General features: G+C 34.4%; 3 protein-coding genes and 3 pseudogenes across 3 annotated transcripts in view; 1 reads left to right on the top strand and 5 right to left on the bottom strand.

Moving 5' to 3' along the window:
- Positions 1 to 15,829: 15,829 nt before the first annotated feature.
- LOC120602115 (tubulin alpha chain-like 3) lies at positions 15,830 to 20,680 on the bottom strand (annotated as a pseudogene).
- Positions 20,681 to 21,133: 453 nt separating this feature from the next.
- Positions 21,134 to 87,718, bottom strand: STK31 (serine/threonine kinase 31). The gene is made up of 24 exons (XM_039862554.1): positions 87,524 to 87,718; positions 85,991 to 86,037; positions 85,853 to 85,905; positions 79,513 to 79,611; positions 71,134 to 71,208; positions 69,611 to 69,769; positions 66,064 to 66,422; positions 64,766 to 64,940; positions 60,677 to 60,792; positions 59,113 to 59,272; positions 56,700 to 56,822; positions 52,258 to 52,437; positions 50,500 to 50,616; positions 49,377 to 49,496; positions 47,417 to 47,548; positions 45,824 to 45,925; positions 44,147 to 44,227; positions 42,431 to 42,556; positions 41,691 to 41,816; positions 41,424 to 41,510; positions 40,589 to 40,738; positions 37,923 to 38,045; positions 32,708 to 32,776; positions 21,134 to 21,506 (listed from the first exon to the last, which is right to left on the bottom strand). Exons 1-24 carry the CDS (start codon positions 87,571 to 87,573, stop codon positions 21,279 to 21,281), a joined length of 3,057 nt encoding a protein of 1,018 aa, XP_039718488.1. The 5' UTR covers positions 87,574 to 87,718; the 3' UTR covers positions 21,134 to 21,278.
- LOC120602637 (uncharacterized) lies at positions 44,557 to 44,675 on the top strand (annotated as a pseudogene).
- Positions 48,240 to 48,358, bottom strand: LOC120602628 (uncharacterized; annotated as a pseudogene).
- A 2,709-nt stretch (positions 87,719 to 90,427) lies between the features above and the next one.
- Positions 90,428 to 109,291, bottom strand: FAM221A (family with sequence similarity 221 member A). Its single transcript, XM_039862552.1, has 7 exons — positions 109,160 to 109,291; positions 106,791 to 106,964; positions 103,500 to 103,690; positions 101,656 to 101,862; positions 97,509 to 97,610; positions 95,171 to 95,253; positions 90,428 to 91,836 (listed from the first exon to the last, which is right to left on the bottom strand). Exons 1-7 carry the CDS (start codon positions 109,222 to 109,224, stop codon positions 91,768 to 91,770), a joined length of 891 nt encoding a protein of 296 aa, XP_039718486.1. The 5' UTR covers positions 109,225 to 109,291; the 3' UTR covers positions 90,428 to 91,767.
- Positions 109,292 to 125,754: 16,463 nt separating this feature from the next.
- Positions 125,755 to 126,787, bottom strand: part of CCDC126 (coiled-coil domain containing 126) — a 26,540-nt gene continuing 25,507 nt past the window's right edge. The window contains exon 3 of the mRNA XM_039862553.1: positions 125,755 to 126,057. Coding sequence (XP_039718487.1) covers positions 125,873 to 126,057 — 185 coding nt within the window. The 3' untranslated portion in view covers positions 125,755 to 125,872. The remainder of the gene's footprint in view (positions 126,058 to 126,787) is intronic.

Genomic DNA, 126,787 nt, shown 5'->3' with positions numbered 1-126,787 from the left:
AAGGATTGTTAGTATATAAAACGGCAACAACTTGAAAAGGATTTTCATATGACATTATCTCATTTAATCACCAGTCACTCTGGGGTAAACATTATCATTATCATGTTACTGAAGAGATTCAGAGAACTTAAACAATACCCAGGGTTACCCAACTACTCAAATTTGGGTCTGATTCCAAAGTCCTTTTTTATATTATATCATACACTTGCTCTTGCCAGGCTCACTGCTACATACATTAAAAATTAAAGTGCTATGAGTCAGTCCAGGACCCTAGTCCCTGTTCATAACATCATTTTTGTGGAAAGAACAGGTGATCTGTGTCAAGCAACCTATTCACACCTTGGGTTCTTCCTATGGTATATTTATTACCCCTTTGAGTCCTACCTAGCACAAATGCAGGTAACAGAAAAAACTCCATAAATATTTGTTGGGTTTTTAGCCAATTTCCCATATGACTGTTCCAATAATCAATTAATTAACTAGTTAGCTAAGTAATCATTAACCGCTAGAAAAATGGAAGAATTTGAGTTGTGGCCAGAGGCCAATATTCATATTGGATGCATATTAGCTTATTAAACCAAGAGAAGGCTGAGGTTTTTTTTTTTGTTTTTTTTTTTGAGGAATTTGAAAGTTAAATATCTCTTTTGAGAGATTTTTTCCACAAATCATGGATAGTTCCATAGAGTTGAAGCCTGTTTGGATATACTCTTTATCAGAGTAGTGAAACAAAAAATTTAGATTCTGTAGGTGCTAAGGCATCACACACTACATTTGCAGAGATCATTAGAGAGAGAAGAAATTAGTCTTAGCAAATTTTCAAATTTTTGATAAAGCACATATCAGTAATAGAGAGAAGTACATTCTCTTACATACTTATTCTTTTACTCATTAATTCATTCAAAGAATATTTATTAAGCACCTACCATGTTTTGAGCACTTTTTAAAGCATTAGGATTTTAAGAGTGAACAAGATAAATCTCTATTCATATGTAGCTTACATTTTAGGTTAATGCTTATAATTTTCTTTTTTATAGAAATAAGATATCTTTGTCAATTATGTATTCTATACAGTGGATGAAAGCATTACTAAGTTCTCTTCTAGAACAGAACAGTAGATGCTTAAAAAACTGCCAGTAAATGAACGTATAAGTTAATGAATGCAGAGTGTAGCTTACAAAAGGCAACTCAACTTTGGCAAACTGGTTTGATTGGAGGAAGTACACCGATTCACTGGAAATCAATTCATTAAATGAGCAATTTTCCAATGTTATAACAAAACAAATAAATTAATAAATTGATTAACTGATGAAGCAACCATTTGGTAAACTGATGCTGGCAAACTAGTTAATAGTAATTTGGTCACTTGAAAAATCAGTCATTTCTAAACTTCTTGAGCAATAACTGAGTCTTGGATTTTAAAAGCAGAGATCTAGCTCAGACTATCTCTGTGGCAATGTCCATCTGATCAAGTATATGCCACAATTCATCTATTTAAGTTCTCTCTCTCACCTAGGGGACCCTTCCCTTCCCTTTTTTGTGTCCTTCTACTCTTCTAGCTATTGCCTCCTGTCACAATAACTTTTTCCTTTCTCTTACCTCTAGTATATGTCGCCATCGTTTCTGTCTGGTCTACAGCTCTGGGCACAAACTGTTGAATGTTTTTGTCCTTTTCGCTCTCACTCCTTCTTGCTGTAATTCCACTCTAACTCTCCAGCCACATTGTAGTCTCTTTGAGGCAAACATTTGGTGAGGAAAGAAAATGTGTGTATCAGTAGAAACCTATGCTTTGCCTAGAGGATACTACTCCAGGTCATATGATTCTAGCCTTTCATTGTTGAGCACTTTCTATATACAACACACTCTGCCAGTTTATCTGATTCTAGCCCTGATCATTGTCTTTATTTTACAGCTCTGTATAAATACATCTCTTCCTTAAATATTCTTTTGAACCAGTTACATCTGCTTAGTTCCTTTATTGAACGAATTAAATAAAATTGTTAACGTATGTTCATTTTTACATCTGTATGAGAACCACGATCTAACCTTTTTTTTTTGAAAATTATCTTTTAACAGATTCTTTTTCCTCAAGCTTACTTGTATTTGCACAGTATTAAGAGTTATCATCACTGAAGTGGGAATAGCGGGTATAACCTGTGTGCTGCTGTCTATGGTCCTGCGTAGCCATTATAAGCCAAAGTAACTCGATTCACTGCTGACCTTTGATTGATGACTCCTAATGTTCATGGTGTTTTCTTTGCCTTTACTTTTTATCATAATGAAAATGTTTGCAAATATTTGAAGCGGAACCATGAGTGACTTTTAATAGTTTTATTGCTATGTTATTTAAATATCATAAAGTTCACCCATTTTAAAGTATATAATTCGATAGTTTTAGCATATTCATAAAGTTGTGCACTCATCACCACAATCAATTTTAGAATATTCTCATCACTCCAAAAAGAAACTCCACATGGATTACCAGTCACTCCCCATTTACCCACAACTCCCCAAGCCCCTGGCAACCTCTAATCTACTTTCTGTCTCTGTGGATTGGTCTATTCCAGATATTTCATAGAAATGGAGTCATACAATATGTGGCCTACTGTTACCAGCTTCTTTCACTTAGCATAAATTTTCAAGGTTAGTCTATATTGCAGCATGTATCGGTACTTCATTTTTTTAATAAATTACTGAATTATATTCCATTATAGAGATATACCACATTTTACTTATCCATTCATCAGTTGAAGAACATTTGTGTTCAACTTTTAGCTATTATTAATAATGCTGATATAAACTTTCTGCACAAGTTTTTATGTAGATGTGCATTTTTATTTCTCTTGGGTATACATCTAGATTGGTTCACATGGTAGCTCTATGTTGAACCTTTTTGAAAACTGCCAGACAGTTTTCCAAGGCGGTTGCACCATTTTACATTCTTATCAATAACGTACAAGGGTTTCAATTTCTCCACATCTCTGTCAACACTTGTTATTGTCTGGATTTTTTTTGTAATCATTCTGGGCAAATTTACTTAACCACTCTGAGCCCTAGTTTCCTTATCTATAAAATAGGCCAATAAAATCTACTGTTAGTAAGTCAAAAGATTTAAGTGAGTCTAGAACATGGTAAGCATGTAACAAATAATGGTTTTCTTTCCACCTCTTCTAAGCTGATGACTCCCAGGACCAGCCCTTCAGCTCTCATTTTCCTATCCACACTCAAGTTCAGCCTTTCTCTCTGCCTGCCTGCCAATAATTCCCATTCAGATATTATGCAATTATAACAATTTAACCTGCCTAAAGGTGATACTATGTCCCCATCGAAATCACTTCCACCTCCTGATTGTTTCTCGCTTTGGTATCACTGCTCTTTAAAGTGAAATTCATTGATTCCTCTCTCTACCTCAACTTCCTAATCAACCAGGCACTATGATCTCTCATTCTGTCTTTTGGAATGTGTCCCTCCCCTTTCATTTCCATGGCATTGACATAGTTTACATCCTAATCACCTCAAGCCTGAACTGTTGTTTCTTCAGTCTTTTCCCTAACTAGAATGCCTCCACTCCAGTTAAGGCCAGGTTAAGGATCAGAAAATACCTTTTTTGACCATTTTGCTGCTCATTTAAAATGGGACGTCAAAGACTGCAGGATAAAGAACAGACGTCTAGCCCGGTATTCAAAGTTATGTATAGTCTGATTCCAACTTACAGTCTTCTTTCACAAATCTTCTACTTTAATCAAATTGATTTTAACCTATCCCCAAACACATCTAGTGCTCTACACCCCTCCATATTGCAATATTGTTCCTGTCATTCCATCGTCATGAACACTTCTCACTCCTATCTATATACCTCATTCCTATCCTTTGAGACCCAGCTAAAATACAACCTTCTCTGTAGAGCCATCCTGAATGACCTGTGCAACCAAACCATTAACCCATGGAATATGATACTATCTCCAGGTGGATAGTGTCAGAATTTAGTTGAATTGCAGGATATCTAGATACTGTCAGTGAATTGCTTAGTGGTATGGGAAAAAGCACACACAGGAATTAGAACCACAATCATACATAGTAATACAGTAGTTTCACCTAAAACCCACCTCCTGTGACCCTAAGATACATGTATTTGAAACACTTATTATCTACCATGAAATTTTTGGTTTAGAATTCACTATAATTGATATTCTTTAAATTACTTGAATATTTTTTAAATATTTGAACTATAACAGTAAAAAAATACTATTGAAATCATTATCTTATCATTTTCCCTTTAACGCTGTATTACAATGCAGAGACTTCTTAAATACACTTAGAGAAAATATGTTTAGCAAATAAGTACAAGAGTCATTAGGAAAATCATCTTTACCCCCCAGTTCAAACTCCTATGTTCTTATCATTAATGCTACCTGGCTCTCTCTGCTCCTGAGTGCTAGATATTTACATCTTCTCTTTGAAAATTAGATCTGGTTGCTGCAATCTCTAATTTCAAATCCTTGGGTTTTCACCTAGAAACTGAATATCTTAAATACCTAGCCTATGATGGTAAAAGCACCTGGCCTCATGGGAAAAGATCTGCAGTGGAGTGGGAGAGTAGCATTATAGTTTTTGTTAATCTTGTCCTGGACCTTGATCTTTAAGTTGCTTCTAATTTGGGTAACTTCGATCATTAACTTAACAGTTCAGAATCCAGACTCCTGTTTCATTTTCTAAGTACAATCTACTTACCTAACTTAATCCTGTTATCCCCTCCTACCTTCCAGAGTGAACTAAACAAACAACATTTAGTTAAGTGGCCTATGGTATATTTACTTAAAAGAATACTTTAAAGCTATTTTCAAAAAGATTTGTGTAAATTTTACAATAATATTTTTTAAAGTTATGATATAATTTTAAGCAAAAAATAATGATATATTAAATATTTTAATAATAGATTTTTTAAAGGCTATGTACAGAGAAAAATGGAATGGAAAACACTAAAATGTAAAAAAGTATTTCTAAGTAGTTGAAATGTGGTATTTCATTTTCTCTTATTTCTACTTTTCTGGGTTTTTCAATGTGTGTATATATATTTAGTAATAAAAAATAAGTGTCATGAAAAAATATAACTTTAAGAAGCAATAAAAAAGCCTATTGTATAATTTAACAACTCTCATTTATTAATTTTTAAAAAGCAATACATAAATAATCAAATTTTCCCTTGTCAATTCAGTCAGAATCCTAACATTGTCAAAAGTTCTGTCCAGAAGTTGAATCTCAACTTCCAGGAAGCAATGGTCTTCAAAGCTCCCAGCTTTAATTCCTAGAAGCCAGTTGTCTTTTTGTCTCAGCACTCCTCGATATGTAGGTTTATCTTATTATAGGTCACAACTCATTAGTGTACCACAAATCCTTCACAGGTGAGCCACCATACATATAAAATTTAATATTTCTACAAGAATATAAGGACATATACTGTTACAATAATGTGTAGTAGCCTTCTAAGTTATGTGAGAGATTAGTACAGAAAAGATATAACTTGCTGTAAATTAGTTGTAAGAGACATGATGTAACATCTGGCCTGTGCCCCTCAAAAAACTTTATGATTTGCTAAAACATGTAAGAACTGAATGCCTCTGCATATTCAGGAGAACATAAACAAAAAAGGCAACAGTCTCAAACGGTAACAGTAAAGACACACAATAACTGAGAAATGCATTTTCTGTTTCCCAAAAGTTAAAAAAAAAAAAGACATCTATCGTCTAAACCCCTCAAATGACCTGTCAAAAGTATATAACAAACAAAAAGTTTGGGAACACTGAAATGGGTAACACTTCTTTCTAATACCTCTACATGTAACGTGTTTGTTTCCTTTCTCTCCAGTTCTGATAATAAAAAAATGAAAGCAAAAACTATTTAGCATATCTACTGGTTTTTTTTCCCCTCAAGTTGACAGAGATTTCCCTCAAACTGGTGTGAAATTAATAAATTTACTTTAATCTTTTACTCATATCAAAACTGGCAATTTTGTATTCCATATCACAGTTACTTATTTGTTCTACATAGATAGTCCCTGGCAATGGCTTTGGCCTGAAAAATGAGCTTCAACTACAAACTGTTTCTATTAAAGGGATTATCTCCTATAATATTTTGATAAAAAAATTAAACATGCATAGAAATTAAAATTTATGTCTTTATATGCAGTAATGAATCTTTCTGCCAGCCATTCAAGAAAATGATCTTCAGTGAAGGGATTAAGAAGTCCAGATTGGTTGGATGAAGAAGATGTGGTTCATATATACAATGGAATATTACTCAGCCATAAAAAAGAATGAAATCTTACCATTCGTGACAACACGGATGGATCCAGAAAGTATTATGCTAAGTGAAATAAGTAGAGAAAAATACCATATGATCCCACTTATATGTGGAATCTAAAAAAACAAAAAACAAAAAACAAGAAGTTCAAATTGGTAGTTACAAAATAGTCACAGGTATATAAAGTACAGCCCAGAGAATACAGTCAATAATATTGTAATAACTGTATGGTGCCAGGTTGGTACTAGACTAACCAAGGGGATCATTTAGTAAATTACATAAATGTCTAACTATGAAGCTGTACACCTGAAACTAAATAATATTAAATGTCAACTGTAACTGAAAAACAAACAAACAAATAAAATTATCTTCACACTTGAAAATAACAAAGCTTCTCTTTTACCAAAGTAGTCAAATAATGTATGGCTCGATATCTAGATAAGAACATTTTATTTTTTGTACAGAAGCTATCCTTCCATGTCATTGCAAGAAAATAATCAAAGAAAATACATTTTAACTCTATCAAGAATGTAAAGGTAGTAAACAAACTTATGCAAAAGTGGTGGAGTTGCACTCCATTTTGGACTCTACTAAGATAGAGTCTTAGGTAGGTTTACCCACCCCAAGATCAATTCACTTTTGCTGGGAGACATATTTTAGGATTAATGGCATTGAGCAAGCCATTAATCCTTGTCTCATTTTTTCCACAGATATGCCTTGTCTCAGCAGCCATACTGAAGACTTTCTAGAACAAAGACTCATACCTCTTAGTGTCTTCAGTATCTATCCTGATGCCCCACACTTAATTTCAATGATGATAAATGTGATCCTTGCCAAGAACCTCATTTTTCATGCCTCACTTCCTTTTTCTTTCCTCCTCTACAAAAGAGAAATAATACTTACGCTTTATAGGGTTGTTGTGAAGATTAAATGAGACAACATAGACAAAATGCCTGGTACCCACCCTACCCCATGCACTGTGATAACTGAATCTACCATAGCCTTTAATTATGAAACAAATAACATTTCCAGAAATCAGAAATTTTTAACAAAAATGAGGTGAGATTTGAAAGCAGTAGATTAAACTAATGAACAAAGTACATTTTAAAATCAACTCTTGTATTAGGGTCTAAGGATCTACTTAATTAAAGTCATCTATGGCTACCTTGGCTCAGATTTTTACTCTGAATGTTCTACTATCATGTCAGAACAAACCACTCTCTTCCCAACTTGCTAAACTACAATAAAATAATTTTGTCAATCTCATTAATTAATAAAGAATCAAATTGCAAGTAACCTCTAGGATGACTTTAAACACTATGAAACAGATAATAAAAATCATTTAGTGGGGCATAAAGTTTATTATTTACATTAAAGAAAAAGCTAAAAATTCTTATGACAGCCCAAAAGAAATTATCTAGGTTTCCTACTAAAGCAAATTGTCAGCTGCTAGGGTTGATGATTATGTGGGATTGAAAAGTATACAGTGGAAATAAAATTTTGTGAATCATAAATCAGACTGAAGTAGATGATGAAAGCCATGACTCAGGCAAGTACAATAATCATCATCAAAATTTGCGTTCACCAATTGATGGTCATAAATGGAGCTGATATCAGATAAAAATGAATCATGATGTTCAAGGAAAAGCAAATAACTGTTAAAATATCAATAGTGTTTGGGCAGTTATAAAAAATATAATGTTAAATAACCTAAGTCCATACTTTAGTATGAAGTTGTTCAAGAAATATTTTATGTTTCCAGAATATCTAATGTAAACATCAATTTAATACTTTCAGCAGTAACTAATCCTTCTCTAAATGAACTTGTAAAAAAATAAATGAATGAATGAATGAATGAATGAATGAATGGATGGAGTAGTGCAGGGAGAAAAAAATGAAGAAAGAAGAGAGAAGAGAAAAAAGAGAAAGAAGAAAGTATACAGGACAGATATACAATTTAAACATTATTACCTTTCAAGGAAATAAAGGATGGGTAAGACCTTCAAAGTTCCAGCCCTTCAGATAATATATATAATGGCTCCTCCTTGTCAAGTACAATTGAAAGAATACATTAAGAGCAGAATACAGTGATAAAACAACTGTTTATCAGTAATTTAATTCTTGAGCTAAGCAATTTTGCGTGGTTTTAATTTCCCCTTTCTGTAAAATGAGTCCTAAAAACAACTCTAAAGTTTGTTCTTGTCGTCTCCCTTGATAAATCCACCACACTATCAGAAATTCAAAAGCATGACACTAAATTCTTTGAAAAAGATATCGCTTCTACTTACCTTAAAATTCTCCTAAGACCTTTTATTCCCAATACCGTCATTTTACCAAAAAAAAAAAACCAAAAACCTGTTTCATAAACAACTTATCAAATATTTTCTCCTCTAAAAAAAAAAGACTTTGAATTGGAAAATCCTTCCCTCCAGTTATTCTAGTAGACAGTTTAATTTATTTGACCACACTATTAGATTTTTGTCTCCATGATTTTATTCTCTGGAATGTAGAAACGAATTGAGGATTGATGACATCTAATATAGAAATGAGGATTCCTTTAAGGGGAAGAAGAAGAGAAAGTATTTGGGGTTAAAATTAATTTCAACATAGGTAGGCTCTACTTTCCTTTAAAAATAACTATATTCTTTTTTACAACTAAAAACAGAAAAAAAAATCCATCTAAGCTAATTTATTACTATGAAGGATATTTAAAGTTGATCCTTTATCATCAAAAAAAATTAAAATGGATTAGCACACTTCTTATGGATTAGATTTACCAATTCCTACAAAATAGCCTACAGTAAAAGCTTTAAATCATTCTTTACCTTTTTTTCATTCAGCAAATTTTTATTGAATGTCTGTCATTGTGCTAGGTACAGTCCCAAACTTTATGGGGTTTAAGTTTAAAGAGATACAAACTAATTAAATAATTGCACTAAAGAAAAATTATAGTTGTGATGAGCTTTCATTATACAAAAAAAGTAGAACATTTCTCTGTCTATGACTAATTTGAAACTTCTTAAAATTCATTTCAAACAACTGGTAACATAAACATGTTTGCTCTATAACTCAAAACTTTTGACAGGGGGCCTGTGGAGTAAGAAAATCAAGTTCTAGGAAAGAGAAACTGTGGCAAAGACTTTTTGAACAATAAACTAACTAAATATATAACCTAAATTACTTTAGATCTTAATGAAGGAAAGATTTGCTGCATCCTCATCCAAATAAACAAAAATGTTTGATTGCATTTAAAACTTACCTTTACTAAAACGGACCTTGCAGATGTTTATCCCAGGATGCTATGGGTCCAGAGCTACACCTGGTGGCCATACAAAAACTTACAAGAAACTATTCTAAACCTTTTAAAGGAAATTTAAAAGTTATACCTCTGTTCATCAAAAATAAGCATCTCTCAAGAAATAGCACACTGTTACTTGATAGCAGGGGGAAATTGTAAACCTTTAATTAAAAACTAATATAAAAGATTAAGGTATATAATTATATGATTAAAGTATAACATGTTAACTGTAGAACTTGTGATAATATATAGATATTCACTATAAAATTCTTTTAACTTTGTTGTATGTTGGGAAACATGCTTAATAAAATGTTGAAAAATTAAGAATTTAGAAAAAAATGTTCCATCGCCCATATTTTTTACCACAAACAACTTTTTAGGTATTTCTTTCCCTCATGTACAAGCATAATGTGTATCTTCATAATTCATGCTATGTAACAGTCTATTATATTGATGTACCATGAATTATAAAACAATTCATTTGTTCTGAATTTATTCAGTTTCCAGTTGAACATTTACATATGTGTATTTTTGTTTCTGTTAAGTCATGTTCCTAAGACAAATTAACTTTCAATCAAATTCATACTGCTTTTGTAATTTAAAACCTGCACCAATTTAACCAATATCATAGGACCTAGCCGTTTTAATATTTTGCTGCTTTATTAAGCATAAAAATATTGTTCAGAGATTTTTACTTCTTTGATTTTTTAACAAAATTTTACACATTCATTTCTGTATTTATCTACTGAAGTCAATAATTTTTCTTATAAATTTGAAAACTCACTTATGTTATAATTATTAACCCCGTTGTCTCCTAAACTCATGAAAATTCTTCTGGTCAGCTGTCATCCTTTAGTTATTTTCATTGTGTCGATTTTTGCATATTCTAATCTGTCAGTCTCACTTTTTATGATTTCGACCCATTCAGAGCTAAAAAATATTCTATTTCTCCACATATATGACAAATATTCTAATTTTTTTTAATTTATATACATTAAATTCATAAAGTAAAGTTCCCTTTAAGAAGGTAAGAGGAAAATAAACAAAAAAAGATGTGGCTGGTAAAATTGAGACTTCATTCTCTCAAACCACTGTTTCTAGATATGGTCCTCCCAGAGTAGCTGCATCAAAAATACTTAAGGGCACTAGTTATTAAATATAGATTCCCAAGTCCCATCTCTTACGTACTGAGGCAAAACCTCTGGGTATAAACACTGGGAAACTTGAATTAAAAACAAAAACAAAAACAAAAACAAAAACAAAACCCCAGGTGACTCTTATATACAGATTTAGTCTTGAAAATCACAGGGGGATTTTCACAGGCGAAAGGTTCTAGGTGAGTTATACACAATAGGAATAATAGAAGAAAACTTCATAACACCGTCAGTGGGATTGCAAATTGGTATACTATGGAAAACAGTCTGGAAGTTTCTCAAAAAATTTAAAATAGATATACCTTTTGACCCAGCAATTGCACTTTTTGATGTTTAAACAAAGAAAGCCAAAATGAAAATTCGAAAAGATCTATGCACCCCTATATTCGTGACAGCACAATTTACAATAGCCAAGATGGAAGCAACCTAAATGTCCACTGACAGAAGATTAAAGAAGTTATGATTCATATATACAATGGAATATTACTGAGCCATTAAAAAAATGAACTCCTACCATTTGCAACAACATGGATAGGCCTAGAGGTTATTATGCTGAGTGAAATAAGTTTATTATGCTGAGTGAAATAAGTCAAACAGAGAAAGATAAATACCATATGATTTCACTTATATGCAGAATCTAAGGAATAAAAAGAACAAACTAATCAAAAACAGACTCACAAATATAGTGGACAATCTGGTGACGGCCAGAGGGGAGGAGGCTTGGGTGTCTGGGAGAATAGGGTGAAGGGTTAAAGAAGTACAAATTAGTAGTTGATATATGGTCATGGAGATGCAGTTAGCATTAATATAATGGCTAAGTGGAGAGCCAGAGGAGAGAAAAAGCAATTAGGGGGATTGTTTTATAAACTATATAATTATCCAATTAAATATACTTAAAACTAATAAAATTTTTAAAAAATACATTGAATAAAAAAAATAAACATAAGATGCCTGACAATTAAGAGTCACTCAAATATTTACTGAATAAACACATACATGTATTTTTTTCTTATATAATGGCTTTTTGAGGTATAATTCACATGCCATAAAAGAAATCCCACACATCCCCATCCCCATGCAATCACTAATCTACTTTGTCTCTATAGATTTACCTATTCTAGACATTTCATAATACTAAAATATGAAATATATAAATGAAACCATACAGTATGCAGTCTTTTGTGATTTTCTTTCTTAGCTTAATGCTTCCAAGATTCATTTATACTGTAGTATGGCTTAGTACTTCATTTTTTTATTGTCAAATAATATTCCATTGCACAGATATACCACATTATGTTTATCTATTCATCAGTAGATGGATATCTGGATTGTTTCCACTTTTTGACTATTATGAATATGCTGGTATGAATGTTCATGTACAGGGCTTTTGTGTGAACTTACGTGTTAATGACTTGGATAATTAGCTAGGAATTAAACTGCCAGGTTATGTGGTAACTCCAGTTAACATTTTGAGGAATTGCCAAACTTTTTCGAAGCAACTGCTTCTTTACACATTTCCATCAGCAGTTCCAGTTTCTCCAAATCCCCCCCAACATTTGTCATTATCTGATTTTTTGATTCTAGCTAACCTAGTGTGAACATGGTATCTCATCGTAGTTTGATGTGCATTTCCATAATGACTAATGATGTTGAGAATTTTTTCATGTGTTTATTGGCCATTTGTATATCTTATTTGGAAAAATGTTCAAACCTTTGCCCATTTTTGAATGTTTACTTTTTCATTACTGAGTTGTAAAAGTTCTTTACACCAAATACAAGTCCCTTAACAGATAGATGATTTGAAAATATTTCTCCCATTCTGTGGGTTGTCTTTTCACTTTCTTGATATTGTTCTTTGAAGCTCAAAAATTCGTAATTTAATAAATTCCTATATATCTAATTTTTCTCTTGCTTCTGTTTTTGGCATCACATCTTTAAAACTTTGCCTAACTCAAGGTCATTTATGCCTTAACATTTATGCTTGTTTTCTTCTAAGAGTTTTCTATATTAGCTTTACATTTAAGTCTATAATCCATTTTGAGTTAATTTTTGCATATGGTATGAGAAAGGGGTCCAACTTCATTCGCTACATGTGAAAATAGTTGTCCAAGCATCATTTATTGAAAAGACTACTTCTCTTATTGAATTGTCCTGGTATCCTTGTTGAAAATCAAGTGATCATATATGTAAGGGTCCATTTACATGTGTAAATAAAAATAAAATAGAAACTCTCAATCCTATTTCATGGACCTATGTCTATACACTATGCCAGCACTCACACTGTCTTATCGCTGCTTTATGGTAAATTTTGAAATTAGGAGTGTGAGTCCTCTTACTTTGTTCCCTTTCTTCAATGTTGTTTTGGTTATTCTGCATCCATTCCATTTCCACATGAATTTTAGGATCGGCTTGTCAATTTCTATAAAAACAGAAGCATAGATTTTGATAGAGATTTTGTTGACTCTCTAGATGATTGGGGAGTATTACCATCTTAAGAATATTAAGTTTTCTGATCCATTAACATTTCTTTGAATTTATTTAGGTCTTTTTTACTTTCATTCAACAATGTTTTGTAATTTTAGCATACAAGTCTTACAGTTATGTTAAATTTATTCCTAATTATTTTATTCTTGATGCTATTATAAATGGAATTTTCTTAATTTTTCAATTATAGAAAATTCTAGGGAATAGAAATGAAACATTTTTGTGTAACAATCCTGTATCTGTAACCACACTGAACTTATCAGTTGTAAAAGTTTCTTAATTTCTTAAGACTTTCTATGTACAAGATCATGTCATCTGCAAATAGAAAGTTTTATATCTTCCTTCCCAATAGGGAAGCTTTTTACATCTTCTTCCTATCTAATTGCCCTGGCCAGAACCAACTGTACAATGCTGAAGTGGAAAGAGTGGATAACCTTTCTTGTTGCCTATCTTAGGGGAAAGCATCCAGTCTTTCACTACAAAGTATGATACTAGCTGTGGGTTATTTACAGATACTATTTATCAGGTTGAGAATGTTCCTTGCTATTCTTAGTTTGCTGAATTTTTTTTATCACAAAAGTGTTTTGAATTTTGTCAAATATTTTGTCTGCATCTATTAAGATGATCATGGAGTTTTGTCTTTATTCTACTAAGATGGTATATTAACTGATTCTTAGTATTTTAATAAATATTAAGTAATATTTTTAATATTAAATCAGCCTTGCCTTCTTGAGATAAATCCCATTTGTTCAGGGCATATTACTAGATAAATCCCATTTGTTCAGGGTATATTACTTTCTTATTACTAGATTTGATTTGCTAGTATTTTCTTGAGGAATTTTGCATCTATTTTCATAAGAGTTCTTCTTGTGGTATCTTTGTCTAGCTTTAATATTAGGGTAACACTGGCCTCATAGAATTAGTTGGGAAATTTTACTTTCTTTTTTTTGGAAGAATTTGTGAAGGAATGGTATTTATCTTTTCTTTAAATGTTGGTAGATTTCACCATGAAGTCATCTTAGCCTGAGCTTTTCTTTGTAAGAATTTTCTAATAACTAATTCTTCATTTCAAATATATTTGGATTTTCTACTTTTTCTTGTCAGTTTAATAGGTTTGTGTCTTTCTAGAAATTTCTTCAGTTCATCTAGATTGTCTAATTTGTTGGCAGTTAGTTGTTCATAGTATTCTCTAAGAATCCTTTTTTAATTTTGTAAGGTAATTTTGTGAAGTCCTCCTTAATAATTGTTCATTTTTTTTGTCAGTCTAGCTGAAACTTTCTCAATTGATGTTTTTTTATTTTCTCTATTGTTTTTCTATTCTGTATTTAACTTATTTCTGTTCTCATCTTCATTATTTCCTTCCTTATGCATGCTTTGGGTTTAGTTTGCTCATCTTTTTTTGGTTTCTTAACTAGACAAAAACCAAAGTTAGATTAGGGTAAGCTATTGACATTTTACTTTTTTTTAATATAAGCATTTACAGCTATAAATTTTCCTCTAGGCACTGCTTTAGCTGTGACCCATACATTTTGGTATGCTGTTTTAATTTTCATTTACCTCAGATTATTTTCTAACTTATGCTATTTAACCTATTGGTTATTTAGGAGTACATTTAATTTCTATGTTTGTGAATTTTCCGAATTTCCTTGTTATTGATTTCTAATTTCATTCCACTGTGGTTGGAAAACATATTTATGATTTAAATCATTTTAAATTTTTTGAGGCTCGTGTTATGACTTTACATATGGTCTACCCCGGAGAATGGCCTATATACACTTGAGGAGAATGTGTATTATTTTCTAAAAATAACTCTTGGTTTATTGTTGTTCATGTCTTCTACTCACTTGATCTTCTGCCTAGTTGTTCTGTCCGTTATTAAACATGAGGTAATAAAATCTGCAATTGTTATTGTTGAATTGTCTATTTCTCCCTTAAATTGTCAGTTTTTACTTTGACTGTTAGGTGCATGTGTGCACACACGTTCCTAATGGACCCTTTTGTCATTATAAAATGTTCTTTATCTCTAGTAATAATTTTTATCTTACAGTCTATTTTGTCTGAGTATAGCCACTACAGTTCTTTTGGATACTGTTTGCATAGTACACCTTTTCACATTTCTCTACTTTCAATCTATTTGTATCTTTGAACCTAAATTGGGTCTTTTTAAAAATTCTCATCATTTAATCAATGTACAAAAAATATATATGGGAGAAATAATGTTTATAATCTATTATCTGCAGTTTTCCACCTCAAGTATGGGAAAGGAAAAGCAAAAACTTTTCACAGAATTTCATAGTCTCTTGATTAAAAAAGCAAACAAAGCCAGGTTTCCATTCTGACCAAAAAAGGCGGGGCCAGGGAGAATCACATACACAAAAGTGATCCAGTAGTGCAAAGGACTCCAAACCTCAGGTTCACAGGTAGTAGTGCTAAATTACATTGATAGACAAAGAAATACATGCTCCTTATTAATACTGATAAATTTGATTTAGTATGGAATTTAGGGTCTTGTGTGATTTAATATTTTTTCTTCTAATCAAGGGAACTCTACCTATTAAGTGTATAACATCTCAAAAAGAAAGCATGACATTTTGACTTACTCATTTTTGTTACATTTGCATGAGAAACTTTGCCCTGCTTCCTTATAATCCTTCTCTAGGGCTGCCAAATCTCCCCTAGTCTCTAAGAACTACCATGCCTTCTTTGACATACAAATGTAGAAATATCCTCTTGGCAAACACGAGGTCAAACCTGTGGTCTACAAGGGCTCAGTCCTCTTCCACTGCCATAGTGTTGTTCAGCATGCAGACAGCACACTGGACTTTGTCCAGGTCACTTCCAGGAATCATTGTGGGTAGCTAATTATTGATACCCACCTGGAAACCAGCTGGAAACCATTCTTCAAACTGAACAGAGTTCCTTGACTTTATGGCTGCAATTGCTGCATTCCCATCCTGAGGGATCACAGGCCATGTGCTTAAGTCAAGGATCACACTTTACCAACTGGATAGGTATCTCAAAGAAAGCAGTGGTGATGTGTGACACAGAAAGCTGCTTGTGGTAGCTTTTGCCAGCAAAGATGATGAAGGTAAAGGCTGACATAGGGAAAAGTATTTCCAGATAAGATACAGTTGATCTGGAATTCAATTAGGTCCATTTCAAGGGCCCTTCAAACCAGAGGAAAACAGTCATGGAAGACCTATCAGCATAAGAAGGTCACTCTACACCAATTATATATGTCATAGATGGCTTCATTGTCCACTATGTACAGTCTGAGTGCTCTATGATGGAATAAATCAGGTGAGGATAAAGTTGTACAACTCTATTCCAGCAGTGGAGATCCTGGAGGCTGGATATACAGAGAACTACAATTTAGTCTTCCTGCTATGTTCAATCAAGAGTCACCTGATTAAGACAGATGTAAATCCTGATTCGATGCCTCCTCCAAAGTTTCGAAAATCAAAAATCAAGAGCCTTAAGACTACTGCACTGATCTGCCAATTTTTGGATCCTCTGTAGTTCACAGTAGATAATCTATGACCCCACAGGGTAGTAACTTTGGGCAGAGTTGTTTACAGCATCCTCCTTTTGGCCAAAAGCTACTCTGGGTAAACGAGTGAGTGGCCCTTCCCTGTGTGAATCTCATTTATAACAGTTGGTTCCAAATCTGAAAAGAGTGCTCTGGACACGCACTTCCCAGCTCTTATCTCACAAAAGGTATAAAAAGATGTATTCGTGTGCTACGTATTAGCATTTTCCAACTGGTCCTTTTTACTGTCAAGAATGATGCCATCTGGCTGAATCCATGTTCCAAGCAGTAGAGTTTCCAGCAAGCATCCCCAATCTCAATGCCAACCTGGCCAACGTGAATGGAAAAGGCACTTCCTCATGCTGATCTGAAGATGCTGACAGTACCTTGTGGTAATAATTCTAAATTGTGTTTCTTATAGACAACACATCATTTCATCATATTTTTGTCTCTTTGCATCTTTTTCTTTTTGCTCAAAACTGGACATTTTAAACATAATTTCCAACTCGAAATCAGATTTACTCCCTCAACCCAGAGTCTGTTGTCACTGCTAGCTGTTAATAATGATGACATGATGTTTGCTTAGTAACTTTGACTAATACTGTGAAGTCTGTGTTCTTTCTATGTGCAGCTTATTTAAGTGGTCAGCTAACTGAACAGATATTTCCTTAAATTCCTGGAACCAATAAATCTCCCAACCTTTGCTGAGAGGCCGTGTATATTTTGGGGCACACCTTCAACACTCTGCAGTTTACAGCTCTGCCTTAGCCTTCACATCCTGTCTTCTAGAACCTCAAGGTTAGCCAGAGATGAAAGATTAGAGTCTTTGCCGATCTTTTCTGGGCATGCACACAACCCTGAACAAGTGCACAGCCTTTTAGAATCCCAGGAATTTGTTGGAGCTTTTCAATGCACACCATGAATACCAATTTCAGAGTTTCCCATTAAATAGTTACCCCAACAGATATCAGCACCTCAGGAAGTTGTAATGTTAAACAACTGCCACGGTTTTTCAACAAGTACCCTGGAAAGGTGGTTTTGCCACTGAATAAGCTCTGAATCAGGTCAAATAGAGATAAGTCTTGTAAATGGGGCTTATCCAGGAAGCTGCCAGACAGGTCAAATAGTGACAATTCTCTGGCAATGGGGCTTTTTGAGGGGTCTTAAACCTTCTGCCACTTCCACTAACTGTTAAGCCATTGGTCTTCACAGGTAACATCACTGTAATCTGATGATTTATAAGGCTACAGCATAACTGAAGACAGGGGATGGGAATAGGGCAAGTTAAACACTACCAAGCTTGCAATTCTTACCAAGATTTAGCTGCTTTTCTTGAATAAATGCTCTTCAAATTGTTGCAAGTCCTTGGTTAATTCCCAGAGTTCTGAAGAAGTTGAAGAAATTTGACAATTTCTGCCAGTGTTATTGTTGCTTTTTGAAGTAGATTTTCAGAGGTCATTACTCCACCATTCCATAACTGCCTGTGCATGTAGTTTTAATGGCAGAAGATATAGTTATACCAACAACTAAAAACAATAAAGTATGTTAAGAAATAATATAGCATGTTGATTAGTTAAAAGAGATGTTAAAGATCCTAAGAAGAAATTTGACAAATGGTAACATTTAAATACACACTGAAATCACTTAGCACTGGTACTATGAAATGGACCAAAATCTTCCCATAAATTTTTGATAAAGTTTGCAGTCTTCTCTCCTTTTCAAAATCTTTATCTGAAACAGGGTCATTTTGTGTCAATTACTTCAGTGAAATGTGCCATCTCCTTGACTGTTTCCCTACTTCCATTATTTTCCTGACCAAATCATCCTCTAGTTAGCTTTTACAGGACTATGCGATTCCACTGCTCCTAAGTTTTTCATAGAGTCCAATCTCTTATACAGCAAATCACAACCCTCTATGATATATCCCCAAAATACTTTTCCAAGTTTCTCAGTTCCCCCATGAATGATCTGATCTATACTCCGGCCAAATTCTTGCCCTTTCCCAAATCTACCCTTTGAGTTCTCTTAATTTCCTTGGCCTGGAATACTTTCTTCCAGTTCCAAACAAGTGAAATCCTACTGCTCCTCTAAAATAAGTCAAATGTCTATTCCTCAATCTATTTCCTTCCTCTTCTTTGTAGTGACACACATTGTAACTTTTTATAGTTTATTACACATTGCAGCATTCCCAAACTGCCCACAGGGCAGTAAACACACACACACACACACACACACACACAATGCACTACACACGAAGAAATATTTGTGGCACTAAAGAGATACTTAGAAATCTGTTTCTTTTTACTACATATTATTTGCCATTTAAAACATTTTAAAACAAAAAGTAAAGTACTTAGTATCTGATTCTCTCCCTAATCTCACAAAACAGAAGTTGCTATTATGTGAAAAAAAAGGGGGTCTCATTGTCAGTTTTGGCAAATGCTGAGACAAAAGCTAAACAAGTTTCTCTTCTAGAGAATATTTTTATAACATTTACCATCTAATATGCATGATCAGTCTCCAGTTTAACATTCATTACTTTCCAAACAACTCAGAATCACAGAATTCTTTTTGTGTTGAACATCCCAAGAGACTAGTGTTCAGCAGATCGCATTTGGAAAATGCTAGCCTAATTATTTAAAATAGTGAGTATAAATAATATACTCTTTGTTCTCTTTAATTATCCAAGTTTGCTTTGAACCTAATTGCTGTGTCTTTGTTACTGAATCAGCTAAAATTAAGTTTTACTATAAAACAGGAAACACAAAAAGTAGCAATGGCATGAATGTGTGGCAATGGTTCTCTTTAGTATGCATTAGAATAACTTAAAGAAATTGTTAAAACACAGATTGCCTGACTTCATCCCCAGAGATTCTCATTTATCAAGTGTGCGGTGGAGCCAAGAATTTGCATTTCTATTAAGTTTCCAGGTGATGCTGAGACAGCTGGTACAGGGACCACACTTTGATGTTAGGGTTTATTCTCTGAAATAGTATGAAATCTCAAGGCCAGTACAGAGGCTCCAGAATGATTAGCAACACCAGCTCCTTCTAACTTGCTGCTCCATCATCCTAGTTCATGAGTTTCATCCTCAGGGTCACTTCATTATGCAACAAGGCCACTCAAATTCTAACCATTATATTAGTTCCTAGGCAATCAGAAAGGGGTAAAGGCAAAAAGGGCACATCTTCCAGCTAAGTCACCTCCTTTTAAGCAGCCTTATTTGCATGAATCTAGCCAAAAGGCCTTAACTAATTTTTAGTTTCAGGTAGGTACTAATCAGTGAGATCACTTTGTGCCGCACAATCATTATGCTATACATCTAAAACTAATATAAAATGGTGAATGTTAGCTGTAATTAAAAAAATAAAAATAAAAAAAGACCTCAGCTAACAGAAAATGGTAAATGTAGTATTTCAGCCAAGTATACTGCCACCTCAAACAAAACTGGAATCTGTTACTAAGAATAGAGGAAGATAATATTTTGAATAGAGAACTAGAAACTCTTCCATACTTTAGTCTACATACACTTCAATCCCAAGTCCAACTGATTTGTCTATTTCATAAATCTGTCCCATGTTTCATCACTATTTCTACTTCCCTAGATCTCCACCTTCATCATTTCTCATCTATTATAATGACCTTCTAACCCTAACATGGTGGTAGGAAAAAGATGGATTCTGAGAAAGCTAAAGCTGTTTAAAATTCAATGACTCCACACTTCCTATAAAATGATTAGGCATAAGCCTTTTATTATTCCATACAAAGCCCTCATCTACCTATATGACTTTTCCCTCTCTGATTTTATACTATTAAACACAAGCTGTTTCTCCCTTCAGTACTTTCATTGTGTTCATGCTCTCTCTGATAATTAATATAATCTTGCTCCTCCCTCCTTGACCTTTACTACTTACTCATCCTTTAAGATTTAACTAAGGTACTACCCTCCTCCTGAAAGCTTTTCCTGATATCCCTCCTCCATAGGATACGTACCTCTCCTCTTTAATCTCATAAAGCTCTGTCTAGAGCTATCACCGGATGTTCCACATTATATTATGAAGATCTGTTTATATCTATGACTTTCTCAATAGGTTGTGGGCCTTTTAAGTATAAGGGCCATATTTCATTTATCTTTATATCCTCTGAACTGGGTATAGGCAAGTAGAAGCAAACTATCATTTATTGAAAAAAAGTATCACCTTTCATCATCAGCTGGCCAACATACTGAAAATCTGTATAAGATCTGTCCAACAATCTAATAACCTTTTCTATTACAAGTATAATAGTTTAATTATGAAATTTCTAAAAGTAACTACAGAAAATCCTTCCTTAACACCTCCAGTTAAATGAAATTTCAAGTATACGATTTTTTGCATAGCCAAACATCTTTTATTTTTCAAAATTGGAATACCAAAGACACAACCTGACTAGCTCCAGACACTTCCAGATTTTATTTAACCAAACTAAACAAAGTTTTTAAAAGGAACATGTGCAACAACAAAAGAACCCTAATCTATCAATCAAAGTTGGCTTCACCGCTTCTTGTGTTTTCCTTATATTTATCCAAGTTCTCCATCTTTAATTCTTCTTCCTCTTTACATTGGGTATACTCAGTATCTTTTTCTGAGGTTGGAGGTGATTTCCCCTTTGGAAGCAAGAAACATTCAGCATTCAGAACTTGCTCAGCAGTCATTGAACTTCTACAATAGATCAAGCTATAGAGGAGGGATTTGACATTATCATCCTGCAAGAAAAAATAGATGTTACAAAACAAAAATAAAATCAAAACAAATGAGAAAAGGAACAATTTGTAATAAGGAGAATCCAATTCAAAAACACTTTTTAAGACCAGGTGCTGTAGACGTAAAGAATAAAAAAAAATAAGAGACTGTAAGCTGACAAGGTCCTTGCAATCTGTGAGGTCAATCAAAGGTTGCCTCGCCTAAAAAAAAAAAAAAAATAAGTTTTTGATAGAGAGCTAAAATAAATTTTCCTACTTAATTTTTAAGATTTCAAAATTCAACTAGTGTTTGTTTTTTTTTTTTTTTGAAAGAGATTATCTGTAATAAAAACAATAGAATTGAATTACAGAGGAAAAACATTAAGAAGGAAAAAAAAGAATCACTTCTGAAATATCTCGAAAACAAGTGAAATTCCTCCCCAAAAAAGGACATTTTATGACTTTCCCACTTCCCTCTTTTTTAGGGCACTGGTCAAGTTTGACACAAAAATTTTACACTAAAGCTACTCTGGACGGGTACAATCCTCTCCCTAGTCAACTGCTTCTGTTTCGGTTTTGAAGGGATCTCTGGGAACTCTTCTACCACCACTAACATTATCATCATCATTATGGTAGTCGGAATTTACTATGTGCCACTATTTCCAAGACCATTTTTTGTGTTATCGCATGTAAAGAACACTATAATGTTGCTCCTCCATCATTTCTACTTTCAAAGCACCTGGGTGTGCCTTTTTTTGCCTCTATATGACTCCAATCACAGCATGTTTCACACTGAATGAAAATCACCTGTTTATTGCTGATGGCCTCATTAAACTCCAAGATTCTTAGTATCAGAAATTTTCGCTTATCAGTTCAACCCCAACAACTAATACAGTGGCAGGAACATAGTAGACATGCATTTGCTAAACGAATGAATGCCAATGCCCACATTGCACTCTATAGGATGTTTTTAAACATATTTATTTAAAGATAGTACCTTTAGTAGGTATAAACTTAACTAAAAACTACAAAGTCTAAATAAGAAAAAATAGAACATGCTCTTGAAAACCACAAACGGATTCAGAACAAGTAGAAAATCATGTTTCTGGACAAAAGGACTCTCATCACAAATGTGTCAATTTTCCCTAACTTATAAACTTTACATAATTACAATAAAATACAATAATTTCCCCTGTCTTTAAAACTAGATCAGTTAACTATAAAGATCTTTTAGAAGAATAATTAAGCAAAGAGAGACATGAAAGCTCTGATAAAAATAGCAATGAGGAAAGAACTAGCCCTTCCACATAGTAAAAGATATTATAAAGTCTGTTAATTGAAAGAATATTGCACTGTAATACGAATAAACCAATAGAACAAATCAGGAAAACTAAAAATATACTCCTGCACAAATAAAATTTCAGTATTTGAAATGACAGCATTTCCAATGGAGGGAGGAAATAACTTTTTAATAAAAGGTATTAGGGCAAATAGATATCCAATGGAAAAAGGTAAAGTCATCTATATTCCTTATACCAAAAACAGGATAATTCCAAATATATCAAAAACCTAACTGTGCAAAATAAAATTAAATAAGTATTTGAAAAAAAAAAATAGTTTAATTTCTCAATTCTCAAAAGCAACTAAAGACAAAAAATTCCTCCTTAAGCTTCTCAGTCTCATAGGTTATAAAATTTTACAAAATCATGAAACACCATTACAGAATAGAAATCTCTAAAAGTCAAAATCAAAGGAAACAAGTTAATTATGTATATCAGGTGACATAATTACACAGAAAATAATTCTTTCAAGTGACTTTAAAACAAGTATTTTGACCATACAATCTTAGTCTGATAAAGATCTACTGAGATATATCCTAAAGTAAGAAAGACCGTCAAAGAAATGTTAAACTGTATTCAATAACCTTACTGCTTCGATATCATTGTTATTTTCAAACTATTATATTTATTGTAGGATAAAGCAATTATGTAACTGTTGCTATCATAAGAATTAAAATTATTAGTGTAAAAAGAAATTTGAATTAAAAATTAAGTAAAACCTCTATAATCTGGAATTTGATTTGGAAATACCCTTTAAATTTGATTTGGAAATACCCTTTAAATATACCCTTTAAATAGATTAGACAACCACCCCCTATAAAAAGAAAGAGTGGCTAACAGGATTAAAAAAAAAATGTATGCTACCTACAAGAGACTCACTTTACATTTAAAGACATGCCACAGGCTAAAAAGGGACAGAAAATAATAATCCATGCAAATAGTGACCAAAGGAGAGCAGGGGCAACCATACTTATATCAGACAAAATAGACTTAAATCAAAAACACCAGCAACAGAGAAAGTCATTACACAATAATGAAAGGGTAAATTAAACAGTAAGATATACCAATAATAAATACACACATACACAATCAGATTACCTAAATATACAAAGCAAACAATGACAGATCTGAAGGGAGATACAGCAATACAATAAACTTCATTTCCTGACTTGCCATAATAGAACATGCATACAGAAAATCAATAAGGAAAGATCAGACTTAAACAACATTATACCAAAAGAATCTAACAGACTTAGAACATTATCCAAGACAGACCACATACTAGGTCAAAAAACAAGTCTTAACAAATTTAAGAAGACTAATATCATTCAAGTATCTCTTCTGACCAGAATGAAATGAAACTAGAAATCAGTAACAAAGAAAATGGAGAGTGAGCGACACCAGAAACATGGCAGAGTAAGAGATGTCCCCAGACCTCTCCCCTTGAAACAACAAGCTGAACATCTAAAACTCAACAAAAAACACCCAACCTGCATACCAGCATGTCTAAGCATGGGATCTGCACATAAGAGATACCACAGGTCAGAATCCCGGGCAGTAGACTGAGAGAAACAAAGAAGCTGCCTCTTGCAGCCAGAGCACCCTGCAGAAGGAAAGGGAAAGGGAAAGGTGCTGTGAGTTCCCTGAACAGCCCTGCCTGAGAGAGCTGTGAGCTCTATGCAGTGGCAGTGCTCAGGGATCAGGGCAGAAAGCAGAGAACTGGGGATGGCAGAGAAACAACAGTTGATTATGAGAAGCCATGGTTGCAAAAAGTGAGGCGGAACCTCATCCCACATCCCCCAAACCAGACAGCACATCCCAAGACCAAACTCCTAGGACCCCCAGGGGAATCTGAGCAAAGACTACCGAAACTGTCGCTAACACTGACAGGAACCAAGACTGATGGTAGTGAGCATGACTGAATATTTATTAGGGAAAAAAGGCATTATATGTAGTGACAGAAAGAAATCTAACTATGGTAGGTGAACACGTAGTGTAAATATTTATATACATACATACATACATACATACATATATATATATATATATATATATATATATGCCTTACTGTTAAAGTGTACAGCTGAAATATCGGATTTTGTTAACCAATGTCACCATAAAAAAAATCAAAAAAATAAAAGGCATTATTAAGACTTTCTATAAAGCAGGGATCCAAGAGGCTTAGACATCACCTACTGGAAACAAAAGAAAAACACCTTCTTAGCAACAGAGTAAAGAGAGACTTTTATATAATAAATCTTCTTTCTGGAAAAAAGCAGAATACACCTCCCTCCATTAATGCCCAGGTGGAGAAATAGTCCATTAAACACCATGAACAACCAAAGTGACAAGGCAGCTCAGAATGAAAGAGAAAAATCTCCAGAAAATAAGCTTAAAGACATAGAAATATACGACTTAAATGACAGAAAATTCAGGACAGTACTTCTGAAAAAATTCAGTGAGATCCAAAATAATTCATATCAACAATTCTAGGAACTGAAAACCAACTAGATAAGCAGAATGAGATTTTTTAGCAAGAAGATTGAAACCTTTAAAAAGAACCAACAGAGCTTCTGGAGATGAAGAATGCACCAAAAGAGATGAAGAATGAAATAGCAAGTTTGGGAAATAGAGTCGACCAAATGGAGGAAAGGATCAGTGATATCAAGGACAGAAATCTAGAAATAAATCATAAGGAAGAAGAGAGAAACTGAAGAATGAAAAATAATGAAAGAGAAATACAAGAACTAGCTGATACCATCAGGAGAGGAAACATAAGAATGGACATTACCAAAGGGGAAGAAAAGGAATAGGGATTAGAAAGCATTTTCAGACAAATAGTTGACGAGAATTTCCTAAATCTAAGGAATGAATTGGAGCTTGGAATTCAAGAAGTCAACAGAACATCCAATTATCTCAACCCAAAAAGGCCTTCTCCAAGACATATTGTATTAAAATTATCAAAAGTCAATAACAAGGAAAGAATTCTCAAGGCAGCTAGGGGAAAGAAGATGGTAACCTAAAAAGCAAATTCTCAGCACAAACATTACAAGCCAGAAAGGAGCGGAATCAAATATTCAAACTATTAAAATGAAAGTAACTAGCAGTCAAGAATAATGCAAAGCTCTCCTTTAGATATGAAGGAATAAAGACCTTTCAGGACATACAAAAATTGAAAGAATTCTCCACTACAAGGCCTGCATTACAGGAAATACTGAAAGGGGTAAGATTACCTAAAACAAAATGACAAAAAATACATAACTATAAGTAAGGCAACAAGCAGGCAGACAGAAGCAGAGAAGTGCAACCCTTATTAAGAATAGGGCATTATAAGCTTAAACAGTAAGAAGAGATTTGCTATAGTAAGATAGTGATGAACGTTCAGCATACATAGGGACAAATTGAGACAACAGTAACAGAAAAAAGGAGATTTCAAAGATCCAAATTCGTAAAAGTGGAATGGAAATAAGGCACGCACAGAAGAAAATGAACTTGTTCATGTATATATGTATTATACGTATACAAATTATCCTATACATATTCATAATGGTAACTATACACCAAAGATTCAGAACTGAAGTGTATGACATAAAACAAAAAGGACCAGAGGGAAAACCCACAAAATCTAACCAAAATAAAAACAATGGAAACACAAGGACAAGGAAGCAATAGAAACACCGAGCTACCAGAAAGCAAAAGATAAAATGGCTATAAGAAAACCTCGTATTTCAATAATCACCCTAAATGTAAATGGACTGAATTCACCAATAAAAAGGCGGAGTTGCAGATTGGATCAAAAAACAAAACCCAACCACATGCTGCCTCCAGGAGACACATCTCTGGTCCAAAGACAAATATAGACTCAAAGTGAAAGGGTGGAAAATGATATTTCGAGTAAATGGCATTCAGAGAAAAGTGGTAGTAGCAGTACTAATATCGGACAAAATTGACTTCAAAATAAAAAAGGTAAAGAAAAGACACTGAAGGACATTTCATAATGATAAAGGGAATCATACATCGACAAAACATAAAACACATTAATATCTATGCTCCCAATCAGCGAGCCCCGAAATATGTAAAGCAATTACTAACAGAACTAAAGAGACAAACAGACTAAAACACTATTGTAGTAGGGGACCTAAATACCCCACTGTCAGATATGGACAGATCATCCAAACAAAAAATCAATAACGAAATAACATCCTTAGATGACACAGTAGACCAACTGGACATTATTGACATTTATAGAACCTTTCATCCCGAAACAGCTGCTTATACATTCTTCTCTAGTGCACAGGAAACATTCTCAAGGATTGACTACATATTGGGACACAGAGATAGCCTCAACAAATGTAAGAGGGTTGAAATCATACCAACCATATTCCCTGATCATAATGCTTTGAAACTGGAGATCAACTGTAAAAAGAAAGCCAGAAGAACCACAAATACATGGAGATTAAACAACATGAAAAATAACTGGGTCAGGGAAGAAATAAAAAGAGAGATCAAGAGATACATAAAAATGAATGATAATGATAGTACAACATATCAAAACTTTTAGGACATGGCAAAAGTGGTCATAAGAGGAAAGTTCATATCATTACAGGCCTAACTCCAAAAACAAGAACAAGCCCAAATAAACAACCTAACGCTTCATCTTAAAAAACTAGAAAAGAACAAATGAAGCCTGAAGTCAGCAGAAGGAAAGAAATGATCAAAATTAGAGCAGAAATAAATGAAATTGAAAGCAAGAAAAACAATAGAAAAAAAATAAATACAACAAAGAGCTGGTTCTTTGAGAAGGTTAAAAAAATTGACAGCCCCCTGGCTAGACTCACTAAAGAAAAAAGAAAAAGGACACAAATAAACAAAATCAAGGATGAAAGAGGAGAAGCTAATGACTGACATCGCAGAAATATAAAGGATCATACAAGAATACTATGAAAAAGTATATAACACCAAATTTAATAACCTAGAAGAAATGGACCAGTACTTAGAAAAACACGACCTTCCAAGACTGAATCAAGAAATGAAAAATCTAACTAGACTAATCAGCAGTATGGAAATTGAAACAATTATCAAAAACCTACCAAAAAGGAAAAGTCCAGGACCAGATGGTTTCACCAGTGAATTTTACCAAACATTCAAAGATTTAATACCTATTCTCCTCAAACTCTTCCAAAAAATCGAAGAGGAGGCAATACTTCCCAACTCATTCTATGAGGCCAATATTACCCTGATGCCAAAACCTGGTAAAGATAATGCAAAAAAAGAAAACTACAGACCAATCTCTCTCATGAACACACATGCAAAAATCCTAAATAAGATACTAGTGAACCGAATACAGCAACATATTACGATCAAGTGGACTTCATCCCTGAGAGTCACAAGGATGGTTCGACATACGCAAATTGATTAATATGATACACCACATAAACAAATTAAAAAATAAGAATCATGTGATCAAATCAATAGATGCAGAAAAAGGCTTCAACAAGATACAGCATCCATTTATGATCAAAACACTTAACAAAAAATCGGTATAGAAAGAAAGTACCTTAACATAATAAAGGCCATATATGGTGAACATTCAGCCAACATTATTATACTTAATGGTGAAAAACTAAAGTCCTTCCCTCTAAGATCAGGAACAAGGCAAGGCTGTCCACTATCACCACTGTTATTCAATACAACATTGGAGGTCCTATGAGGGCAATCAAACAAGAGAAAAATATAAAAGGCATCCAAATAGGAAATGAAGAAGTCAAACTGTCACTATTTGCAGATGATACAGAAAATCCTAAAGACTCCACAAGAACACTACTAGAAACAATAAGCAAATACAGTAAAGTTTCTGGATGCAAAAATCAATGTTCAAAAATTCATAGCATTCCTATACTCTAATAATGAATTGTCAGGAAAAAAGTGGAAAAAATAATGTCTTTTGCAATTACAACAAAAATAAAATATTTAGGAAAAAAAGGAATAAAATACCTAGGAATAAATTTAACAGAACATGTGAAGGACCTTTATAAAATAATGAATACTATAAGACCCTATTAAAAGAAACTGAAGATGATAAAAGAAATGGAAAGATATTCTGTGTTCTTGAACTGGAAGAATCAACATTGTTAAAATACCTTATAAAGCATTATACAGATTTAATGTAATCCCCATCAAAATCCTATCAGTATTTTTTAAATAGAACAAAAAATCATCAGATTTGTATGGAAGAACAAAAGACCCCAAATCGCTAAAGCGATCCTGAGGAAAAAGAACAAGTCTGGAGGCATCGCTCTGCCTGACTTCAAATTATACTACGAAGTGACGATAATCAAAACGGCATGATATTGTCAGAAAAACAGACACAAAGACCAGTGGAACAGAATCGAGAGTCCAGAAGTAAACTCACATTTACATGGGCAATTAATTTTCAACAAAAGAGCCAAAAACATACAGTGGAGAAAGGAAAGCCTCTTCAATAAATGGTACTGGGAAATCTGCAAAGCCACCTGCAAAAGAATGAAACTAGACTGTTGTCTATCACCACACTCCCAAATTAATTCAACATTGATTAAAGACCTGAATATAAGACCTGAAACAATAAATTGCATAGGAGAAAACATAGGAACTAAACTCATGGCCCTTGGACTTAAAGAGGATTTTATGAATTTGACCTCAAAGGCAAGGGAAGAAAAGGCAAAAATAAATGAATGGGACTTCATCAAACTAAAAAGCTTCTGCACAACAAAAGAAACCGTCAGCAAGGTAAAGAAACAACCATCTGAATGGGAAAGTATATTTGCAAGCAACACCTCCGATAAGGGCCTAATATTAAAAAATATACAAAGAACTCATACAACTCAATAACAATAAAAAAAAATCCAATTAAAAACTGAGCAGAGGACTTGAACAGACATTTCTCCCAAGAAGACATACGAATGGCCAAAAAATATATGAAAAGATGCTCAACTTCGCTATTAGGGAAATGCAAATCAAAACCACAATAAGATACCATCTCACACTGGTTAGAATAGCTGTTATCAAGAGGACAAGTAATAATAAGTGTTAAAGAGAATGTGGAGAAAAAGGACCCCTCATACACTGCTGGTGGGACTGCAAATTGGTACAGCCACTATGGAAAACAATATGGAGGTTCCTCAAAAAACTAAGAATTGACCTACCATATGATCCCACAATCCTTCTACTGGGTATTTACCCCAAAGTCTTGAAAACCCATATCCAAAAATATATTTGCACACTGATGTTCATATTAGCATTATTCACAGTGGCCAGGACATGGAAGCAACCAAAGTGTCCTACAACAGATGACTGGATAAAGAAGCTGTGGTACATATATACAATGGAATATTACTCAGCCATAAAGAAAGATGAAATACTGCCATTTGTGATGACATCTGGCTTATTTCACTTAGCATGATTACCTCAAGGTGGGGGGATGAAGGGGAAGGAGGGAGGTAAAAATAGGGTAAAAAGGGTCAAATATGTGGTGACAGAAAGAAATCTAACTATGGGCAGTAAACACATAATGCAATATATATATGCCTTAATGTTGAATTGTACACCTGAAACTTACTGGATTTCATTAACCAATGTCACCATAATAAAGATAAATTTAAAATAATAATAATAAACATTATATGAAGAAGAAAAGACCCATAATAGCCAACACAATATTGAAGAAAAAATTTGGAGGATTGACACTACCCAACTTCAAGAATTACTAAAAAGGTACAGTAATCAACATTGTGGTTTTGGTAAAAGAACAGATCAATGGAAGAAAATATACCCATAAAGTCAGTCAACTGATCTCTGCAAAGGGGAAAAGGCAATACGATGGCAAGATAGTGTTTTCAACAAATGGTCCTGGAACATACTGAACATTTACTTGCAAAAAAAAAAAAAAAATCTAGATACAGACCTTATACCCATCACAAAACCTAACTCAAAATAGATCACAGATCTAAAATGTTAAAAAAAAATAAAAAACTGAGAAAATATTTACAAAGATATATCTGATAACAACAAAAAAAAAACATGATTTAAAAATGAGCCAAAGCCCTTGCCAGACACCTCGCCAAAGAAGATACATAGATGGCAAATAAGCATATGAAAAGATGTTCCACATCACATGTCATCAGAGAAATGTAAATTGAAACAACAAAGATACCACTACACATTTTTTAGAATTGCCAAAATCCAAAACACTGACACCACTAAATGCTGACAAGGATGTGGAGCAAGAGGAGCTCTCATTCATCACTGGTGGCAGTGCAAAATGGTACAGCCACTTACAAGACTAAACATACTCTTACCATACAATACAGCAACTGCACTCCTTGGTATCGACCTAAGGAAAGGAAAATTTATATTCTCACAAAAACCTGCACATAAATGTTTACTGCAGCTTTATTCATAAATGCCAAAACCTGGAAGCAACCAAGATATCCTTTAGTAGGTGAATGGACAAACTGTGATACATTCAGACAGTGGAATTCTATTCAGTGACAAAAAATAAATGAGCTAGCAAGCCATGAAAAGACCTAAAGGAACCTTAAATGCATATTACTAAATGGAAAAAAACCCATCTGAAAAGGCTATATACTACTGTATGATTCCAACTGTATGACATTGTAAAAAAGGCAAAACCATGGAGACAGTAAAAACATCAGTGGTGAACAGGGGTCTGAAGAAGGCAGAGATGAATAGGCAGAGCACAGATTTTTAGGGCAGTGAATATACTCTGTATAATAATACTATAATGGTGGAGACATTTGTCCAAATCCCTAAGAAAGAACAACACTAAGAGTGAATCCTAATGCAAACCATGGACTTTAGGTGATAATGATGTGTCAATGCAGGTTCATCAATTGTAACAAATGTACCACTCTGGTAGAGGATTTTGATAATAGATAGATTATGCATATTTAGGGGAAAGAGGTATATGGGAAATCTCTGTACCTCCCTCTCAATTTTGCTGTGAACTCAAAAACTGCTCTTAAAAAATAGTCATTAAAATAAACCTAAAATACTACAAAATATATCGTTTTAAATGGCATGAGAACTTTTAGAGCCTGATCATTATACTTTCACAGACTCGTTTACTGTCATTTTTAACCTCTAGTCATACTGGACTATTCCATTTCAAAAGAATTTAGTATTTTCATTCTTAGTGCAGGCTACTGTCTTTACAGATATGCCCATCACTTACTCTACCTCATGTAAACCCTAATTCAGTCTTGAAGATTCACCGCAAATAACTACTTGGTGGCATTTGAGACCTACTTCTTCCCTCTTTCTCTGCAGAATTAAGAACTGGCTTCCCCCAAAGTACTTTTTCTTAATACTCTAATTATAGATCTTGTTGTTTACTCATTCACTTTTCTAAATTATTTTCTTCAATACTACAATCCTAGTAACCCAGTCCCTAGTTTCAATTCCTTATATAGAACAGGTACTCAAAATATGTTGACTGAATACATATATGAAGGGCAAAGCGATATGAATGACACAGATGTATTACTAAGGAAAGATACAACTAGGTACTTATAAAAAATAAAACATTAAGTTTGATATAATATGATCTTGAAAGATATAGCAGAGACTAATTTTTCCCTACTTATTACTTAGATTATTTATATAATATGTTTGACAAATATACATTCCAGTAGTATTCTCTAGCAGTAATTCTTTGGCAGTCATGTAAGTAGGGCACTTAAATTTTTTCCATAGTTCTCTATTGTGAATGCTATTTTGCATTTTTATAAAACTTAGAGGACGTTTTCAGTCAAATATTTACAATTACATTACTGCTACTTATCTATATCACATTTCCAACTAGTAAATGACAAAAAGGTCACATACCAAACGAAACTGATCCACTTTTGGTATTCCATCTTCATTTGTCTCAAATTCCTGATTTTGAACAGAAAGCTGTTAAAAGGGAATAAGAAGGAATGAATTCCAAATATACCAAAACTTTGACCCTACAGCAGTGTCAAATCTGGAAATATTCAGATTTTGGTGAGAAGAGAACAGGTAACCTAAAGAAAGCATATTATCCCCTGCAGGATAAAAACACTTTCAATGTAACAGCTACTTGTTCACAAACAACCGCATGATTCCTGGGTTCCTAAAGTATCAATAAGAGTTGATACACAAAGCACTTTTAATATTTCCTCACCTGACAAGCAAATATATTAAAATGTAGTAGCTTACGTTATGTTGGTTTCACCAATACTCATACATTAAGTACAAAGAAAATAAGTCAGGCAAATTTCCTTCCTAATTATCTAACCTGTCTGTGGTCAAGAAATACATATTAAACTTTTTCAAACTATTAAATATGGATAATTTATTATATACACAAAGATATTCCAAATCCTATGTATTCATCATCACCCACCCCCAACAACCATCAACCAATGACCACTTCTGCCCTATGCACAAACCTATATATGTTATTTTTGAGGCAAATCCTATATGTCTCATAATTTTATCAGTAAATCTTTTAGTAGATTTCTAAAAGACAGTCTATTTTTACATAATCACAATGTCACCTAAAAATTAATTCTTAAAATATCGTTAAATTTTTAATCTCACAAATATCATAAATTATTTTACTTTTATACAGTTTATTTAAATCCAGATCCAAGTAAGTTCTCCACAATAAGATTTAAAAATGAGCAGAAGGACCTCTCGTCTCGTCCTGCTCCTCACCAGTAAATACAACTATAAAGTTTGGATAACATAAAAGACAAAGACTTCTACAAGGTCAAAAGAGAAAGGCAAAACTAATTAGAGACCTCAGGACTGGAGGAACAACATAGTGACATACCTTATGACTCCTACAAGTCCAAAAAAAAATAAATGACACCGATAAGATAAACTCAAAGAAATTAAACTTCTGAAAACTAAAAACAAAGGAAAAAAATCATGAAAGCAATGAAAGATAATCCAAATATTACCTACAGAAGAATACCAATTTGAGTAACAGAGGACCTCTCATGTGAAACTATGGAGAACAGACAAAGTAAAACATTTTCAACTGATGAAAGGAAAGAACTTTCAACTATAAATTCTATATCCAGAAAAATATCAATCAGGAATGAAAGTAAAATCAAGATGTTCTTAGATGAAAGAAATCTAAAAGAATTTGACACCAGAAAACATATTCTTAAAGAATGGCAAGAAAATACTTCAAACAAAAATTTTTTGCTTGAAAAGCATTTATTTTTTAATTAAAATTATTGGGGCAACATTAATAAAATCAAATGTTTCAAGCATGTAGTTCAACAATAGGTCATATATATATATATATATGCATTGTGTGTTCACCACCCAAAGTTAAATTTCCTTCTATCACCAAATATTTGACACCTTTTATCTCTATCTACCTCTCCCTTCTTCTCCTCTCCTCTGGTAACCACTACACCTTTTATCTCTATCTACCTCTCCCTTCTTCTCCTCTCCTCTGGTAACCACTAATCTTCTGTCCGTGTCCATGAGTCTCTCTGTAATGTTGTCTGTCGCTTTCAGTTTTATATCTCGCATATGAGTGAAACTACATAGTTTTCAACTTTGACTTAAGCTTAGCATTATTATCTCAAGATCTATCCATGTTGATGCAAATGGCAGTATTTTACTTTTCTTTATGGCTGAATAATATTGCATCATATATATGTACCATAATATCTTCTTTATCCAATCATCTATTGTAGGACACTTTGGTTGCTTCCATGTCCTGGCTACCGTGAATAATGCTGCTATGAACAATGGGGTGCATATATCTTTGTGAATAAATGTTTTCAAGTTTTTTAGGTAAATACCCTGAGGAGAGATTGCTGGGTCATATGATAATTCCATTCTTAGTTTTCTGAGGAACCTCCATACTGCTTACCATAGTGGTTGTACCAATTTACATTCCCACCAGCAGGGTATGACGGTTCCTATTTCTCCACATCCTCTCCAGCATTTGTTATTACTTGTCCTGTTGATTATAGCCATTCTAACAGGTGGAAGATGGTATCTCATTGTGGTTCTGATGTGCATTTCCCTAAGAGATAGTAAAGTTGAGCATCTATTGATATGTCTGTTGGCCATTTGTATGTCTTCTTGGGAGAAGTGTCTGTTTAGGTTCTCTGCTTACTTTTTAATTTTTTTATTGTTGAGTTGTATGACTTTTTTATGTTTTGGATATTAGGCCCTTATCAGAGGCATTGTTTGCAAACATATTCTCTCATTCGGATGGATGCCTCTTTGCCTTGTTGATAGTTTCTTTTGCTGTACAGAAACTTTTTAATTTGATATGGTCCCATTCATTTATTTTTGCTTTTACTTCCCTTGTCTTTGAGGTCAAATTTATAAAATCCTCTCTAAATCCAAGGTCCATGAATTTAAACTCATAGGTACTATAGTACTAAAAAGGAAAATTTTTAAAGGGAATGTTGGAGCATCAGAAGCAATAAGTAACAATGGACAGAACAGAACTATGGGTAAGTACCAATGACTATCCTTCTCATCCTGAGTTTCCTAAATCAAATACCATGATTGAAACAAAAGTTATATCACTATATGATGCTCAGGACAATGATATTTACAAGTGGGGAGGGTAAAGAAACCTAAATGGAAGGCTTCTACACTTCTAAGTGTTAAAACAGTGACACTAGTAAAATGTGAGAAGACACATATTGTGTACTGTCATACCCAGGCCAACCACTAAAAAAACTACAGAAGGCAATACACTGAGAAGCACCATAATAAATCAAGGTAGACTTTTAAAAATATTCATATAACCCAAAGGAAAGCAAGAAAAGTAAATCAACAAGAAACAGAACAAGCAAAACGAATAATAAAACAGTAAACTTACCCTAACATATCAAAAATCACCTTAAGTGTAAATGATTTAAATACCCTAATTAAAAAATAAAGATTACTAAGACAAATAAAAAACACAAACATAAATATAACCATTTTTACAAGAAACTAACTTCGATTTCAACAACATAGTTTTAAAGTAAATGGAGGGTAAAAAACATACCATGTAAACATTAATTTTTAAAAACATAGGAATGGCTGCCTCTATATCAGATGTCAGAGCAAAGAAAATTAGTAGAGAAGGATGTTACATAATAATAAACGGATCAATACACTACGAAGATATAACAATCCTAACATATACGCATCAAACAATAAGGCCTTAAGATATAAGAAGCAAAAAATGATAGAGCTCAAAGAAGAAAGAGACAAATTCACAATTTTAGTGGGGGACTTCAACAGCCCTCTCTCTCAGCAACTAAAAATACTACTAGACATAACAAGTGGGTGGTGGGGGAGGTAGATGAGGTAAAAGAGATCAAATATGTGGTGACAGAAAGAAATCTAACTATGGGCAGTGAACATACAATGCAATCTATATATATAACTTACTGTTGAATTGTACACTTGAAACTTACTGGATTTTGTTAACCAATGTCACCTTAATAAATAAATAATTATTAAGAGAAAAAAACTACTAGATATAAAATCAGTAAGGATAAAGAGAATATGAAGAACACATTTAAACAACAAGATCTAATTTACATATATAGAAAACTTCACCCAACAATGGCAGAAAACATTTTTTTCAGGATTCCATGGAACATTCACCAACACAGACCATATGCTAGCAACGAGACAAACCTCAATAAATGTCAAGAATGACATAATACAGAATATGCTCTCTGGTCATAATTAAAGTAGAAATCAATGCAGAAATATGACAAAAAAATTTTAAACATATGAAAATTAAACATTAAAGTTCTAAATAATTCATGAGTCAAGGAGAAAGTCACAAAGGAAATACATACATAGAATAGAATGAAGTGGTATGTAAGTTTCTTACAGGCTTTGGAGATTCCCAGCAGCTTCCCAACAAATTCTTAAGAATCATCTGCTTCATTAAGGGGATCATTTTATAAAGTATATAAATGTATAACCAATGTACTATATACTTGAAACTAATAAAATTTTTTTAAAAAGAACCATCTGTTTCACGTTACAGGCTGAAATAGATGACCGTTTCTCTAATCTTTGGTCCTACTGTTATTTGCTAATTTATGAAACACAATTAATTACTATGCTGACTTTGCATACTGCAACCTTGGTAAACTTAGTTGTTAGTTCTACAGTTCTTATGTACATTCCTAAAGATTTTCTACATAATAAAAGACAGCTTTACTTCTTCATTTTCCAACTCTGTTTTTTATTTCTTTTTGTTGTCGTATTACACTGGTTAGAATCAGGATGGGTAAACTATGACCTGCACACCAAATACACTCTACTGCTCATTTTTGTACAGCCTGAAAGCAGAGAATGGTTTTCACATTTTTAAATGTTTAAAAGAAAACCAAATACTACTTCTTGATATATGAAACTTATGTGATATTCCAATTTCAATGTTCATAACTAAAGTTATATTGGAAAAAGAGTCATTTATCCATTTACATACTGTCTATGGTTGCTTTCATGCTACAGAAACCATATGGCCTAAAGAACCTAAAATATTTACCATCTGGTCCTCTATAGAAAGTTTTGCTGACCCATGGGCTAAAACCAAAGTACAATGGTAAACAGAAGAAATGAGAACAGACATCCTTCCCTCATTGATACTTAATCCCTCACAATTCACAGGAAAAATGTGTGTAAACTACAGATAAGAAATAGCTATTCGGTTTACACTGAAATCAGGAACATTAACTCAAGGCTTAACATTTATTTTCCACATACGTATGAACTGCTTCCAAATTAATATAGGACAAAATCATCTTTACTGTTAATCTTGACTTTTTAATAAAACTAAGACAATAACATGGTATGTAAATATCAAGTCAATTTGGAGAAAGTATGCAAGAGGTAATAGGAAGTATACCAACAGTTTATTATAAAACTTTTTTAAGAGAAAGAAAACTGTGCTCCACTAAAAATCTGGCACCACTTTTTATTGAGGAAAACCCCTATAAAATCATCACTTTGTATACTGAAATATAAATATAAATACATACAAATGACTGATCTAGTTCAATTTAAAAAAATAACATACCCACAATAAAAGGCAGCCATAAGCATATAAGTCAGAACTTGGAGAAGCAGGTTTTCCCATTTTCAGTTCAGGTGATAACAAATTCAAGTCACCAACCATCATGTTCACTGAAGTTCGCTGACTCTACAAAAACAACAGATTAAGTATCTTAGAGGCAACCACATGGTTGACATGGCTTTCTGTTAAAGACTGCATTTAATCAACACCAAAAAAAAAAACAAATTCATTTGAAATATTTCATTCTCTTTTGCTGAGTATTTTTACCTAATTTCTGCTATTATAAACTGCTCCTGAAATCAGTCTCATAAATTTAACAGTGAGACTTTGGTTATACTTTACATTGAAGACTCAAGCAGATTCAAAACTATAAGAACCACTGATTCTTTAATATTTGGTACTTCTTTAAAAATAAATTTCATAAGGGTAAGAGACAGTGCTATTTCTAATTCTGAAAACTCTAAGTACCTTGTTAAAAAACTGGAAATCTACACGGTACATTCTTTCCTCACTGACCATTTCCTAAGTATACCATTTCTAACATGTCAAAGGATGATCAGTTACATGAACATGAAGCCTGGATTCAGACAGACCTTTAGCTGCAATTTCCCCTCTCCCGCTTATTTGCTATGAGCCTAAATTAACTTCTTTGAACCTAAATTAATTTGTAAAATGGAAATAATATCTACTTTGCAGAGTTATTGTAAGGTAATTAGCACAATAATTACCTCACATATATCACTGTTAATTATCTCTTCTCTTCCTATCTTGTTACCTGCTTCTCAGAGGGCGGTCCAAAGACCAGTAGCAGCATCACCAGGGGGCTTGTCAGAAAGGCTGAATATAAATTTGCATTTTAACAAGAACCCCAGGTGATTCATATGCACTGAATGAAGTCTGAAAAGCAATTATCTTGACCACAGACTACTTTTCAAATTTCTCTTCCTGTTTAATACTTCAGTCTAAAAGTGGTGTGAAAAATGAAGCAAAAGGTGAGTTTAATCAATATTTCAGAGTAAATAACTTTAAATGAAGATTAAAACAATATTTTGGGAAATGATATAGCTGACAAATCAGTATAAAAGAGGAAAAATAATTCTTGGAGTAGTCATGATGTCTACAGTTGTGCAAACAGTATGCTCAAAAGGTAAACTAACCAGGATCCCTAAGAGTCTAGAACTTTTTAAAACTTATCATTTTAAATTATTTTTCTTAGGATGTTATCTTAATTTTCAGATAAATCGATATATTTCAGCAAATCTGCTTTGTCTAAATCCTTCATAATCCAGCATTTTATTATAGTTTTACATTTTCATTTTATAATCTTTGTGAGCTACCATATGAAAATCATTGAGACTACATATACACAGGTGGCATTACCCTGTGACTTGGAGATGCACTGACTTATACTATCAAAAGGAAACAGCTCAGACAATAAAATGTCGGCAGGAATGTACAGAGACTGAAATCCTCATATGTTGCCAATGAGAATGTAGAATAGTGTAGCCATGTTGTGGTTAACTCTGTGTGAACCACTCCCAAGAGAAATGAAAACATATGTCCACACAAAAATACCTGTATACTAATGTTCACGGCAGCATTATTCATAATAATCAAAAAGTGGAAGCCACCCAAATGTCCGTCAACTGATGAATATAAAAACAAAATATGGTATATCCTTACAATGAAATATTATTTGGGCCTTTTAAAAAAGAAATGATGCTCAGATGAACGCCACAACATAAATGAACCTTGAAAACATGCTCTAAGTGAAATAAACCAATCACAAAAGGCCACATATTATATAATTCCACTTACAGAAAACGTCCAGAGTGGGCAAATTCGTAGAGAAAGTGGTTTCCAAGGGACTGAGGAGAGGGGAAATAGGGAGTGACTGCAAATCAGTATGGGGTTTCTTTGGGGAGTGATAAAAATGATCTGGAATTAGATAGTGATGATCAATGCACAACTTTGTGATATATTAGAAACTACCACTAAATTATACACATTACATGAATTATAATACAATAAAGCTGTTATCTTAAAAAAGAAAACTGCTCCCTCATGATTGTGTATATTTTGAGACTGCCCATTCTATCAAAGAGAAATAAAAAGATCAAAATATGCTCTTTAATTGTCTGATGTTTGCTGTCTCTATTAACTGCCTGTTCTGAGATAAAATGTCACCAAATTAACAGCCAATGTAACTGAACCGGCACTTAAGCTAAATGGCAAAGTCCAAGGTTACCAAGTTTCTAAAAATGCCCATTAATGAAAAAATAGCAAAGTATGTATACCTAAATTTAATCTATTGAGGGGAGGGCACCAGCAGAGGAGAAGGTAAGAAATGGCCACCTAGTTTTCCCTGTGTATTTCCTAGCAATTTAATGTTTCTTGATTATGATAAAATAATTAATGATTAGTGTTGTCAATGCCATTGACTATAATGTCAGCCTGCCCTTAAGACTATGGTTAAAAATTATAATGCACAAATTGAGGAATTATTGTTCCAGCACCTAGCTGGTAACAAATTGCTTATGCTACATGACGCGCCTTAACTGAAGGCAAAGATCTTATAATAAATTACCAGATTATGTAAAAGTGCTGAACTACTGCCTAATAATATTAAATGAAGTCTAGAACCCATTTGTAAAATCACGATATTTTACCACAGATTTGGTGAAGTCAAAATCTCCAATAATTCCTTGTTCACGGTTTAAGGCAAATACATTGTTCTGATGAAGTGATCCATGAATTATGTCAGCTTTGTGCAACGTATGCAGGCCCTGGGCAACACCTTTCATGACCTTTAAGGCTTCCTACAGACAAGTACACACAAAAGAAGTCAGAAAGCAGGCAAATCACTTTAATACATGAACTTTTTTCATTAATAGACTTTTCCAGAAGTGAGTACTTTCCTCCAAATGAACCTTTAATAAGAATAGAGCACAGAGAAAGAATTAAAGGCCAGAAGTCCTAATTATGTAACTGGTGATATCATATACATATGACTTAAGAGACTGTAGTCTCTAAGAAGTCTCAGATTACAAACAATGACTACATAAAGCATCTAGGAATAAGAGACTGAAATCATGTTACAGAGTAGAAAGAACCAGGGCACCCTTTACTGTTATTACTAATTCAAATTTATGAAAAGAAATTAAAGCTGTCACTTAAGTATTTATAATGCTAAGTGCTATACTATGCAACATACATACAGCACAGATTAATAGTTTTAAGCATGAGCTTTGGTACCAAAAAGATCTAATTTCAAATTCCAGCTTTGCCTCTACCTGAGGGACTCTGTGCAACTCATTTATTCTGTAAGCTTAATTTTTCTTATCTCTATATAACAAGATAACATATATCACCAGGTTGATGTGACAAGCAAATAGAATACTAGTCAAAATTTTATGTAGTACAAGGCATGTAGTATCCCCTCAATAAATGTTAGGTGTTATCTTCTCATTCAATATATCCATTGAAATAGAGTGTTTTACTTACTTCTGAAGTCAGAGGCATACTGGCTTGAACTGCACTCAGGTTTGCCCTAGGATAGTATGGGACCATCAGATAAGCCATAGGATCAGACTAAGAAGCAAAACAGAAAATGAGACCGAAAGTAAAAAATTCCTTTATGTATTTTTAGTGTACACTGATTTTAAGAGATAACTTTTTCTTTATGTTAAAAAGAATGAATTCCCTCTCTAAAACCTGGAGCTGAGACTTATGTTAAATGTTTTCTACAAAAGATTAGTATAAGAATTTTACCTTACACAAAAATAGGAATATCAATGGCAGTAATCCAGACTCTTCTTTAGCTTCTCTCCAAGCTCTGTGATAGGTGGCTGCTCTCTGAATCACCCTGGCTTCTGTGTCAACATCCACAGAATAGCCCTTGTACCAAAAAAAGAGGCACTGATAATTCTAAGATTAAAAATCCCACTCTAATAATACATAATTCCAACTTGAACATAATAATTTTTATATAAGTTAAATTACATCTAATTTTATTTTTAAATTGTTATAAGTACCTTTTCTATCTGTTTTGAATGGTATAATTTAGAAAGAATCATTCTACCTATAGCTTAACATACATTCTGCAATTTGTAGCCACTAACGCCAAATTAATTAACCTATTACCATCATTAATAGTTTCCCAGAGCAATGAAGAGAAGAAATCAAACAGAAGACTGTGTTGGCAAAACAAAATTTCAAAGAGAAATTTAAGAAAAACAAGAATTTTAAAAGGCTATTGGATAAATATAATAAGACAGTTCACTTGAAAATGGAAAACAAGTATATCTTATTAAAGACATATTATTTAGAGAAATGAAGGAAGCTTTATATTCAAAATTAATTCTGATAATCAAACTGTCAGCATAATCACTATGCCAGTCACCTCATATAATTTAGAAAACAAACAGTGGGTTTTTACTTTCCTAAAATGTAACACCACCATTCCCTTTTACATTTCTGAATTTCCCACAAATCAGAGAACTTAAACTTACCTTTAAAAGAATTATCTGCCCATTAATCTCAGAACATACCAAAGGACGCTTGCTGCTAAGTTCCTTCATGGGCTCGGCATCAAGAAGATCCCGTTCCAAGCTCATTGTAAGAAGACCACCAGAGTTCTAGGCACAAGTTTTTGTTAACAGCTGAAGAGTCCAAACAATCTTAGTACTTTTAAATCTTAAACGTTATTAGTTACATGCTATTAGATGGATTGGACACCATCAATCCTACTGGAGAAACCAGTAAAATAAAAATATTTAATATTTCCTATGTTTTCTAGCTCCTGGCTCTTGAACTCCTCCCACCCAAAGTGTTATCACTATACATTTAATCATTGCTACAGTTCTAGAACAAATTTTGAAGATGACTGGGATTAACTAAATATGCTTCCAATGATCCCTGATGTTTACTTGGAAAACTTCATGTGTTTCCTAAAAATATTACAATGAAAATAAAAAGTAAGTTGTAGAATAGGAACAAGACTAAAAATTATGACTACTCTGAAGTAATTCTAACACCTCTGCATCTCTTTAAAGTGGAATCTTCAAAAGTGAAAACGGCTTTCAAATATTTTAATTCTACCAATTTCTGCTATTTTTAAAAGGATTAATTTTTTGCACTAAAGCCTATCAACATTTTAGACCAAGCTAAGTTTTTCTGTGGGATAGTTTTAGTAAGAGGGGTTATAAAATTGTTCTTCGGTTCTTTTTCTTTAAGTGTGGTCAGTATATTTAAGTAATCCACAATATATAGTCAACCTGCAGGGGTTTCCTAAGTATATATCACAGTTAAACATCTTAAAATAATTAAAGACATCCATAAACCATGATTCAAACTTTTTATAACCTTCCACAATAATATATATTTGCATGTTTTTAAACTAATTTTCAAGTCCCACACAGCACCACATATTCACTCATCCATCCTGCATGAGACACTCTCTAAGCTAGAGTTAAATAACTGCAAGGAAAATCCCACATTATTTTAAAGTCTAGTCTGGAAAGATTTTATAATAATTGCTTTAACAATTTAAGGGACTTTAATCTTACATATTTATGAGTTCACAAGTCTATGTAAATACCCTTTCTATATCATTTTTAAGCTATTATCATGGACATAATAACAATTTGAATAAATATCATATCTAGTCCCTCATCCCTAGCATGGAATTAAAAACACAGAACTCTCAGAATCTGTCTTGAGAGTCAGTTTACCAATCCTGCTCCTTACTGCCCTCTAATACAATGATCTCCAAGGCTTTGAATACTGCTTGCCTAGAAACCTATACACATGTCAACATCTCCACCTTAACTAATTTCTCTAGAATTTTTTCCAGTCTGCTTTAACTTAACATACATTCTGCTTAAATTCCTCATGACTAGCAGTGTCCTGCTTTTATTCTAACTCTTGTAATAGCAACTAAAACTACTTATCATTTCAAAAAACAAACACCTGTAATTCAAGTAAGTGCCAAACAATGCATTGAATGAGTGTGAGGAAAAGAGAAAAAGAGAAAAACATGCAAATTAACATAAAAATTAATACACTATGCCATATCAAAGACTGTCTTGAGAAAAAGTTCTAATAGTACCTAGAACCTATTCATCAGAAATATTTTTATAGTAAGGATACTATAAATTTAATACTGACACAATTTTAACATCATCAGTTTTCTCTACATAGTAATTCTCAGGAGAAACAAAGCTTACCATGTACTTAAGTAATCCTATTTCAGGATGAAGCAGAGGCAGCTCAGGGAACCATTTCTGTACCAAGCTATTCAGCTTCTCCTAAATTTAAAAAATATAAATCAACATATATTCAATTGTGACATGTTGGTCTTCAGGAAAAAAAATATATCAGTATGTCCCTTATTATATATCTAACAAGATGTATAATTTAGTAAAATTTAACCTAATAAGATACATAATCACTGATTTTGCCTTCTAATACAGGATATATCAAATGAAAACCAAGAGTTACCTTCAATCTAAATTTCCATCTTACTAATATAACAAAAACTTAATTTTCAATTTTAAGCTTGGTATACATATACAGGCACAAAATCTTGCTTAAGGTCAAAGTCTGCACTCACTTCCAAGCTAAAATGAAAAAGTGTGTTTACGGCCTTGCTACTCTGAACAAGCCCGATCCCGTCTGATTTTGGAAGCTAAGCAGGGTTGCGCCTGGTTAGTACTTGGATGTGAGACCACCTAGGAAGACCAGGTGCTATAGGCATAAAAAAATAAAATAAAAAATAAGAGATTTAAGCTGACAAGGTCCTTGCAATCTGTGAGGTCAACCAAAGGTTGCCTCGGCTAAAAAAAGAAAAAGTGTGTCTCACCAGAATGAATCATAAAATTGTCATTATTGCTTAAAAAATTAAGAGCACAGTGACATTTGAAAAATAATGGCTATTTCATTTAGGAGGGAAAAAATAATAAAAGTCTTGATTAGTTCTACAAAAGCCACTATGAAGCAATCGCGAAAAATGAAGATCCTTAGAAAAGTCATCTATCACAAGTAAAATTTCTAGACACTTGTCATGTCACTGGGAGATAGCTATTTATCCAAAGTGGAAAATAAAGTACACAGTCTTATGAGTTTGCTAAATGAAGCATAACACTTAAAGTATCTATTATTTTCATAGCATTTTTAGTTATCAAAGTAGTGTTTAACTTACTTCTTCCCTCGATACCCCTGAAACATAAAATACAATATTCTTTCCATTTCAAAGAGAAAATATGCTGAATGACTCTCCCAAGGTCACAAAAATATGTGGTAGATTAGAGACTTAAAGATGTAACTTCTCCCCAAAACCAGGTAGTTTTATTTTGTTATATTCTTCAACTAAATTACACTACCCCTTAAATGTTGTCATTGTAGCATTATGCTAAAATAATGTTCATGTAGATTTTAATAAAGGAAAAAAATTTTTAGGCTTTAACAGGATATAAGCAATATGCAAACTATTTAATGCTATAATCTCAATTCTTGTTAAAAAAAAGCAGAAAAAAGACTAAAAGTCAAAAATTAACAGTGATTCTGTTGTACGCCTGACACAAATATAATATTGTCAACTATACTTTAATAAAAAACAAATTTTAAAAGAAGAAAAAAAAATTAACAGTGATTACTACTGTTACCACTGAGTGGGAAAGTTAGAGGTGATGTTTTTTCTTCATAATTTTTGATAATTTCCACAGTGGATACAATGGTTTTGAATTATTTTGGCATCAGAAATTAATTTCTAAATTCATATATTACTATACCGACATAATTATGCCAATCACTATCCTTGTGATTAGAGCCACTTCATAAAATAATTATACTAATTCGATTTCTAGTAAAAACTAATTCCAAACTCCAAAGAATCAAATACTTACATATTCCTCCCGTTCACGATAAATTTCCTGAAAGACACTATTGCGCAATTGAGTTATTTCTTGTTTTATTTTCTCAATTTCAGATCCATCATGGTCATCAGACTTTAATCAGAAAGAAAAAAAAATGACCTTACAGGCTTGTTAAAGTAGACTGAAATCTTGAAGTCTAGTACAGCAGTCCCCAAATTTTTTGGCACCAGAGACCACAGTTCCTATGAGAATATAATCCCTAATGATCTGATATGGAGCTGAGGCGCTGGGCAGCGGCTGCAAATACAGATGAAGATTCATTCACTCGCTGGCCCACCACTCACCTCCTGCTGTGCAGCCCAGTTCCTAACAGGCCACAAACTGGTACTGGTCTGCAGCCCACAAAGTAAATGTCAAGAATAGGAACCACAATACAACTAAATTCCCTGGAACAGTTTTGAAAGTGAGATTTGGTTTTAAAAAAAAAAAATGAATAAATGTGTGGCACGTCTACTAGAGGAAAGACAGTGTGAGCCTCATAAAGACTCCATAAAATTCCAATGATAATAAGCCATCTTAAAAGATACATGTTTTCAAAGTTAAATATATTTCTCCAAAAGTTAAAAAATCAAGTTAAAAAATATACCATTCCCCACATCCCAGAATACAATAAAACTGGAAAAATCTTAAACCATTTTAATAGTTTTACTCCGTGTCCAATTAAGTGCTCTAAAGAGAAACTTAAATTAGTTTTACCTAAAAAAATCGAATTTACCTAAAAAAATCGAATTCTCAAGGGAACACAAAGAATTATCAAAGTTTCATAAAGTTTAACTTAAGGAAGGCAGTTAGAATGTCCTAATTTTTCTAGTTCTATTATCACATGAAAGCAACTTAAATATTTACAAGAAACAGTATGTCCAGCATTAAAGAGAGTGTAAACTGGACATCATAATCTTAAAAATACTTTAGGACAATATTCTACACTTGAGAAAGCACCCTATCACCTTGCATGTAGTAGACTTGTATTATAATAAACATTGTAACAGTAAAAAAAAACCTTTAAATTGTTGAAAAATATTTGTTACTGAAAACCAAGGCAGCAATGTAAACTGTTTTTAAAGAACATTTAGAGGTAGAGAGGATAGGGGAGGTAGATGGGGTAAAGAGGGTCAAATATGTAGTAACAGAAAGAAATCTAACTATGGGAGATGAACACATAGTGTAAACATATATATGCCTTACTGTTAAAGTGAATAGCTGAAACTTATTGGATTTTGTTAACCAATGTCACCATAAAAAAGGAAGGAAGGAAGGAAGGAAGGAAGGAGGGAGGGAGGAGACGGGAAGGAGGGAAAGGAAGGAGAAGGAAAGGAAGGAAGGAAGGAAGGAAGGAAGGAAAGACAGACACAGAAAAATGTTTATTAATGTAAAATTTTATTCACATACAAAGGAAAAAAGATAAAATATGTAAAATAAAATGTGAATAATGGATCTATTTTAAAGAGTGTATCTATCAGCATTACTTTTATAAAGTTTATTTATTAGCATTACTTTTACAAAGCAGAGCGCAAGTAAAATGAGGTACACATAGAGTTCAGTAAGAACCAACTCTTTTCTTACTTCTTCCAAATTATTCTTTTCAACCAATTTCCATCTCAGTCGAGCTTTTAAGCTTTTCAGTGTCTTTTTAATGGAGAGCAAGTGATCCAGATTGGGGCTCTTATTTAAACATTCCATAATCTGCTTCTTAAACTAAGAGAAAGAGATATTTTCAAAACAGACAACATAATCACTTACTGAGCATTTATTATATCTCTATTAAGATTCGCCTAGTATTTACTGAGTTTGGACTGAAATAAGAAAGCCTACAGTTTTCAACAAGACAGTTCTACCAACTGATTTTTCAGTATTCATATTTCTATTTAGAAGAACATCAGTTCCAGCAATCAAAGTAGCAAAGGTAAAAGAACTACTTCAGGCTAATACAGTAAGGCACACTTTGCTAGAAAGGATGCAAATTAGAATTTCTAGTGAGGATGCACACTGAAATTACCTTTCCCAAAAGTAGTTTGATAATATGTATCAAGTTTTAAGAATGTTCATTCCTTTTGACTTAGTAATTAATAATTTTTAGGAATCTAGCTGAGGAAACACACAAAATTACGTACAAAAATTATGTACAATGTTACTGATGATAAAAAAAAAGTGGAAGTAATCTTAATGTCTAGCAGAGGAAAAGTTAAATAATGTTGCACATCTATACAAGAAATGATTTTTTAGTTGCTCAAAATGACTAATCATATGGGAAAATGAAACATACCATTAAATGTAGAAAATATTTTCTTTTTTCCTTTTTTTTTTTAGGCAAGGCAACCCTTGGTTGACCTCACAGATTGCAAAGACCTTGTCAGCTTAAATTCCTTATTTTTTATTTTATTTTTTACACCTACAGCATCTGGTCTTCCTAGGAGGTCTCCCATTCAAGTACTAACCAGGCCCAACCCTACTTAGCTTCCAAAATCAGACAAGATCGGGCTTGCTCAGGGTGGCATGGCCGTAAAGAAAATATTTTCGAAATAGCTTACAAAACAATGTAATGCACATAATATATATACATACATATATGCAAGTCGCCATCCAAAAAAGAAATACAGGCATACCTCATTTTATTGTTTCACTTTATTGCTCTTCACAAATATTGCACATTCTTTTTTAACTGGTTTGTGGCAACCCTGGGGTCGAGCAAGTCTATAGGTACCATTTTTCCACAGCATTTGCTCACTCCATGTCTGTGTCACAGTTTGGTAATTCTCACAATATTTTAAACTTTTATCATTATTATATCTGTGACAGTAATCTGTGATGAGTGATCTTTGATATTATCATTGTACTTGTTTTGGGTGAGCCGCAAACCACAACCATATAAGACAGTAAACTTAACCAATAAATGTGCATTCTGACTGCTCCACCCATGAATCATTCCCCCCATCCCTCCCCTTCTCCTTAGGCCTCCCTATTCCTGAGACACAAAAATATTGAAATTAGACCAATTAGTAACCCTACAATAGACTCTAAGTGTTCAAGTGAAAAGAAGTCACACATCTGTTACTTAAAAGCTAGAAATGATTAAGCTTAGTGAAGAAGGCATAACAAAAGTCAAGATAGGCCGGAAGCTAGGACTCTTGCGCCAGTTAGCCAAGTTAGCAAAAGAATAAAGGAAATTAACAGTGCTACTCCACTGAATACAGGAATGATGACAAATCAAAACAACCTTATTGCTAATATGGAGAAAGTTTTAGTGGTTTGAATAGAAGATCAAATCAGCCATGACATGCCCTTAAGCCAAAATCTAATCCAAAGCAAGGCCCTAACTCTCTCCAATTCTATGAAGGCTGAGAGAAGTGAGGCAGCAGCAGAATAAATTTAATTATATACCAACTAAAAATGGCCACAGTGTTTTGCTGGCAATAACAAATAATTTACCTACACAATGGGTATTAAATTACTTGAGAAAATTTTAAGTATTAAAAAAATACAAAACATCAATATATAAGACAAATAAAATAAAGCATAATCCAACCTCAATACTGTTCTTGTACTTAGATTGTACTGTGGCAATAAGCCTTTCCTCTGAATGGATCTTTTGTAGTACTTGACTATATGTATTTAAAATGATCTCCTTGTCTGCATCACCTTGCTCCTAAATGAAACCAAACACATAGAATTATACACAAAGGAGTATCCAAAATAGTTAAAACCTTCAATAACAATGGATAAACTTCAAAATAATGCCTTTAACAAATTTCTATGTCCATTTCAAAATATTTCTTGAACACAAATACTTTTCTAGACAGAAAAAAGATAGATGGATGTCAAAGATGTTCATATGGGAAATTTTACTCCCATTATACTATTGTTCCTAGAGCTGTCTAGAGTAGAGAAATATCAAAAGAAATCATGGATACTATATGCTAAATGTAAGAACTAAACAATATATAGAACTTCAACACTTAAATTACTTTTGGAAATCATCTATTAATCACCACTTCTAAAATAAAGTCTGACAAAACCATCTAAATAAGAACTATGTGACAATAGGGAAATACAATAATGCATATATATTTTTAATGCCAATCTGAATAAAAATAAAAACAAAAGGCAAAAGAAACAAGTAAAATGAAGAATATTACCACTGAGACTTTGGTAAGCAGCCTGAAAAACAGAGAGTGTCCCAGTGAGCAATATTAACATTACAAAATACTCCTTTAAGGAGCCACACTAATTTTTTAACTCGACATAGCAATAGAGAATATACATAATAGAGAAAGGGAGCTACTAATCAACCTTGTGTATCTACTTCCAAAGCTCTCCTAGATTTTATTCCAAGTTTTCAAACTCTAAAGAGTCTTTTCTTACAGTCACTGGGTATGATAGACTCAAGAATCGAATGATGAAGAAAACTGATACACTCAGATTGAGTTTTCCTAAAATTAAAATTATTTTTAATGTAAAATATCCCAATAAAATGAAAATACCACCCTGTGGAAGTCTGAGATTTGTTTTGTTGGATTAGAACTTGACAGTGTTACTATTTCAAATAGGCCTATGAGACAAAAGCTAAAACCAGTCTTTGATACTTTCTAACTAGCAACAGAAACCATACTGCTTCAAAGGAAGCAATAATAAAGTATATCAATACTCACAACCAGAGATATCTCCAGCTCTTTGCAGACACTTGACTCAGACTTCTCTAGGATTTCATCAATATTACCAATTGTATCTTCAAAAGTCAGTGATTCTTCCACAGATAAGTCAAAAGCCTCATTTGCAAAAATAAAAGCATGAAGTATCTCATTTAATTGTTTCAATTAGTATTGTGTCCTTATACCTGGAGCAGAGCATTAGCCTAAGTATTGGACAATGTAAGGGAAATAAGAATACACAAGAAAGATAAAGTACTACCCTCATAAAACTATGTACCAGGAAAAAAAAAAGGTATACACACATCACGCACACCTAAAAAAAAACACGGATTTTTTTAATGTAGTTAGCGGTTAACAGAGGTGAGAGGACAATACAGAAGTACCGGGGGAGGTGGCGGGGCGGGGAACAGAATCAAGACTAAGACATTTTTGGGGCATAGTGAAAGAGGCAGTCTGACTAAAAATTAGTAAAGAACCTTGAATGCTCAGGTGGCATGTTTAAATCTGAAAGGTAGTAGGCAGGCAATGTAAGCTCTCAAACAAGGAAGGAATATGATTATACCTGGTATTTGCTAATGACCTAGTATTTAAGAATAGAGATTAAAAGTTAAAGAGTACTTTTTAAAGAGTACTTCAGATTAAAGACTAAACTCAGATGGATTCGTTTCATTAGGAAAACGAAGGTATTTTCTATCTGGAAATATACTTTATAATAAGGTGTTAAACAGAACAAAACAGGGCTCAAATTATAATATAGAATATTAAGGTTACAAGCAGTCTCTTTGATTTCAGGTATTCGGATTTGTGATTATGGAGAACTGGATTTGGGAAACAGCTGTGGAAATGAAAAAAAAAATTAACCTAAACAGCAAGACAACGATGATCAATAACAAAAGAAGATAAAGCAGTAACTTAGTTATGTTAATGTATCTATAAGAAAGTAACAAAAATGAAGAGTCCCAGAAGTAGCTAGACATTATAAAGTTTTTTTCCAAAACTAAGCTAGAAATGCATATTTGGAAATCAATCACGCAGATAAGATAAAGGACACCACGGGTGTCCTTGCCCTTGCTAAGGAAGTTGTTAAAGCAGACATAACAGAATTAGGCTAAAATTTAATTAGAGTTCTGAGCACTTTATACAAAATGACATACCCCCAAGCCTTTCGGAAAATTTCATGCTGTTTTTATAATAATGAAAATGAACCAAAAGGAATGATATGCAAAACATCTTTTCTCATACCTAATATCAATAGACGAATATTCTCCATCTATTTTAGGTATTTTTAAGATATTTAAGGTATCTAAAACTTAAAAAGATTTATTAAATACTACCAATTATTTTAAGCATGACTAGTTAGCCAACTATTGTTAAAACACATCTTGCTTAAAAAAGAAACCAAAAAAAGAGGAATGCTCTCTATCCTCTAAAGCACATGTATATATACATGTCCTTATTCCCTACACTATAGCTGTAAAATACACAATACTTGAAATAAACTCCAGTAATATTATCTTACATCTAAAGATTAAAGTTGTTTTCATATGTCCTAAACAGAGACTATAAATATCTAAATTCCTCACTTTTCCATCCCAGCACACACATTCTCATTCATATTCATTCTCATTCTCTCTCTCTCTCCCCCTTTTTCTCCCCTCCCTCATGCCCACCTTCAAAAAAAAGGAAATTATATCTAGAAAAAAAATTTTTAATTCCCTGGTTTATGCTAGGACACCACCAGCCAAGAGCTCTTATTACCTTTAAGGTGCTCTGGAACCATGCCACGAGACGCTGTAGAGAAACCTCTGTTTCACTTCTAACATTGGTGAACTCCTCCCTTTTATCGCACTTCCAGTCATAAAACTTCTTAAGTATTTCTTCAGAGTTTGTCCCTTCATTGGCCTGTCCATATACTGCTTCTAAAGAGGCTGACAAATCCTGCAAGGTATATTTGTTTATTGAAGTTTATTAATTTCACATTAGGATTCAAGCATATTAGAATCTGAGACAGAAAAGTAGTATGCTGAATCCCTATCCTTGAGAATTTTATAAATAACACTTAGAATAATTAGACAGACATGAAAGCATAAAACCACCTAGAGGCTGATTTATTTGGACTCTAATAGTAAAAGTTTATTATGTGATTAGGTTACAAAAAGAAAGCTTTATGTTCTTAGGTTTTTAGTTAAGTAGAAATTACCCTCTTTTCTCTGACTTTAAATCAGAATCACTGTTTTATCATGACATGGAAATTTCTAAGACCTAACGCTAAATAAAATTAACTACATACTAAATATACAAATAATCCCAATTAAGTAAAGACATTAAACATATATGTGTACTTAAAAGCATTTTTTAAAAGACTGAAAGAAACAAGACAGCCTACTGTCTCACTCCGGGAATCAAACTCTAGAAAGGTCACAGAGACAAGAAGAAAACTTAAGAGATCCCAGAAATTTTTATCACAAAACTCTGAGATATCCTTGTGAAGACAAAGCACTAAATGAACAGTCACTAAAAGTGGGAGAAGGCCTGTACCACTTGTGGGAAAAGAGAACTTTTTCTTCATATGCCCTTCTCTCCCCTTACATTGGACAGGAAAGCAGTAGCACAAGCAAGATGCAATGAATTTACACAAGCACAGTATAGGAATCTAATGATGCAAAAATTGATAACAAGTACCCTTAAGCATCCTTTTTTTTTCTTTTTCCCTGAACACCTGGTAGCATTTATACCCAAGGGTGGCAGCCCATAGAAAAGAGCAGTGGATGAGGCATAGTAACTGGGAGAACCACTGAGAAGTAACATCATCTAGAAGAGAGGCCAACAGGAAGAAGAGCCAGACTGCAACCCTAGAAGTTCTGAGAAATAACCCCATCCTATTCCCTAAATCTACGTGAAGTCCCTGGGTTATTATCCAAGCTTTCATCCTTCCCTCGGCCCCTCTACCACACTACCCCATACCTACACGATAGCACAGAACTAAGAGAGCTTATAGTTCCCCAAGGGAATGTGAAATCTTGAGGGGAGGTACAAGGAAGGATGCAAGGTGTAACAAGTATAAACATTCTGAAAAAAATATAACAAAATAAGGCACCATACAAAAAGGAAGCAAAATCAGTGACCCAGATAACAGTAATAACTCAAAATAAGTATAATAAATATTCTCAACGAAATGAAAGAATATTGGAAACAAAGAAAAACCAAATAGTTATAAATAATAAACAACTGAAATTATATGGTATGAAAGAAATACTCTTTAAAAATAAAGAACACAGTGGATTGGCCTAAATGGCAGAAGAGATCAGCTACAGAAGCAATTAGCAAGCAAGCTAGATAGTTAAGTCAAGGATCCCCTGAAAAAGACAAAAAAAGGGATCAAAAATAGAAAAAAAAAATGGATGGACAATTAAAATATGTAGAAGAGAGTTTAAATATCCATCTAAAGAAGTCACAGAATAAGAGGAAAAGTAAATGGGGTGAGTGGGGGTTAAGAGGGACAGTATCTTAAAAAATAATTATCAAATATTGCCTAGAGTTAAAGATATAAAACCTCAGACTAATTAACTCAGATTAAAATAAACATATTTTAGTGCAATTAAGAAGGAAAGTCAAGAGAAAATGTTAAACTTCCAGAGTGGAAAAGAAGATCACAGAAGAACAAAAATGAGACTGATATTAACGACTATGGAACCAAGAAGACAATGGATTATTGTCAAAGGTCTAGAGGAAAAACGGCCCTTGGACCTAATATTTTATGGCCAACTAAACAACTGTTTGAAGTGCTTAAATGTACATAGTTGTTTAAATTGTTTAAATAAGATATCCTGAGACTTTTAATACCTCACAAAGTAAACTACATGAAAAGCTCTTTGAAAACACTCTTAGACAAAATACTCTAAAGCACAGAGAAAACCACAAGACATCCAACAACTTATGAAATAGAATGAGAAAACTCTAAACCTTGTTATCTGAGTTACTGTATACAATATCCATAACAATCTATGACTAAGATCCTAGACAACAATTGTGCTTGGTTGGTTGGTTTGTGGGAAGGAGATACAGAAGACACACAAAAGACAAGTAAAAATGTTCTAAGAAACAAAGAGTTGAATGGTAGAAAAAGAATAAAAGAAACCATGATAAACAGAAACACAATATAATCATAGAAAATAAGTTCTAATAAAACAGTAACTATAAATATATGAATCAATTAAGTTAAGTGACTTCTTTAGACAGATTTATAGGTTGGATTCTTTTTAAAATGTCCCATTAGTGTGTTGTCTAAGAGAGACATTTAAAATAAAGAGGTGGGGAGGAAATATACAAAGCAAATATTAACCAAAAAGATGGATGGAATAGGAATTTTTAAAATAAACAAAATAAAATTTTATCCCAAAACACCTTAAAGAAAAATAAGATTGGATAGTAGTTAAAACACATGTTAAAATATGTAACAATCACAAATTCATTAACATCCAACAATACAGCACTGAAATATTCTAAATAATTTAAAAAACTAAAATATATAACAAAATATATTAACTAGAATATATAACAGAAATACCTCAAAACTGATAAAGTGATCAGACCAAAAACCAAGCAAAGATACAGGAGATTAAAGCTTAAAACAATAGCTATATATCAGAAACTGCACACCAAGAAAACCTAGAATATTATTTTCTTTTTGAATTTATAAGAAACGATCATAAAAAAATCAACCATGTACTCTAGGCCACAAAAGTTTCAATAAATGCTGAAGAAATCAGAATCATGAAATTTAAAAAAGTTGTATTTCTTACTTACTTGACGAATATAAATAAAAATCAAACTATTTCTCAGCAAAAGAAAGTTTAAGAACATTCTCGTGACCAAGGGGAAAAGCAGAAAGGAAAACAAAGCAGGTATGACAAAAAGTCTTTTAAGGTTAAACTTTAAAAAGAGCTTTCAAAATGATCTTGTTGCAGATCCTTAATCTATGTTTACTAACAATTAATAAGAAGTAAACCTTTACAGGGTAAAATAGAAGTTACACTGTAGACAGGTAAATTCTAACTACACCATTGCCTTTTTTATATGCAAGGTTTATTTCACCATTCTAGAAGACTGATACTATTTATGCAATTTCATTTAAGAAAATGTTTCAAACCAGGGCTCCACTGGTTCCTGAACCATACATAGTATCATCAACATGACATCTTCATCCAGGCAGACAAAAAGAGACAGTGCCCAGATGTCCCCGAATATCCTTTTCTTCAACTCTCTAGCAAGCTCATTCCCTGCAGTCCAAAACAAGGATACCAGTTAATACAGTTACTACTTGCTACTAAAGTTACCTACCAATGCAGTAAAAATTCAGATATATAAAAGGTAGAAGTACAAGAGAACCACTGTTTTCAAATGATATGACCACACAGAAAGCTCAAAAAATATCAATAGACAAACATGAACTAAATGAGTTCAGCAGAGCTGCCAGAGAGACATCAATATTTAAAAATCAATAGTATTCCTACACACCATCAAAAACAAACTAGAAAGTAGAGAATAAGAGTAAGACAAAAACAACCACAAGTATAAATATCTTGGAGTTAAATCAAGATGCATGAGGACCTTGAGAGAAAAATTTTAATCATTAAAGGAAATTTTTTAAAAGATCTGAATAAAGAGAAATATTCCATTAATAGGTGAAATGGTAACACCATCATGCTCATTCACTCAAAATTAAAGCCACTGCTGAGATGGCAGAATAGGGCTGAAGACAAAGTTCCACATCATCATATAGCTGTAGTACTCTAGCCCCTGATCATGGATCTTAAAAGCTCCGTAACTCAAGGATCAGGTTCCCTCTCCCTAACTCTGACATGTTGCTTACCGGATTTTCTGCTAGAATCTAATGGAAAACAGGAACTCACACGCCTACTGCTGCTCCTATCTCCATGAGTTTTCCCAATGAATACTGCTCTAGCAAGCCTGATGTGTCTATTTTACCTTGTTTGCAGAATATATATACATATATATATACATATTAAGTATATTAATATAAAATTTTAATTCCATTAAAAAGAAATAAGGTTTCACCAAGGAAGAAAAACTTTTGCAGCCACCATCTGAAGTGTCAAGGTAAATGCTAATTTCACCTCCCAAATGATAAACATGTATATTTAATGTACAATGTATATTTACTATCTTTAAATGCCAACCTGCAATGTTTTCAAGCGTTTATTAAGAGGTAACTCATCTACTTCCACAATAAAAACTTCTACTGCCATGCACAGCTTCTGTTGCACTTCATTTCTTTTGGCAATCAAAATATTCCCTTCATTCTGAAGGAGAAAAAAAAAAGAATCATCATTAATACATCAAGTGTTTTTTTACACACTAACCTATATAAAAATTATCTCTTAAAAACAGAAAAATTTAACATTCTCCAAACATAGTGGCAATTAAAACACCCCTCTCCTTAGATCACCAAATTGACAAAGAGCTTTCTTTCCCTTAATCAGAAATAAGACGTTTAATGATCCTGCTCTGCTAATCTTTATTTTTTCCCATTATTTCTGCAATAATGAAATTTTTGTTTTTCTTATGAAAATTACGTAAGTTCCTATTATTAACTACACACTGCCTCCTTCCAACTCCCATCCCAACCTTAATTCCTTCATCAACTTATCCTTCAAGATTCAGTTAATCTCTAACAGGATAATACCTCCAATTTGTCCAAGAGGCTACGTTTGGAAATAGATATATGATATATCCAAGAACCCTCTGCATTACCTCTCTTTTAGTACTTATGAAACTGTACTGACACTATTTATAAATCCATCCCATACCCAAGAAAACTAGAATCATGTCTTAAACAAATGTGTATCTCCACTACCTACAACTGTCTGGCACATATAGTTAAAAGCTTGAATTTTAAAATATTCTTGTTTGGTAAAGCTCAACCAGTCCATTTTATAACGGTAAAGACAAAAGGAAAAAATCTCTTTCACCAAAAGTATACATAGCAAACTACATAAAACAAAAATAACAATATTAAGACCTAACTACAATAAGGGAAAAAATGGCAACTCCAAGTGGCAATTATGATTGTATATTTATCCAATAATCTACTCTTCAGTTTTTTCAAGTGAACTTCAGAGCAATGAAGCCTAAAAGCAGTCCTGAAACATCAGCTGTAGCAGGAAAATACTTAACTTTAAAACAGTTTTTTGTTTACTAGAGTATCAACTCCTAGAGCTACGTTAAGCCCTCTCCTTCTCTGTCCTGAATCACTTTTCCCATACTCAACTCACAAAAACAAAACAAAAAGAAAAAAGCAGTTCTTTTCCATCTTATTACATAAAATCATTATGAAATATTTTAATGTTGGCAGTACGGTTTAAATGGAAAGAGAATACACTTTGTAGTCAACCATATCTGGGTTCAAATTCCGTATTAACATTTAGAACTACGTAATCTTGAGAAAGTTCCTTAAATCCTGTGGGCTTCAGTTTCCTCATTTATAAGAGCAAAAATACCCATTTTAAAATTTAATATAAGTTTATAAAGCACTATAACACTGCCTGTGTTTCACAGAAATTCAAAATTTATTACTTCTGTCATTTTTTCCTTTCACAATCAGAAGTGACCAGTTAGGGTCTAAGATGTAAAATAACCCAAATGTAATCTTTCTCCCAATTAAACATTCCTGACATTTCCAAAAGCCTAGTTACCCTTGTTTTCTCATTCAGTGCCAGGTAGGTTGCCAACTGGACAACCTAGGTATGAAAAGTGAATAAGACTTTCAGAGTACAATCCTCAAAGGCAGAAAATGGGACAACTCCAAAGACAAGTACAGAGCTCATAGGTCCTATGGAAAGCTATGATTGCTGTGCCAAATATCTTTGCATGAAAAACAAGGAGTTCTGCTCAGCTCAATATAAGAGAGAAAACTGCAAGAAGAAATATACTTGGACCTACACTAATAAAGAATTCATATGAAATATTCCATTCTTCATATTCCCCTACCCACAAATAACTCTCTCAACAATGGGTGGCTTACACTGCATTTAATATTAAGGCTGTAGCATAAAACACACTGCTCAGACCAGAAGATAAGTTCCACATTCACAGGTGTGGGAGCCACCCTGGCTTACAAGTCTCATGCCCCACAAAAGCCAAAATCTCTTATAGGTATAGCTTCCAGGGTCCCTCAGCGGATATGTCCAGTTGCAAGAGTTCCACCAAGTATTTACAGTTTATAGTTCTTCCCAGTCCATATACAATGTACCAATCCAGTTTTATTTACCTAAACCATGTTGCCTAGTAACATGACTGAAATATCATTTTTACCAAATTACCACAGGAACAGAGAGGGAATTAACCAAAGGTCAGATTCTCACGCAACAGGGAAAAAGATTTTGTTAACCCTTTATCCACAATCACTATTTATCGATCATACCTTTTCTACAAGGCAATAAAAGGAATCAAATTATGAATATGAAGATACTATAAAAGTTAGATTTCATGCAAAGTATCATTACAATATCTGCATTCCTGCTTTCTTGAAAAAATAGTATCTCCTTATATTCAACAGATAAAAACCATAATAGAGAAAAATTCTAGACCCACCACATTTTGACAAGTTTTAATCTTCTCCTGAGCCAGATTGTATTCTGTCCAAATTATCTCTAATTCATTCAAAGAAGCTGGGATAGTAAAGCGCTCTTCATCCAACACTTGTATAGCATCCGAAAGGTCATTTCCAAAACGAACGCTGATGTTGACACGTCTATTAAAAAAAATTGCGAAAAGGAAAATATCAAAAAATTTGCAAGTTTGGTATGAGAAAAAGTTACACTAAAATAGTAATGGCATAAAGTTAGTAATAATAACACTAGCTATGAAGAGGTATTTTCTAAAACTTTATATAAAACCATGAGAAACGGTTAATACAAATTTTTAATTAAAAAATATATATGAAAAAAATGTATATTTTTTTGAATCTTTATATAAAAGGACAACTTCAAAAGTCTGCAGAATTTAAATGATATCAAGTGGACCTTCGATTCTGGTCCATAATTACATTTGTAAATGCTTTTAAAAAATTTTTAGACTTAGCTGATAGTTTATAAAAACTACAGGCATATAATCCTTATACTTTAATTAGCAGACTACCATTTGTGGAGTTTAAAAAATAGATTTTAAAACAAAGGCAATCAGAGAGGCAGGCCAACTAGTGTAACCAACAGGGCACATCTGAATTCTTTTTTCTAGCTTCTAACTAGACTGCCTCCATTCTAGTATTTCCTCAATTATAGATTAAAATATATTGGATTGTTTTGGTCCAAAGCCTGTCTCACAGCTTTGTCAGTGTAGCCACTTAATTTTTGGTAGTGCATTAAAAGTTGATAAGGCTCTACAGGGATCAAAATAAACTATTTAGACACTTATAAACCAAATGCCATCTGACGGATTTATACTGCAGAATATACATTTCCACTAGACAAAAAACCAACATGCAGTATTCATTCAGGACAACAGTTTCTTAGTGTTTCAGAGCACATGAGCAAGTAGATTACTGGTTTAAGTTCTATGTGTAGCATAAAAAGGGAACCAGGTTGTTTGGAGAACTATTTTTTCCACATTCCAGCAAAGGGTGATAAATTATCCCTAACCAATCATAAAGCAATTCTTTATTAAAATAAAATACCCAAATAAATTCATATACAGAATCTGAGAAATGCTGAAACTCTGCACAAGACTTGCTAACCAATTTCTTTTCTTCTGACTCCACAAGGACCACTTTTCTTCTGACTCTATGAAGACCACTCTTTTCTTTCTTAAGACTATAACTAAGTAATTTAGATTACTGAAACTAGTTTAGGCCCATAAAATCAGGAAAAACAATTTAGTACTTTCTCATCAAACTGCCACTTAAAAGTTGTGATTTTTTAATTTCACGCTCATAGATGACTTTAGGACGATGTAACAACTCATAGTAACATCAGAACACTGACAAAAACACTACAAAATCTGTCCCAGTGGTAACTATTTTTAATTTCTCTCTCTAAAGTAATAAAAACACAAAGATTAAGTTTCAAAGCAAAAATGGTGGGCATATAATTTTAAACAAAGTACCAACTAATCAGCAATCATTTTGAATTATCCTTCTCAAAAATGTGCTTTTACCCACCTAATTTCTTTCAACAGTTCTACCTTAGCTGCCAAATTTTTCATTCTGGTACCTACACGAGTCTTCAGAGTGCTTTCTAAATGTTTAGTCAAATCCATGGTAGTTGCTTTCTCTTGCTGAAACAAAGAACAAGCACATCCTAATGAGACCCAAATAGAAAACCATTTATACTGTTATTTAAATGATTTTTAAGAATAATTAAAGTTTTTAAGGTTAAAAAATATTAGGCCACAGGATAACAATGATTTCTCTACTAGTGAAGATCTGAAAAAGATAATCTATTCTACTCTTCTGCCTTCATACAGATTACAGACTCATACTTCATCCTAATAAGAAGCCAAATAAACAAAATTTCACATACTTATATCTTAATACCTAGATTTTTAAAAGATAAAAAGATTCTCATAGAAACGAAATGATTATCAATGACAATTTGTTTTCTGATACAGTCTTATATCATTCTGCATTACAAAAGAAACAAAAATAACATTTCCTTGACTCACGCTAGATTAAATTCCCTGATTCTAAGTGGTATCGCAAAGATATGTCTACCATGATTGTTCAAAATAATGTACAGAGCAGTAATATGGGTAAAGACCTGATAATTTTATTCCAATCATACTACAAACCACATATTGCTGTTAAACATAGAACTTTTATTTGATATCTAAACAACAAGATGCTCTCCAGTCCTCATATTCTCTCCAATCCTTCAGTTAAAGAAAGATTGTCCATCATAGGATGAATGGATAAAGAAGTGGCAGGAAATATCTTTAAATATTATAAAAGAACACAGGATTAAAAACAATGATATGAATTTTCATCTAAAGCAGACAGAAGAACAAAATTAAGCAGAGAGAAGGAAATCAAAAAAGAAATTAATAAAGTAGAAGAGACAATAAAGAAAAAAATCAACAGAGCCAAAAATTAGCTCTTTGAAACACTGAGGATTTCTGGTTTCCAGTCCAGCATGTAAGAAACCTGGAAGTTGCCACTCCACCCTAACAACAAGTAAAAAGCCAAACAAACTGAAAAATCAACTCTTCCCACATCCATAAGGGAGATGAGGTCAGAGGGCAAACCACTACTTCCAAAACTGAAGAGACGCACAGGCGAATAAAAGCAAATCACAATTTACTACAACAACAACCTCAAAGGGTGCCAGTCTGGAGTAGGGAAATCTCAACTAAAATTGTGAACAACTCTGAGAGTTAAAAACTCCAGGGAACTCACTGATCAGGATGTCCCCACATATTTGTGAGTTTTATCTCTTGGATCTCTACCAGGTTCTCACAGTAAGTATCAGAGAAAAATCCCCTCAAGCTTCCAGCAAGAGGAGAAGAAAAGGAACCATTCTGAAATATGCCAAAGCATTCTGTTCTTCACAAGATTTGCCCTCAGAGAAAACTACTTAAATAGAGCCTAACCTGCTGGGGTTTTATCACAGCCTAACCAACCCAGGGGAGGGGAAATACCCAACTCCAGCCCACTCTAGCCATCCTGTCCTACCTACAGGGGTTCCGGGGGAATGAGAAGCATGTGTGAAGTTCACAGTCCAGAGACACAGGGTATAAACATTTCTCCTCCCCTCATACCTTACCATCACACTACTGAAAGCCTAATTATTACAGCAGTTCTTTTTACTCAGTACACCGTGCCCAGCTCTCAAGAAAAAATTACAAGACATATTAAAGACAAAAAACACAGCTGAAAGACAATGCAAGCATCAGAATCAGACTCAGATATGGCAGGGATCTTGGAATTATCAGATCAGGAATTTAAAACATGATATGATTACTATGCTAAGGGCTCTAATGAATAAAGTATACAGCCTGCAAGAACATATGTAATGTAAGCAAAGAGATGGACATTCTCAGATAGAAACAAAAAGAAATCCTAGAGATCGAAAACACTATAGCAGAAATGAACAATATTTTTGATGCGCTTATCAACAGACTGAACATGGCTGAGGAAGGAATCTCTATAACGCAGGATACGTGAATCATTTGTCCACTAAAAGACATGTACAAGAATAGCCACAGTGGCTTTATTCATAATGGCCAAAAACAACCTAAATGTCCATCAACAGGAGAAGGGGTATACTGCGGTCTACTGACACAATAGAATATTACTCGGCAACAAAATGAACAAACATAGATAAATCTTAGAGACATTATGCTAAGTGAGTGAAGCCAGACACAATAGAATATGTATCAAGGGACTCCATTTATATAAAGTATAAGGCCAGGAAAACTAAACTATAATGACATAAATCAGAACAGTGGTTGCCTTGGGTGGGAGGAAAAGAGGAAAGGCTGGAAAGAGGCACCAAGGACCTTTGTGGGGTTGAAGGAAACATTCTGTATCTTCAGTCAATAAAGCAGATGACCTGTAATCCATTTATTCTTTTCAAGGAAGGGGACATGGGAACACCCCCAGAGAAAAGAACAGAGGCAGGTGACAAGTTTAATCTCCTTGCCAATTATACCTCAAGAGAAAACAGACTATTTTCTAAGAGGCTATATCTTTGAAATACTCTTAGTATGATGTCCCTGGCTAAAGAATTGGTCATAGTGGATAGGACACGAGATTTATTGATTTATGAGGCAGACCTCCCTGGAGAATGTCACATATGAATTTAAGGGCTAGAGACTGAGTTCAATTACCACTGGTCAATGATTTAATCAATCAGGGCTATGTAATGAAACCTTGATTTAAAAAAAAAAACACTCAGAAAGATGAGGTTTGGAGGAACTTCCAGATTGGTGAACAAATCCATGTGCTGGGAGAATGGCAAGAAAGAGACCACCTCCACCTCCACCATAACTTCCCTTGTGCATCTCTTCCTTTTATTTGGCTGTTGAGTTATATCTCTAATAATAAAACTGTACTTATAAGTATATCACTTTCCTAAGTTCTGTGAGTTGTTTCAGCTAATTGCTGAACTAGGGAAATGGGGTGTTGGTGAGGGGATGTCTTAGGAACAGTCAAATTTAGAGTCCGCCAGGCAGAAGTGTGGGAAGCCTGGGGACGGATTTGTGGCTGGTGTCTGAAGTGGGGCAAGTCTTGTGGGACTGAGTCCTTAACCTGTGGCATCTGAGTTAACTCCTGGTATTTAGTGTCAAAAACGAATTGTACGACATCTAGTTGGTATTGGAGAATTAGTGTAGGAATAATGCATTTGGTGTCAGAAAAAAACTACACATTTGAAAACCAAATGGTATCCTTGGGGTGAGGGGTGAAGAAAACTGCCCTGAATCTAAGCAAACCTTGAAACTTACCCACCATAAAAGGAAATGCACACATGAAGATAAAGGAGCATGTTAAGCAACACAAGGATGCAAATTAAACAACTTTTATCAACCATTAAGCAATGTTTGGGCTTAAATAAAATCCTGATTGGAAGAAACCAACAATGAAAGGACATTCATGGAACAATTTGAGAAATCTGAACACTGACTAGATATTAAATGATAATAAGGAATTATTATTAATTTTTAAGTATATTAGTTATATCTTTTTTGAAGTTCTTTTCTATGAGATACATTCTAAAACATATGCAGTAAAATAGTTTTTAAGCATTTTATTTTATTTCATTATTAGTTTCGAGTATACAGTACAGTGGTTAGATATTTATGTAGTTTATGAAAGGATCCCCAGTAAAATATTATCCCAGTAAAATATTATGAATGAGATTTTTTTTAAATAACTTAGGAGATTCAGATTTAAAAAAAAAGATCGCTCATGTGTTTAATACTTGTGAAAACTGGGTGATGGGTATATAAGGATTAATTACTCAATTTTCTCTCCCTCTGGAATGTTTGAAATTTTCCATAGGTAAAAATTTTGAAAACAAAAGAGGTAATGTAAATATAAATTATTAATCTTTTAAACATCCAATGAAATCCAAAGATGATTTGTTTGGAGTATAAGAAAAAATTTTATCTATAAACAAAGTAAGAAGGAGAGAATGACAGTTGGGAGTGGAAGGGAAGAAAAGGAAAAGTGACAGAAAATTAAGTAAGAGTAGATGAATATACAATTTCTCAGTTGGTCATTCTTTACCTTAAGCCATTGAACATATTATACCTGCAGTTCCTGGGCTGTCTGTTCTACTTTGGATTCCAATGCCTTACAATTTTCAAGAAGAATCTCCTTCTCTGTTTTAAGTTTTTCATTTTCTTCAATCAGTTTCTGGTCCTGCTTAATTTTTGCCAGGCTGACATTAGACGGTAAATTAAAGTCACCAACAGACAAACTTTCCCTATTAAAAACAAATTCATTCATTTTAAAAACCAAACTGTGCAAGGCTGACAGAGATCAAATATCTAAACTAAATTATCTGAGGCTTTTTATACCACAATGTATCTTAAAGTTAATTCTGGAAACTAATCTAAAACCTTTACCTAGTTGAACATTAAAAAACATTTTAATGCAGACTAGATTTTATAACTGAAGTCATCCTTCAGAAACAATGTCTCCACCTCTCAAAGAAAACATATTTCAACTTCCTCATAGCAATATCAACTTCAGCAAATACAGTAAAAGCATTCTATCTCGGTATCTTCCAATCCCTCCTCTCCATCATCCCCCATTCCATTTGACAGTTTAGTTCCTAGAGCACTGATAAGATGCCAATAAACAGCTACATCGCCTAACACATGGCATCATGGCTTGGATCATGATATGGAAGTATATGAATGGAAGTATATCAAATCTGGCCTTCTGCTTCAAGTTTGTAATTCAAAATTATCTAAAAAGTGAACTTCTGTTGTAATAATCAAATTCCAATACAAGTTTTCACGGGAAGAACAAAGAGCCTCCCTTTTATTAAAAGGAGAATAGCCTTTCCTTTTAAAAATCTACCCCTAAATCTGAATTATTCAGACAGTGCTAGAATTTCAAATAAGCTTTGAAGTTTTTCCTTTGGCTTAACTTTTTACAAGTATTAAACACGTGAGCGATCGTTTTTTCAAAAAAAAGAGAACAGCCTTTCCTTTTAATAAAAGGGACACTCATCAAAATATTCTTAAGCCAAAGGAAAAATTTCAAAGCTTATTTGAAATTCTAGCACTGTCTGAATAATTCAGATTTAGGAGTAGATTTTTATTGTTGATAAATGTATTCAAGAGTTGTCATGAAGAGTTGGTATACAAACTTTAAACAATTCAGGAATGATTTTTCTTTCAAAATAGCTTTTAATGAAAACATGCTAAAGAAGAGAATAATATATGTGTGAGAAAAATAGAAAAAAAATCAGTATTATTCCTCAAAGTCACTGACATAGCTAAGGACTCCCAAAACATAAGCCTTGACTTCTACTATAACAAGGGCTTCCACCATGAATTTAAAATTAGGCAAGACTAAAAATCCCACTACATTCTTACTTTGGAAATGTCACATGATTTCCAGCATCATTTTCATTCTTCAAGTCCAGAGTCAGCCTCCCACTTAAGCGCCCCTTTGGCCTGCTGAAGGCTGACTGGTTTGATCTATGCCCCCACAAGGGAATGGGGCCTTTGAGGTTCCTGAGGACAAGCGGACCAGGATCTGATTTTTTTTCCTCACAGATGTTAGTGCTGGAAGTGAGTTTGCATTTTTCTGCAAAGCCTTTCTTAGCCACCTCTTCCCCTATATCCACAGTGCCATACTCAGCCTGAGCAATAACTGTTCCATCTTGATAAGTTGCTTTAATTCTCATTTTTATTTCCTTTTCAAAAATCAAGCTCCCCAAAAAGGTTCTACCCTAAGAGAAAAAAAAAAAAGAACATAAACCAGCTATACCAACATATTTTCTTCATTTATTTTATTTCTACCCAGTTTTTCCAAGAATCATATATCTTTGTTCTCAAATCTCTACGGAAATGGTATTATCTAGTTTTTGGCTGTATGCAAATACACTTCTGCATGTGTATGACTATATTTCAATCACACACTTCCTGAAATCTTCCTTTCCAGAAGTAGGGCTAACACCTGTATTGGCACCCATAATAATCTTTAAAATCCGTACCAATTAAATGCCCTATTTTTTTTAACCTAGCAGACTGTGTTGACCACTTTGGCCCCAAATAAATATAATGGTATCTTGAGGAGCTAAAACACATAAAAATGAATTCCAGTATCTAGAAAAGATGCTAAAATTGAAAAAAAAAATTTGTTAAACAGAATCAGATACTCTGGTTTTACATACAGAGTGGGAGCAAAAAACAGAAACTCAAAGCACAAAATATCAATAATTTTTTAAAAATCAACAAATTGAAATTATAGATTATGAGACATTAGAAATTCCTAAATTCAAAACCCTCTTGAATAGAATTTTGTATAAGGCAGTAAGTAACGCTTGTACTATGAGAAGCTATAAGAGTAATTAGGTAGTAGATAACTTATTTGTTGATTATCCATCCTGTACACTAAGCACAGATATACCCAAAACATATTTGAGATTGGAAGATATTTTAAGATTTAATTTTAACAAGGACTTGCTTACAGCTCCAGAATATTGAAATTCCTAAAAATCACTTTGATACACTCTAACCATAAAGACAGAACCAAGAACTTGGAATACAATCTGAGTTTTCCTAAGTTCTAACTAACAAAAAGAATGACAGCATATGATACATGGGTATTTTAATATTATACTTTATCATAAATATATATCATTTTTAAAATATCAAATATTTTTTATAGTGAGAAATGTATTATATTCCCCATTAAATCTTGTGTGCTTAAGACATATATGTGTATTTTTTAAACATATTTAGGTATTTAAAAGGTATAAAATTTACCTTTCAAATAAATCTGGCCATTGGTTTAAAACATAAAGTTTTCAATCATTAAAAAAAGATGTCACTTTTGTAAGATGTTTTCCAAATTAGTAAGCTTTATTCAGAAACAAGAAAGCATTACTTGCTTTCTACTTTAGTCTATCTAATCTTGTCTAAATGTATTTAAAAAACAGGCAAAAGGCATTTGAACTTAAACCCAAATTCCAATATCTAGCTCTCATTCCCTGATTCTATGTAAAATTTTCAAACTAAGAAAAGAACTTAAGATATAATTTAACCTTCATTTTATCTTCAGCAATTTGTAACCATGATTCTGAGTATCCATTTCAACTGTGCTATAGCATGGGTGTGAAAGGATTGGTTTAAAAATGTGCTGAAGGTAGTTCAATACCCAGGATATCCTTTAAAATCTCTCTTTTTTTTTTCACCTGAATCCCTACTATTCATTCGTTCATTCATTCAAATGCCAGATAAATTGGATGCACATCTAACACCTAACAGGCATGAGCAGGAAGATTAGGCACAGAAAAATAAATACTTGTCTCTACCAAGACGGTCTTGCCTCTACCAAGCTTACTATCTGTGGGGAGGAAAAAATTTCAACTCTATATGACTTATACACTGAGTGACTAAAACAGCTGAAGGGGAATGGATGGTGAGTATTAGCAAATACTTTATATAGGAAATTACATTTGAGCCTTGAGCTAAGAATTAATGACTAACCATGAGCTTTCTAAGAGACATTGGAGAATAATTTTTTTTCCAGAAAACATTCATTTTGCTGCTTATAATTAGTTCAACTTCAATCAATAGTCTTTTTATTGAATGAAAGCATGCAAATACAAATAGTACCACCTATTAATAATTTATAAAGCACTCAGAATATACTCAGTAACCGAAGTTTACTCCGTCAGTTCCAAAACTAACTTTTAAAAATGACTTTTTTGGCTTGATTCATGAGTTTCAATCAACAAAAATTTCATATAATCTTACTATGAGAATAGCAACAGACTTGAGTTCTAACCCTAGCTCAGCCCTAATTACCTTTATGACTTTAAATATGTCATTTACTTGTTCTAGATTCCCCTTTCTTTATTTGTAAAACAAGTAGGTAAGAGCAGATGAATTCTAAAGTCTGTAAATTTAAGATTCTAGGGTTCTAAGCATACAAGAAATTCAAAACAAGCCTCTACCTGGGTCAAAACATTTATATTAAAGAAAAAAGTTAAAAATCTTTAAATTTTAAACTAAAAATTTAGAGCGTAATTTTAACAATATATATGCTTTCCTCTACAATTACAACAGTCTGAGTTCTAATTACAAAAATGTTTCTTATAAATAACTATAGTGCAGACAAAATTAGATGGAACAACGTACAAGATTCTAAAAAAAGGGGAGGGAATAGAAGATTTCCAAAATTTACTGTTCCTTGTAGTACTGATTAAATCATTTTTCACATAAGTCACTTGAGCTGCTAAATAAAACAATACAAATCTCATTACTTTGCAACGCGATATCCCCTCAAAAGTAGTAACACCCATCAAAAGAACGTCATTATTGCACAGTAGATATAAAGGTAGAATTCCTGTAAGACTACCTCTGATATTATTAGATATCTTCCAGAATTAGGTTACTAAACCAAAACTTAATGGAAATGAATACCAACTAGAAACAAGATTAGCAGAATACCACTGCCAATTACATCAAACAGTATGAGCCTCTACCAAAATGATAAAACCTGATTAATCTACAACTCCACTAATTTCAAATTTGTGATATTTATGGCCAGGGCTAGGTTAAAGATCACTTTTACTTAATACTTTCTCAAAAGAAAATAGGATAATTATATTCATCATTCTCTCCATTATATAAGACTATCCTTCTACTCTTTCACATCAAAAGAAACCATTTACATTTATTTTATATATATATATATCTCGCTTATATCCAGTCAAGATGTTTTCCTCACAAAAGATAAGCACAAATATAATATTATCACTGCTTTTGAATTATTCTATAATTCATATTTTCGCTAATTTATACAGGCATTTATACTAAAGAAAATTAGTGGAATTTAACTATACATATTTTGTTTGAAGTGCATAGTTTTACTCCCATTAACAAAAAATATTTAAAATGTGTGACTTGCCTGATCAAACTGTGTAACTTCTTGGCCAGAAGGAATCTGTAGTCCCCAAAGTCTATACTTTTTGGCAACACTAGAAAATTGAAGATCTGAAGGAATCTCAACTATATCGGATCGACTTAGGATTTCGGTATTTCCATAGTCAATGTATCTTACCAGACACTGGGGGAAAAAAATGAAACAAATACTAACATGGAACTTAGATTAAATATCTCCAAAGAAACCACCAACTTGATGCTTTCTATTAATTACCTATAAATCAAGATGGCATTTTACCTCAAATTTACAAGAGCTCCAGCAAAAGCCTCAAAATAAGGATAGTTTAACTAATACCAAACAGTATTACTTCCAAAAGTGCCATTCCTCATTTCAGCTTTTTTTGTAACAATTGATATTTCAGTAAACATAAATCTAGGAAGCTTACAGCCCTCTCCTATCACAAATGTTAAAATCCATCAACATTCTTAAATACAAGTTGGAAACAACAAAGTCTGCAAAGGAAGGCAAAGTTATCAAACTTCCTTTGATGATATTAAACATATTTCAGCTATTAGACCTTGGAAATGAATCAAGTTCATCCTTACCTCCAGCTCGACTTAAAAAGTGGAAAATAGTTTATCATAAAGTCAAAGACACTTTGCCCCTTAAGTTAAAAAGATAAAGCCAAATCAAAAGCAAATGCAAAATATCATCTCCAGCTGTCAAACTGTGAATTGTGGGGAAAATGTTCATTAGAAAGTTGTATTTCAAAGATAAACTGTTACCTATGACAGTAATAAATCATGAGATTTTTTTAAGTTATTGGAGCATTATTCAAATTGTTTCATCTTATCCTCTTATTACACCAAGAAAAATATCTATAAAATATCTATAAAATATTTTAAATCCAGGAAAGTCACCGTAGAAAAAGACAGTAAAGGAAAGCCTACAGAGATGCTTTTACAGTCTGTAATGTGCAATTGCCACCAAACTATTCAAAATCTCATCTCCACGAATCCCATTAAAAATCTCTCACAAATTCAAAAATAAAATAGCTAAACACAAAGAATTCATCACATTTAACCAAGGCATGAGAAAGCTGCAAGCCAATCTTTATTAACAATATGCACACAAATTAAAAGATAAACACAACTTTGGAATAAATAAAATGTTCTTTTCCTATTCAAACTTAACAAACCTTTAAAATTACTCAGTAAGAATCCAACATAATTATTAATAACTAAGGTACAAAGAACCAACTGGTCACCAATAATAACCCACAAATTATGTAATCTAGTCTTGAAAATCTGGGGTGATTATATGAAAACTTAATTTCAGAAGAATATTCCTGAATCTGACTTGAATTTTTTTAAGCAATTCATTTCTTTTGCATTCACTAGGAGAAAAAAATGTATGTTTTAATCAATTTACAAGTTCATTGAACTAGGTCCTATTATAACTGTGAATAAGCATTGAAGGGTAAGCAGCAAGTATTAGAAGCAGAATAAATATTTCTCAATGCAAAAAAAACTGAGCATTGTTCCTGCCTTTTCATCACTGATGATTTTCAGTACTCTGCATCTGTACCAACATTTATCTTCAGAAAATAATCCACCATAAATCTAGAAAGAGAAAAAGAAAGTAAAATTATTTGACATTTTAATGATTCAAAGCATACTAAGTAGCTCAGAGTAATGGTTTGCATTTATTAAGCACTTACTATATGTCGACAAGCACTTTACATATTACTTATTTTATTCTCACAACACCACCACTTTGTTTTCACCATTATATTCCCAAAGTAATAAGCTACTAAGCAGCAGAACTAGGATTCCAACTAAGGCAATCTGACTTTAGAGTCCATTATGCTATTCTGCCTCTCCAAAAAAAGGGGAGTAGGGGGAAGAAAGAAATAAAAAAACAGAAAACACAAAAAGGCATAAATTAGTGTTTTAATAGTCTCTGAAGATATATGCACCCATGTTCACTGCAGTATTTACAATACCCAAGACATGGAAACAAACTAGATGTCCAACGATACATGAATGGATAAAGAAGATCTTGCCATTTGCAACAACACAGATGAACCTAAAGTATATTATGGTAAGTGAAGTAAGTCAGATAAAGACAAATACCATATTATTTCACTTATGTGTGAAATCTTAAAAAATAAAACAAAATAGAAACAGACTCATAAATATAGAGAACAAACTGATGGTTGTAGGGAGTGAGGAATAGGTAAAAAGGATAAAGGGGATTAAGTACAAACTTCCAGGTATAAAATCAATAAATCATGAGGATGTAATGTACAGCGTAGGGAATACAGTCAATAATATCGTAAGCGCTTTGTACAATGTCAGATGGTTACTATACTTATCGTGGTGATCACTTTGTAAGTTATATAAAGGTTGCATCGCTATGTTGTACACCTGAAACTAATACTGCATGTCAACTATACTTTAGTAAAAAAAGGCACAAGCATCAAAGACTTGAAATCATGCCATTTTAATGAATGAAGACATAAGTGGTATGATTAATTGTTCTTAAAACATAAACATGCCAAGTACATGCCACTTAAGTCTAATTCACAACCATGGTGGGATTCACATGTCCTACTAGCCAAAAAAGTTTTATACTTTTTAGTTTATATATAAAGACTTCTGGGCTAGTAAGTGGATAAAATTAAATTAGATAATATCCTTAATACTGAACTTTATTTTAAAATTATAATTTAATTTAATTATGTTTAATAAGAGAACAAAGAGAAAAATTTACATACTTTAAGTCAATTCCTCAATCTCAGCACTAATGACATTTGAGACAGGATAATTCTTTGCAGGGGTGGGGATTGGTTGCCCTGTCCACTGCAGGCTGTTTAATGGCATCCCCCTGGCCTCTACCCACAAGATACCAGTAGTGCCCCCTCCAGTTGCAACAACCAAAAAAGGTCTCCGGACATTGCTAAATGTCTCTTGGGAGTAGAGAGGGTGGGATACAAAATCACCCCAGATTGATAACCACATTAAATCATTTGTTTTCGATGAGGGAAATAGTATTCCCAAGGGAGTGAAAACTGGTTCCTGGGGGGTGGAGGGGCATCTTAGATATAATAGTTTGTAGCCCTCCAAAGTTCAACCCTACCTGACAACATCCACAGACATATAGTATATTTGTACTGTTAAAATATCTTAGTGGGAAAGACATTAGGGAAAAAATGCCTTAGAAGTACATAATAAAAAAATTTGAAGAACACTGCTTTAAGTGACAGTGTAAAATTAATTTTAAGTTTATCACTCCGAACTAGGAAAAATTCACAGATTTTAAAGCATAAAGGAATACATACTGTGAAACGTAAAAATCTTCAACTCCCCAAAGCAACAAAGTAAAAATCAATTTAGACACACAAATGAGTATCTAACAAAGCAAATGCTATAAAGGATAGGTGTGTTCCATTAGCACTTGACTCTGGTTGCTCCGGCTAACATTCAACAACTGTAGGCAAGAGAGGACACAAATGGCATGGTACCCTCTTACTTCATTTTTCCACAAGCAAACAGATTTAATAGTAAAAACAGGACTGCTAATCTACAATTCCACTGAATTTTAAACTCTGCAAAAGGTCACCTTACCTTCAGTTAAGACTTTATACTAACATACCAGTAAAATGAACCACCGAACATTAGGCAAGTGACAGAAATGGGGTATCACTGCAACCCAGTCTCAGTAGGAACAGGGCTAGAATTCTGTTATGTGAATAATCACGACCATCATGAATACAAGTCTATCCCAAATATAGATTTGTCTCTAGGACACAGTGCCATTGCGCCTTGTCTCAATTTTCTCCTTTCATGACTCCACTATTCATAGTCCATGACCTGCCTACATGGTGAGAGGGAGAAAACCACTCAATCACAAAAGAAAATTTACAAAGGATAATCTATTCATGGTTAATCAGAGGTGACTGAGTAATCATTTATAATGAAAAGTCTATTACTGAAACTACTTTGAATTTTTTGCAAAGCAACTAATTTATTTTGCATTTAATAAAGGAAAAGTGGGTATGTCTTAATTTTTAACATGATTAAAGAAATAAACTACAAGGATGTTAAAAAAAACCTAAAAACTTTAAGAATTGCATTATCTTATCCATCCTGATGCTCAACTCCAAGCTACATTGCTCCCTTCCTTCTAAATTTCTTTTTATATTTCATATATGCCACTGGAGTTTTAATTATTTTAAAATAAAACTAAAAGAGGCACATTATTAAAACAAAGTCAAAGTATATCAAAAAAGGTAGAGAATAGGACTTCCTTCTCAACGTTCTTCAACATGTGCCTCCTAAAACTAATTTTACATTTACACTAATTTTAGGTATACACTAGGATATATGTTTATGCCTTTTTATTTAAACAAATGGGCTCATTCCACATATGCTATTTTGCACCGAATTCCATACAAAACACAACAATCTACCTCCTTCATTTAAATAACCAGGACGTGGAGCTGGGTACAGCAAGCAAGGCACCCAGTGCACAAAATTTAAAGAGTCATTCACTCTGAAGTACCAACGCTGACTTGCAGAAGTGCCTTCTTAAATTTCATGTTTACTTTACCCTGGTATCAGCACCCAAAATGATTACTTAGTATTCTAAAATAAGGATCTACCACAATTCATTAATTATTCCAATATAGGGTAACAGTTAAGAAAGTGGGCTCTGTGAGCTTGAATACTTGATCCACCATTAACTAGCTGGTGACTTTAATAAAGATATCTTAGCTGTGCCTCAATTTCCAAAAAGAGTATAAAATATCTGCCTCTAAGGTTGCTGTAAAAATTAAATGAGTTAGTATATTATGAGTTAGCCTCACATAGAGTAAGACTCAATAAATACTAGCTATCATTATTACCACTACTGTAACATATTAACATATTGCCTATTATAAATAATGATGCAATGAATATCTTTGTGTACTTATAAAAATGTCCAAACAGTAAATTCTTGGCAGAAAAATTAATACATCTAAGATTACAGGCATGTATTATTTTGAAAGAGATGGTTAACACTCATATATAGTCACCTGATTTAAAACAAAGATTCCAATACAATTCAATAAAGAAAGGATAAGTTTCAATAAATGGTATGGGCATAATTAGATATCCGTATGGAAAAAATTAAATTTGACCTCTACTTAACACCATAACCAAAAATTTACTAGAGGTAAACCACAGCCCTAAATGCAAAAAGTAAAAGTTTCTAGTTGGGAAAAAAACTCAGGAGAATATATCATGACCTTGGGGTAAGTAATGACGTCTTAAATAAAAAACAAAAAACACATGCAAAAAAAATTAACTTCAAATAATATGAAGAAAATGAGCAGAGAAGCCAAAGACTAGAAGACATTAACAATACATATAAGAAAAAGGACTCATATCCAGAATATATAAAGAATACACACAGTACTTCCTAAAAATCAATCAAGAAAAACCACCTTAAAAATGAAAGATTCAAATAGGCACTTCACAAAAGAAGATTTCCTAACGGCTAATAAAACTATGAAGACATGCTTATGTTTAGTATTCATCAGGAAACTAAAATTAAATTTAGCCACCAGAATGGCTAAAATTAAAAAGACTGAAAATGAAAAGGATTGGCGAGGACATGGGGAAACTGGAACTCTCATATGTTGCTGGTAAAAATGCAAACTGGTCTGACACTTTTTGCCAAACTGTTTGGCCATTATCTACTAAAGAAAAACATGCCTACTCTATGACTTAGCAATTTTATTCCTAGGTATATACTCAAATGAAAGCTTTTATAAAATCCAGCAGAAGGCTTTTATAAAAATTTCATAGCGGGATTTCCGGTCAAGATGGCAGAGTAGGTAAATGCTGTGCTTTTCTCCTCTCACAACCACATCAAAATTACAAATGAACTACAGAACAACCATCATTGAAAATCGCCTGAAATCTAGCTGAACAGAAGCTCTACAACCAAGGACAAGCAAAAGAAGTCACTTGGAGACTGGTAGGAGGAGCAGAGACACATAACAGGCTGGTCGCACATACCTTTGTGTGGCAGTTAAAAATCAGAAGGGATAAATAGAAAAAAAGTAAAAGTAAAATTGGGAAGGATATCTCAGCTGCAGAGGTCCCCCTCCCCATGAAAAGCAAGGGGTCCCAGCCCCACACCAAGCTACCTAGCCCAGGGTTCCAGTGCTGAGAAGTCCCTAGAAAATCTGCGGAGATGGTGGATGAGTGAAAGAGAGGGCTTGCGATAGTCCCAGGTGTTCCTCTTAAAGGGACAGTGCACGAACTTACTTGCTGACCGACTCACTCCCTGCACTCCAGTGCTGCAGTGCTGGGGCAGCAGCTTGAAAGGCACCAGGGAAATACAGGGAGTAAGTGAATTGTTTGGCTTCAGGGCAATGGCTGGATCCAGGAGCAGCTTTCTCCCAGACAGAAGTGCTGGTAGAGGCCACTGTTCCTTTGTTGGGCCCCAGCCACCACCCCCACCCAGCGTGCAGATGCAGGTGGCTACCATCAAACTGAGTCCCATTACACTGGCTAACACTGGTTGCCCTGCCCTAGTGATTCCCTGAGATCCTGCCCCACACAACTTTCCCCAGCCACTTCCAGTGGCTTTTCCAACAAACGGCCTATCTTGGCTCATGCTGCGAACTTTCCTAAAGTCTCTCAAAGGTTCACAAAATCCAAACAAGCAACGTCTGGCCTCGGCATGCCCTGTTCCTCTTGCTGAGCATCGCAAGCCCAGCACTAGCAGTGGCCACCCTGTTTGCAGCCTGGACTCTCAAGTCACCTCTAAGCCTAACAAGGGTGGCAGCCATCTATAGATTCCTTGGTGGCTCATGCCAGGTGGCCCCATGCTCATGCCAGGCAAGGTAAAGGCTACAGCTGAATTTGGTCTTCTTAACTGGTCTGTAGCAGGGGCCCTCCAAGGATGCCCCAGGCCCGGCATACTGGCTGGCCAGCTTGAGACTGGGCAAGAGCACCACCAGGGACTTCATCCGAGAACGACACACCCAAAAGGCAGACGAGGCAGGCATCAGAGCCCTGCTAAAGCAAATCTCACTCCATAGGGTCAAATCCTGCACAACAGCTCCTCCACTGTAGTCACAGCCAGTCATCACAATCAATCAAACCAAGAGTCAATCCCTCCCACTGACATGCAAACAGCAACCGAGGCTAAACTACAACAAGAGGATACACAGAACCCATAAAAGGGACATACCTGGAGCACTCGGCTCAGATGACCAGAGAAGACTGTGCCACTGGGATCCACAGCACACCTACTACATAAGGCCACTCTACTAAGACTGGGAGATACAGTAGCTCTATCAAATACATAGAAACACAAGTAGGCAGCCAAAATGGGAAAACAAAGAAACCTGTCTCAAATGAAAGAACAAAACAAAGCTCCAAAAAAGGGACTAAACAAAATCAAGACAAGTAATCTATCAGATGCAGAGTTCAAAACACTGATTATAAGGATGCTCAGTGATTTCAGTGAGAACTTTAACAAAGAGATAGAAAACATAAAAGTGGAGCTAGTAAACATAAAAAAGAACCAGTCAAAAGTGAAGAGTACAACTGAAATGAAGAATACCTTAGGAAAAATTAAAGAGTAGATTAGATGAAGTGGAGGATCAAATCAGCGATTTAGAAGGTAGCAGAAAACACCCAATCAGAACAGCAAAAAGAAAAAAAGAATCCAAAAAAATGAGGAGAGTTTAAGGGGCCTCTGGGACAACATCAAGCGTACCAACATTCACATCATAGGGGTACCAGGAGAGGAGAGAGAGTAAAGAATTGAAAACCTATTTCAGGAAATAATGACTGAAAACTTCCCTAACCTAGCAAAAAAAATAGACATGCAGAAGCATAGAGCTCCAAACAAGATGAACCAAAGAGGCCCACACCAAGACATATCATAATTACAAATGCCAAAGGTAAAAGACAAAGAGAGAATCTTAAAAGCAGCCAGAGAAAAGCAATTAGTCACGTATAAGGGAGCTCCCATAACATTATCAGTTGATTTCTCAACAGAAACTTTGCAGAGATTGGCATGAAATATTCAAAATGATGAAACGCAAGGACCTACAACCAAGATTATTTACCCAGCAAAGCATCATTTAGAATCAAAGGACAAATAGCTTCCCAGACAAGAAAATTCTAAAAGAGATCATCAACACCAAACCAGTATTATAAGAAATGTCAGAGAGACTTCTTTAAGAAAAAAAAGATCAAAAATATGAATAATAAAATGTCAATAACTACATATCTAACAGTAATTAAATGTAAATGGATTAAATGTTCTGATCAAAAGATAGGGTAGCTGAATGGATAAGAAAACAAGATTCTTGCATATGCTGCCTACAAAAGACTCATTTTAGATCAAAAGACACACACAGACAAAATAAAGGGATGAAAATAATATCTCGTGAAAATGGAAACAAAAAAAAAATTGGAATAGAAATACTTACCCAACAAAATAAACTTTAAAACAAAGGCTATAACAAGACAAAGAAAGACCTAGTAATCCCACTTCTGGGTTTTTATCTGAAGAAATCCAAAAAAATACGTAGAAGGGACATGTGAATCCATATGTTCATTCAGGATTATTTACAATAGTTAAAATATGGAGGCAACCTGGGTGTACATCAATGGATCAATGGATAAAGAAGAGATGGTACATATACACAATGGAATATTACTAAGCCATAAAAAAGAATGAAATTTTGCCATCTGCAACAACATGGATGCACCTAGAGGGTATTGTGCTGAGTGGAGTTAAGTCAGACAGAATGACAAATGCCGTATGATTTTAACATCTAACATGTAACATCTAAAAAACAATATAAACAAAACAGAAAGAAACTCGTAGATATAGAGAATATACTGGTGGCTGCCAGATGGGGGAGGGGGTTGGAAGGATGGGTTAAAAAGGGGAAGCGATTAAGAACAACAAATTGGTAATTACAAAATAGTTGTGGGGATGTAAAGTGTAGCATAAAGAATATAATCAATAGTATTGTACTATGTATGGTGTCAGATGGTTTATCAGAGTGATCACTTAATAAGTGATATAAATGTCTAATCACTATGTTGTACACCTGAAAATAATATAATATTGTATACCAACTGTAACTGAAAAAAATTTTAATTTTTAAAAAATTTCATAGCAGTTTCATTCACAGTAGCCAAAAACTACAAACAATCCAAATCCCCACCAAAGGAAACAAACAAATTGTGGTGTTATTTATATATAATGAAAAACTGCATAGCTTGTAAAAGAACTACCAATATGTCCAATAATTTGGACGAATCTCAGAAATTATGCTGAACAAAAGAAGCCAGATATATACATAATGGTATAGATTACAGGATTTAAGGACAGGCAAATGAATCTATAGTGACATAAGGCAGAATGGTGATTAACTTTAGGGAGACTACTGACCAAGAACTGACTAAGAAGAGGCCTGAGGGAATTTTCTGGGGTGATGGAACTACACCTTGATCCGGGTGATTATACAGATGCATACATATGTAAAAACTCATCAAACTGTATACTCAAGACATATACACTTAACTGTATGTAAGTTAACACCTTAGCTAAAATCATCAAATTTTACTCCATAAAAATCTCTCTTACAGATTTTTTTGTGAATCAGTGTCAGAGGCAAGGATTCTGTTTTGTTCACTCAATGCTTAACACAGTGCCTGGTACATAGCAGACAGGCCACTAATTATTTTTGAAATAATAAATTTATGATGACTATAGTTTATAAATTCTAAAATTTTGTCTCTTCCTTTCAAATATATCAAAAATTTCAAAAACTGCAAAATTTAAAATACAGGAAAGATAACAGGAGAGATGCAATCATTTTATCCAAGATCACAGCTCACCTTCTTTGGATCAAGATTCCCAAAAACAGAATTGGCATGTGGACAAACTTCAGACAGTGAGCAACCAATCTTCATAATATCCTTATTTCTACTGATACTCTAGAAGGAAAAACAGATATAAGATTCAGTAAAATATTATTTAATAGTGTTACACAATTAAAGGTTCTACTAAGCATAATACTTAAAAGACTTGGAAACACAGAAATTAAATTCTTACGTATTTTTTCATAATTCGAATGAGTTATTTAGAAAAGGTTATAGAAAATTTTTTCTTCTCAATAAGTTCATATTACTTGGAAGTTTAATCAAGATGCCAAACATTAAGTCATATGAAGAGGTATTTTTAAACAACTGTCTCTGGATTTTGCTTTAGACCAAATTCTAACTGCTCAACATGGAAAGCATATCTTGGTCAAATGACATCGGTCTTCTCACATATTTGTTGTTGTGTAAAGGAAACACATAAAAACAATTTCAAAATGTATATATTCCTCTGTACACAAATAATCTAGTTAGTAAATTCTTTTCTCACAGGGGCATTGGTTAATAATTTGAAACTACTTTAGGTGTACACTAGGACAAAAAAATATATTGTAGATAATGAGAGCAGGTAGAAATAAACTACAAATAGGGAAGACTCGTGAACTTGCATTAGATTAGAATTAGAAGGTATCAGTATGAACTCATATTTATATATGTGTTCATGTGGGTGTGCATACATATATGTTTGTGTGTACACATGCATATGTGAAAGAGACACAGAGATAGAAATATAGATGCACATATGAATGGGTTTTTATACATATATCTTTTCTAGCTGCGTGCTGACAGGGCTCAGAAGCAATGACACCACAGTAGCAATAAGCACACCTAGAGCCCAGATCTTGATTTCTAAACACCACTATCCAATTAAAGGAACCAGGGTTTATTGGAGAGTGGTTAATTCCAGGGCTAGGAAAGGGAAACAAAAGATGATCCTGGGGAGGGGAGGAAAAAAATGGCATAGATGACAGAGGCTCTGTTCATTCCTCTGGCGACCAAATCAAAGTTGTGACGTAAACAAGGAGCAGCAGCAAGGAAAAATCGCCTGGGATCTAGATGAACAAGCCATACAACTAGGGAGAAATCCAAGAAATCACCCTGCAAGGCAGAAGGTAGGATGGGGCGAGGATGTGGGGCTGCCCGGCCCTGAGCGGCTGAGATGGAGGCTGCGGCTGCGGCTGCGGCTGCGGCTGCGGCTGCGGCAGACGCCTCTTAAAGGGGCCGCATCTGTAAGCGGATTTTCATGGTGAGAGACCTCTGAATACCAGTGCTGATGTGGCTGCGCGCAGGGGGCACCAGGGACTCACAGGGAGACGTTGTCTGAGTGAGGGCCAATGCGAAACTCACTCTGTACAGAAGTGCCGGCCATATCCATTGCTCCCTATTGAGACCTCCCCACTCCCAGTGCACAGACACAGCACCGCCATAGCCGGGACGTCATCAGACTGGATAACAGAGGTCACTCCGCCCAGAGGATTTCCTGAAACCCCACCTCCCCCAACTCACAGCCCCACCCAAGCCACATCCAGGCATATCCTCAGCAAGTCAGGTGCTCCTTGCTGAGCAGCACCTAGACTCGTGCTGTAGCCAGCTGGCCTTGGTTTCTGGTGTGGCCTTTTGAAGCAACTATTAAGCACAGCATCTGTGGATTGCTTGCTGAATCTTAACAGGTGGCCCCAGAGGGGTAGAGGCTTGGGCTAAGTTTGGCCTGCAGCTAAACCCCCCTCAAGGATTGTGCCACTGGACACCTAATTCACAAATCCACACTAAGAAGACTGGGAGACTTAGGAGCTTTGCTTAGTACATAGAAACAGACACAGAAAGGCAGCCAAAATGGGAGGACAAAGAAGCAGAAACCATCTGAGAGAATAGAACAGAGATCCAGATATAATGGAGTCAAGTAACCTAACAGATGCAGAGTTCAAAAACACTGGTAATAAAGATGCTCAATGAACTTTTGGGAAGTGTTGATAAATTCAGTGAGAACTTCAACCAAGAGATAAAAAAACATAAAAATGGAAATGAAAATTATAAAAAGGAACCAATCTGAAATGAAGAACACATTACCTGAGATGAAAAGTATATTAAATGGAATTAACAAAGGAATAAACAAAGTGAATAAAGAAGAGGATCAAATGCCCTATCTAGAGGACAGAGAAGCCAATCAGGACATTAAATCACAATGGCCAAGAAAAAAGATGCCAAGACTATAAAAATAATTTAAGGAGCATATCAGACACTATTAAGGTTCCAAATATTTGTCTAATCAGTGTAACTAAGATGTTGAACAGCTGTTTGAAGAAAACTTCCCTAACCTGGTAAAGGAAATGGACATAAAACCCCAGGAAACTCAGAGAATTCCAAAAGTCACAGAACCAAAGAGGCCCACACCAAGAAACATCGTAATTAAAATGCCAAAAGTTAAATACAAAGAAAGAATGTGAAAAGCAGCAAGAGAAAAACAAGATAACTACATATAAGACTGGCAGCTGACTTCTCAAAAGAAACTATGCAGAAGGGCTTGGCAAAAAATATTTGACAGGATGAAGACCCAGGATCTACAACTAAGAATAATTTATCCAGCAAAGCTATCATTTAGAGTTGAAGGACAGATAAAAAGCTTCCTAGACAAAAATAAGCTAAAGGAATTTATCACCACCAAGCCAGTATTACAGGAAATGTTGGAGGAACTTCTTTAAGAAAAATCATGTACCAAAAAACAGGAATAAAGAATGGTAACAACTACATTCCTATCAATAAATACTTTAAATGGAAAAAAATTAAGTGCTCTAACCAAAAGACAGGGTGGCTGAAAGGAGAAGAAAACAAGACCCCTACATGTGAAAAGGAAGGGGATGGAAAAAGATATTGCTTTGATGGATCTAGAAGGTATTTAAGTCAGACAGAGAAAAACACTATATGATTTCACTTATACGCAGAATCTAAGGACTAAAAAGAACAAACGAATCAAAAACAGACTCACAAATATAGTGGACGATTTGGTGTTGGACAGGGGAGGGAGGTTTAGGGGACTGGGAGAATGGGGTGAAGGGTTAAAGAAGTACAAATTAGTAGCTCTGGATGGTCACGGGGATGGGGAGCACGGCATAGGGAATGCAGTTAGTATTAATACGTTGGCTAGGTGGAAGGCCAGGAGAGGGAGGGAGCAATTGGGGGAATCGTTTTAGGAATCATTATGTAGATGTCTAACCAATGTACTGTATACTTGAAACTAAATTTAAAAAATAATAATAAAAAAAGATGATCCTGGAACATCTAGTGGTGCCAGAGAGAAATGCTCAAAAAAAAAAAAAAAAAAATGGGGACATGTAGACAATCTCTTAATGGCCAAAGCTCCAACAATTTAAATAAAATAATGATAGTATTGAATTATATCACATAGACTGTATACCCACAAGTCCATATTAATATAAATAATTGAAGAAACAAATAAATGGTGAAGAAGAGACAACTCTTCCTTACAGAAGAATCCCAATTATAAGTGTAGAAGGAATGAGAATAGAAAATAATCCTTAAGCAAGCACTGTTTTAATAATAAAATTTGTGAGTGAAAAGTTGAGAAGAAACAAGATTAGTCTCAACGTATCTCCCTCTAAAACATTTATTAAATACAAAAGGAAGAACAGTAAATTTACATTGAAGAAAGCCATCAGTTACCACTTTAACCAAGTGGACCAAGGTTAACTTCATCAATAATGAGATATAACATTATGATTCCCCAATATGATACGCTGAATAGGACACAACATCTCTTCTCTATTACTGCTAATCGATTTATGAGAAACCACTGAACAAATCCAAACTGAAGGATGCTCTATAAAAGAACTGACCAGTACTCATCAAAAATGTCAAAGTCATGAAAGACAAGGATAAAAGAAAATAAAGGAACTACCAAAGGTTAGAGAGACTAAGGGTACATAACAACTAAATACAATGTGGGATCCTGCACTGGCTTTTGGAACGGAAAAAAAGACAATGAAAAAAAAACAGGTTAAATGTGAAAAAGTGCTGTAGTTAATAGTTAATGGCACTGTACCAACATTAATTTCCTGGCTTTCATAATTATACTATGGTTAGTAAAATATTAGCATTGAGAAGCTGGATAACAGATATAAAGAAAGCTTTTATACTAATTTTACAACTTTCCTGTAAGTCTAAAGTTATTTCAAAATAAACGGTTAAATAAATGTTCTTTAAAAATATATCAACAAAATATTCAGTAAAGCTAGAAAGAACATGATTCTCTCTGATGATTGAAAAACTCTGAAAAAGCCGTTCCGAGTACACTGTGATATCAGTATCATGGTACAGTAAAAAAAGAACTGAATTTAAACTGACCCATAGACACATTAGAAGCAGCCTTTGCGAAGAGATTCATGAAATTATCTCTGTAAGTAAAGTTCAGATACACCAAAATATTCTACATCATTAGATTTTGTACCTATGGATTAAAAAGATAAAAGCTCTTTCTTTCAAATTAAGATGGAAGTCAAATACTTAAGATCCTTTCAGCTGCCACTCATCTAACCGGACCTACCAAAAATTCTGAAGTGTTTTTATATGAGTAGCTTATCTGGCGGAAATCCATAGTGACAGAAAAACGGTATATGAGCAGATCTCCATCTTGACCTGCCTCCAAAAACTTCTAAATCTCTAATCTTCATCTACATCCCATCCCAACCCCAAATTTTACAAATTGCTTCTTGAAATAAGCATGCAGTTAATACGGATGCCATTAGCATTTTTAACTCAATCTTTTCATCCACTTAAGACACATTTCTCAATTTTTTTAAGTGTCTTTAAATTTCTACGGGGGCCTTAACTTCCTGGCTGAAATCAGAGGTTGGCAAATTACTGGCCTCTCACTCACACCTGTATTGGTAAATAAAGTTTTAATGGATCACAGCTACCCCTACCTGTTTACACATTGTCTATGGCTGCCTTTGGACTACAATGGCAGAGTTGATAGACTTGAACGGTTGTGACACACTCTATATATTTTAAGGTTTATACAGCCCTCAAATCTTAAAATATTTCCTATCTAATCTTTTACAGAAAACATTTGCTGACACCAGATTTAAAAAACTTAATATGAAAAAAGGAAAATAAAATTTCTTGTTACATTTGTGCTAGTTTCATTTTGAAATGACATTTTGAGTATTCTGAGTTAAATAAAATATATTTATTAAAATTAATCTCATGTTTCTTTTTACTTATGTTTGCTAAATTTTAAATTACTTTGTGGTTCATATATTTCTACTAGACAATGCTAGTCTAGAAAATCTTATTTAAGCTAATTAATGTTGTCCTATATAATGAGCTTAACATATAATTTATCATCCAACCTGGAACACTGTTCAGAGTAACACCAGTGTTATTAATAGAGACAAAGGGCATAGAACCAGAACACGTGGGCCACCTTCAGAAAATATATGCACGAGCAGAGACATAAATGTGCCACAAGCTTTCTATGACTATCATCCTTCTACAGTATATTTTCAATAGATTTAAGCACTCTGTGTTAATCATATTCTTCTACAACTTTTCTTCTCATAAATTCTATTTCCCACATCGCCAATTCACTCCGCTACCACAAATAGGAGTCCTCATACAACAGGAAATATAGAAAAATGTCATACCCTTCCGTCCCATATCATGTGTAGTTCATAAAATTAAAAATCAGTGAGTACCTGTGTTCATTAGAGGAACTTAATTTCTTAAATTTTGGAACATAAGCACTTTGGTGCCTTGCTTTGTATTTAAAACTGAATAAGTTATCTGACTTGAAGCCAGCCAACAGAAACTTAGTAATATTTCATGACTGCTTCCAATTTTATGATATTGTATCTCAAATTCAAAATTAAATCCTTAGAAAGAGATTTTAAAGCGTACTATCTTTCAATAAACCTTATAAAAGACCCCTAGATGGAGCTGTAACTTCACAAATGCAACAGTTTCTCAGCATCTTTAGTAATTTACTACAGCCTAAATTGTTCGTGTTAAATTAAGTGCAATTCTGAAACCACAATTATATTCTTGCTGTTTTTTTTTAACTCCAGTGTTATGCGCATATTACTTGTAACTCAGTTATTAAGTTCCAGCTGTAGCCACTTGTCTTCTACAATGCCTTGTCTTAAATAAAATTCCATAAAAATCAGGAATTAAGAATGACAGCGATATATATATATCCTAGTGTTTTTAATTTTTGTTTTGTGTAGGAGGACCTGCGTTAATGGACCAAGGGGTGGGAGATGAAATAAATGAGGCTACTATTTACCTGGGCCCAAAATGTTACTGCATCTTCCACATGACTTCCAACCACGTCTTCAACTAAAACCAAATCACAATGCAAAGAAAATTAAAAATTAATCAAGATCTAGCTCTTAAAACCAAAAATAATTTTTAGTGTCAATACCTTTATTGTAATGTATATCTTCATCCATCTGGACAATTCCTGAAAAACTAAATTCAATACCTTGAATTAGGGTCTTATAATCTGTACATTAATAGTGAATAAAAACTAAAACACATAACGTTCAAATTCCTACAAGTATATTTTGTTCTAAATGTTATGAAAATTGAAATTCTTATTAAATATGACCTCAAAAATATTTTCAATAATCCTTTTGAGAATACTGTATTTTGCGATTTCATCACATAGATCTTTGAAATTTTCTCTTTAGCCGATTTTACAAACTTACACTAAAGTGGATAATTCATGCACATCCTGATCAGCTACATAAATCGATACTTCAGAGTAATGTGCATATTCTTTTAAAATAAGTGAGGCCCTCCCAAAGCAATAGAACTTCCACAGTTTAAACAAAAAGAAACACTGCAAATACATATAGAACAAATGCTTCAGACTGGTAATCAATTTTATTTAAAAGACACAGTGGTTCCTGCTTTTGAAGATACCCTGCAATCAAAGACTGCAAAATGAATCAAATCTTGCCCATTACTTCAAAAATAATTTTCATTACATATTATATTCCAAAATAAATATCTTCTAGTTTATAATTTTATCTTTAATACACAAGAATATTGCACTTAACATGCATAAATGTTACTTCTTTGAACTGAAAATATTTATTTTTTTAAGAGCTTTAAAAGTTAACTAAAAACAGCACTACATCAAAGTTTAAAACGCTTTTTGAAATAGGAAAAAAGTTAACTCTGGGCAGGGAAAAAAACGGTTGTAAAAATGTTTTAAACTTTATTATTCTAATTCTTATTACGGCTTGAAAATTTTTTTTTCACATACACTAAGCAGCATCAAAACATCTTCAAAACAAGTAGTCTACCTCCAATATTAGACAAAAAGTAATTTTTAAATTAGGCAAAAAGTTGTAAAACCAAGTAGGAATCTGTTTAAGGAGACTCTTTCTCTGGAAGACATTCGATTAAATTTAGTGAAAATGAAAAGGTTTACTTTGGAAATCCCACCACACACTCTAAGAAGCTATTTCCAGAATAGTTTCTAAATCGTATTTTAAAGGGCTTCAAAAAGACTTGCCCGCAACGATTACGAAGAAACGAACGCTGCACCCCCTTTCTGCAAACCTGGATTACCAAATGGTACTTCCAAATCTCCAATGCACGGCGATTGAAATAAGTGAGTCCAGGTCGCTCCGTGACAACTATTTTGGGAGATTTTGAAGTTTAAATGGCAAAGAATTTGCGGGAAGAGAAAATTCCACCCCACAAAGGGCCTGCGTGTTCCCGTCTTCTTCGAGAACCCTCAGGCCCGAATTGTCCACACGTCGGTTTCACTTGCTGGCAAAGCCGGGGTGCCCCTAACCCTCAGAAGCAGGCGGGCGCTGGAAATGCGAAAGCAGGCCAGAAAATGGGCCTCGCCCCACCCTTAGAGACATAAATGCCAACCAGGGGTAAAACTACGGTCCCGGGAGCGGCCACCATCGAACACACCAAAAGGACTTCTACTGACCTCATGCTTTCCACCGCAGAAGCCCTAGAAAAGTGCCCCGGGCCCCACATGCTGGGCGCTCAGCCCGGCGCCCACCCCCGCAGCTCACCGTCATCCAGCCGTCGCGCACGTGCGGACTTACCGCGCATGCCTCGGCCGCGGGGACTCCACACGGCGCTTGCGTGCTCGGCTCAGCGCCATCATCCGGGTGAGGCGGGAGCCGCCGCCTGCTCACGTGGCGGCCGAGGCCCGCGGCCTGCGGCCTGCGGCGGGGCGCACCGGGCGGGGCCGCGCACGCCGAGAGCCGTGTGCAGAGGCTGCGCACGGGGAGTTAGGCCCCGCACCCCACCGCCCCCGCACCTGCCGCCGGGTTCTTTTCTCGAGGCTTCGAAGAATGGCAGAGAGTAGGGGCGTGGATTTTGTGATCTTTCCTAATTTGTTCGCGCTGATTTAAGTTGTAGAACAGACAAATTAGAAGAATCCCAACATTCTTTTCACAAGATGGAAAGAGGAAAATGACTTTGGTAAATGAAAATTGTGATTTTCAGATTAGTAGCTTTACAAGCATTTTTCTAAGCCCAGCCTTAGCATTGATCTCTCCCCTTCGTGTGGCACCATTTTTCACATTAAGACGGGTTGAGAATAAATACAGTTTAGGTATTCAGTTATGTGCAGATTAATACAATTTGTGGCAAACCCTGCGCAACAGTTAAAATTATCTCCATTAATTTAACACCTTGATTGAGGTATAATTAATAAACTGCAGGTATTAAATATGCAGTTTGATTAGAGCAAACACTGTTGAAATCATCCTCACCATCCAGATAACAATCATTTCTTTTACCCCTCCCTCCAAAAAGTTTCCTTATACCCCTTTATAATACTTGGCTCCCCAACCTACCACAAGTGACAGATTCTGCTTTCTGACACCATACATTAGCTTGGCGTTTTCTAGAATTTGGTGTTAATGAAATCATATAGTATGTACATTTTGCCTGGTTTCTTTCACTCAGCTTAATTATTTTTGAGATTCATCTATTTTGTCTTATGTATCAATAATTTGTCGTTCTTCATTGTATAACAATTTATCTGCCTTTTGGTGGACATTTGAATCGTTTCCAGTTTAGGGTTGTTTCAAATAAAACTGCTGTGAACAATCAGGTGTAAGCCTTTGTATAGGCATATGCTTTCTTTTCTTGTTAATACCTAGGAATAGAATGGTTACCTCATATAGTTGTTTAACTTTTTAAGAAACTGCTAGACTGTTTTACAAAGTAGTTTTACTATCTTATTTTCCCACTAGAAGTGTTTAATACGAGTTCTAGTTGCTCTATATCCTATCATTTTATATGGCCAGTGTTTTTAACTTTAGACATTTATGTATAGTGGTATCTTTTTGTCTTTTTAATTGCATTTCTCCATTGACAAAATATTGAGCATCTTTTTGCATTTATTTTCTATCCATATAGCTTTAGGTGAAGACTCTGTTCAAATCTTCAATAGAATTTTTTTTCAAATTTTCAGTGGAGTTTCTGAGTTTATATACTGTGGGTACATCTCCAGATTTGCAAATATTTTCTCCCAGTTTCTGGCATGTCTTTTTCATTCTCTAAAAAGGGTATTTCAAAGAGTTCTTGATTTTGATGAAGTCAAATTTATCATTTTTTTATGGCTCTTGCTTTTGTGTTATAGCTAAGAGGTCTCTAGCTAACCCAGACCACAAAAGGTTTCTTCCATATTTTCTTCTAGAAGTTTTACATGTTTAGACTTTACATTTAGATTTAAAATTCTTTTTGAGTTGACTTTTGTATAAGATGGGAAGCATGAATCAGTTTATTTTTACATATGAATATTCATGTTGCGCTTTTATCAAGCCTTATATTCCACGCCCTGATCCAACACCCTCACGATCTACCCCCAGACATATTTTCTGCTAATACATTTTAACCAGAACCTACGATTCATTCAGATTGTAACCTATCTGCCTGTAGGAAGTACTGAATTTCCCACAGGGTATGCTGAGACCTGAGCCAAGTCATCAGTTTGAAGTCAATGAGAGTTCGCAGAGGTGCCATCTTACAATGCAAGTGTCTCACAGGTGCAGGCTGCGCTCCTCTAGCAAAATGGAGAAGGCTGCTTCTGCCAGCTGAAGGGTTCAAGAAAACCTGAGGGTTCAAGATCAGGCTCACCAACACAGATGTCCCCAACCCACAATTCAGAGTTCCAACCTTATCCTGTCGGCATGCTGACTTTGTTGGAGGAGGTGATCCAGGCTGTGCACTTTCCTTTACAGGCTTGCCACTTTACTATTAGATTTGGGCCGACTGTCAGTGCAGATTGCCTGCATCTACAGGAAATGAGGCTTTTTCAAAAGGGTGATGTTGAGGCATTCTGGCTTTCAGAGCATGCCTTGACTTAAGGAGCTAACATGAACCTATGTCATTTTTTTTTCAAGACTTCTAAAGAAGTTAACAATAGCTAACCAAAACCTCCATCTTTATCATTTCCATTAGTCCTATTCCACTGTAATGCAACAGCTACTGTATAACCTAATGCCTCACCTTCCACCCACACTTCACCCAAATCCACTACAGTAACTGATGCATCTACATGCCAGGAATTATCACTACCCCACTTAACACCAGCTATGGGGTCTTTATTGTCATCTGTCCAATGAATTATCTAGTCATGGAATCCCATCCTGAAGGTTTGCTTTCCAAGTATGTTCCTGGTACCCATCCTAACCTGGGTTTAGCCCCAACCCAAAAGCAAAACCTAAGACAAATGTTTACATACAGGTAATTTGAGAAGTGATCCTAGGCAAACTGTTCACACAGACCCAGAGAAAATCCCCAAGACTGAAAATCCACCTCCATAAATGGCAGGTAGGGAAAGACTGAAGAAAAGAAACAGGCCACTGCAGTCTGGCAGTTAACAGTTTATTAAGGGAAACTTACACGTGAGGCACATCTCAGGCAGCTGCAAAGTGGATATCGTCTGTGCTGCTTGGCAGACACCAAAGAATTATATAGAACAGGGCAGGTTGGATGGGGGTACTGGTACGTGATCAGTCTTAGATGCGAGAAAATGCCTTATGTGCTTGCCTGGGTTAGGACAAAAGCCTGTTCTAGGAACCAGCATAACGTGAGACACAGGAGAAGTACTGGTTTATGTCAGAAGGAAAATATCAATTTTGAACAGACAGTCTATGAGAGGGCTTAGGAGAAGCAATCTCTTTTGGCTCAGGCCCAGCTTGTGGGTCCAGGAGCAGTCACATCATGGAACAGGCTCTCTTCCACAGAACCAAAGAGAGGGATCAGGGAGTAGAAAAAGAGGAAGCTAAATAAGGCTGTATTATAGAGTTGGCCACTATTATGGGTGACTAGTGCTCAATTCCACAAGATTTTCTGAGGAAGCTTATGAAAGGCATCTCAGAATTGTCTTCCCAGCAGACAGAAAAGGGAGTATTTATCTATGGGCTTCCACCTCCCATTAGTCAAGGGTGGTCTCAAAGTCATTAACTCCCCCATATCTTTTATATATGTATGATGCAGAGGGGTTCTGGGGATACCCCAAACCATGGTGTCAGAGGATCTTTGAAGAAGAAAATTATGACGGTCCCAAGACAAATGTCATCAAATGGCTTCCACGGGAAGCTGTCAGAAGGCTCCTTGGAGGTGTTTCACAGCAGTAAGAGGAGTAAGAGATGGGTTCAAAAAGATCTGAAGTGGCACACAAGGGGTGTCAATACAGTTATATAGAGCTCATAGTTAACAAAACAACTTAAAAATCAGTAGATACTGCTACAAAATGATTAGATAATTTTGAAATAGTTTTGGTTAAAAACAAAAATCAATATTACAAAGTTTAAAAAATAAAAAATTAAGGATTTAACGTACTATTTTGAATGAACCAGTGGCCCTTAAATATTTGTTCAAAAATCTCGATAACTTCTGTAATTTTTTTAAATAGCTTGAAAAAATTAAATTATGATAGACTGAAATTTACTGTACTTTCAAGTTTTGACTAATATGAAAATAACCTCATTTGTTAGGAGAGAAAAAAGTATGTACAAAGTAGTAAATCATGAATTTTGACAAAATATAAGGCATTTTCACTTATTTAAGTAAATTAAGGAAACATCCAAAAAGACATTTTTACACACTAAAAGTAAATAATTTGTGAGAAAATAAACTATATTATTATATTTAAATAAACACAGAAAACATATATTTAGATGATGGTTTTAATTTCCCAAATAGTCTTCATGAAGGTTTTGAACTTGATGGCAACGGTGCTTTTCCTTTATGCTTAGCAGCCTTTTCCATTTTTATCTGTAAATTTAAAATATTGATATAATTCATAAAATATCCTAAAGGAAAAAAGGTAGCACATACTTCATTTGAATTCATGTTTTATTCATCACAGCCATTTCACAATTACTTAGCAGTTATTAAACTGTTAAATACTAAAGCCAAAATCTGATAAAGGGACTAATTACATTTTTAAAGTGTGGTTTGATTTCAACTTTACATAGCATTTTAATAAAAATAACAATGAATATTACTTTGGAAAAAATGAATAAGTTAAGTTTAATTACCACTAAAATTTTTTTAAGCTGACATACCTAACCCTTACATCCAGCCTAAGCACATTCCCTATAGGGTTACAGAATACACCTAATCCGGCTGGATTATCTCTGGAACATGGACTGCTTTAAGGATAATTCTGGTTTCTACATTTCCATGGGTGCCTACCTTCCTGAAGGTTGTCCTTCTCCATTGTAACTGAAGCAAAGAAGTAGCTTGCATAAATAACCTAAACAGCATCAATCTGATATTTTAGAAACATATAAAGCCCTTCCATGGGAAAAAAGATCCCAGAGAACATAAAACCCACCTGTCTCATACTACCACTCACACACATACCAATTCCCAGTGACGGCACCACTGACTTACCCTTGCAAGAGAAGGGCAGAGGAAACATGGGGCATGGCAGGGGGAGGCAGGGCCTCTTATCTTCTAAGGTGACAGGAATAACATCAAGAAACCAGAAGGCATGTGGTAAAACCACTCTCCCTGATCTCATCAAATTGGAAATAACATCCCAATCATAAAATCAGATGAATCTTACCTGTCTCTTCCCCATTCTTCCCTCTCTCTGTTCTTTGAGACTGTTGGGAACCTTATTCAGAAATCATACACTTTTTTTTTGCTCTCCCATTCATATCACTCTTGCACACTGTATCAGTAAACAGGTCACCTGAAGGACCCCCAAGGAACACCTTATTCTAAGGCAAATATTATAGGCTTTGGAGTCAGAAAGAAGTATTTGAATCCTACCTCTATCATTTATTATTTGAAGCAAGTTATTTAACCAACAGTTTTCTCATTTGTAAAAAAGGTCACAGTAATAGGTACTTCTCAGGGTTCTTCTAAAGATGTAAATAAGATCATATATATAAAGATCAAGGTATTTAATAAGCACTCAACAAATGCTAGCCTCCTTTCTCCTCCCATTGAGGGCCAAGTGTTAGATTTATAGTAACATCAAAAAAAGCAAAGATACTAAATAAACAAAAGTCAGGAAAGTGTTTGCTCACTTGAAATACAGGTATACCTCGTTTTATTGTGCTTCTGTTTATTGCACTTTACAGATCCTGCATTTTTCACAAATTGAAGGCAAGACCCTCCACCAGCAAAAAGATTACTACTCACTTTATTCCATTATTCGCTTTATTGTGGTGGTCTGGAATCAAGCCCACAATGTCTCCCAGGTATGTCTGAACATACCATTGCTTTGTAAAGCGGCTCTGAACCCAGCAGATTCAGTTTCTTAATCAGCTCTTTTTCCTCAATGGTGTATGTCTCGTTTTTTTTGGAGTAAAAGAAGAGTAGTAACAATGGTGTATGGTACATGTCAGCTCAGAAGAAGTTGTGTAGGTTTGAACTTCTTAGTGTTTGTACTGCATTAATCATACAGGGAGAGTTTATAAGCTGTATCTCATAAATCCATAAATCACACAAACCAGAGAGTTATCAACTACATCTCATAAATCCATAAATTCTAGGTCTATTTATAATAAGCAGTCTGTGTAGGCCAGGTACATCCTCTAAAACATTCACAGATAAGAACTCCCATTATCTTCCCACAAGCGAATACCACTGGCATGTTTTCAAGGCAGTCATCAGCATCCGGGCTTCTGAAGGAGAGAAGAAAGGCACTCTAGAACCCTGTCCCTCATAAGCCTGTGAGGAAAAACTAAAATTCAGCCATGACTGTTTGTGTTTCGAGAACAGACTGATATGATTAAAAGTCTACCCTTGATGCTACTGCAAAAATAGCCTTTTCTTTTCTTTTCTCACTCAAAGCATTTCATCTCCCTCCCTGAGATCCTACCACCACTTTCCCTTAGACCAAAGCTTTCCAAAAACTTTCTGCATTATCCAATAAGGTAAGCACTAGCCACATGTGGCTATAGAGCCCTTGAAATGTGACTGAGGAAATGAATTTTAAATTTTAATTTATTTAAATTTAGACTTATAGAGCCACATACAATGAATGGCTATAGCACAGATATAGAACATTTTAATCACTGCAATAAGTTCTGTTTTCTAGCTCTGCCTCATACCATATGAGGACTCTTCCCTCCACTTCAAAATTCTTAGTCAAGAAAACCAAGCTAATCTCTCTATCCCCTGCTCACTTCCTCTGCTCTTGGATAGTGAATTTATTTAATGGTCTCCTTTTTCCACACCTTCAATTACTGAACAAGCTCTTAAGAGTTATATAGGATACAACAAAAAGTGTGTGGCATTTATTACCTAGTTGGAGAGAAAAGAAATGCCTACAAAGCAACTATAAAATAATCCCGAGGAAAGCACTTTGGGAAATGTGCCATATGGCTGGATACCATCCCCCAGACCTCATTAAGCCAAACATCCTTTCATCTGGTGATAAACAAAAACAAAGCTCTCAAATACAAACACTGCCACGAAACACATCAAATGTGTAAGTAGATGACATGTAGGAACAAGAATATCAATTATATCTATTTATTTTTTCAATTTTCCATAAATAGCTATTGAAAAAGTATTATGTACAAGAAGGCACTGTACTTAGTTCCCCTAAAAAAATACAAAGAAGAGTAAAATACTACACTTATCCCTAAGGAGTTTACAGTGTGGTGGAGAAATGATGAAAATTATCATTACTGATATCTGAGAACACATCAATACTGTAGCTGATAAGCCCTGGAAATTGTTAAAATACATTGTTTAGTGTTCTGTTTCTTAAAGGCAATCGGGTAATTTTAACGAGTCTAGCTAAATGTAGAAGTCACTAAGAAAAACTACTATATATTATGAATTCAAGATTCATACAATTTACAAATCTGCTGATGATTGATGGTTGTTATTGGCAATTTTACTTATATATTTAGTCAATCTTAATGACCTCCATAAATTAACCTGCGTGTTATATTTCATATTATTCATCAGTCCTGTTTATCTCCAAATTGTTTTAAATAGGCCTCAGGGCCTAAAACCTGCTATAAGTAAAGACTTTATGAACTTTTTTAAATGACAATCCACATCAGTGTATAATCGTTCTATAGCATCTTTGTTACAAGTAAATGCTTAATGTAAGCAGATTTCTTCACAGACTTACCCTTTCCTGGTATCGTCTTTCAAAGAAAGCCATATCGTCCTCATCAGGTTTCTTGAAGGAAGAAACTTGACTACTTGTACCTACTAATAAGAAAAAAAATTCTAAGTGATATATTTCTATAATTATAAAATCTGAAATTAAAAAAAAATAACTTTCCTTCTACCTGGTGATAATTTTTTATTTTCAAACCAGAAATGGTCTAAATGAAGAATTGATCCTACTACCTAATTCTTTTTTAGAATACAGAGCATCATAAGACAAAAGTAATTTTCATCAGCAGACATTCTCCAAGTATTCAGCTGGTTCATATGAAATAACACCATATAGCTATTTCATATAAGAGCACACTTAGCTTTGTTCAACTACATTTTACATTTTATAACTAAACTAGCAAGTCACATAACACTGTAACAATGAACAGAAGTAATTGTAGAGGCGCTATGGTCTGAATGTTTGTGTTCCCCCCCAAAAAATTCATATGTGATGATGTTAGGAGGTGGGGCCTTTGGGTGGTGCTTAGGTCCTAAGGGTGGAGCCCTCATGAATGGGATTAGTGTTCTTATAAAAGAGATCCCCCAGAGCTCCGTAGTCCCTCGATGTGCACAGAGCTTCCACCATGTAAGGACACAAGAAGCGGGCACCAGCTATGAATCAGGAAGACCTTCACCAGAACACAAGCACGCTGGCACCTCGATCTCAGATTTCTCCTCCTCCAGCACTGTAAGAAATAAATTTCTGTTGTCTATAAGCCAAAATACCAGCCTATGGTATTGTGTCCTAGCCACCCAAATGGACTAAGACAGTTTGTGAAGGCAACCGTGATTATACTACCTGCTTTGAAGTTTTCAAAACAAATAATTTTAACCATTTTCCATGGTATTCGCTTGTTAAAACTATAATCAAGCATTAGTTTTTGTGCTGAAAGAAATTTTAAATTGCTTCAAAAGGAAAATCGGGGGGTTTTTTTGTTGTTGGTACACCAAGAGCCTAGTTTCATGGAAAAGTTCACCCTTGTTTCAGGTAAATGTCTTGGTTGGGTCCCTTCATATCCAAAATAGAGTATCGACCTGAACACCTGTTCTAGTTTTTAAAGCACATGAATTCACTCTCAACCAGCAACACAAAAATCACATAACTCCAAACAATTATCACAGAGTATAACCACACTCTAACAAAAGCCTTGGTGAGAAAAATTGATTAGAATATGTGCTATCTATTCATTTGTCTGAAAACTCTAGGTCTTTCCCTGGATCATGTTGGACTGTCTGAGCTAAGCCTCGTGCAGAATCACCTTCACTGAGTTGCATTTTAATGGTATGTTACCATTTATCTGGTAAAATGGTATATTACCACTTTTATCAAAGAGACTATTAGAAATGAGCAACCATACACTGCATTTGCTAAAAAAAAAAAAAAGTTTCTAAGGACCTTAGGCCACTGCATCACTGAGGGTCACTATACAGACGTCTTTAAAATCCAGCGTTGGTGTAACTTCCATTAGCACTGAGGAACTCATGTTTCCTCCTTTCTAATGATAACACATATTTAACTGATTCACACCTTCCTTTGTGCCTTGGCTGCCACTACATTCAGTCAAAACTGAAGCTTAATGCAGCAATTACATCGACCTTGAAAGTTGACACGATTGTGTCCTTTTTCTTGGTTTTGGTCTTCTATCTCTATTTTATCATTACTTCATTGTGTGTTATTTTGTAAGCAGCAGACTTAAAATCTCTTGTGGAGAAAGTCAGGGTGCATGAAAAGGTTGTATGAAAACTAATAAATCAAAGAAAATTCTCATTTGAAAATATTTTTAAATACCTAGTAAATCATACAAATTCCTAGTAAATCATACAAATACCTAGTAAATCATACAAATTCCTTCTTCAATGTTTTTGTTCTTGCTTTCAGTAAAGGAAATAGAACACCAGTGCTTAGAAAATGAATCCTATTCATTTTTAATATATAATTTATAATGATAAAATCTTGCTAACCTATAATCATCACTGGATTACATCCTGGTTGGGAGACCCCGAAGGATCAAGGTAATTAGTCCACTAAAGGGCTCTCTTATTCAGACATCGAAGCAATAATGTATACCAGAATAAGGTTTTAAAACTTCAAATTACTGTATTACCAGTTTCCTCATAGTTCTCAGGTTTAGCAATTTTTTCCCAATAAAAAATAAGGTTTCTTGCTTTTTCTCAACTCCTGGCCAATACAAAAATAAAATGATAATCAAATGGTGATAATAATGGAGAAAAAGAGAGAGGTCTAGAAAATTAATCTATATTCTTATTTTCTACATCCAAAATATTTCTCAATCTAATTTCATTACCATCTGTTAGTGTTTCTGGAGAAGATGATGCTTGAAATGCTTTTAGAAACGGGTGGTCCGTGCCTGTAACTGGAGAGTCTAAAAATTCAGCTGAAGGTGCACCTGATAACAAAATACATGAAGAATGAAAATTAAATCTCCATTCTTTAAGATACAAAGTTATTTCAAATGTGAAATAAATTAGAACCTCAGCAGAATCATTAGAAAAATCCTTCCTGTAAAAAGGAAAGTTTCATTTCGTTTTTATCTGCCATATAAAGTAAAGGCAAAAGGGTAAAAATATTTTTGTATTTCTCAGAAACCTTTTTCACAGAAAAAAATATTATGCACAAATGTTAATGTCAGCAAAGAAGTACAGAACCTTAACATAGTTACAAAACACTATCAAAATCAAGACATTTGTGATAAAGAACCTCTAGCTGAAGAGGGAAGAATAAGTATATTTTTACTCTATTCCTCACTGAGAAACCATCTGAAAACAAAGTTTAAGAAATAAAGAAAACTTTAATGAAATGAGGAACATCTGCAACCCTAAACCACAACCTACAAAGACCAACTGCTAAATACAATGACTTTGGGACCAAAAGGAAGGAAGCAGCAGAGAAAATTTAAAAGTGCTGTATCTTCTTCACAAACCACACCTCCCCCACATCCTATCTCCATCCCATGGGTAGAAGAAAATAAACTTTTAGTCCTATTCGGTTTCAAAAGCTAGTCCTTTCTTATAAATGTAAACAACGTAGGGCAATTGCTCAGTCCTTCAGATTCCCGCCCCTCCCCTTCCCCAGCTCCTCTTCTCATGTGGTTTGTGCAACTATGAGACGGGGGCTCAGGTCTGCTCAGGTCCACTCAGGTCCGAGTGCTGTCCTCTGGTTGCTGCGTGCACTCCAGATGTCAAATGCTCAAGGCTGGCCTAAGTTGTAATTTAGTCTTTCAGTTTGGTAGGGCCTGGTAGCTTCACACTTGCTCTCGACAGAAGTACCCTCGAGGCCTGCCGTTTCCTCCGCTGAATCCCCCCAGAGCATAGGGGACCCACCCCTAGCACTGCTCTGGTGTCACTGTTGCCTCTTGCTATGACAGATGCCACTGCCTCACAGTTCATTAAGAGTTGGAAATTATGGGCTCCTGGAAATGTCAAGAAGCAGTCTTCTCTGTCCAGGGTTCCGCATAGCTAACAGAGCAGACATCCCTCTACCCCAGGTTCCCCTACATCTAAAATTTAGACAAAATATCTTATGTTTCCTCTCCTCACTTTACCATGCTTCGCCCCACCGTCCCACAGGGGCCAGAAGGGGCAGGTTTTCTTCCTTTACATTATAAAGATGCCTAAGTGATAAAATACTAGAAGTCACAAAAAAGGCAAAGATGCCGGCTACTACCACTATTACTCATCACTGCTCTGAAAAAGTACCAACCATTTTGATTAGTCAAGAGTAAGAAAAGTCACATATTGGTAAAGAAACGGTAAAAATATCATTATTTGCAAAATCAACCAAATATTTATTTAAAACTTTAAGTATAGTAATAATGACTGGTAACAAAAGCAACATAAAACATTTTCTATTTTATATACAAACAATAATCAGCTAGAAAATATAAAGGAAGAGAAAAAACCCAGGTATGTAAGCTATTTAAAAAAGATAAAATACTCATAAGTAAAATTAAGAAAAATTGTGTGGGACTTTTATGAAGATAACTTCGGAATTCCACTTAGCTAGACAGAAGACAAATGAAGACTCAATATTTTAAAATATCAATTCTTCCTATATTAATCTGTACTTTACAATGCTTTTATAATAATAGAGTGTGTTTCAAAAAATGATGCCAAAGTTCTGAAAAAATTAAAAGCTAAGAATTGGTCAGGAAAATTCTGAATACAATGAAGTTATAAATATTAATTTATTATAGAGCTGTGGTAATGAAAACAATATGGCAGCTGCACAGAAAATAACAACATTGAGGCAAACTAACAAGCAGAGAACAATTTCTGGGTTGAACCAAAGGAACCCTACCACTTACTAGCTAAATCACACAGAACAAAATGTTTCACTTCTCTGTGCAGAGGTTCCTCATCTGTGAAACAGGATTAATAGCAGCATCTAACTCAAGAGTGGTTGTGAGGATTAAATGAGGTAACAGATATAAAGAGGTTGGAACAACTCTTGGCAGTACAAAGCTGAAATCACCATCAGCAACATTGTTATCATTCATTTTTTGCCACTGGTAATTGAGTTTTCTGCAACTGTTGCATGTGCCTAATAGAATCATGCATCCATGAAAACTGAAAAAGGATTTATTTATAGAGTTTAACAAGCTAGAGAAAATGCACAAATATATCAAGGCAATCTTGGGGAAAAAAAAACACATACCAAATATGAAAACACCCTATGAAGAATAACAATTAAAAATATGTAATGTTGGCACAGGATAGACAAATAGGCCAATGGAACAAAACAGAGGGTATGACAGAATATGATAAAGTTTCAAATTATTTGGGAAAGATAACTTGCCATCAATTTGAACAAAAACTGAAGTCATACACATCTCACACTTTCACAAAAAAATAAATTCCAGATGCATTAAAAACTAAACATAAAAACAAAAAATAATTAAAGTAAAATGAAGAACATATTTATAAAATTAGGGCAGGGAAGGCCTGCCTCCAAAATTTAAAAACTATAGAAAAAAAAAAAAAGACTAAAAGAAAATGCCAGATTGGAAGATAGTATCTGCAAAAGAAGTAACTAAGGATTAGTATACAGAATCTATAAGACTTTCTAAAAATCAATGAAAAAAGATAAAAACAAAAATGAGCAAAGTATACGAACAGGCAACTCACAGAAAGTAAAATGGCCAATAAATATGGGAAAACGCTCATCTCACTCATAACCAGGAAAATCAAACTGAAACAATGATAACGTTTTCACACATCAGACTAGCAAAAACTTAAGTTTAAGAATATCAGTGATTAGCATAAATGGGAGGAAATGGTAAGCTAAAACATCACTAGAGGAACTGTAAATAAGCAGGTTTGGAGGACAGTTTGACAAAATGGATTGAAGTTTCACATGTCACACTTCTCTGTACTCTATATCTACCTCAAGAGTCAAATTCACATGGTATATAAGGAAGCAAGGTCAAGGATTTTTCTGGAAGGATTGTTTGTAAAGGCAAAAAAAAAAATGGAAACAATCTAAATGAGATAAACGAAATGGTTTAGATAAACTGATATATCTATTGTGTGGAATACTAAGCAGCAGTTAAAAAGAATTAAGTAGACTTCTGTGTCCTGACATAATAGGCCTTCAAAATTTTTTCTGAGTTAAAAAAAAAGTAAACTATAAAAATGAATGTTAAAAAGGAAAATTCATATCAATTGATGACAGCGAATACCCTGCAGGCAAGAATCTGGGGTAAACACAAATGTTCAAGGTGGCCTTCATTTCTATTGTTTGAATCTTTTATAACAAGAAAATATTCATTTATAGTCATATAATTTTTGTAATAAAAAAATTAAAATATATGCTTGTAAAAAAAAATCCACACACACAAAAGCATTTAAAGAAGATAGAAGCCATATTCTTCTTCTCAATCCCACTTAACTCAGAAGGCTCCAGTTCTCTGCAGTGGTTTGAGATATATCCAATTAAATTCTCCCCACACTACTTAAAAGTTCTATGTATACAAGCAGATATGTGTATCTATATACGTATGCAGACATACATGCGAGCACGATTATAGATGTGATTACATGTGTGATTACGTGCACATGCGTATTCACAAATGAACAGAAGCCCACGTCTCCAAAATGAAATGGTCAAAACAGCAAAAATTGCATACAATAGGGTAATAGGTAAACTATATATCAAATAAAAGAAATAGTATTCGGCTATTACAAACAACAGGGCTGGGGTTTGGGCACAAGTATTGGGATAGGAGTGATCTTTTTTATGTTTTCTAAATTTTCTTTAATGACTATTGTATAGTAGCAATAAAACCTTTTCAAAAAGATCATCAAATGAGAGAATTTTTCTGGAAAAAAAAAAAAACATGAAGAATACAAAGTGCTAAACAAAGAGAAGGCTTCACTATTATTAGCACACATATAAACAACATGACAAGCCCACATTTCTGTGTCATCACTTACCAACTCCGCTGTCATCTAACCGCATGTAGCCTTCTGCCAGTGAGCTGAAGCCAGTTAATCCTCCCATTGCTGCATAAGGAACGTCCCGTCCTACTGGTTTTCCCTGAGCCAATCTTTCTTGCTTAGTTTCCACTACTGTGTCATGGGCATATGCAGGCTGACCACAAGTACAAGTGAAGCAGCTATGGAATCCTGAACATTTGGAACCTAAACCAAGATGTAAAGAGAGTTAAATGTTTTTAAATATAGGTACTAAGCTGTCTACCCTAAAAATGCTCAGCTTGGCCAAAATCACTTGACTCCAGATCCCTCATATGCTACCCTCTGGCTCCTGTAACTCCTACCTCCAGCCCTGAACTCCCTTCCAGCCATTGCTCTTACTTCTAAAAGACACAGAGTGGTAAGGGCAGTTGTGGCAGAAAAAAAATACATTGGAAAAACCAACTAGGACTGAAAGAGAATGGGCTAAACACTGAGAAGCCAGGAAATGCAGAGCCTCTCCTCAAATACTGAGTTAAAAGCAGATGTGGCAGGATATGCCAGAGACCAGGTCCAGGTGAAGAGATAATGTGGAAACCTCCCTATGGACCAATTTCCCATAAAAGCCATACTGAAAAGCCAACCCATAGACATAGAAAAGCTGCAAAAGAATACTGTTTAACAATAAAAAAGAAATAACTACTGATACATGCTACTACATGGATGAATCATAAAAACCTTATGCTAAGTGAAAGAAGCCAGTTACAAAACACCACATATTCTATCAGTCCATGTATATGAAATGTCTAGAATAGGCAAATTGATAGAGACAAAGTAGATTATTGGTTGCCTAGGGCAAGGGGGAATAAGGAATGACTGCTAATGGATATGGAGTTTCTTTTGGGGGTGACAAAAATGTTCTAAAATTTACTGTGGTGATGGTTGCACAACCTTCCATTTATTTGTGTATTTTCCAGTTTTTTGGAAAATTAAATTGTAGCCCTGAAATGGGCAAGTTGAATGCTATATAAATGATATCTTAATAAAATTGTTGTGTGTGTGTATGTGTGTGTGTGTGTGTGTGTAGCCATACTAAAGTGGAGGTCAGAATACATCATTAACAAAATCTTTACACACTCACACTTCTGACAAATGTGTATGGGAACCAACGCACATGAGTTTTAGCCAACTACTTTCGTATTTAGCCAATGAAACACATTTATTCCTGCAACTGTCACTAAAAATTGCTTTATATTTCATCATAATATTTCAATTCAATGTACTACAAAAACAACTGAAATACTATCTTCTGAAGAAAAATACTGGACTAATATCCTACCCACTTCAAAGGGTTTTTGAAAGGATGATCTAGTATAAGGGCGTATGCAGGCTACAACTGGGTATAGGTATTGAGGTAAAGGTGCTATTGCATCTAAAGTGTTAAAATTATCATGCTACATTTTGCTTTTCCCGTCAGCCTATGTTTTAGGTGACAACATAATAATCTACAAATTACAAATTTTTATTGACTTACAAATTCCTTTCATAAATCTATAAATAGAATTTAGTTGATAAAACTCCCTCTATTCAAAAATTTGAAGCCGATCACATCTAGTGATTCTTAAAATCTATTACCATTAATTGACTTATTTGAATTAGATGAGATTAGGGTTTATGATTGCAAAGCAAACTAGTAACTCGGGGTTTCTCCCACAAAAATAGAATTGTAGAGTAGCTATCCATCAAATTTTTCTTAGTTGTTTCATATTGACTCTATAACTGAATAAAACTGGCACAAAACACATTAAATATTCATTAAAGAAATAAAGACATTCTGTCAGTGTATTTATAATAATGTAACTCACAGGCGTTGCACGTAAAGCCAGGTGAAGCACTGTGCTGATCGGCAAAGTGCTTGCACCTGCAGCGAATGGGCTGTGCCCCATTCAAAGGGACATAAAGGTAAGCCCTGCACTGGCAGCCGGGCACTTGGCAAGGCAGACTAATGGGGCGCTGCTGTGGAAGCGTTTCAAAGTCGGTTTTATGTTGTTTATATCTAAAAAAAAAAAAAAGAAAAGAAAAGAAATAAAAACACAATGCAGGTATTGCCAAAAATTGCCATTTCTATTCTATTAAGTGCAAAATGATTGTTTGTTTCATTGTTCTTGTTAGTAAGGTGAAAATAAACTCCCCTACCTGCAGTATATCTGTCAGCTTTGTTGCTTTGGTCAGGGAAAATCTTCACTTTTAGATTTTTATTTTTAGTAATTTACAGTTATTTACATATTGAAGAATTTTCACAATAATATACAAAGAAATAGCATATAATTCCCTTAAAATACTTACCACTACAGATTCCTTAAAATGGAAACAACATAAGAGTATGAAAAAAGTTCTTTATATTCTTTTTATCAAAGTGTATTACTTAAATTTATTTTTACAGGTTTGTGCTATTTAAATTGAAATAAGTTCAATAAACATATATTAATGTATTTTACTATAATTTGCTTTTTAAAATAGGCCACTCGATTCCTTTTCATAAAGTGATACTCAATAAAATATTAAATTAGTCTCAATATTAATCTAGGTAATAGAAGTTAAAATAACAATGAGACATCATTTTTCACTTAGCAAAGAGAGTCAGTTTTTTTAAACTATATATAATTCACAATTATGCCAAGAGTGTCAGAAAAGAACCAATCCCATTTAATGTTTTAAGTTAAGTAGACTCACCCTTTAACCCAGACAGTTCACATTTGAAAATATACACTAAGAAAATAATTCCATGTATAGAAACAGCTTTGTGCATAAAAATATCATTAGCAAATGTACTTACAATAGCCAAAAAAATTACACACACACACACACACACACACCATACAAATAACAAGAGAATGGGTAAGTAAATTACTAAACAAGTTTTCAAACTTTTTACCAGTGAAACCCATTTCTTCAAATAAAATCTTTTACAGAACCGAAACATATAAAATAGATAAAAGCAGAATTGGTTAAAGCAAGGGAAAGAGCCAGAAATGGAGTCTGCCCTTCCCTTAATCTGACCTTCCACTTGGGACACCCATGAGATGCCCTCACAGTTGTGGAGAACACACAATGAACACTGGACTACCTGGAATATCAAGTAGGTATTAAAAATCTTGTTTGTGATTAGTACATAACAATGTGGAAATACATTTCTGTGATTCTGTCATGAAAAACTGGATCTATGTATATACATATATGCACACATAACTAAATGAACTATGTAAAGAAAAGATTACATAGATAAAATATATTAACAGCAGCTGGCTTTGGGTGGTGAGTCTTCATTCTACAGATTTTCTACAGATTCCTCATTTTCCTTAATAACCATGTTTCACTTGTATAATAAGGAAAAAACTAAGTAGATTGAGATCCCACTGAGTGACAGATACTAAGAACTTTTCCATCGAAGTTAAGTTCGGTGAATTTCTAAGGTTAATTCCACACTGTATAATTATATAGAGATAAGAGACAGGCACCAAATTTGTACAAGAATAAATACTAAAACTAACACAAATTTACCAAATTTCTCTTCAATTCTGAAAGATATCAACATAACCTTCATCCTCCATTCCTCCAATGTTTTCAGTTGGGGTTGCTAAATAAGTTCCAAGTCAACCTATATACCACATTACTCATCCTAGCAACGGCCTAACAACCTCTGGCAAAATACAAGTCTGTAAATAGCAACTACACAAAGAGTTGCTCATGAAAGAGGCCCAGAAACTATCAGAACAAGGTGGTGCTCTTTCCATGGTTCCTTTGGAACAGACAGTAAAACTCTTACCTAAAAAACATATAATAGGCTCATGATTTTTCTGTGAAGCATCTTTGTTCTTTTGAGCTTTACAGCTGTGACCTGTGACAGTAGTAAAATTTAAAGTAGAACACGACAAACAGCCCAATGCAAACCTCAGGTACAGGTAACACAGCAGGGATCAGCCTCCTGTATTTCCTTTGCTTCACGTGCTTTGCTTGGAAACCGACCACTTGTAATGAAAGGCTGTGCGCTTAGTACTTTTGTTTGTTTAAAGAAAGGTATTGAAGCAATAGGTTTCTTTTTTTTTTTTTTTAATTGAAAAGCCCAAGTTCATTTGGGTTTTTAATTAAACACAAGTTAAATCTGAGAGTGCATTACTAGAAATGTAAACCCAAAGTTTTCCCAAGATCAGTCAGTTCTCATCATCTGAAGAATACTCCATTTTTTCAAACAAAATGAAATATTTTCTAAGGACAATTCATTATTTCAAAAACAAGAATAAAATAAATCGTTATGATCCACTTAGTGCAAATTTAATACAAACACACTACAGTTTTTTACAGAGCATGTCATATAAGAATAAATTAGAAATTATCAGCACAGGGTAGAACTAATTCTGAATGTGCAGACATCCAATTATAGAAAAGTCAACGTAGAATTTATATATGTACTCTGAAATTTAATTTCATTTATTTCAATTTTTGATATTAAACTCTTTAGAGCCTAATACTTATTACATAGGAAGCATTTCTCTTAAATAGAATTTAGCTACTGATTTGTCAAAAATAACTTTTTGTTAAAAAATATTTGAAAATCTTGGAAAAATAAAAATGTTGGGGGAATATTTACAACTCTACCACTAAGACAAACTATTTTGATAAATGTCTATTAGGCATATCTTGACAATATGTTTCTTAAAGTATAAAGGGTGGTTAGTAAATTTGAAGAGAAAAGCTTCTATTTGTAGACTGGTAACCTGTTCAGTGTAGGTCAACTCAAACAGTTCCACAGTGTGACAACCTGTCCTCTACCACCTTGACCAGTGGTGGGAAAGAGAGACTCACTCTCCAGCTAACCAAAAGGCCCCTGGCAAAGCCACAGGGGCACAAGCATCCTTTTTCCCAATGGCAACAGAAGAGATACTGAAGGTGATAGGCTCTGTATGTGTTCTAACAGAATATAATAGAAATTTTTTAATTACAGCAAAAAAATTTTTAGATAATTCCTAGTGCATAACATAAAGGCATACTTTTGTTTTGGGATTATCACAAGCAATGTTATTTATAGAAGGAAGATATTCTGTGGTACAGTGTTATATTTTCTGATCACCAGAAAACTTAGCAATAAAATATCTTACCTGTGCGTACAAAAACACAGTGTCTCTGGACCCACAAGTTTGCAATCCATTCCAATTGGCGATCGCCAGCTCACAAATAATCTGTTCTGTAAACGCATAGGTAAAACTTTTCTTTTGTATTCTTCATATTCTTCAGGAGTAAAGAGTTTCCCTCCATCGTCCTCACCCACAATTCTACAATAACACACAAAAAAAATATTTCTCTTAAGCCTTGTGCTTTATTTTCCAGGTTACAAACACTAAACTATACTTTCCAGTTTAAAAATTAAACTATATTTATATAATCAAAGGAAAGCTGCTTCAACTTTTTTACTTTAGGTTCATGTTAATAGCAAAAGTGCACAATATAATAAAGCTTTTTGTTTCTCATATAAAAGAGAATTATAAGTACGAAAGTCAAAGAATTCCTAACATCTGACTTGACTGATCAAGGTTTAACACTGAAAAATGACCACGTATTCATCTCAATTTCTCCTTTGATTCTGAAGCAAACATGTTCATTCTTCATTAAAAGCTGGAGCCTAAACTGCTAAAAATTCTAACATTTTCCTCCTTCAAAAATAGTCCCCCCCCCAAAAAAAAATAATGCAAAAAACAATGGAGAAGACAACATGACTAATGTACATACCTGACCCCAAACCCTGGCCAGTTTGAACTAACATGGGACCCACAAACACCATTGGATCTGCACAATCTCAAACCCACATCTGTTGTTGGATAATGAGGTACATCATTGCTTAATTCCAGAAGACCTTAACATTTTATAGGAAAAATTAAAGCACTGCTATTTCTTAAGAAATTAGGAGTTAGCTTCTCTGGAGTAACAGAAAGTACAATTAAAAGAATTTGTTCAAAATTGAGGAAAATTCTCCTTAAAATGCTCCCATTTAAAAATCATGAAAAGTGTTATTTGCAGAATGTTACCTGAGTTTTTGTGCAATCCATACCTTTTTCATTACTCTAAAGACTTTAGCTCAGATAAACAGAACCAATTCAGAAGCTATGAAACCATGACAACCTTTTTCCTTACTTAAATTAATTTAGATAGACAATAGCAAAGGGGGGGAGCATTTTCTTTTGAGACAATTTTTGGGCCATTTCACTTTATTATAAAAACAAAGAAGTGAACCAACGGGTAATGGAAAGACCTTAGGATCAATGTAAGTCTTTTTAAAGAAAAAGATCTTTTGTATTTAAGTTCTAAATCACTGCAACTAGAACTTATTGTAGTTACACAAACCTCAAGGGATCTAGTTCAAATGCAGATTCAGATTAATGGTCTAAAACAGGCCTGAGAGCATTTCTAATGGGCTTCCAAGTGATGCCTACAGGGCTGGTCCATAATTGCTATATTTTGAGTAACAAGGCTCTTTTAAAGGGTATTGTTCCAGATTTTTTATGTTTGCAAAAAAAAAAAAATTTCCACCAGGCCCTAACATTTTCTGAATCGGGCAAAAGAACTACAAGTGGGAGGCCCACAATCCACTTAAACTAAATAATCTACATACCTAGGTTATCAGTCAACACCAGGGCCCAGCAACGTGGTCCTGGGGAGAAGCACTGGAGACTTGGAGGCTAACGGAGCCAGTTCTGCACTGGGTGATCCGGGAGACCACCTTTAGGAAGAGCAGCCCCTCTCACTCAGGTTTCCCAGGCGGAGCTGTGATTGTCTCGCTTCCCATTCAGACACACACATTCCCCTCCAACTCCGCGTCGTCCTGCCTGTCCCTGTACAGTAATTCCACTCACCTAGTTTCCCAACTGTCAAAAACCTTCCTTGGGGGAACAAATAAAGAACACGTCACCGCTGCAGGTGCAACTAGCCTTTGTCAGGGTCCAGGGCAGTGGCGCCCTCAAGCCGAAGGGGCGGCTGCGTTTCCAGTTTCGGGAAAGGAATTATCTCCCGAACCAAAGAAACTACACCAGTTGGTGTCTTTCTTCCAAAACCAGCACCTTGGGATTGGGAGCACGTTTGGAAAGTTCACGACTTATCCCAGTGCTACACTAACATGAAAACTTAATGTCTGCTACTTTTATAGGCCCTGAGTACTCAATGTGTAATGGCCATTTAGGAAAAACTGGAACTTTGCATAAATCTAGAATTAATAATCCTTCTTGGAAGGGGTGGGAGCGGGACACCTCTTAAATAGCCCCGGAAGAGACTTATTCTAGAACTGTGTGTCACTACGATGTTTAATGACGGAAAGACGAAACTTGACATCAATGTAAGCCTCCCCCAACAGCCCGGGAACGGATTCCAGGGCGCCGGCGGGCGAGCGCCGTGCCCCTGTCCGCGTCGCCAGCGCTCCTCCCGCGAGGGGGGCGGGGCCCGCCCGGGGCGCCCGCGCCCCGCGGAGCTGCCGCCTCACCTGCGGTACTCCAGGTACTCGTCCACGGCCGCCGCGCCGCCGGGAGGCAACGTCAGCCGCTCCATGGCCGGCGGGAAGGCGAGAGGCGCGGCGCCGCGCACTCCGAGCCCGCCCTGCGCGCGAACGGACCTCGGGGGGGGAGTCAGGCCCGGCCCCGCCCCGGCCGGCCGCGCCCCCTCCTGCCCGCCTCCCGATTGGCCCGGCCCGAAGGTTGGCGGTGACAGCGCGGGCGCGCGCGCTTCCACCTGGCCGCCCACGCGGACGTGAGAAGCCGCAGTCTGCACGCACAGCCCCGCCCCGCCCCGCCCGGGGTGCTAGCAGCTCACTGCTCTCCTCTTGCTTTGCGGCCCTCTATCCTCGGCCCGGCAATCTTGTTAAACCCGCATGTGGCAAAGGAGTGCAGATAACGGATGCACAGAACAAGGCTTATTTCTTTGTACAGCGCTTTTCACTGGTTTTTGAGAGGGTTCTGGATATGGCCCGCTTCCCTATAATCTCCAGACTTTTTTTCAAAATTGCTGTTTAAAAAACTGTGTGGTAAAATCAATAGTCCTGGGTGTCTGCGTCCCATTCAGGTGTCACTAAAGGTGCAGGTTCTTCCAAGGAAGTGAATAGCGAGTTTAAGGGGAAACAAGTAGAAACAATTCAGTTAAGTGTTATTTAAGCCATTGGAAATATTCTCCACGAAAAATCTTGTTTAAAGTTGAATTATCAAGCGACGAGTAATTTGGCCATAATTCGGTGTAGCAACTCAGAAAAGGGGTTAAAATCCATCGTTGTTCAGGAGTCATTAAACTCTGAGGCTCCCTAGAAATCGTCTTGAGCGCCCTCTATAAATTATCTGGGCGGGAGACTCGGTAAACAAGAAAAATAATCCGTCGAACGACAATACTTTATTTCAAAAGTACGTTCCTGAATATTTTAAGGAAGTCCCAGAGGCAAAGTATGTAGACAGATGGTTTTGGTGCCGCCCCGTCTTTCTTTTCGGTGCCCTCTTTCCCCTTCTAAAATCCATCCTCCTGCTCAGACAGGTCTTATTCCCACTTTGACATGCTCACTACTTGTTAATTACAGTTGATCCTTGAATAACGCAGCGGTTAGGGGTGCTGACCACCCCTCCCCGCCACTCTCACTACTTTCCCCCACCCCACCCCCTCGCAGAAAATCGCATATCTTTTCACTATCTAAAAACTTATCTACTGATAGCCTTGTGTAAACTGAAAGCCTTATAGATAACATAAACCATTGAACATGTTTTGTATGTTATATTCATTATATTCTGTATTCTTATAATAAAGATAGAGTAAATAAAATATTAAGAAAATCATAAGAGAAAATACACTTAAAATACTATATTATTTACTGAAAAAAAAAACCACGTATAAGAGGACCCACGCACTTCAAATCCGTGTTGTTCAAGGATCAACTGTACTCTTCAAAAAAGTGTTGTCTCATAACTCAACCTTAGCCAATAAACTTAGAAGCCACCCAGACACATTTGCATTTTACAGAGAGATTTTAAGGTTAAAAACCTTTCAAAAGTCAAATAAAGGAGTGATCCAGGAATGATGTTATTTTAAGGGAAGGAGCCCTGCTCAGCGTTCTCTCCAATCACACCTTGTAGGCTGCTGCTGCCAGTTTTATGTCTTTATGATCACCTACCTCTGCTTTTAAGCAGCAGTTAAGCTAACAAAGGTAAATAAAAAGGACCAGGCTCTGAAAAGTGAGCTTAAAGTAAAGTGGCAGGGGAGTGTATATGTAGGCAAATACAATTTAACAAATCTAGAGGGAAATAATTAAAATAGGCTTAACCTGAATTGTGGACTCTGCCAAGAAGATGCTAGAGCAGTAAACTCTTCTGAGCAAAGAAATCAACAGAAATATTAGGCATAACAAATAAGACTATGGAACAAAGTAGAAAATGTTATCTTAACCTTGTATAAAACTGACACCTTTGCTAATTAAAATACCGTATTTGTTTTTTTCTGTTTTAATAAAAAAGTGTAATGGAACTTTAATTTCCTTCTGAAAGGTAGCTAAATTGATCTAGAAAGTAGAATAGATATGAAAGTAGCCTAGGCAAATGTTAGATATTTTACATATTTAGTCCTCATAAAATGAGATAGGTATTATCAGCATTTTGCAGTGGTGTATATGTCAGGAATGCTTTCTTCTGCAAATAATAGAATAGTCCAACTAACAGAGGCTTAAATATGGAGTTTTTTGTTACTTTAAAGAAGTGTTGGGGTACGTGGTTGTTGACATTTGTTCGGTGCATTTTTCCCATGGTTGCAAGAGCTTCAGAAATCATATCCAAATCAAGAAAGAAGGGGATTAACCAAAATCAATTGTTCCTTTTATCAAGTAAAAAAGAGTTTTCCTAGAAACAAATCCCCTTCCAAAAGATTTTCACTTATGTGTCATTCACCAGAACTATGTCACATAGCCACCCTTAGTTGTATAATGGAGGCTGAGAAAGCAACTACAGTATATGGATTTTCCAGGCTCTACAACAGAGGTGGTCAAGGTGAGAGGTCAATTCATAGGGTCTGCCATAACTCACCGCTTAACCTTCTTAGTACCCATGCACACCTTTCTTCCCATACAGGCATTTTACATTGACTACATTCATCAGACCCCTAAGAAGGCAGCCCTAACGTCTCGGGCACCTACTGCATCCAACTAGTCTAGACTCTCTATCTCCTGTATCAGTCAGTCATTCACTCTTAATGGTTTGGCAGTTGATAACTAAAAGGAAATTGTTTGCTCCGCTCCCTCCCCCAACATCCAATATTACAGTGATGATGATAGAATGAAATAATTACAGTAAAAACTCTAATTGAGAAAAAGGGAGAATGGGAAATACACAGAAGACAACTAGTCCGCAACACATACCAAATCCTGCTGGGCTGGAATAATAATGACACCAAGTTCCATCAGTGGAGCAAGTTCCTTGCACAACCAATCAGACAGAGCAGCGCCTGACTCTTCTCTGGAAGGACCTCCATTGTCCATCGCCTCCCAGCTCCTGGTGCACCTCTTTGGAAGATGTTCTTATCCCCAGGCCATCCAATGTGAGCATTGGAGAAAATGACTCTTCTGGGGGAAATGCACACCCTTCACAATCCACTCCCTGTTGGTGCAAACGCAGGATCCAGGGCATGATAAAGGTTGAAGAATTATGAGTTTTCTAGGCAGGCTTGAGATTTTGGGGGGCAAGTGACAAATATAGTTTCCCCCAGAATTTAGCAGGCTTCAAGTGTTTTTTTTTTTCTTTTGATAAACTGTGTGTATGAGTGACCACAGACACACACCTGTTTAAACAAAAAACCAGTATTTCCAAAAAATCACTAACAATATACTTTAAAAGTCTTAATTACAGGTCTTTAATTAGTTCAACTCTCTGATTTGTAAGTTTTGTCTATTGAAATATCACAGTCCAAATTGCCATTTACCTTGTTAGTGTCATATCATTTTTCTAGTTATGATTGAAGAGATGTTGTAACCAAGACTGTTTGAAATTAAAAGAGAAAAGCAAATATATTCCAATAAAGAATATCTGATCCCCTTGCTTTTAAATTATTTAAATTATTTCATTAGTACATTTAGTCATCTTACATTTTAAAATTGACAAAAGTTAAAAATAGTCCTTTTTCATTTTTCCTTTTTTTTTTCCCTGCTTTATAGTTTTAGCTTTAAGTAAAGAACAAGGACTACCTTCAAAAGTTATTTTATAAAAAGATCAAGTTTTGTTATAATTTCTAGCACAACAAAAATGTCAATGTATCAAAAAAAAATTCTAAGCTCCTTGACATGGCCTTATTTACTGGATTACCATTAATACAATAGAAGAGCCAGACTAATAAAAGAATTTGGAAAATTCTTTCGAGAAATGAGATATTATCTATTGGATAAAAAACACTTCTGACAAGAAACTATTTTATTTACTTTCTTGAATTCCTCCTAAGTATCTCTAAACTCTCTATCTTACTAATTATACAAAATTGATTAGAATAAAATCATTTGTTTTACCTTAATTATTTTGAAAGGAATAAAATAGCCATCATTCTATAAACATCTACTTTCTTACACAGGGAATTTTGTGTAGTTATAATTAAAGTTTATTTACTTAATAAATTTTATTTTTTATATATTTAGGAAACCTGAACTGTATTGCAAAAGTCGATACTGAACTTAATATAATTATTTGTGCAATTTATAGACATTTATTCCACAAATGTTACCAAATGCCTATGCTGTATAAACATTATTGCTAGGTGCTCAGGGTTCAGGAAGACAAATGAAAAAAACAAAAAAAAAAGTCAATAGTGATAAGTATTATAAAGAGAAAGAGCGTGAAGGGGATGAGGTATTCTACAGATCAGGTAAGTATCTCTGATAACATAAGTGACTTGAGCAGAATCCTGAAGGAAATAAGAGAGTGACAGACACTGAGAAAGAGAGCTGCAGGCAGAGAGATGAGCGAATGCAAAGGTCCCAAGGAAGAAGTGTATTTTGCTTGTTCTAAGCAAAGAGATTACTGTGGTTGGAATGGTGTGAGCAAAGGAGAAAAAAAAAGTAGGAGATAAGGTAACAGAAAAAGCAGGGCCCAGATGATACAGTGCCTTATGGATCCAGCGGAAAGATGACATGAGCCACATACGTAGTTTTAAATTTTCTAGTAGCCATCTTTTAAAAAATAAAAAGAAAAGTGAAATTAATTATAATAATATTTTCTTTGACCCAATATATCTAAAATAGTATCTCTTCAACATGTGATCAATATAACAAAATATTAATGAGGTATTTTACATTTTTTTCTTTCTTACCAAGTCTTAGAATGTAGTGTGTATTTTATACTCACAGCACATCTAAATTCAGACTAGCACATTTCAAGTGCTCAGTAGGCACATATGGCTAGTGGCTAACATTGGTGCAACTATAGACAATTGTAAAGCCTGTGAAAAGTTTTGTTTTTTGTTTTATTTATCAAATATATGCAAAAATAAAGAGAACAGTATAATAAATTTAATGTTGCAAGGACCTGGTTTCAACAATTAGCAATACATGTCCAGTCTCATTCCATCTATACCTCCTTCCACTTTCTCTAAACCCAGATTATTCTGAAGAAATACCCTGGAGAGTTTTGAACAAGGGAATGATTTTTAACAGCTCACTCTGACTGTCAAGTGGAGAGTAGCTTACGAAGGAGAAGCATAGATGGAAACAGGTCTTTCTGTTATGTGGCGATTACAATAATCCAGGTGATCTTACCGCACCTTAGTTAGAGCTGATGGCAGTGGAAATGGTGAGAATGGAAGATTGATTAGATCTTTATTAATGTATTGGTTATAGGATGTGAGAGAGAAGAATCAGAGATGACTTCAAGATATTTTGCCTGGCAACATGACAGAGTTGCCATTTACTGAAATAGGGGAAATCGAGAGTTCGTTTTTGGATATTAAGTTTAAACCACCTATTAGACATTCAATTACAGATAGCAAATAAAAAGTTGGATATCTAGATCTGCAATTCATGGAAGAAATCCAGGCAGAACATACAAATTTGAGAGTAATCATAAAATAGGTGGTATTTAAAACCATGGGACAAAATGTGTTCACTTGGAAGTGAATCTGTATAGAGGAGAAGTCTTAATACACCCCAAAGTTTACAGCAGGAAGAAAAGGAGGAACCAGGAAAGGAGACTGAACAGAAGCCCCAAGTGAGCCAGAAAAATGAATGAATGAATGAATGAATGAAACACAAGAAAATGTAATGTCCCAGAAGACGAGTAAGAGAAGTATTTCAAGAAGGAAATAGTAAGCAAAACACAAAACTAAATTAAAAAAAAAAATTAAAACCAATGCAGAAAATTTGAAAACGAACTGAAACAAATGAACACAATGGTGTATCGGTTTGTTGACAAAACACACAAAGAAAAGAATTATTCCAATTGACTTTAGAACAAAATATTTTGACTATGTAGTTCTTAGTGGGATACACTCTTAGGACAAAAAAAAAACAAAAAGGCAAACAAATCTTAAATTATCTACTTTCATGTAGTAGCCTTTTTGTTAATAGTAACAAATGTATTATTATTTTAAAATTAATATATATATTTTTAACATAACACAACTAAGAAACTATGTTAAAGCAGTTAAGGATGAAATGTTCAGCATAAAAAAGATCCATTAAAAAAAATCATATGATTTTAAATTGTCATTGTAAATATCAGTATAAATTTGTAATTTTTAAAAGTTATTTTCTAGCTCTGTACACTGAAAAGACCAAGAAGCGACGATAATCCAGGAATGAGAATCCCATATTGTTGTTTAAAACACCATTTTACACTAAGAGGACTCAGGGTTTTTTTGAATAAACAGCCAATTCCAGGATATGTACCCAGAGTTTGGAACATCTTATTGTACCAGAAAACAAGGAAGCTATCAAAAGCTAATCTTGCCATATCAAAGAATATAAAAACCTCCAAAGTTCCCCCTTTGTGCCCAAAATAGGATGATTTGAATATCAACCAACTGCTACTGATGGAAACACATTCAATATGTAAAGCCATGGGTTTTTAGTGATATTCAAAAGAAGAAAAAGAAGAGAGACATTCTATGGACATCATGGAGGTTGCTAGGTAACCAACATATTACTCTCAAATTGGATAATTAAAAGGAAATAATTAAAGATCTTTCCTGCCTTTCTGGTTTGAATAGCATTTCAGGGTAACCAATAATCCTAATGGATGTAGGAAAGTTCTATATAGAAGAATTCTAGCTAATAAATGTAGAAGAGATGATCAAATTAGAAAACCACTATCTTGCAACCGCTAATTATTTCAAGATGAATCAGGTAATAGTCATCAAGAGATACTAAGATCATTAATTGAAATATTGTTGGGAAACTTTGCAATGAAGGAATCAGGCTGTCACTACCTGAACAATTTAAGCATTACTAAAAGTGAGACAATCTGACACTATGTGGCTCTTGAGGTAATGAAATAATATGAAGTCTATGACATCACCTATAGTGTATTCTTGTCAAAAATTTGAAATAGAATTTAAGTCTTTAGATCTAACTTCTAGACTACAGGGAATACAGAGATGCAGAAGCAAATTAAACACCATAAGGATGCAATTGAGACATTCTTCAAGACTACTGACCCAGTTTCTTCAAGAAATAGAGTAAGGGAGGGGAAAATGGAGCGCTCTTCCAGATGAAAATAGATCTTAGAGGCAGTAAGAACTAAATTCAAGATGTGGACCTTGTTTGGATTCCGATTTGAAAAAATAAATGTAAAAAGGTACTTTTAAAGACAATTGGGGAAATTTTAATAGTTTGCATTAAAACAAGAAATGATTATTTCATTCTGTTAGATGTAAAAATGGCTTTGTGGTTATATAAGAAAAATTTTTTTTTGTCTTTTTAAGTCATAATGAAGCAGTTAGGATAAAATATCATGCCATTTAAGATCTGCTTTTAGAAACTCCAGCAAAAAGGTAGAAACAGCTCTAGTTTATCAAGGTGCCCCCCTTTACATCAGCATAGATAAGGGCCACTTGTTCTTCAACGGCCATAGGAGAATACTGTCCTTGCTTCAGCAACTCAGATGTACATCACAACTCAAAAGTTGTTGAGTGGCAGGCAGCATGAAGGTCAGAACCCAACTGGGCGAAAGCGTCAACCTCAGAATAAGGAGCCAATTCCAGCTTCATGGTAACTGTGACCTGCTTCATGGCCTTGGTTTGGGCAGCAGATCTGACACAGAACAGAAACAAACCCAGAGAGATTGGAAGAACGATCCTAGAGACTTTCAGGCCAACTTACCTATGGGTCTGGCAACCAACTGGACCATTTCCATCAATGACATTACCAAGGGCACCTACTACATGACCCAACAGCTTCTCAGCAACTAGAATATCTATAATGACTCCTGCCCTCTTCGCAATATCTTCTTCCTTAATTAATCATTTCTAAACACCACACCAACATTGTCAGGTTCCGAGTTCAGAGACATACCCTATAAGACTGAGAAACTCTATCATTTATTATGTTTGAACAGTCCTCAGCCCATGTACTCAAGCAACATCATCATCAGTACTTGAGACACACCCAGACTCTTCAAAGTCAGTAGAAGTAGTAGCTCCAGGAATATGCTCCTCAAAAATAGGACACATCAGCACTACCAGTCTTCTGAATACATTTATTAGAGGCATGGAAGTTCCTTGTAGCAAAGAAGGATGATCCTGGGGCATTTTTGGAAACTGGCCCAGCCTGCCAAGGGTGAATATAGGTCATGGCCCAAGGCCATCTGCACAGATGGCTTCTTTGCAGCTCTCCTTGGATAGCTCCTCTGCAGCTGCAGCCTCTGGACTGACTCCCAAGCAAAATTAATTTTAAAAAATTACACTAGTATTTTGAGATAATATATTAGCATTATGAGATAATTGCATTAGTATCCAACAAAATATACTTTTAAGAAAAAATCCTTATTATGGATAAAGAAAGTCACAACATAAGGATAAAAAGAATAATTCACTAAAAGGATAAAACAATTTTTATATAATTTTTTAACGTGTATTAAAAAATTTTCAAATATACAAATATAGAAAAAAATGGTACAATGAACTCCTGTAAATCCACTACCTAGATTCGACAATTATTGTTAACATTTTGTCATATTAGCTTTATTGATTTATCAATCTACATTTTATTTTTTATTATTGTGCTAAGCTGTTTCAAATTGTCACACATTATGACATTTCATGCCAAAATACTTTACACATCTAAAAAAAAGAAATAAGGACATACTCCTACTAAATGCAATGCTATTAATACCCCAACAATATAAAAATAGCTCCTTAATTTCATCTCATACTCACTCTATATTTAAATTTATCTATGTCCTCAAAATTTTATTTATAGCTTACTTTTTCATAACAAGATTCAATCAAGGATAATTGATTATATTTGGATGGTATAGCTCTTAAATTTCTTTTCATCTATAGCTACTCCCCCATTTTTAGGAATTCCCATTTCTAGGAATCTACCCCAAAAGTAACCCTAGCAAAAAATTTTTTAATTAACTTTTTATTGAGGTGTAATTGATATACATTAATTTCAGGTATACAACATAAGTTGATATTTGCACATATTGTGAAATGACCACCACAATAAGTCTAGTTAACATCCATCATTATACCTAGATTCAGAATTTTTTATGTGTGTAATGTGCACTTTTATGATTTGTTCTTAGCAACTTTCAAATATGCAATGCAGTATTATTAACTATAGTCACCATGCTATACGTTACATCTCCATCCCCATGACTTATTTCATAACTGAACGTTTGTACCTTTGACTTTCTTCATGCATTTCACCTACCCTCCAACCCTAACCTCTGACAACCACCGGTCTTGTTCTCTATATCTATGAGCTTGGTTTGATTTTGGTTTTTGTTTGTTTGTTTTCTGGTTGTTTGTCTGTTTGTTAGATTCCACATAGAAGACCGTAACCAGCAAAAAAATTTTAAAAGCACATATGTAGAAAGTTTTTCCCTTCAGCACTGATACATCAAAAAGAGTGGAAACAACCCAAAAGTCCATTAATAGGGGACTGGTTGCATAAAGCCATACTGTGAAGTCCTATGTAGCAGTCAAAAAATGAGAAAGTTCTCTTATACTGCTATGAAGTGATCTCCAAAATATATTGTTAAATGTATAAATCATGTCACAGACAATGTGTGTAGAATGCTACTTTTTATCTAAGAAATAATCAAAGAGGAAAACAAAAAGGAATAAAAATGAAAGGCAACATCATTACAAATCATACAGTAGTTATTAAAAAGACAATAAGAAACCACCAACAATGTTATGTCAATAAACTTAAAAATTTGAATGAACAAGAAAAATTTAAAGAAAATTAACTTAGCAAAACTAACACAAAAATAAAATCTAAATAGCCCTACACCTCTTAAAGAAAATGAACCCATAATTAAAGACCTTCCCCAAAAGAAGTTTCTAGGCCATATCACTTCCCTATCAATTTCTTCTGAATTAACAAGGAAATACCAGCAATATCGCACATGGTCTTATAGAGAATACTTCCCAGTGTTATGACATCAGAATAAACTCAAGAAGGACTTACAAAGAAGGAAAATTATAGATCATTTTTCTCATAAAACTCATAAACCTATTCATTTAAAAATTCCCAAAACAAAATAGTAGCAAATTGAATCCAATAACATATAAAAAGAATAATACATTATAATCTTGAATGCAAGGTTAGTTTAATATTTGAAAATCAATCAACGCGATTCACCACATTAACAGAATAAAGAAAACCATGCAAACTGACAGGAATATGGAACTGAAATTAAAAACCCATTCTAACCAAGTACTCGAGAGTTTTGTAGTGAATCTACAATACAAGCAAAAAATACACAATTATTCCCAGAGAAATAAGTAGCAACTTGGTTTAGAATATTGCCAGAGAACGACTCAGTCCTCTAGACTAGGCTTTCCTTTCTTTAAAATTAGCAATGAGACAAAGTTTTGGAACACCAAAAGACAGACTGGTCAAAGGTCATTCTTTTGGTCCCTTTATTCTTTGTCTTAAAGACAATGTTTTCATCCCTCTGCTAATAGAACTTTTTTTTTTTACATTCTTTTTTCCTTTGTACACATGGGCAGTTCAGGACCCCCACTCACATGAATTTACAGGTTTGCTCACAATTTACAATTAAATTCTATGGGCACAATGGGGTGATTGTTTCAAAAGAGTGAAGTGTTATGACCTTTTTAGTACCTCTTACCTACTCCAAGCGTGAGGGGATGTGCAGACATCTACTCAAAACTCTATTACCAGTGAGAATCGGAAATGGTAGAACTACTTTGGAAAAATAAGCATGTTTCTTAATATATTCACCATATAACCCAGTAATTTCACTCTTACATATCTATCCAAAAGAAATGAAAACTTTTTTCACACACACAAAAAACTATGAGAATGTTCATAACAGCTTTATCCTAACAGCCAATAACTAGAAACAGCCCAGATGTTCATCAATAGAAGAATAGATATACAAACTGTATTATATTCATACAATGAAATAACACTCAGCAATAAAGTAACTATTGACATGCAATAACATAAATGAAAATCAAAAACATTATGATGAGTGAAAGCAGCCAGACATTATATACTGTATGATTCCATTTATCATATAGGCAAGTAATGGACAATGCTAAAAACAAAGAGAATTTCTATGTCATTTTTTACCTCACTTCTCCATGGAGAGGATCATTCCAGTCTAATGACCAGTGCATGAACCATGTGCAGTGGGCAGAAGTCATCCCAGACAAAGAAGAAAGGTAGATACAGACCTTCCGTAATTTAATATGCTCTCAACCCAAGCTTTGAAGAAATGGCTGGAGGTTTCTAAGGCTCTGCCAGGTAGTATTTTAGAAAACTCAGAGACACTATGTGAAACAATCTCAAATCAGACATTATCAAGTCACTCTTATGACAATCTCAGGCTTCTTTAAAACATCAAATGATCCATTTGTAAAACCTAAAGCGATTACAAGGAGTAAAATAATAGACCAAGAGTGTGGTCTCGAATCTCACTTTGGCCTGTAGGAAGTGGAAAATGATAGAAATATTTTGGCTCCAGAAAGTCTTTAACCTAAGCCTTGCAATAAAATCTTGGTACTAGATCTTATGGTGACAGAACTGCTGTAGGCGAGTTGACAGTGTCCTGAATCCCATGGTGGATACAAAAAAAAAATGACCTTGAGGGTAGGCTAAGATTTTATTCACCCTGGAGAACATGCATTCAGTTGATCCCTACCTTCCCCTTATTCCAAGATCAAATGTGGGACACATTATCCAGGGATAAGATCAGGGGAGTAAAGGGAAATTTACTTAAGCCAAGATCAGGAGAATAGTGGGTAAGACATGGTGATCAAAAGCGTACTCTGGAGACAGACCCTTCTGGGTGAGAATCTCTGCTATACAGACAATGAGATCTGTGACCAGAGCATGTTTCCAGCTTCTCTGCACCATAGTCCCTCAGATACGAAATGGAGGTAATAGAAATTACCCCACAGAAATTTGAAGATTAAATGAGATACTAAACATGAAGAGTACAGCGGACACGGCCCTTATTAGATGCTCAATAACTGTTATTATCATAACAATCCTATGACATGGGGAGCATTATTAAAAACAAATTTTCCAAATCTTTCTTGCTTTAAATTCTCTCTCCTGGACAACATTCCAGTTTGAGATGGTTTAAATATACAAGGTATAGAGTTTCCTGTGGCCCTTCTTACCTGGCTGAAGTCCCCTTTCTGTGCCTTCCTGCTTTAACTGTCACTCAAGGCTTTTAGATTGAAACTCCCAGTTCAGATTTGATGAAAGAGTAAATGGGATTTTTTCCTTCCATTTCAAACTCATTAAGATGAAGAACAAGCAAAACAAACAAACAAACAAACAAACAAAACCCACACACATTTATCTCAAAATTGAGCATCACCTAATGTTATGTGTAAATTCCCAAAAACCGGTGGTCAAAATAGTTCCTTTCCTCAAGCCCTGATATCGTATCTACCTTATCACCCTCCCACCTAAAGACTCCTCAGAACCATGGTTTATTTCTTTGCCTAAAAAAATCAGTAGACATTACAGAAAGTGTGAGTGGGTGGATAAATTAAGCATCTGAGAAAGTTAAGTGAAAAATAATGGTTTATTCAAATGAATGATGCTGCTAACCAACACTTAGAAGCGATGGGAAGTTACATTTGACCTACTAAGAACTCACCGGAGGTCCTAAACTTATTCTGGAAAGGTGTTTGAAAGATACTGGCATTGGTAAAATCTAAAAAAACTTAATGCTTAAAAAAATCTTCGTGGCTTAATTTCCTTACTTAAATACATACCAGTATGACTGATTCATTTTAAGTCAAAAGCTATAAATTGACAAATTTGATCTAATTAAGCACAATTGTGACTGCTAACCAATCCCCTCCCAGCTCTCTAACCAAATTATGAATTGGCCACTACATATTTTATTCCCAATCTTTTCCCTACTCTGCAAAATGCTTCTGGCCTGGGGTTTGTAACACAAAACAAGGTCTGAAGATGATCATCTATTTTGTATTTTTTCTGTCTTTATAGCTCTATACCAGTGGAGATATTTTACCACTTTTTCTCCCCTAAATAGGTATCAATTACTTTATTAGGTAACCCTCTAGTACCTAAATAAGGACCCCATGCAATAATGGAATGAGGACAGGCTTTAAACTTGTCCCACACCTAGGTCTAAATCTTTTATCTACAATCGAAATGCCTAAAAAAATTTTTAGTGCCTAAAAGTTGAGTGAAAGATATATCAACTGTAATATGGCCCCACAATGGAATAATTTTGAAAGTTATGTACTTACTGACTTGGAAAGAAGTTCATGATATGTTGTACAAAAAGAATGTATAGTATAATTTACAAAAATATAAAGACATAGATGCACAAAGTAAGAAGTATAGAATGGTTTAGCAACGCATTTTAACCAATATTTATCAGGCACCTATGATATGCTAGACATAGTTGTATATGTCCAGGTTTTATCAGTGAACAAAATGAAGTCTTCGCCTTCATAGAGCTTAGATTCTAAGAAGCATCAGGAAAAAACATTAATATATAATTTAACATTAGGTATAACTATGAAGAAAAATAAAAAGGCATGCTACATTAGGCAAATTGTCAGATAATTTCCCTCAAGAAGTAACATTTGAGCACCTGCAGAGGAGGCAGGGAACCATGAAGATATCTGAGAATGAGAATTGCAAAGAGAGTAGCAAGTTTGCAATGGCTGCGGTAAAAACATGTTTCCTAAACTCTTGAAAGAGAAAGTCAATATTGCTGAAGAGGAACTGAGGAGGGGTGTGGTTAAGAGATGAAATTAGGAAGCCATCAGGAGCAAATTAGGGCTTCTGAGGCCACAGCGAACACTGGATTTTAACTGGAAATGAGAAGTTAATGGAGAGTGTGGGCAGGAGAAATTAGATTCACATTTACATACTAAAATGTCAACAGCAGTTATCCCTGGTAGAAAAATTTCGGATTTTCCCTCACATTTTGCTTTTCTGTATTTATTCTCACTTTCACATTCATTTCTTTCTTTTCTCTCTCAAGCTCTCAAGCTCTCTCAAAAGATGAACCTTACCATTTTCCCAACCAAAAGTTGTTAAAATCATTCAAGGGCTCTCAAGTATTTCAAACATGGTTGCAATTAATGCCTTTATCTGTTTGTTTTTTGTCTTTTTCGTTATATCATGTCCCCTTGCCAGGTAAACACTTCTCTAAAAAAAAGAAAAGAAAAAGAAAAACAATGTACCTACATTGATTGCTATTCAGCTCAAAGTGGTTAAAAACAGAACATTGTTTGCAATTAAACCAAATGTACAAGTCAGAGGTTCCCATATAAGCCATTAACATTTTAGGCTTCTGAGACATAAATGAGGTGAGGCAGGTTCTATAAGTACAAAAAAAAGGGAGAATATGGTGTCCTAAAAAAGGCAGACGTGAGCCTTTTAGTCTACTTAATGCAGAGTCAAAATTCTGTGTTTCTTGAAAGACCAATGAGATCCGAGTTATCATTAACTTTGTGAAAAAATGTTTAAATTGCCTTTTTACCTGTATAGTGCTTAAAGTAAACTCAAAGATACTCTGAAATAAATTTGAAAGTTTATAGTACTTTTAATGACATCCGTCCTCTGTGCTAATGTCCCAATTAACCAAGATTAACTGAAGATATAAACACTAAGGCATGACTTGTAAAAACTCAACAGTAAACTTCAACTTGAAGGCACGAACCTAGGAAACCACCTCTAATCACAACCCCCAAACTTGTTCCCATCCATCCCAGGACTCAGCCTCTCCTATCCTTAACAAGGCAACCTGCCATTTTTCTCCTTTGAAAAAGTTATCTGGAGTTGATGGAACAGAACCCCAAATTATCTAACATTCCTTTTATTCATTAACTTTTTATTAAATGCACAACCACTATTAAAGAAAAAACTTATGATAGCACTTTGTAAGTACAAATAATATATTTTATTTCATCCCTGAAAACAAAAAAAACAAAAATGTCCACATCTATTAAGACAGATTGAACAGTTATTCCAAACTTCACCTGGCAACGACATGTAATTAATTTCTTCACAAAAAGGTAGAATATAGAGAATGTCTGGAAAGCTACCTTTCATAAAACAGTACTTTTCTCATACTCATTTTAATAAAACATTATAATTATTGCTACTACATGTAGTAGCATATTATAATAATGAACAATATCCAAAACTAAATACAATATAGTCTAAATCTAGAAGCTAGCTGCACTTAAGCAGTTATTATAGAGAATAAATACTATGAAATATAGGGCACCATATGGCAATTAAATTTGCTACAAGAGAAATTTAAATAAAGGTGTCCTTTGCTCTATACTAGAATTACCCAAGATTAAGATCTCTTGTGCTATATACATTAGCTGTTTTCCTGAAAAGATAAAGTCAATCTTCAAAATTTAAATTATATCTTAAGTGTTCTTCATTATTTTTAAGTGGTCATTATGTAAAATGAATATCTAACATATCTTTTAAATCCAAAATTTCATAAAGGAGGATACTCTTATATAATGTTAACATTTTCCAAGCAATTTAATGCAGCACAAATACCTTTATACACCTATACATCTGGCTAACGTCTGTAAGAACCCCATTCTCACAAATATCTTAATCTCCCCCACCCGGACAACATAATAAAAATTACCCAAATATGGAAATAATGTGCTTTCCTGACAGCATAGACACTCAAAGGGTTAAAATTTTAAATTAACATTCACGTATGTGAAAAATCATGAATAACTATACTGTTTTATTTTTAATCTCGTCATAAAAATATCTTTTATTCTTCAGAATATATATAAGAAAATGTTACGTATAAGATTAGAGATTACTATTTTAATGTTATTTAACTGTTCCAATGTTTAGAATAGGTTACAGACAGTGGCTACTACCCATTTCAAGATTATACTCATACAAATGTAATTTTTAAAAATATACAATAATTAACCTCCAATTATTCCGAAGGATAGTGCAAATGAAGACATTCTTTGGGTCATTATTTCAAAACATTATTTCAACATTATACTTCTTTACTCTGCTCATAGTCTCAGTAACAAAACCTAGTACTGGAAGTAAGCACATTCTCTAAAGTATTAGTCTAACGGTTATACATATTGAGAACAAATGACAGAATGATTCAATAACAACTTTCTCCACTTGTCTGAAAAACATGTTATATATTTAAATAAATATTTTATAGAAACGAATCCACATCTTTCAATGTTTTTGTTTCAGCTCGATTGCAAATAAAAGATTTATACAAAGATCACCTACCTGCTCACTACATCGACCATGTTACTAAATTCCCTTTAAGGATATAGTACAGCATTGAAGAGACTTGCCTGCAGGCAAACTAATAACTTAAAATTTATATACAGAGTTAGAGTTCCATGAATCCAGATTCCTTGAAAATGTGTAGAGCTTTTATTATAAAGTATTACTCTATCCTAGTCAGCGATTTAAAAGCTTTTCTGTCATGGGATGCACTCCATGGTGGATGTAGCAGCACGAGGTGATCTCCAACTGCTATCTGATGCTGCCTGATGCATTTATCCTTTTATTTGTGGTTACTGGCACCAGATTCCCACTAGTACCATTGGTAGTGTTGGTTGCTGAGGCGTTCACAACAATGTAGTCAACTTTGTTCTCTAGCTTTACTAAGCGTTGTAAAATGTCATCCAGAAGGACAGCAATTGTTCTTTTTAGATCCGCTAGGGGGAAAAATCAGAATACACGATGTTAAACATTGGAAGAGCACTTAATATTTGTGTTTTTATAGTCTGAGGATAAAAGTGAACCATTATTGTCATCTGAAAGAAAATATACTGAGGAGAAAGCACTCATACCACAAACAGGAAAGGCCTAATTATTTTAATCAAAAGCATCACATTTAGAGTTTCTTAAAGGAATTTCAGAGTTATAAATGGGGAAGCTCTCACTTTTCTAGTGCAATAAAACAGATTTAAAGTCTGGTTCAAAAGCTGGTCCCTCTGTGAGGAACCTGTTCACCTTGCATTTCTTCAGCAGTTCGCAAAGATCACTGTGGTCTAGGCAGCTAAGGAAAAGCCAGTAACTGAGCTATGAAAGTCAATGAAGCGCAGAAACAAGAAACCTGGAACTTCCACAGGCTGAGGTATGGGGGAGCCTAGGATCTAGGGTAGCTGCCAGGAATCTGATTCGTGCTGTAGAGATACTACTAGTTCTGGCTTAAATTTCATACAGAAAATGATATGGACTATCTAGAAGGGACAAAAATATAGAAACAAAGTAGATTAGAGGTTATCAAGGGCCAGCAGAAGGGGGAATGGAGAGTTACTGCTTAATGGTTACAGATTCTTGTCTAAAGTGATTCAAGGTTTGGAAAGTTAGTCCCGATGGCTGTGCAACACTGCAAAAATAATTAGTGCCACTGAACTGTACACTTAAAAATGGTTAGAATGG

This window comes from Pteropus medius, unplaced genomic scaffold (assembly GCF_902729225.1).
Source record: "Pteropus medius unplaced genomic scaffold, Ma_sr-lr_union100, whole genome shotgun sequence".
Lineage (NCBI taxonomy): Eukaryota > Metazoa > Chordata > Mammalia > Chiroptera > Pteropodidae > Pteropus > Pteropus medius.
This window is presented reverse-complemented; position numbering and strand designations above follow the sequence as displayed.

Coding starts and splice junctions, on each gene's coding strand:
- STK31 (XM_039862554.1), bottom strand. CDS start 87,573: ATGTGGGGCCCGGGGCACTTTTCTAGGGCTTCTGCGGTGGAAAGCATG. Junction 59,273..60,676: donor GAACTGTTGAAAGAAATTAG/GTGGGTAAAAGC, acceptor TTTTTTTAATAG/ACGTGTCAACATCAGCGTTC. Junction 49,497..50,499: donor AGCTGGAGATATCTCTGGTT/GTGAGTATTGAT, acceptor GGTTTCATTTAG/GAGCAAGGTGATGCAGACAA.
- FAM221A (XM_039862552.1), bottom strand. CDS start 109,224: ATGGAGCGGCTGACGTTGCCTCCCGGCGGCGCGGCGGCCGTGGACGAG. Junction 103,691..106,790: donor CTGTGTTTTTGTACGCACAG/GTAAGATATTTT, acceptor TTTTTTTTTTAG/ATATAAACAACATAAAACCG. Junction 101,863..103,499: donor TGGCTTTACGTGCAACGCCT/GTGAGTTACATT, acceptor ATCTTGGTTTAG/GTTCCAAATGTTCAGGATTC.